The 131,273-nt window shown below is 31.8% G+C and overlaps 4 protein-coding genes and 3 pseudogenes across 30 annotated transcripts in view; 6 read left to right on the top strand and 1 right to left on the bottom strand.

The window, feature by feature from the left end:
• Positions 1–2,229: 2,229 nt before the first annotated feature.
• Positions 2,230–17,527, top strand: LOC128168097 (cell death abnormality protein 1-like). 11 transcript variants are annotated; one of them, XM_052834204.1, is made up of 12 exons: positions 2,230–2,324; positions 3,058–3,186; positions 9,656–9,838; positions 9,999–10,202; positions 11,420–12,914; positions 13,077–13,131; positions 13,399–13,511; positions 13,624–13,715; positions 14,010–14,053; positions 14,855–15,372; positions 15,546–15,664; positions 15,817–17,527. In XM_052834204.1, the coding sequence occupies exons 1-5, from the start codon at positions 2,267–2,269 to the stop codon at positions 12,493–12,495; spliced, it is 1,650 nt and encodes a 549-aa protein (XP_052690164.1). In that variant the 5' UTR covers positions 2,230–2,266; the 3' UTR covers positions 12,496–12,914; positions 13,077–13,131; positions 13,399–13,511; positions 13,624–13,715; positions 14,010–14,053; positions 14,855–15,372; positions 15,546–15,664; positions 15,817–17,527. The 11 variants fall into 11 exon arrangements, with proteins under 11 accessions (XP_052690164.1, XP_052690163.1, XP_052690159.1 ...); XM_052834203.1 differs by having other exon boundaries at positions 11,420–13,131; positions 13,399–13,491; XM_052834199.1 differs by having other exon boundaries at positions 11,420–13,131.
• A 12,190-nt stretch (positions 17,528–29,717) lies between these two features.
• LOC128168101 (uncharacterized) lies at positions 29,718–48,246 on the top strand (annotated as a pseudogene).
• A 7,486-nt stretch (positions 48,247–55,732) lies between these two features.
• Positions 55,733–64,361, top strand: LOC128166138 (multiple epidermal growth factor-like domains protein 10). The gene is made up of 5 exons (XM_052831095.1): positions 55,733–55,934; positions 57,769–57,879; positions 60,388–60,570; positions 60,723–60,926; positions 62,381–64,361. Exons 1-5 carry the CDS (start codon positions 55,877–55,879, stop codon positions 63,670–63,672), a joined length of 1,848 nt encoding a protein of 615 aa, XP_052687055.1. The 5' UTR covers positions 55,733–55,876; the 3' UTR covers positions 63,673–64,361.
• A 629-nt stretch (positions 64,362–64,990) lies between these two features.
• Positions 64,991–68,795, top strand: LOC128166144 (uncharacterized; annotated as a pseudogene).
• Positions 68,796–82,903: 14,108 nt separating this feature from the next.
• Positions 82,904–108,669, top strand: LOC128166137 (multiple epidermal growth factor-like domains protein 10). Of its 11 annotated transcripts, none has more exons than XR_008241128.1 (10): positions 85,912–86,072; positions 88,661–88,795; positions 99,950–100,132; positions 101,414–101,620; positions 103,169–104,806; positions 106,960–107,112; positions 107,270–107,335; positions 107,647–107,807; positions 107,982–108,104; positions 108,261–108,669. XR_008241128.1 is itself a non-coding variant. In XM_052831094.1 (6 exons), the coding sequence occupies exons 2-6, from the start codon at positions 86,015–86,017 to the stop codon at positions 103,223–103,225; spliced, it is 618 nt and encodes a 205-aa protein (XP_052687054.1). In that variant the 5' UTR covers positions 82,904–82,920; positions 85,912–86,014; the 3' UTR covers positions 103,226–103,282. The 11 variants fall into 11 exon arrangements, 2 of the variants coding, with proteins under 2 accessions (XP_052687054.1, XP_052687053.1); XR_008241124.1 differs by having other exon boundaries at positions 103,169–106,672; XR_008241125.1 differs by lacking the exon at positions 107,270–107,335 and having other exon boundaries at positions 103,169–106,672.
• On the bottom strand, positions 90,877–92,726 carry LOC128166141 (uncharacterized; annotated as a pseudogene).
• A 20,954-nt stretch (positions 108,670–129,623) lies between the features above and the next one.
• Positions 129,624–131,273, top strand: part of LOC128166139 (multiple epidermal growth factor-like domains protein 10) — a 20,767-nt gene continuing 19,117 nt past the window's right edge. For all 7 annotated transcript variants that reach the window (XM_052831102.1, XM_052831101.1, XM_052831099.1 and 4 more), the window contains exons 1-2: positions 129,624–129,760; positions 130,270–130,355. The gene's annotated coding sequence lies outside the window, so the exon portion shown is untranslated. The remainder of the gene's footprint in view (positions 129,761–130,269; positions 130,356–131,273) is intronic.

Raw genomic sequence — 131,273 nt, 5'->3', positions numbered from 1 at the left:
ATCAAATTGAAAGTAGGGGGGGGGGGGGGGGCTAGACTTGTACAAAATATTGACAAGCCAAAAAAGGTCTTTGGTATGTATAAATTTGCAAAAAAAAGTTACCGTATTGTATTGTTATCAGTATTACGCAAACAACTGGACTTAGCCATTTAAAGACCAATCTTAAAAATTAAAAGAAGAAAACTTACTTTTTACCATAGAGTGGGTTTTCGTACCATTTCCTGGAAAATCGAAAAAGATAGATGTACTAAGTGTTATCATTATTCGTTCTTTAAATAATGGTACGATGACCCACTCTATGAAAAAATATAATTTGAACATCCGATTTCTATATCATTTTGTTGCCAAATTAGCATATAACTATTTTGTTGTCTTGATAACAATTAAATGTGAAGTTACTTTTTTTTGTATTGTATAGTTTATTGGTCAACAGCTGTACAGCTCATAGACATATACAATTAATATACACATGTTATAATACATATAATGGTCACTTGAAAAAAGGCAAGTTTATACATGAAGTTTTATGTGTGGGTTATGGCAGCACTGAATGTATATGATTGCATATGTTTAATTTAATAAATGTAACAAAAGTGAAATTTGTTAGACAAAAAAATGTTATTTTTTTTAATGGACCTATGTGGTTTTTTGCCTCGGCTTATTCCCCCATATTCTTTTTACTATATATTCTTACCAAAATTGCACAAATTTAGAAACAAATTAAGATTCAAAACGAATTTTTGGGGGAAATCTCCTTTTTAAACAACATTTCATTTACAATCTAGAAGCGAAAACACAGGTGGATCTACATGTAGCAAGGCATGACACTTTGTTTACGTCGAAGTTACACATGTGTATGAAAATCAAGCCCACCAAAAACACTTTGCACGTGTATTAATCAGTTTGATTACTAGTGAGAATATTATTAAACCAATTACATCCTTCGTAACAAACAAATACCTGCATAAACAAACTCTGAGATACAATACAAACAAAATGTATAAAATAAAAATAAAATTATACAAATGGTAAAGTTTACAGTACAAATGAAAATTATCCAATATATATGTAAATTATACAATGCAAATGAAATGTATATAATAAAAATACAAATCATACAATTATTATCATGATTGTTGATCATGGCATTAGTTAAAGCTGCTTGGTCCGATTTTTTATTAAATTTTGTGAAGGCTTTTAAACGAACGATAAGTATTCTAAGTATGTGCTTAATAAAAGGCATTGCAGTAGTTTTCCCGGCCAATTAAGCCATATTTGAAAAAAAAAAAGTACAAAATTTGTTTACAAAAACAAACGACACCAAAGGGATATACTGCGTTATATTGAAGTTCGCTCTAAAGACGAAGCATCTTCACAATTGCAACGTCAAGGCTTTGTGATTACGGAACTCCACACAAGTTACGGAGTTCCGTATTCACAAAGCCTTGACTTTGCGGAGATAATGTCAAAGCGGCTATGATTGTATTCCAACTTTGCTATAAAAAAAAGGTTATAATATTTTGGCAAATAATAAATAAACCTGTGTACATTTAGTTCACTAATATTATTTGAGTTTGTTTTGTTTACAATCGATGTACAATATGCGGGTTGAATAAACCAAATCATTCGGGGGACGACACTGAACGGTTTCATTTTCTAAACTTTCCTATTTTGCAGTTTGGTTTCATTAATTTTTTGGGGGGTATGCACATAAAAAACTATTTTATTTACTCTGAATATATTTAACTTTGAAAGGAGACCGATTCTGCTGGAATAAAAAGTCGAATATCTAACTTTCTAAGATAATTGGTTTGTATGGAGAATGTTTTGATACCGTAATAGCGAAAAAAAATCGAACCATGCCGCTTAAATTCAAAGTAATTAAATTCATATACTATTGTTAGAGAAAAGGACCTCGATCTGATCAAACGGGCAAACAGAATTTTTTCCCTCGAACCAGACAGTCTAAAATATATATTGTTAATATTAATAACTAAGATTTTGATTCAACTGTGCGTTGATCGTGCATTAATCGGAGTGACCACTTCATAAAACAAGTAAACATACATGTAAGTACTTCATTTTGCTAAGATCATGAAAGCGAAATTATATACTCCGGATTTGAATATTTTAAAAACATAGAAAGCTATTTGTTTTATATTTTAACCTCTAACGAAGTGATTATTATTTGTCACATGATCTCAGGATCCAGGAAGTTTATAAACAAGACATAAAGTGTATTTAACTCACAAAAAGAACATTCAAAATGAAGTCCCTGTGGAGATACACGTTAGTGATTCTTGTATCTGTCAAGTTTGTTTCTAGTAAGTATAATTTATCATATACCTGTACACTGACTTTTCAGACAATAGCAAGTTTATTATCCACCTCAGTAGCAACTTTTTTCTTCGGCTGCTTTTGAATTTGCTGCTTGTCTAAATAGTTAGTAAGAGGGTGTTTTTATCTTACTGACGGATACTTTCTTTATCTCTTAATCGGAAAGACAGAAAGGAAAATGAATGGCGTCGGTGAATAGATTTGATGACTATTCATCATGGATTTATAGAGCGGTATCTATTTCAAAAGCAACCTTGTCTAAACCATTTTCAAACATGTTTATTCGTCGTAATTTAACCTAAAAATTACACAGACATAAAAGGAAACGAAATGTAAGAGTTATATCGTCAAAATTGTTACGTATTATACGTATGAATTTTGGTAAGTCTAACATGATGTTTGAATTAGAATCAAAGTTGAGTAATCCAGAAAAAGAGTAAACAAGCTGGTTTATAGTTACATACACATGTATACACTTTAATACCTTATTTTAACACTTTGTTTATGTATAACCATCTGCATTATAAGACATATCAATTGATAATTATGCTAATATTATAAAATATCTATTTTCTTTTAAATAATACATATATGCGGATGGAAATTACATATTTTTACTTCATTATTGATGATAAATTGTTGTATTTTATCTAACAAGTTTAATGTTATAATCTAAATTTGATGATGTTAGAAATATTATTCAAATTTCTACTTCCAAAGCCCAGTGTATAGACGGAACATGTGATTGCCATTGTACATGCTGTGCCATTTGTGGTTATACTCGTGATAATTATTGCGAGCTCTGTGAAGCGGGATGGGGTGGATCAATAAACAATCGTTGCCAAAGAAGTAAGAAGAATTCATCATTTTATTCAAAAGATTTCATCATGTTATATGTTCGATAGATAGAGAGAGAGAGATGGAGAGATAGATAGATAGATAGAGAGAGAGAGAGAGAGAGAGAGATAGATAGATAGATAGATAGATAGATAGATAGATAGATAGATAGATAGATAGATAGATAGATAGATAGATAGATAGATAGATAGATATGACATTTTGTTAAGTTAACAAGCAACAGCTTTAAGTCAATCATCCTATAAAGGGGGATAAATTCCATTTCAATATGTAAACTGTTGTTTTATTAATTTTCGTCGACAACCATTTTCGTGGATTAAAAAAAAAGAGTTTGGTAGAGGGATAAATTTTTTGGACAACTAAGTCATGCGACTTAAATAATTGATAATGACTCTTGAATTTGATAAACATTTTATTTTGAGTATCACATTAATCATGAAATCCACGAACATTGTGGTCAACAAATACAAATGAAACCAGAATTCAATGCAACATTTTTACATTTTGCTGAAATATTTCTAGAGATAGTTAAGCTAAAAAACATGCATGTTTAACTTCAGATTAACCCACTGTATCGTTAGGAAATAAGAAAAAACGTTGATTGTAATAGTTCGAGTATATAAAATTTCTCAAATTTTTACATGTATAATAATTATAATCGTCTTTAAAGGGGCATGGTCACGATTTTGTTAAAATTCTATTTTTATGTTTTTATTATTTACAATGCTTAAGAAATGCATTTTTAACGATCAAATAAAATTTGAGAGTCATTAATTCGTTGAGATATAAGCAGGATACATGGCTCACAATTCTTTGTCATGTAAACAAGGCTCGTGCCCTGTTTTTGTTTACATAGGTTCAATTTACCAGTAAAAATTCTTTTTCCAGCTTATTTGTCTATCTTTTTATTTATTTTAAGCATAGATAAACAGTTCCTAACGTTTAAAACATTCGATTAAGATTTAAAACTGAAATTATTACTTCAACGTTCAAAATGTAAACAAACGCTTTGTTTACATAGCGAAGAATTTCAAGCTCTGTAACTTGCTTAAAACTCAAGAAATGACAATCAAATTTCGGTTGTCTATTTAAAATGCCTCTCTGAAGCATTGTAAATATTAAAATGGGAAAAATAGTTTTTGACCAAAATCGTGACCATGCCCCTTTAAACAACAGAAGCTGCAATATCCTTGTAGCAATTTTTTATTTCGAAATTGGAAATTTTCTACTTAAATGATCAAATAATATATTGATTTATACACTTCTGTTTGTCATATTTTTGTAGAAAAAATAATTTAGATGTCCCGATTGAGGCATCTACATTAATCATTTGTCAAGATTATTATGAATTAGATTTATTATCCCCTCGCGCAACTTGTCGCAAGGGGGATATAGTATCACTGCTGTGCGTGAGTGTGTGTATGTATGTGTGTGTGTCCATTTCAGCCTTTTTAGCAAAATTAAAAAAAAAAAAACCAAGCATGCGTGTGTATCAAACTTCGTACACTTCATTAGCATGATTAAAGGACAAACCCTATTTATTTTCAAGGAATTCCGTTATATATTTTTTAAGATATCGTTAAAATTACAACACTAAGAAATTTTATGTACGACTTCCGGTTCGTGAAAGTTTTGTTGGATGTAAGCCCTGTAAAGGTAAGAAGCAAACATTTTTGACAAATGAGGAGTTGAAAGGATGTCCAAAGTGAAAAACCGAAGTAAGCAGGAGATTAAGTTCACCCTAATTTGATCGAAACAAGCAGCCGTCTGAGCCGAATTTCGGACTATATTTAACGGATTACTTAAAGAAGCACAGGTTCATAATTCAGAAGAGACTTTGACAAATATCGTCCACATGATTAACTGGGAATTCATTTCATGTTAATCGCTGAAGATACATACATGTATATGTATGTTACTCTTTTTAAAATATTTGGGTTAAAATCACGACATGTTAACTCGAATTTTGCTCATAAGGCAGACTATAAATCGCCAGATCTTAGCTACGTTTCCTTTTCAACATGAAACTTAAATTTGCCTACACTAATTGTCTACATGCGTAATGTATGTCACTGGATAAAAAAAATTAATTAGACTATATTACTAAAATTTAACACGTTTGTGGTGTGTTTCCCTAGTAATGGGAGCAATTGTACAACCACGTAAATGCACCCATCCCCATGGATACACACAGAGCGTGCATGGGAATAGGAATAAAAGACATATTTGAATTCAAATGGTTTTAAACAACTTCAATATTTTGTCTCTTCAATTGATAATGAAAGATATAATGATAAATAAACTGTACAAATGTCAAATAATAAGCGAAATATTTGCAGTTTGGGGATAAACAAAGAATATCTAAAATAAGTATTCCAGTAAGTAAAAACAAAAGTCCATACGGGATTCGAACTCGGGATGTGCGGATCACAAGTCCGACACTTTATTCACTCCGCTATGGAGTAATTTACATTTTTCAGTCCATAAAATTGTTTAAATAAAACGAAATGTCGTTTCGACCAGCGGTCAGCCATTTTGTGATGATGTGTTATTCAACCTTTATGACTGCCTATTTTCTCCGCTGATGATTAGAAATCACAATTGATATATTTAAAATGCTTGAAAAGTATCACTATAAATTATGACTGGTATTGTGTTCTTTCTAAATATGAAAAATAATATAAAGTAAATGCCCACACTCAATAGATTTCGCTAGATTTTGGTAAGATTTCGGTGATTTCCGCGGATTTTGGATATTTGATACATCGGTCAGCCCGCGGGCTGACTAATTAAGTTGGGATAATACTTCAATTGCGCTCGCGTAAATTGGAATTCTGGGTATTAAGGAATTAGACAGTCCGTGTTAGAGAAATTCGAATATGTTATAAAACTGGTCAGTTTCTAGGTCAAATTGCTAATCGTTTTAAAGACATGTGTATTGTCTGCACCCACAGGCCGAAGTCTGCATATATATATTTTCCCAATTCTCTTAGTTAGATTGGAATGGGAATATATTGGCAGTGGTTTGCGACGTCGATGAGACCATAAAATCTAGAGAGCAATTTTTGCAAAGTTACAATTTTAAGTAATAAGTAGGTTTGGAGTCATACATTGTATTTACACTGCTACAAGCTTGTCTCCGCAAATGTACATACAGTCACAAGTAATAGCTTTCCAAAAACTTGCCTGACTAAACAAAATTATTCTATGTAAGCATGCATAGATTGATGAGGCTATCTTTCAAAAAATGAATTTTAATTTTCGCTGCCGATCATGAATTCATAAACGGAACGTTTATTATTAAATAAGAATTTTCAGTCTTTTCCTTTGATCTAGTGCATGTTCATCACTTGAAATTAAATAATTTTATTTTATTTTAAGAATGCACATGCGTGTATCATATAAGTAATTGCATGTAAGCTTGAAAGCGGAAGATAAAATAACCAAATCTTAAATTGTTTTTGTTATATAATAAAAAATATTAAGGAAATAGAAAAGGATATTCAATCACTTATCTTCATTAAAAAAATCTTGACAAGCAATTTAAAAACAGGGGGAATTCTCAAAATCATGAAGGAAAATCCTGATCCGTGGTAAGGGGGTGGGGGTTGGGTGCGGGTAGTTTTCATTGTAACTTCAATTAAGTTCAATTAAAATTCCTTATTTTCAGTGTCATTTAATTACATGCTCCAACAAAAGTGGAGGGCACCCATGACATTTTCATTTTTTTTTTATAAGTCAAGTTAAGAAGTATGCCGCGAAAAAAAGTGGGAGAGGTAGCCCGCCCACTACAGATGCTGCATGCCTGTGATGTGTATACATGATGTGCTCTGTAGTATTCTTATAATCCCCATTTGAACTAGTCAACTTATCGGCGAGCAAAAATTATGAATGAGACCATTATGGCGCAAAGCCCTGCTCTACCATTCACGCAGCACTAAGATCTCTGATGGTTGATACATTTGAAGGGGATCAACTGATTTTTTGACATTTATTTTGTAACAATTACATATATCATACTTTGGATTGAATGTGTCAGAAGAAATCTATCGAGTTAACATATATACACACTTGAGTTGTTATTGTTTAAAGTACATTTAGTACGACACGTGAGTTACACCCTTTCAAGATAAATGAACTCGCCCAATTGATCGAAAATCGGGTTACACCCCGCTTCAGCGAATTTGTTCATCCGGTAAATAATCCAGCTACATGAATACATATTTGTTTGAATTCAAAATGATGATTCGTTGTTAGTGATGAATCCCAACATCAATTATTACTTGCATTGTACACGTACCGTAATTGGCAATGTGTAACAACTCGTTCAGTTGACACCCCTGCCTCGCACTGTTCAGATATGGCGATCTATTTTAAAATCAGGATTACACCATGTACACACGTGCATGGTGAACAGCCCTTTTATTTGAAAACTCTTGCTCACTGTTGCTTATTACATCCTATATAACATTTTCATCAATTGTAAATGTAAATGTTGACACATTAATCATGCATTGGTTTACCTTTTTATGAAAAATCTTGAACTTGCTTGCTCCTATTGCCTTGACTGTTTCGGAGAATGCAACTTTCAAACCTTAGATATTCTTGACGTCATGCAATAAAAAAGAAGCATGCAAACTAAATACACACTTGGATATTATTATTGTTCTGGAAACTTTATTAAAGTTCGTGTTTAAATAGATTGTGTATTCACGTTTTACCCAACATTAATATTATTCCGCTGGCTGACTTTCTGAGCTTTTTTAAAAAGCTAACCTTGTAGTATATCCGCATGCGTAAAAGTAAAGAAGGCGGAACCTTGTAACACGTTGCGATGCATATACTTATGGATTACAATTAATTATTATTTTGTAATGAAATAATTAGATAGATTTAATGGAAAAACTTTATAATCTTTTAAAAGTTTACACATTCAACAAAGTTTACACATTTAATTATGAGTAGTACAAAATATCGAACCCGATCGGAAGATATTTTTTAATAAGATGCACCGTACTGTCTCTTTAACAATCATTCCTCTTTTTTAGCAATAGATCATTAAACCAAGACTGTTTCAACACATACAAGTACTTTCCGTTTTACATAAAGAATATTACAGTGTAATTGTTCATTTTTGGTAGTTGATTTTAATCAACTCTCCTATGCAGTTACTCTGGCAAACCGAAGTGAAACAGTGTTTGGACCTAAGCACAAATCATCACCGCTGACAAGACTTAGTTCTCGGAAATAATCGATAAATTCGCTGTAATGATTTCTGAAGCATTGTTTTTCAAGGAAACTTATTTATTAATACCTTGAAAATAGTCAGATTTTAAATGGTAGGAAACAATTTAGACATTTTTTGTAGTGGTATGACTGTATTCATACGCTAGAGTTTACTATAGTATCGTTCAACCAGACGATCGATGGTTTCCGTAAATCTTCGACAAGCAGAGAATTTCTCTTGCTTGTTGGAGATTAACGGAGACAGTCGAGCGTCTGGTTGAACGAAGCTAGATTTCAATATTGCTTGGATCCATACAATTTTTCAGATATATTTCGATTACTGATACGTACGTTGATGGAATTTTAATAATATCTTAAAATATTACACGACATGATTTATATGGGGTTTTCTCGAAATTCTTTTCGGAAGAGTCCGAGTATTCATATTATAAAAATGTGCGTAAATCAAATACATATAAGAAACCACTTGCCATGCAAAATAACATTATCGTTGATTCTAAAATAAATAATAATCGATAAAATCAACTCCCGTCAGTACTTCAGTACTTTGATTTATAAGGCTTTCTAACCAAAGATCTTCAATCATAACAAAAAGTGAAGGTTTCCTGTTTTGACCATTCACCCATCCGTTTTGTCAATTTGTCTATCCATCTGTTCGTTTGTTAATGTTTACATTTTTGACATCTTCTCTTCGAATACAGGACGAACAAAGCATGTAGTAGTCTGGTTTATAATTATCAAATTTGTTGACATACCCTAATGAAGGCCGAAATTTGTAAATTAAAAAAAAAAGTTAGAATAAGGCGAGTGTTTATAATATTCATACTTGTACTTTAAATATATAGTTTTTTTAAAATAATTTTTTTTATTGAGTGTCTCTTGAATTTCACAATTCCCGTTCCCCTTTCCTACATTAATACACACTTAATTAATTTATATTGTCAATATTGACTCAATAGTTTATAAAGAAAAACTGAAAGTGTTAAAAAATTGGTGGCAGTCAAAACGGGTAGCAATATGTCATTTGAATTATTGATAAGTAATACATGTAACATATTTTGAACTTTTGTCATTTCAATGATTTTAAACCCTTTTGCAAATGCTTTCGAAGTATTTAATATTCTTTTCTTTTTCAAAGTTCGTGAGTAGTATGCTTAGAATGGTTGTCATGTGAAATTCAAATTAGACTTTAAGTTAAATTTATATCATTCAGAGAACTTAGCATACAAAGCAACAGCGACCTCATCCTCAACTACTGGGAACAACTTTGCAATGAATGCTGTAGACGAGGACCCTGGGACATACGCTCTAACAAAAACAGAAAAGTATCCTTGGCTGACAATAACCCTGTCCACTATATTTACAATTAAAGGGATATACTTAATTTCAAATGAAGGTAAAATATATGAAAAAGATCTATCTATCTATGTATCTATCTATGTATCTATGTATCTATCTATCTATCTATCTATCTATCTATCTATCTATCTATCTATCTTATATTATCATTTTTTTACAGATCGGTATATCTATCTTATATTATCATTTTTTTACAGATCGGTATACCACGTTTTCTGTTTACATCACAAATTCAACTCTAACGGAATTAACTGACGTCACACTGTGTAACATTTTCTATGCAACAAATTATAAGAACCCTCGAAATGTAATATGCACTAAGACATTAACTGGAGATCAATTTGTCATCACAACAAATTCTACATTGGGGCGTCTTATGGTGTACGAAATACAGGTTTATGGTAAGTTTGTTTTCCGGGTTTTTTTTTACTTTTAAAATGAACGACATTGCACATGTATTGTTTATTACTGTTAATTATAATGTTCATAATATTAAACGAAAATGCATGACTTGGTGTTTACACTGAATGATTGCGGGAAAGTGATATCTAATTACAGTGACATTTTTCTTCTACCAAAATTGCATTTAATACTGACAGAGGTGAAATGAATACAATCTAACAAACAAGAACTGAAATTATAAAGTAAAGAACACGATAATAAAAAGGACAGTCTTTAAACACATACTAAACATATTTGCTCTTTATTTTAAACGCTTTTAAATAAAGATATTTGCCCAATAGCGATTTATTTACATTAACTTTTATATTCATTTATATAATTGTATTTGCCTTTCATGCATTGTGAACCTTGACCTGTCTCCTAAAATAAAACTGTGTCGTCTGCATTTAAAATAAAAATAAGCAATATTTTTACGTCCTACCATTTAACACATACTTATTAATTAATTAAATGCATAAATCGTACACATATAGGGAAAATAAACGGTAAAGAGTTCCAGTAACTCAGCATTGAAGGTTTGAATAATTTTCAAATTAAACTGAAAAATCAACAACTTCATTTTTTGTGGGATTTAATCCATTTTTAATCATAGGAAACTAACGTTATATAGTATATGGGAGTTACTTTGTGTGGCACGGGTCTGAAATTCGGAAGTGAATTTTTTTTCAATCTAGACAAATCTTGCAAAGGTGATACCCCTCCATACTAATTAACAATTACATGTGTTTTAGATCACCTGAACCGAAGGTTGTCAGTCTCTGTGTCTGTCTGTCCGTCCGTCCATCAGTAATCTTTTACTTTTTTCCTAGAACGACTGAGTCAAATTAAATTTAACTTGGTTCAAAGAATCTTATGGGCAGGTATTCTAAACGAGGGAGATCATCCCAAAACAGTGAAAATAGGGTGTGTCTTTAAAAATCTTCTTCTCAAGAACCACTGCACCAGAAATCCAATTGTTACTTACACCAAAGTTTGTATATAATGTAAAGATTTTAAATTTAATTGGACAATTGCACACAATTCAAACGTAACGGCAGGCGGGTTAATATATTTTGACTTTATCCTATCTTGGACGTAAGCAACATTCTTTCTACAATATAAGCTAATTTTTCAGCAAATCAGAAAGCGCGTTACATACAAAATTGAATTTTTACAGAATGTGCCCAAGGTACCTACGGAGATCTATGTGACCGTGAGTGTAGAAACTGTGTAGACAATAGATGTGATGGGTATACAGGTGTCTGTGAACGTGGTTGCAAGGTTGGTTGGCAGGGGGAAAGATGTGACATACCTTGTGATTTAAATTGTAAGGACGGTAAATGCAACCAAGATACGGGAATTTGCACAGAAGGATGCAAACCTGATTGGTACGGAAACACATGTGATAAACAGTGCCCATCGCAGTGCAAAACGTCTTGTGATCCATCTGTTGGATGTACCAATTGCCCAATAGGCTATAATGGACCTTACTGTAATCCATGTGACGGGAATACGTACGGCAAAAACTGTAGCTTGACTTGTCAAAATTGTGATGACTGCAATATTGTTAATGGATGTGGAGTATGCTGGGACGGCTTCTACGGTGATCTTTGCAATCTTAAATGCCCAAAGCAATGTAGAAATTATATATGCTCTCGGCAATCAGGAGATTGTGTAGATGGATGTAAAGACGGATATGGAGGAACTAAATGTGAGACAGCTTGCAAAGATAACTGTGCAACTTGCAGTACCAACGATCTTTGCATCTCTTGTTTAAATGGACGGTTCGGTACAAACTGCGAATACCTTTGTTCAGGAACATGCGGCGGAAGTAAAACATGTGACAAGAACAGTGGAGTGTGTTCGGAGTGCAATCCTGGAACGTTTGGTCCAAATTGCACACAGCAATGCAGTGGGAACTGTTTGCCTGGTACACTGAGTGTTTGTGACAGAAATGGAATCTGTATCAGTGGATGCGTGGACGGATGGTTTGGTCCACAATGCGATACACAATGTCCAATTGAAAACTGCGAAAAATGCAACTCCAGCGATTTTTCCTGTGAAATTTGTAATATTGGTTACTATTTAGACAATGTACAGGAAATTCGAAAGTGTGTAAAGTGTCCGTCTAGGTATTTTAGTTGTAATAGCGATTTAAGATGCACCGAGTGCATACCAAAATTTACTGGATACCAGTGTGAAAATGAATGCACCATAAACTGCGTCGATGATCTTTTCAAATGTAAGTATTAAGTAGATACACCCTTTATAATCTTTTTTTTTAAATTTGTTTTATCTTTACATTTTAGTCCCATCAAACTCATTTATACTTAATGCAAAACGATCGGTTACACGTTGTTACATGTAACTTAGATATAAAAAGTGGAATGAACAGTTCTTAACATACACATAAATATGTTAAACGTAAGCATTGACATAATTGATATGTTAAATTAACCGATAACATCTATCTCTCTCTTGAGAAACAATGTAAACATGAAACAAAAACATTTTAACTCACTATGCTAGCTTTATCTATAAATTATCATGCTGAAATGTCACAAGAATTTACTGAATCGGATTCCGTCACGCGTACGGCTATTTGTACGGACCAAAAATGCATTTGACGGTGACAGAACCATTTTAAGACTAACACTTGCGGAGTATCAGATGTAAGTATTATTGTACCACTGAAGTGCCCGGTTGGTTTTGTCCAATATGAGATGTTGAATGATTTTTTTTATTGAATTAACATTGATTGAATTAAGAAATGTTTTCGAGTAAATCATACTTACGGTGGAGAACCATTTTTTATTGATATTTTTTCTTGAAAGTTTGTGTAAGTTGCAAGATTGATTTATGGCTGTTTTTGCATTGAATGGATCACAAGTAAGTTGAACCGGCTAAAATGTAAAGTATTATTTAAACAACCTTTAGAATATAAGGATTCAGGCTCTCATTTCTTGAAATCAAATATGAAATTGATATGAAAAGATACCACCAAAAACTGTGTCAATGAACTATTAAATTTATGTATCTAATTTTGCATGTTCCACCATTTTTTAAACAATGGAGTTAAGACATTTAAACTGTACTGATTTTATTGTTATTTCAAAAAGTATTAATAATATTGATATTATTATTAAACCGACGTAGACAGTCACACAGTGAAGCTCAGAATAATACTATCAGAGCGTACATGTTGACGAGGAAAAAAATAAATTCTTGGTTTACTACATACATGTACATGTATGTGAATTATTATGATAGTAAGTTCTCTCTCTCTCTCTCTCTCTCTCTCTCTCTCTCTCTCTCTCTCTGCAGTATTGTTTAACAGAGATTTGCTATTCTTAAAGTGATTTTATCAGGATCTGTTTCTAGTAAATTCCCAGATGAACAGAGAGCAAACGCTTCAGTAAAGCGTTCGGAGAGGGAGAACTTGTAACTGGTCAGCAGATGCTGGGCGTACATGTGTAAGTTGGCGGTTGGTTAGTTAATGTAGAACACGAACAAAACGCATGCGTAACGTTAACCCATAACTAACAGTAAACTTAATAGAAACTATGTATTAGATAAACCGGATGCTCTCTTCATATTGAATAAATATTATTATACGAGAATAAAGCTAAGTTATAAGAGAAGTATTTTAAATGTGTAGTGTCACATTAACAAACACATTAAAACGACGGAAAGGTAACAACTTCACACACTATTAAAACTTGAAATATGGTTAACATTGTCATGCAATCTACTTTATATTGCTTTAGAGAGTATGTACGAGTAGTATTCAATGAAAGCACCAAAGGCGAATGTAAGTACACTTAGAACACTATGTCAGCTAGTTTTGTTCCCTTAGCGAAAACGAAATATTCTTGAGTTTTCTGAACAGTCAATTTAAAGGACCATGGTCACGATTTTGGTCAAATTCTATTTTTCTGTTTTTATTTTTTAAAATGCTTTAGGAATGCATTTCTAATGATCAAATGAAATTTAAGAATCAGTCGTTTTGTCATAAGGAAGATAAAAAGCTCAAAATTCTTTGTCCTGTAAACAAAGTTCTTGCCCTATATTTGTTTACATAGTTTCAATATACCAGTAAAAAAAATTTTTAAGTTTTTTCACGATTTGTCTATCTTCTTATTCATTTTAAGCATTAATAAATAGTTCCTAACGTTTAACACTTTTATTCTTGGTTTTAAGTTGGCTCTATACACCCACAATTTATTCCAATATTCAATAAAAGACCTTAAAACATATACTTATCAAATATGAAAATGATGATAGTGATACTATAGGTATACTTAAAAATTTAAAAAAATGTTTTTTCGTGTTTTAGTAAAATAATTTCTTAAAAGTTAACAATTAACAAATTGAAAGAATTGTTTTTGTCTTATGATACATAACACAGAATTTTAAGATCCGTTACTCGCTTATAACAAAAAAGAATGGCTCTCAAATTTTGGTTGCCTATTAAAAATGCCTTACTGAAGCACTGTATACATTAAAATTGGAAAAATAATTTTTGACCAAAATTGTGACCATGCCCCTTTTAAGGTCGACTTCTGTACAATGTACATGCAATGTATGATTGATAATGCAAAGTTTGTTTTAGCCTATGAGAGCTATGTGGCAAAAGAATGATGGTTATTATTACAGGGATGTAAAAAAGGTAGAAAACAGGTTTGTAGTTGAAGAAGGATCATTCACTATTGCCACTTTTCTTTGTTGAAGCATGTTTGTTTTGTAATAGTACATTTTTATTGCACATTTATGTTAACCTGAATTTTTAAAAAAAAATCTTTATATTCATGTTGATTTTTATTTTTTGAGCCCTACATGTACCAACATTCATAATTTTAATTGTAATGGTGCATGTATCTTTTATTTCCCTACCCCTATCTGAATAATGTAAATATGGTGATGTGTAAAAATGAATAATTTCTTCAAACATCTTTTTAAAAAAAATAGATGGCTGTCTCGCCAGAATACTTCACAACAAAGCACACAGACAGATAGGCATCACACTGAAAAGATAACGCTTACAACAAAACACGCAATCAATGAAAAAAGACGTTTGGAGCTATGACAGAGATCCTTTCCAAAGATGCTTTACACTTAGTTTTTGTAAAGGTAAATTCATATTTATCAGCCTATACATGTAAAACTAATAAGACGCTTGTCAAAAGATAAAAGGAAAGTAATGCATATTTATAAATTCATGTCAGCTTTAAGCAGTGAAATCGTGTACATAAAAGTCTTCACGTTGTCTTTCCTAAGTGTTTATCTTATGTTTTCTTTTATAGGTAAAATATATAGATGCAAAAAAGGCATGGATGTTGCTGCTGATATGAATGACATCACCACTGTACATTTAAGGACATCACCAGAGAGACGTTTTTATTGAAAAAAAACCACGGATTTTGTAAGTGTTGCTGAAACCAGTAAAGATGAAGTAAAGGATAACTTTAATCTTGGTTTTTATTTACATACTTTCTAATTTCATACAAATTTTTATATCATAAAATATGTGTTTTGTAAAATTTTAATTTCATTCCTTTTTTTTTTATTTTTTAGAACGAACTTCAGACACTTTGCATGAAGTTAGCTGCCATTTCTTTTGGACAGTTTCTCTTTATTCATATGAGCATAATCAGTAAATTAAGTGAAGGTGGAAACAATCAAACAGGATTCACATTAAAAGATAGCATTCTGAGGCGGCATGGGCAGCCAGTGCTGATGAGAGACTAAATCAGATTGTCAATTTTTCTTGTATCATCCTCCAAACCATACTTAATTGGAGACAACTTTTAAAAACTAATACACAAATCTAAGATCTAATCTTATTGAATGTTTCAAGGTTAAATCCCAGGATTTAAGAACATATGTAATTATCAAGGAAGAGGATGAAAAAAATCAACTGTATCTAATTTTTAACGAGAAGTATTAGTGTTTTCTGTTAACGAGTAGACTACGATGCAAAAGATGATATGTTTTTTGTTATCAGTTTAAAGATGCAATATAAGGAAGAGTTAGCAATCCAGTATGAAGATACTAATGTGTTTAGCTTGGCTTGTTGCAGTGATTTGTCATCAATTGAACCTTTTATGTACAAGAAAGTAATTTCATCTCTTTTGTGCAGAGACTTGTAACATTTTTACCCAGTAAACATATATTAGTAATCTGAAAGTTATTTACGTACGAGACACTATTATTGACATATTGCACTGTTTTAAGTGAGTCACCATCATGCCCATAAGTGTACGTATTTCTAGATCAACAAATGTGATAAAAAATTTAGAATTTTTGAATTCATATTAAATGTTATCAAATGAACATAGGGTTTATGTATGGACTCTATATATAGAGAGAATATTTACAGTACGTCCCGTTTTGTAATTTTAACAGTTCATAGTTTTGTGTTATACATGTACATTTATCTTTATTATGTACATGTGATTTAAATTTTGTGAATATCGTTTGTGAATTCATGATACTGAATTGATGAAGAATCAGTTTAGTGTGAATAATGTCTGTATTACGTTTAGATCTGCAATGAGACTTCAGACGCTTTTTTTAGTATATGTATGTATGTGTACTGTTCAGTGAAAAATCAATTTGTTCTTAATACATGTGTTTATCTCCTAAAATGAGACTAACGGTGTTCATATATAGAGCAAACGAATAAGGTATATCATGAAAATTATTCTATGATTTCTTTTCGAGCACTAATTCATCGAGTGGTGATTATCTAAATATGTTTTGTAGAGCGTAAAAAACAAAACTATTAAAAGTGTTGTTTTTATTCTTAGTTGCAACAGGAATATAGTCGATATTCTGACATAAGCAACAGTGTTGCAGATTAGGAAGATCATTATAAGTTCGATATGTATAATTTTGTAACAATTTTAAAATATCAGTTTTTTAAAATACATTTTCATATATCTTACTGTTCGTCAATTAATTAATAAATATGACAGTGTTTACTATTTTCAATAATATGTAGTAATGAAAAAATAGATTTGAAACTTGTTTTGCTTCAATAAATCTGTATGTGAGACAAGTAATGACTGTTGAAATCATGTGAAAAAGGGGGTATACATACATTATCTAGAAACCGATTAATTAATTGGCAAATAAAGACAAGCATTTTTGTAACTTTTAATTGAAGAAGATGTATTTTTTATTCAGGTTAAAGCATAATTGAACGAAATAATCCCGAACCATCCTTATTGCTTTATTACGAACTATTGTGATTTTTTTTTTCAAATAAAAAAAAATACACTTGTTTAAGTTTTGGATATCCGTAGCATTTCAAACACATGTATAAGAGAATGTTTTCCCCTAATACATTTGATGAAAATGTTGTTTTGCAGTATTATACCTTGTTACAAATAATGGAGCAATTTACGAACATGATTGCTTTTAAAATCGTTTGCACACAGACGAATATGGCCTTTAACTGTTAGTAAGATCCAATTAACATATTATGTAAAAATAAATAAAAGTGTACAAGATTTCCGCTACATATAAACGATACTATACATAAACTTTACAAGGGTTTGTCTGCTAAGGACACTCTATGTACACCTATATACACTGTATACACACTTATTTAATATAATGAGTTTAAATATGCATGCCCAGTTATTAACTAAATAAAAGGTGTTTCAAGTGCTTTCAGAACATGTCATATTGCACTGTACAAATGATACATATTAACGCAATTGAAACCTCCATAATAACATCATTCTGATACTTTGGGACGAAAAAAATAATGCTATATGTATTTACATGTACTTTGCCATTAAGAGTATTTTATATATAAAGGCATCATTCATGTTTTATGGACCGCTTCATGTCGAAATAGCATTGCTATACACTTTATGTGTGTCATATGTCAACTGTGTAAACATCGTTTGAAAGCCTGCATGTATACTGCGTCAAATCAAATCTGACTTTGGAATTGTATACATATACGACATTGATAAAGCTTTCTTTTTTTTTTTACCGATGGTGGTGAGATGAGATGGTAACAGGTACAGTATTGAGATAAACAGGACGTGGTCTGATGAAATACACTAAGACTCATCTTCCGTTTCTCTTTGTAGTAACACAATTCAGCTAGTATACTTCATCTCCTTTTCCATACAAGCCCGTTGCAGTTTACCGATAAACCTAAGTGGAGGAAAACGGATTTTCTGAACAAACCCGTTTTCTTTTCCTTCTTAAACGGAAGTGGGGAAAACCGATCAAAATCATACATTTTCGTATCCTTCAGTTTCCGAAAACACTTTTTTGTTATCTCCTTTAGAGACTTCGCTAACATTTTCTGTGAATAATCTCAATTCTCATTGTAATAGGTAATAAACATATTTTGATAGGCTCATACAGCTTCATTCATGTAGTAGAACATCAATTGCTCCAATATATGACAAAGCATTATTATATGATTGCCTTATATTGCAAAGCGGTGTATCCTAGTTATGATCATATAAGTTAATTGTTTTATGAAGTTCGTACCAATCAATGAAGAACAATTTTATTTCAAAACTAATAATTGTGAAACACTGGTTGTTAAATTTGTTAGTAACTCTATAAACATGTACCCACCCGAATACTCGCAGATTTGAGGGCGTCCTGGCCGCATCTTTTCAACGGTTTGCAGGAAACTTACCCGATCCATGCGAATTCTTTCAATTATGGTGGCAAATGTTCAATACAGACTGCTTTTCTTTGACTATTCTTTAAATGTTCTTTACAAAAATCAACATTCAATACTACATAATATACCTACAAGCTTGAATATAGGATAAAATAATTGCACAAGTATAAGACATTCTTAAGACTACTTTTTATCTGCGTTAGTGGAAAATTTGCGAGTTTTGAGTCAATCCTCTGAATTACTACCATATCAAACCATTGATTTTATATCTTTAAATACACATGTACGCCTAAGAGTATTTACAATTTTTTGTTAAATTTTGGTCACTTTGAACTAGTTTAAAACTGGGGAATTGCCCCAAAATGTCGCGAAAATAAAAAAAAAATTATTGCAATTCACGTAATGTGAAGATGTTGACTGAAATACAAACCACGTATGCATGGTTATGAATTGTTGATAAGTATTTTTAACTGTTGTCAGTTTAAGTTAATCGGTCATACTCAATTATCTCCAACAAAGGGTCTGGTGATTCTGGAACAGTGGCATATTCGGACCCGAACTTACACTGAAATTGTTTCACAATCCTCTCACTTTATGACTACAGTTATAGAAAATATGATTTAAATTTGCAAAGTTTTGTTTTGTATAGCTGTACATGAACAATTGATTAAAAAGGGAAACACGCCCAAAATAATTGCTTAAAAATTCCTCTTTAAGAATCAGTTCATTAACTAACATGGCGACAGAAATTTTCCTTAAACTGTATATCCTAGTAATGCTTTTGTTTAAAAAAAAAGATGAATAAACAAGAGGTCCATGGGCCACATCGCAACACTGAGCAACACTAGACATAATAAAATCAGCTACATAGAGTTTTGTACAATTCTGTTCAGCCATCTCTGAGAACCAAGTTCAGAGCGGGAAAGAAGGAAAAGAAGAAGACGAAGAACAATAATTGTAAATGTAAACCTACATCAAACTTTGAACCTTTTATGAGGCCCATGAATTATCCAGCTCCACAGTCAAATCAACTGAGAATCAACAAATGTTAATATGATTGCATATTAGTAATACCATATACTATATACGGTTTTTTTTTGTTTCAACATACAGGGGTTCAACAAAATGATCTTTTAATAGTTCGTTAGAATTGTTTTTTATCGCTATAACTACGTTTAGATTGTTTTTCAAGGCCTTTGGTTTTTTTAGTCGTTTAGTTCTTCCTTTAGCCTTGAGCGACCAGATTTCCCTTTATTTTGTGGTGTTTCAAATGGTACAGTAATAAGCTTGTAATCAATCCATTATCATCTGTAAATGAAATATACCGTGAACTCTGTGACATTATCTTCTCTGATACAACTGTCAGCTCTTATTTTTCTTTTTCTTAAACCAGCAAATGGCGTAAAAAAGAGATCAATTAATATTAAGGAAGTTAGCTGTTAACAGTATCATCATTATCCTGATAAATCTTTGTGAAGTAATTAACACAAAACACCTTTTGTATGAAAATACTTTACATTTATTGGTCAATTAATACCGATTTGGAGTAGTTCTCTCAATCCTTTTAGCAGCAGAAACTAAAAGCACGTATTTGTAGTGTTTATGTTCAAGGTAGTAAAAAATTAATGTTTGACAGTTTCTTTTTTTCCTTATATCATCATTGACTGAACTAGATGATATCCTGCATATAAATATGAAAACTGTTTTGTTCATTGTTGTTTATACTGTATCCGATTTCTTTCATAACTGCTTTCTTAACTTATTTTTTAAAATTTAAATAAAAAAACCTTAAAATATGCCTGGATATTTAGAGAACCAGAGATCGGTGAACAATCTATATAATATCTATATACAATTGGATGAGTGGACAGATCGACAGACATACTGATCACTATAGGTCGCCCGATGACGGGTACGTAATAAAAGTAAGCGAATTCAAATGGTCCTATATAATAAATAAAATAAAAATACTCGCCAACTTTGGAAAGTATGCATCGTTACAACCATTGTGTTTTAGAAAACATATATACACAGTTAATACACGTACTAGTATCTTCAATTCTGAAGAATGCCTTTTTATTACAATATACATGTAACAAATGTTTACCATATAAAGGACAAGAGCGTACAAGGCCTGACAAATCCCCCGTATCCAGGATTTTGAAATGGCATATGAACATATAAAAAATCTTTACATTTGAAACTGTGCATCAGTACATGTACATGTATAATATAGAATTCTGTGACAAATAAATAATATACAATAATACATGTACTTGGTACCTATCTCCTTAAAGTTTGTTTTATTTGATGCTTTCTAAGCATTGCAGCATGATTTCATATATGTGCTAGCGCTATTTTTATCCGACATTGTATGTAAAGAACATGAACATTACGTAATTGTTGTCATTATATAAATATTAGATATTTTTCTCATAATCAATAAAAAAGCAAAACACGTTTTACTAGAAGGCAAATGAGTTAAAAATAAAATGCCGTCTATACGATTCGAACACCCTCTCCATGGAGAAGGATAGACTACGATCCTCCGCCTATCACAGTGAGCTACGTTCACACATTAAAGTACGGGTGAAAAAATTTAACTCTTTGACAATAATTAATTAAGTAAAACGTTTTTGGCGAAAATCGCAAATTTGACCCATTATGGGTATAGGCTCCATTTTAATAAATCAATAATAAAAATCAAAATAAACTTATTCTTTAAATAAAAGTACTTTTAGGATGGAGTCAGGACCCATTCATACCTGATTTTGCAATTAAGAACAGTAAATGATCCAAGATTTAGGCAAAAAACGATGTGCAGCTTAATTTGGAAACCAATTCATGTCGTGTTTATAGAATGAAAGCACAATATTAACTTCCATCGTGAAATTTATAATGAAAACAATGCATACAAGTCAAAAATTAATATTCTAACTTGTATTGAAATTCTTTCGTCTTCATTGCTCCGAAAGGGGGATATGCAACACCTTTTACGCCCCTCTTCTTTATTTTTTACTTAAAATTGCTCCTACATTCCTCTTTCTTGTGTAAAGGGTTAAGATGTTTAATAAGTTTATAATAGTAAAGGAACTGTGCTGCTGTAACATGATACATTTATTGCATGATGGTAGGGGAAATATGAAGATTTACTCTCCTAAGAAAAAAATATATTCCCGAGTGCTTGGCCCTCTGGGGGAATATAAATCTTAAGTTTATATTTCCGAAACATTCATGCAATGTAAGGTTTATTATACCGAACAACATAATTATGATTACATAAAATACGTCGATTCCTGATAATTTTTCGACTTCTCGAAAGCAATTACGTCGTGATTGTTTGGGTATTTTCGTAATTTTCTCTCTTTTCTTTTATAGATTCGAATCAAATATAGTAAATTTGGGTTTTTTTTTATGTAAAGAGAATTCAAATCATTAAATATTTATATTTGGTAATATTTGTCAACATCGTAAGCTTATATTGGCGTTTTCATACATTTGGAATAAAAATCCCGAGACTTCCGAAGAAGAGAGACTCGATATCTATTCCCCGGGAGACACGTCGTTTTGTTTGCCCTGTCGCGTGACTATCTAGACCAATTAGATGACCTGTTATATAGAATAATCATATTGAGATATAATAATACTGTTTCCATCCTTTAAACCTTCCACCAAAATTTGAAGGTACACAGACTGCTCCTTGAACAAATGAACAATTACATGATACATGATTAAACAGATTTTAGGAATATCGGCCAAAGAAGTTCGTGTTTATATTACTGGGGCACTTATATATTTAATGGCTTTCAACATATAATTCTTTTTTTTTTTCGATTTACAAAACAAAACACCATTGGCGCTACACAATTGTTAAGGTTAACAAATCTCGCTCATTCACCTTGCTTTATGAGGAAATTTAAGACCGCAAAGGTCTTAGTTCGACCAACATCAACACTGAAAATTACGACAAACTGGATGTTTTTTAAACACTGGCTTTGAGATATTCAATTTATGAAATGTGGTTATAACGATCAGTGTTCAAAATAAATCAAAAGCCAAAAGGAAAAATAAAAAACAGAAGCAGCTAGAGCAAACACAGACCTCTAAAAATAATTAGAGGTAGGATCAGATTCCAAGGAGGATTGAGCATCTTCTACTGACCGGTCACACCCGCCTTGTGGTTTTTGTCGCAATCGGGAAATCAGAAAAAAAAAACCCGCAAAAAGTATGAAAACGTTAGTCACACTCGACCTTGCGGAAGATTGTATTTGCTGACAAGGTCGTTGTAATGACCGTAGGACCGTAGAATTTACCAAATGATGACTTAAATCGAGACCGTTGTTAGTCTTGTAAAATTTTATCAATTTGTTTGTCAGTAGCTTGCATCGTTTTAAAAATTGATCATAAGTAGAGCATGTCCATGCGTATCGAATCAACTGAGAGACAAAATATACATATGCAGGTGATTAAGGTAGTAAGCGGCAGTTTTAATTGAATAAACTAACCTTCATTATTTTTGTAAAAATGAACGTTGATGTACTTGATGGCTTATGGGTGTTGCTAAACTTAATGAAAAGATTTTAAATGATTATCATTAGTTACAGATATGTCTCTTGTTGAAATTGATTTGAAATATGTAGCTCTCTAATGTTAAGTACATGAAAATCAGAAGTAAAATGCGAAACTTGCGGCTATGAGTGTTGTTTTGACGACACAGTGAAATTACATGTTACAGACAGGGGGTAAAATAACACGAAAAGTAGGTGGACGGGACATAGTAAAATATACACTAGTAAGATTTCTGACATATGATGGTGCAACATGAGAAAGGTAGGAAGGTCAACCCTTTGCAGGGAATAAGCTCGGGGGGGGGGGGGGGGGGGCTAAAGAGCCGAAAAATCATGAAAAATGGGCGAAATATAAAATGGTAAAAATCTAAGAAAAACCCTACGTAGAAAATTTTACACGTTCTGACTTGTAATTTTCCTCGGAAATTGGTAATTGGCGTTATAGCTAGTAGATTAAAGGTATTTGTGCTGAGATGGAGCTGAGGAAATTCTGGTTACAGTGAATTGTATTTAAAAAAAAAAACTCTCCCTCTGTCACCTGAAGGTATATTGCTACATAAGTAAGGAAACATTAAAGTCATCATGTTTATAATAAAGTTTTGTTGTTAGGTTACCACGAATGTCTTTTTCTAGTAAAATATCTAAATATGAAACCGATGACCCCGACTCTCTGGTATTTTAGACCTAATTATGGAAGTATCAATTGTTAATTGATAATACGTACGTCGTCAATATACCAAAATGTCGAGTTGAAGGCCACAGTGAGTTTTTTTCATGCAGAAGTCTTTGAATAAATTCTTCTTCATATGAATATAGAAAATAGGTCTGCTTACAATGACGCGCAATCGGTAGCCACGTGCTTTCCAGCAGATTGTTGGAGGACCTGATTTCCAAAAAAACTACATAGATGTTATCAATCAGAAAAGCAAGCATCTTTTTATATCATCTTGAGAGTATTTGTGTACGCAATCCGAATGGTGATTAACAAAGTAGATTTGTAAATGACCGATGACAAGGTAAATCAACTTTTATTGAAAAAGCAGCTATCAATGATGTCAAAAAGCTTGGACTTTAATTTATCATTGGGAATGGATATATAAAGTGTACAAAAGTCGTAAGGTTAGATGCTATTGGTTTTGGTAACATTTTGTGATTTCAAATTTTTCAAAAGTTCAATTTTAAACTATCTACATCTGATTTACACCGCTTCTACGGTTGTACAGTACTCTTGAAGATTTTCCTTTATTGTTGTTAATATTTGAGTAAGGAGTAAAGAAAGAGGCTTGGTAGAATATTTACTGGAACCCACTACGTATCTTTGTATATAAAGATTTTTATGAAGTATAGGACTTGGTATCCAATATAAGTAAGGTAATTCAAATTCACTTTTGTTGTTAGGATATTGAAAATATTTAAAACTGACATGATATGAGTTTGAAGAATTTCCTCCATAAGAAACGAGCTATGAGTATAAGAAGGATTGCCACTTGTCGAATTAAATCTAATTTCTTCTAAAATACAGTTTTTATATTGAGCTTTACAAACAAAGACAATGTTGTTTCCTGCTTCGTCAGCATTATTACATTATTTATTACAATTATGAATGATGCTGTATTTTTCAGAAGCTCTAATTCCAATAAAAAGGATTGATAACGAATTTGGATCAAACAACATTAATTAGTTATCAATGGTTAGAGTAACTCGGAGAAGAGCATCTATTTATCACTACCTAGATAAATTAAGGCTAAATACCATATAAAAAAATTAGTATTTATTGATTTTCAAAAATAAATTTTTACTTCCAATTAAAGCAATTCCAATGCTTTTTCATGTTACATTGAAATTTAAATCAATATTTTGAATAGTGTTCTCATATACTAGAATCACAGCTCATATTTCTTTTCATAATGTAGCTCATTATTGTTCAAAAGGCTAAATAAAAGATCGTGACTCAGCACAAAGAGCAGCTGTTGTCACTATGTTACCAATCTTCAATTTCATATATACATGTAACCATGTACCAAGCTTGACTGCTAAAAGTGACTGCTATATGTTCATCATAAGACCAACAATCACTTCACTTCAACACTCGGGGAACCTTTGACCCTGGGAAATAGAATTTCGAGTTCACAAACATGGCACAGGCACGTAGTATCAGGGGGGCCAGGGGGCCTTCCCCCCCTTCTTTTGCGCACCAAAGATTTTTCTTAAATTTACATACAAAAAATTGAATTAACATGGAGCACCCCCCCCCCCCACTTTTCTATGACCATGTATACATTGATTTGAAAAGAAGGAAATAAGCAGTGAATTGAAGTGTAAAATATACCACCCCCCCCCCCCCGGGATTAGGATTTTCAGGATTTTGAAAAGTAACGTTTTTCCTTTTTCTGTTCTTTTTTTTTTTGTTAATTTTTTGTTTTTGCTTGTCAAGTTTTTTTTGGACGAGTCTGCACCCCCTCCAACTTTCAAAAACGATGCTACGTGCCTATGGAAGAAGTTTTCATTTCTCATCTTTACATTACACTTAGTTTGCCTGCTAGATTCCCATAAGTAGAGTATTTTTTTTAAAGAAAAAACACACATTTACTATATTACCACTGTGACGCATCCTATCTCTAAAACCCATTCGCTATTTCTATACCTCAAAACAGCATCCCAAGAGAGACAACTCATATTTTGATGCCGGAGTATAGAGAAGGGTTGATTTTCCAAATTTTTTTTCATACCCATAAATTCATGTTATGGAAAGAAATGTGCTATGCGCATTGCAGTATAAAGACCTAAATTTTCCAACGAAAACAAAACAGTCATGCTGTACAGTATGTTGAAGACATGTAGCAGAGAATGTTGGTTCGGAATTCTCAGACATTTTGTTTTGTTTTTGAAATTTCTCCAGCAGCATTGTTTCCGGTTTTGACAATTGGACGAGTAAGTAGTTGAAAACAGTATGCTTATGGTTTGTTGAAATAACAGTTAAATATTCAAACTTAAATATGTTTTATTTTGTCATAATGTTCCAACATTTCTAAGGTTATGTTTTTTTTTCAAAATGTTTAAAGAATTCTTTCGAAAAAGTAACCACATTTGATTTACAACATAATCTTATATACAACAAGAGGCCAAAAATTATTCAATGTTTGATTTTCCTTACATCATTGAAAACCAGTATTTCCTCGATTTGCTGTTTACATCTCGATCGGTCTTTATAAGATGCAATTTTAAGAGCATTGTTAATTTTTTTCTTTCACAAATTATGTTTCCGGAACGCAAATAGGTTAAGGGCGAGGGTTGGGGGGGGGGGTTCTATGATTTATGATTAAGTAGTCTTTGTAGTTCAAGGGCTTGTAACATTCATTAACTTAAAAATCAAAATCCGTTTTAGTTTATATCTTTTGCTCAAGGATGACTTTATCTTAGTTTGTAAAAAAAAATTAAAACAAATTAGATCCCATCAAAAGAATCCCAAATGTAAAGCAGAGTATTAAATTTACTTCTTGTAAATTGAACATTGGACTGTTACAAAAAATATCCAACCATTTTATTTAGAAATTTAAAATAATTACTTTTCAATGTCATTGTTTTAGCTGACATCGCGCAGAACAACTGTAAAATAATATTGGAGTCTAATTCCCGGCTATAGCATTGTTTTCCTTCTCACTGTCAATTTCTTCGAGTTAGAAAATGGATTGTGAAAGAGGAAATCCTAGATTCCCTAAAATAGGTATGTACGTTCAGGAAATCGACAAAAAGTGACAGAATCGGAAAATAGAAACGACTATAGTAACAATTCATCTAATATTATGATTGAAAAATGGGTTGTATAAATGGAGGCTTTTAAAATCACACAGATATGACATAGGAATCTCCTAAAGATTATGACTATCAAACGCGTTACTGGAAAGGTTTTAATGTTTTTAATATTTGTGTGTATAATTGGCAATTTGATAATCACTTGAATCAACAAATACAGCAAGAAGTCAACTATTTATTTCATAATTTGTATTGTAATTTATCGTTAAAAACGATAATAATTAAAAAAATAATGATAAATAATTAAAATCTAGAAACAATATTCAACATCTGCCCTCTTCCGTAATTAACAATTTGACCTATTATTGTAATATATTGTACCTCACATATACCAGTTGATATGATACAAATGACAATAATAAACAGAATAAAATGTGTTTTATTGTACAAAAGCTCGTCCATTCTTTTCATCTCTTTTCAGACAAAACGAGAAATTAAAAACAGAGAAGAAACTAATCAATAACGATTAATCCAAACAAAAAATTCGATTCACCTATACAAGAAAGTGTTAATTTTATTCATGCTGTTCTAAATAGAAATATATTATAATACAAAGTGTAGACTTTATATGATTTAGTTTCTTAAAATATACTGGCGTGTGTGATGTGATTTTAATCGTTTAGCTATCTTGACAAGCTATTGTGCGCTATTTACAAATGTATTGCTAATACATGTAAAAGTGTTGAATTCGTAACATATGAAATGTAATCAACGACCAATTCAGTTACCTCTATCGTGTATATATACAATACCGGTATCTACATGTATATATCTTTCCAACTCATACCACGAGTTATAGAACTTTGGGCACATAACATTTTCAATTTTGTCCTTTTTTTTCGTTTGCTTCGAATCATGAGTTGTTTACTACGTGTAATAAATACATTTTTGTCATATATTGTTGTTATTTATAGTATTATTATCAATGTAAAATGAATTCCTTGACAAAATATTATTAAAGGTTAATATGACACAAAATACGATTCCGGAGACAAAAAAAATTAATTAGCAATTAAGTCTATTTTAATTTCCATTGTAAAAAGTCACATTAACCCGATATATCTCATGTAGTCATGTACAAACGAATTTCGAAGCTTTAAGTGTCCAATGTACAATACGGAAAAACCCCCACAAATCAACATGCAAAAACGATATTTCAATGAGTCCCGTGAACTTGCATTTTTCTAACACCACACGTGTTACTGATACAATACTTACAGGTTTGCTATTGAAGAACTGTGATTCAAAAAGGGCTCTTACAAAAAACTATATTCAATGTCATTAAAATTATATACTTATACATGTAGGATAACCTGACCTAAATTGGTTTTTAATAAAAATCTTGGTCTATACAGAAGAAAGAACGTGTGTTATAGGACATGTTTTATTCCTGATATCAACCTATCCTCAATCTTGTAAAATCTGCTCAAAATAGTAGGTTTTTTTTAATATCGACTGATTCATGGTCACATGTTTTAGTCTACAACATTTTATTCATTTATTGACAGTCTGACACAACAAATTGTTTGTAAAAATACCGATGTTTATAGAATTTCACTTTTCTCTCATTTCTTTTCTTTTTGCAAATTGTATGGCCTAAGACTCCCTGACAGAAATAACAGTACATTGATGTTCTCTCATCATCGAAAAACGTTTTTTTCACCAGATTTTTACTGTCTTTTGTAGCCTCCTTTCAATCTGGTTATAACCCTTAATCACCAATAATTGGGGGGGGGGGGGGTGGTTATCGGCGAAGTGTTTACATATGTAGCCATAGAATGTGCGGAAATAAGCATGATGTAGAGGAATGGGGAGAGGATGCAACGCCTACTTTTGACGAAATAGGCACATAAGATTCGGGCACATTCATTTCAAATATTTTATGTTTTCTAAGTAACATGCAATTTCTTATTATATATCTTAACGTAAGATTCGTTCAAATTACATTGAAATTTCAAATAATTGATTGTCATGCACACCAGCTTCTACATATTAAGCCATTTGTCTCGTCGCAATAATACAGAGGAAGTACATTATTGCTATCAATCAAGCTTCATGTAACGTGAACATTGCCAAAATAAGTTTATCTTAACAAGCAAACGTCAAGAAAAGGGTTTATTTAAGGACAATACGTCGAAACAACTTGCAAAGATATCTATACTTTGTTGTTGTTTTTTTGTCCTAAGATACATTATTTAAAAAAAAAAACATCTTTGACATACATTTTATTTTATTTATTTTTACTATGAAATACATTGTATAGATATCATTTGTTGTATTTTTTTTTTTCAAAACAAATTAATTCTCTTCAAAATGTAACTTTTCCAAGTTCTAAAGAATTGTTAATTAACCAGTAATAAATTATAAAGACTGTTTCAAGGCTAGTTTAGTACCTCTGACGGATGGTTTTTTTTTTCATTTTCTAGCCTCATACCATGTGATTATCATCCATCACAGGATATAAGGATCCAGGAAGTGATATAAACAAGACATTTTAAGTGTGTTTATATTACAAATGGAACATTCAAAATGAAGTCCCTTTGGATATACATGTTAGTGTTCCTTGTATCTGTCAAATGTGTTGCGAGTAAGTATTGTATATAAAGTTTGTAAAGTGTAATCATGTATTAAATGTCGTATAGAAACAATATAACTGTAATCTAACTTATAAATTCGGAAAAATTGGCGAAATAAAGTAATTAGATCTTCAAGTGTGTATCTGTAAATGATAATTGTCTCCTGTCGAGAAAGTGTATATACGTATTTCAATGGACTGTTCTTTGTTTTCTAGTAATTTCCATGTGCAAAACTAACGAAATATATGAATTACAATTACAAAGTACGATTACAATGAGTAATAAATGCTATCAAACTCCTCCGTACAAATACATGCTTTCAGTAAGAAGGTTAACTTATTTAAGATTCATAAGTTTATTGCTCTAAAATTTTATGTTTGTTTATAGAGAAAGTGTATGGAATATACGTACGAAATATACATATTTCTTTGTTACTTGATAGTGTAATAAAAATAACATTTTATCTTCAGTATTATAATGTTGTTATTGTTGGTAAAACGTACTATTAGTGTTTATTTTTAAATATTGTAGGCCAGTGTAAAGGCAGAGAGACCTGTGATTGCCATTGCAATTGCTGTTCTTTCTGCCTTGGAAAATACTGCACTTCTTGCGCTGAAGGATGGAGCGGAACAACAAGTAATCTTGTCAAAGACGTAAGTAGAATGTTCCATGTTCTTAAAAATTAGCTATGTAACATGTTTATAACATAAGGATTTACGGACAGACGGACGGACGGACGGACGGACAAACAGACAGATAGATATTTTAAAAATACAGTTTAAATTTGCATTAATCACCAAATTATCTTCATGTAAACAAAAGGTTTTATTAATGGTAATTGTATAAAATGTTTTGGGAAAAATTGTCGATACAACAGCTAGTAGCACTGAAATCACACAGTAAAAGCAATTTGGCCCTCACACCATATAATATCAGTATTAGTAATTTTAACGTGGTCACCTAGGTAACATGAGCAAAAATAGTTCCCTACTGCAATATATTTGAAAGTGATATATAGCACTTGTAATGACACTTACAGAAAATTAGAATATGGAACATTGTGAAGAATTGATGCAGATTGCCTTTAATGTAGATATGCACACTTTTAAAAAATCACCATTATGTTTAATTTAAAAACTACAACCGTAAGGAGAAAATTGTTTATGCATGTTCAAATACATGTAGTTTTAAGGTTGTATACATAAAAACTTAAGAATATAAGAACTTAATAAAAATTATTGTTTAATAGCAATTTGCAAAAACATCTTACTAAAATCACCAAAGTATGAATATCTTTTTATGCTACTTTTAAAAGCTCTTTAAAAACAAAACGACTTTTTTAAAATGTTAAGTTATCTTTTGAATAAAGTCGACATAGCGGATATTTGTTTAACCTGAATCAGCTGTTGGTTAATCAACAAGAAGAGGATAAAAAATGATCAAATTAATGTATACAAAAAAAAAATTCAATGTAGATCAATATGATTTTACAAGTATATTGCATTGTAATGTTTCAATTAGTCGTAGTGCATAGAAGGAACTATGATCAAATAATCTAAATGTAGATAAATATGATAGGCAAAATGTCTACATCTATCTATATGTATATCCATTGATGCGTAACGGTTATCTATGCATGTTATGTTTTTCAAGAAAGCAGAAAAATGTGTTCAACGTTTGTGACGTCATAATAAAACTAGTTATTCTAACCTTTGAGTACCCCATGTGTGTGTAACGGTCTTATAACTGCAGTATCTTTTCAGACACTTTACATGCAAAAAATATTTGGAATGTATATTTAAGGAGGCCGATTTGGGTTTTTTTGCGGAAAAACTACAATAGCATAACTCTTTATTTTTTAACCATATGTAATTTAAACCAACTCTAGTTTATTTGCGAAGGTTCATGAAAATCGACCGTCTGTTTCTTTTTAGGGACCATCTCAAAATAGAGGTACATTTACTATAGGAATATATAGGAAACTGTCATTTTCCACACATCAAAGCAGTTTTAAAAAAATACTACAATAGCTTTTTTCTCAAATTGTTATATATGATTAGTAATATCATTTCCTACCTTATATGTAAAAAACACAAAATTCTACCGTCTGGTTTTTAGTGGGGACCATCTCAAAATATTAAAATGCACCAAATTTTGCTATATATTTGGATCATCATGAATGATGATTGGTATAATGGATTTATTCAAAAAATGAGGAAAATGTCCTCGAGGATAGCAGCATTCTGTATATAAAATTTCAACAGCGTACAATTTTTACTTTTTCTTTTATGTTATTTATTTTAACGTACTCCTACGAAGCTTCATTTTATCATAACGTCATAGGAACGCAATGGCAATGCTCCCCTACCGCACAACGTAAAAATCGTGTTAAAAATAAAAATTTCCTTTAAAAATCTAAATATTTTTATCTGTATTTTGTTTATTGTGTTCAATTTTATAAATGATATCGAAAAAAATTCATAAAAAGTATAAATCAACTGTATTATATTAGAATGCGCAAAAACATGCGCAATGCAAACTAAAGTCGGCCTCCTTAAGCATTGAATCGTTATCTTTTGAAAGATATAGTCTCATAACTGCAGCGGTGTGTGCATACAAATTGAGTAACGCGCCTTAGCGCGTTATGAAAATTTGTATGCACACACCGCTGCAGTTATGAGACTATATCTTTCAAAAAATAATGATTTAATGCTTATATTTACATTTTTTTAACTTCTTGCCTTGTCTGCAAATGTGATTTATACGTCAACATTTTGTTTTATCGTAAGGGTAAGTTCAAATTAATGGAAGAGCCTCTGTAACAGTCACAAGCGTGAACTTTGAGTCTCGCTTGTGACGTTCCATTTTACAGCGTTCAACGTTTGTGACGTCATAATAAAAGTAGTCATTCTAACCCTAGAGTACCCTGTGTGTTTTACGGTCTTATAACTGCAGTTTCTTTTCATACACTTTACATGCAAAAAATATTTGGAGTGTAAATATATTACTTTATTAATTAACTTTTTAAATAATAATTTTATTACCTTATCAACTTTATTAATTTTTTTCACTTTCTTTTTTCTGTGGAAATTAAAGTTCTTGGAAATTCTTACTTTTTGAAAAGTCCAAAGCAATGGCAATTATTTTCGGCAATTGCCAGATTTTCTTTCAAGTTGCATTCAAGTGTAGTACATACTTGATATTTTCTCCCCAATTGATATAATTTATCTTTACTTTATATATGAATAATATCCATTCGAAAATGTGTCAAAATATTGGAACATTCCTTATTATTCAGCTTATTACCTAAGCAACAGTTCTCATTTTTTATTTTTGAATTCTTTATTGCAACACCTTAATAGTGTGTACCAAAAAACTCAAGATTTGCAATATTCATTGAAATTAATGAAAAAAATCATATTTTGAAATTTCTCTTTCGTTACCATAGAAATACTTTGGAAACATGTGTTTCTATATAAAAAATTTTTTCTTATTCTTGAAAATGACAATTTTGTTTAATAAAATATTCTAACTTTGAAGCCCCAAGTTGTGCACATTACTCAAAATGAGTTCTCAAATAAGCATTAAAATGTCATTTTTACATCTCTACCTTCTGTTACCATGGCAACGGGACCACGTATCAACAAATAAACTGCGTTAAGCCTTTTTACTTATCAAAGTTTATCAAATCAAAGAATGAAGAAATTTTGAATCTTACATAGAATTAATCTTAAAACAGCTGAGATTCGCATCTTGACATCTCATTATTTTGTTGCTAAATTATGTTTGGCAATCTTCATTACATTGTATTTTAAAAATTACATGTAACAAATATCTTGAAAACGCTTCAGTTACCAAAGTCAAGAGTTCCGGATCCGCTCCGCTCTACATAAAATTAATATACATTTATATAGTGCGGGCGGATCAGAAACTCTTGACTTGAAAGATGTGCACATCCTGGTTTACATCATGCTTTTGACGAGAACTTTAAAGATCAACACATGTTAAAATACGTTCAAATTCTGAGGATTTCCTTCATAACACTTAATGCATTTTTTTCTTTAAGTATTATTTCTTTACAATGATATCAATGATAATCGATTTCATGATAAATGATCACACATTTCCCATGTATTTCTTAATACAGATAATAAACATATAAATATCAATAGAGATCAGGAATTTCATTTCCGTAATAAATCCGTGCAAGGACTTGTGAGATTATGTAACTTGTGAGGTATACATATTTTAGGGGATAATATATTTATAACACTGTACCGGATAATTATGCAAGTGCCAAGGTGGCATTTTTGCACCTGTCTGAGCTGCATGTGACGTAAAATTCAAATATGCCATATGGAAGACCATTGCCTGTAAAATTTAAGCAATCCACGAAAATTGGCCCCCACGAAATTTAATGATTCCACAAAATTTAGAATTTTCTACTGGAATAAAAGAACGAATTTTATTTCTGATAGGATTTGAACAAAACTCCCATAGGATTTTAATATCCGATTCCTACAGGAAATACTTTTCTCCCTAAAGAAATATAATTTCTTTAAGATTTTAAGAAAATCCTATAGGATTTTCAATATTTCCTGTATGAAAATTATTTCTCCTATTGGAATTATTATTTTCCTATGGGGTATTAATTTTTAAAGGTATATATCTCACCAGCCAGGTGAGTAAAAATAAAAACAAAATTAGTTATACACTCTCTAGACAATGGACTATCATTGGTATAAATGGATTTTTTCGAAACTGCATCTTAAGCGGGTGCAAAAATGCCATCTTGGCACTGGCATACTTATCCAGCACAGTGTTTTATGCTCGTTGTTAAGCGTTAAGTTGTTAATATATTAAAAATGATCTAGAGTTTAATAAAAAGTAGGTCAATTTATTTCCTTTGTGTAATTAATTTATCTCATTTCATACAGAGAATGTAGCTTACAATGCAGAAGCAACTTCTACCTCAACATATGGAAAATTCTTTGCGAGGAATGCTGTAGACGAGGATCTTTCGACGTTCGCTAGGACAAACAGAGAAGAGAATCCTCAGCTGATACTTAACTTGTCCGACATCTTCAACATCAAAAATATGTTTTTAAAAGCATATGCATGTAAGATATAAATCTCAAACGACGTCATCGATCTATAGATGGATACAATTTTACCGATTTGGCAAAGTTACTTGCTTTTGCTATAAATTGTCTTAAGCCTTTTTAACTTTTAAATTACTTCAAAATAGAAACAAGTGTCTCTGTGGTATAGGTGAAAATGGTGAATGTTTTATATTTCGAATGTGTCCGTAATTTATAAATTTCTCTCGATCTTATCTTATCAGTTTTATTTACGTCATCTGAAAATATATTGATTTCACTTACAGACAAGGATTCATACTATGATGTTTTTGTCACAAACTCTGTGTCAAATGTACTATCTGATTTCAACAAATGCAAAACGATCTTTGTGTATCAAGGACAAGAATTCAAAGGAAATGTGGATTGTAGCAGAATTTTAACTGGTGATCAGATTGTCGTTCAGATCGCGTTCACCTCAGCCCCTCTTTTAGTCTACGAAGTGGAGGTTTATCGTAAGTTATTTCCTTCTGAAGTTTACTCCAAACATCGTAAACTGTATGGAAAGTGCTAGTTTATCCGCTAAGTCTTAAATTTTAAGTTTAAAATATACAACTAAAGACTTATTACAATTTGTTATTTTCATGCTGAAATAAATTTTATGTTTGTTTCAAAGTGGTAACTTAAAGATAGCAATCTTGAATTTGATTGTTAGCTTAAACATTTAGGCTACGAATATCTACGCAGGGGCCAGGCTAGGTAACATTTCAACAGCATAGCTGCTACTTAATCCTACGTAGCAGCTACGATCTTGATCGCACCCCTGGTAACTTTGTGAATAGAAAAATTCCGTCACGTGAGTTGTACATGTAAGGTAGCACGCATAATGATTGAACATACGTTTACCTTTTTCAATCCATTTTTATCGAGTGGTGATGTTTTTTATTATAATTTTTAGATATCTGTAAGAGAAATCTTATACTTACCCCAAAAGCGTCTTTTTTTCATTATAATTATATATTTGTGAGTGTATTTGGGTGGATATGCTCGGGTAGTTTTAAATAGGCGATACTCTCTGTTTAATAACTGAAAATCTGATTATGACATGCATATAACCCCTTAGTAAAATTTAATGTAGATTAAGAATGAGTGAGAGGGTTAAAGTTTGTGTTCTGTGTTTTCGGTGTGTTTGTATTTATATATAAAACTATTGTATTGGTAATAATAGAAATAAAGCATTGAAAACTAAAAAAAAAAAACCATCATTTACACATTATTTATCCTAATCTTTTTTTCTTGGACTTTTTAGGTCACCTGATCACTCAGGTGACCTATTGCAATTGGTCTTCGTCTTTCGTCGTTCGTTTAACAATTTTACATTTTTAACCTCTTCTAGAAAACTTTTTGAAGCTAGGATAAGAGAATTCTAAATTGTGGGATAACCATATTATCCCCGGGGCCAACCAGACACTTGAAAGGAACCAATACGACCATATAGTAAAAAATGTCTTGAATCTTAGAAAATCGTCTTTACTTCCATACATATCTGAGAAAAAAATAAATGCACGGTTATTATGTCAATGAATTCCTTTACCTAATTAACGATATTCATGGTCCCTTGGGCAGTGGTTCAAGCCATAGGTCGGGGCCAATATGGACACATAGTGAAAATGTATTGATTTAATAAATTCTTTTGTACTATTATTACGGGGGGCTCTTTCCCGTACAGAACTAATACTGGGCCAACCGTGAGCTTATTCTCTTGTTGTTGGACCCAGCCTCATAAAACCCCCAACAAGCCAACACGCGTTTTAGTTTTCAGACTTTTATATAGACTTTACATGAAATATACTTTTACATGAGTTTGGTATGCATCAGCACCGTAGGTCTGATTCCAACTGACTATAATTTACAATTCAGAATAATATATAATGAACAATGGAACAACACAATAAAGGATTAACATAACAAGTACAGATGTAAGTAAATCAATTATCGTACAGCTATTGAGTAACTCGGGACATTTTGGCAGCATGTACAAAAAGGATTAATAAGATGAAAGAAGCTTAAGTGTCAATAAACATAAACAGAAGTCAATTAAAAGATTAGCTGTCCATCACTGATTGTGCCTCAGGTGGGATTAATGCTGCGCGGAATTTATAACGTTTATAAAACTGTTGTCGAAATAGATAAAAAGTTTTTGTAGCAATTAACACAAAGTCCGAAAAAGTTAATTTACACAATAATTAAAGATAGTCCGAAAGATTGAATGTCACACCGTGACACTATCACTGTTATGGAAGATAAAGTCATGCATTGTTATTATGTTTATGCTGTAATAATTTTGAATTGTGAAATTCACTGCCTATGACATGGGGCAAAAGTTGATATATTGTACTTAGGGGGGGGGGGTATAAAATATGGTCATATATTGAAAATGTATTTATACTGAGGGTAATTGTTGTGTGTCTTCTATTAACAATTTTAACTTCATCTTAAAACTATATGGTAAATTCTCACAAGATAACATTGAATCAAATATTTGTTCAAGTTTAGGAAATTTACTTTGATATCCTGTGCATTGTATACTTGTAGAAATAAGCTGTACGCATTTTGCGGGCATTATTTAAGGAATAGATTAAAAAATTACGCATTAGTTTTTTAAAACGATATAAAAGGAAGCGGTTTATAAAAAGCGTAAACTGTTCTAAACCATTTCATGTCGTATAAAACTAAAAAATATTTAATTCATTGCAAATAATTTAATTTTTGCCAATTTTTGTAGGAAAAAAAGTCTTTTGACCTTTAATATGACATCAAATTGTAAAAATTCAAACGTAATGCAGGCGGATGTATACTTTTTTTTTTACGTTAGTCTTATTAAGTTACTATGACGTAGGCAATATTCTTTATACGATATAAAATAATTTTAGCCAATCAGAAAGCACGTTACAACCAGAAATAAATAATAAAAACATATATTTACAGTCTACTGTGTTTTCCTATTACATTTTGTGATCTTAAAATGCCTCTAAATGCAACAACTAATCACTGGATACTCAAAGGTTAAAATGACGGAGTTTTATTATGACGTCACAAACGTTGAACGTTGTAAAGTGCAACGTCACAAGTGAAAATCAAAGTTCACGCTTGTGGCTGTTACTGTGGCTCATCCATTAATATTAACTTACAATAAGGAGAAGATAGGAATTTTAAGGTATAAATCACATTTGCAGACAAGGTAAGAAGCTAGATAAAATGTAAATATAAGTGTTAAATCATGATTTTTTTGAAGTATACAGTCTCATAACTGCAGCTATGTGTGCATACAAATTTTCATAACGCTTTAACGCGCTTTATTCAATTTGTATGCACACATCGCTGCAGTTATGAGACTTCAAATTATCATGATTCAATGCTTTAGTGAAACATCATAAAAGATTTATTACTAAAGGCCCGCAGGTCTCTTATTACCAAACGTTTACAATTTTTATGCCCCTGTAGCTAAGGTAGGAATCCGAATTCCCCCCCCCCCACCCACTACCACCATTTTCACGAATAAATATTTATCAAACATCAAATAATAAAAGTGTATTAACAGTCACACGAGTCTTAGGTTAGGGTTTAGACTTCAAAATAAAGTTTAACGACGGCGAGTACAGTTCATGCTTTCGTGCAGCGCTTCGTTTGCATTGTAACGTCATCTTGTTTCTCGGTTGACGCCATACCGTTAGTATTATGGATTTAACTGCAAATATGTAGCAAAATTTGTCGAAAACAGCTAGCTTTAGGCGTAAAATTGATATCATTTTGTAAAGTAAACATAAGTGTCTTTAAGCATAAGCTATATTTGGGCTCGGGTCGAAATAGTAAAGAGGGTTCAGCAAGCCTATTCTTCTGGTACGTTTTCTTATTTCGCCTAAATATAGCTTAGTACATATATTTCAAGACAGTGACCACGTATTTTAATTTTATGACCCTTGATAAGTGATGTCATATAATCTTAATTACTTAAATATGTCTGTTTTATTAATACTTTAAAGATCACAATTTTCACTTTTGTCAAATAAAATTAGCCTTAAGTTTATCCGACAAATTTTGGAAATTTTGCATGCAAAAAAAAAATAATTAATAGGACCACTAAAACAAACCAGGAGGTAAAAGATTTTTGTTATTTGAACATTTAATGTCTTTTAACGTAGCAATAACTTTCATATTTGGAAGAGAAAAAAATCCCTAGTGCAGAAGTTAAAAAATGCAAAAATGAGCCAAATTGATACATTTCAAGCAAAATCCCATTGGTTCCTATGTTAAAAATTGAAAAAAATTGAGATGACCCCCTAAGCAAACGATGCGGTTAATGTCTGATTTTTTTTTTATTCTTAGAGTTACAATTACATCAGTAGAAGTTCATGTAAAAATTCTGGAAACCAGGTGACCGTCAAGGCCTGTGGGCCTCTTGTTTAAATATTAAAAAAATATTGCAGAGCAAAAATTCTAGGAATTGAAACAAGCAGTCAGTATGTTTAATCACCTGAAAAACTAAATAATTTATAAATGGTATGATAAAAAAGATCTTTTTGTAAGATATTCATAATATATATTCCAAATAAACGTGTAGAAATATTTTGTCATTTTTTTTTTAGCGATATCGATTCTACTTCAACAACAATATGAAGGATGTCCATTAAAAAATGCTCAATTTTCACCATACATATACATACGGCGAATATCTGAAAATTTCATTTGCATTTTTGTGAAGTCGCCAATGTACACGTGTTGATAATATATTTCAAACGCTTATAAGTAATTACGTATGCGGATCTCATATAAAGCAACAGCAAAAGTAAACAAATATATTTATCGGTATATAGTCCAATTCTCTAATTGTTGTAAAATTTACATTCACAAGAAACGTTTTTAACCGGGTTTTCCAACGGAAAAATCCGGTTATTAAAATGGTGAAAATGGCGGGCGGGCGGGCGGGCGGGCGGCTGCCAAAAGGGTACCCTCATTGTACGGATAACTCCTCCTACAGTTCTCAAGATAGGAAGTTGTTCTTTTGCAGATCAATTGTACATATATCAGAGGTGTGCATATTGCTAGGATTTTGATTTCCGATAATTTATCGAAAAAATACCAGCTGTTGAACTTAGTCATTTTTCGGCAAAATATTGTATATAGGGTACCCTCATTGTATGGATAACTCCTCCTACAGTTCTCAAGATAGGAAGTTGTTCTTTTGCAGATCAATTGTACATATATCAGAGGTGTGCATATTGCTAGGATTTTGATTTCCGATAATATATCGAAAAAATACCAGCTTTTGAACTTAGTCATTTTTTGGCAAAATATTGCATATAGGGTACCCTCATTGTACGGATAACTCCTCCTACAGTTCTCAAGATAGGAAGTTGTTCTTTTGCAGATCAATTGTACATATATCAGAGGTGTGCATATTGCTAGGATTTTGATTTCCGATAATTTATCGAAAAAATACCAGCTGTTGAACTTAGTCATTTTTCGGCAAAATATTGTATATAGGGTACCCTCATTGTATGGATAACTCCTCCTACAGTTCTCAAGATAGGTAGTTGTTCTTTTGCAGATCAATTGTACATATATCAGAGGTGTGCATATTGCTAGGATTTTGATTTCCAATAATTTATCGAAAAAATACCAGCTTTTGAACTTAGTCATTTTTTGGCAAAATATTGCATATAGGGTACCCTCATTGTACGGATAACTCCTCCTACAGTTCTCAAGATAGGAAGTTGTTCTTTTGCAGATCAATTGTACATATATTAGAGGTGTGCATATTGCTAGGATTTTGATTTCCGATAATTTATCGAAAAAATACCAGCTTTTGAACTTAGTCATTTTTCGGCAAAATATTGCATATAGGGTACCCTCATTGTACGGATAACTCCTCCTACAGTTCTCAAGATAGGAAGTTGTTCTTTTGCAGATCAATTGTACATATATCAGAGGTGTGCATGTTGCTAGGATTTTGATTTCTGAAAATTTATCGAAAAAATACCAGCTGTTGAACTTAGTCATTTTTTGGCAAAATATTGTATATAGGGTACCCTCATTGTACGGATAACTCCTCCTACAGTTCTCAAGATAGGAAGTTGTTCTTTTGCAGATCAATTGTACATATATCAGAGGTGTGCATATTGCTAGGATTTTGATTTCTGAAAATTTATGAAAAAAATACTAGCTTTTGAACTTAGTCATTTTTTGGCAAAATGTTGCATATACATGTAGGGTACTCCATTTCACTGGATAAGGGTTGACATGAATTATGGATACAGTTTACATAAAAGAAAACCCGGTTTGCTGTCACATTGACAGCTTTTCACTTGTTAAGGCATATACGACCATCATCGAAACGAACAATGATCGATCATTCTATAAAGATCTTTATTGGTGCATGGAACGATGAATAAAAGTTCAGATATCTAAGAATTTATATACAATGAAGCATTTTTAACAATTGCAAATCTGTCTTACCAGCTTACTCCCGCGGTATCCAGAAATGTTGTTTATGATTTAAGACAAAAAAATATAGAGGGATCCAATAATTGCAACTTAAACCCTAAGTACACACTTTATGTTGATTATGTGATCAGAGATCAGTCCCAGAAGCTACGTTAAATACGTATCAATTGCCAGATACCGAGATCATTGCGCTTGTGTTTCTTTACAGAATGTAGCCAAGGTACCTACGGAGATCTATGTGGCAGTGAGTGCAGAAACTGTATAGATAATAGATGTGATGGGTATACAGGTGTCTGTGATCGTGGTTGCAAGATTGGTTGGCAGGGGGGGGGGGAGGGGAAATGTGACATACCTTGTTATTTAAATTGTAAGGACGGTAAATGCGACAAAGATACGGGAATTTGCACAGAAGGATGCAAACCTGATTGGTACGGAGACACATGTAATAGACAATGCCCATCGAAGTGCGTAACGTCTTGTGATCAATCTGTAGGATGTACAAATTGCCAGATAGGCTATAATGGACCGAACTGTAATCCATGTGACGGTAATACGTACGGCAAAAACTGTAGCTTGACTTGTCAAAATTGTGATGACTGCAATATTGTTAATGGATGTGGTGAATGCTGGAACGGTTTTTACGGTGATCTTTGCAACCTTGAATGTCCAAACCAATGTAGAAATGATAAATGCTATAAGCAATCAGGAGTTTGTAAAGACGGATGTAAAGACGGACTTGCAGGTAGTAAATGTGAAACCCCTTGCAAAGAAAACTGTGCAACTTGCGAAACTGACAATCTTTGCATCTCTTGTGTAATTGGAAGGTTCGGTCCAAACTGCGAATTCCTTTGTCCAGAAACCTGCGGCGGAAGTAAAACATGTGACAAGAACAATGGGGTGTGCTCGGAGTGTGATCATGGATCTTTTGGTCCAAATTGCACACAACAATGCAGTAAAAACTGTCTAACTGATACATCAAGTGTTTGTAACAAAAATGGAACCTGTATTAGTGGATGCGTGGACGGATGGTTTGGTCTACAATGCGATAAACAATGTCCAATTGAAAACTGTGAAAAATGCAACTTATTATCGACCGGCTTTTCGTGTGAAATTTGTAATGTTGGCAACTATCTAGACAATGGACAGGAAAATCGGAAGTGTGTAAAGTGTCCTACTAGATGTGTAAGATGTGATAGCAAATTAAGATGCACAAAGTGTGTTCCAAATTTTTATGGACAACAGTGCCAAAATGAATGCAACATAAACTGTGTAGGTGGTTCACAAAGCGTTCACAAAACGTTCACCGTTCGTTCAGCGTTCACTTATCGTTCAGTCCATTTTCATTCATTTTCATTCGGAAATGAAAATATCAAAATTGAAAGGATCGTTCTTTGCAAGTTATAGCAAAATGATAAAGAACCCGTGCGGAAAGGTGGAAGGAAACTTATATTAGACATAAAACATCATTTTGATAAGAATTTAATCCGTAGAATTTATAGTACATATTCTTGAGCAGGTCCGTTTTTTGTTGTTCCTTTTTATGACTTCATACAGCGATGAATTACATGTACTACACAAATATTATTTATTGATTCATTTAAAGACTTCAGTCGTTAGAAAACAAAAAGAATCAACGAATCATTCGACACATATAAAGATAGACAAAATTGTAAATAAGAAACGGGCTTTGTATTTGTATAATTTTCACAATTCATATACTGTACATGTATATGTAATTCCTTCGATATCCGATCACAAAGATATCCATGTTCGACAAAAAACATAACAGATCAATTTAAGAAATGAAAGATAACCAGTAATGAATGCTTGTATATTTATACATTAACAATAAATGCAAACAATTAATCAATAAATTTGATGATTTTTAAATGATTTATAAAGTTAATGAATTTCTTAACGTATTTGATTTTACGACATTACGGAAATCTTTTTTCTATTCTACAATGTAAGTAGTTTCGTCACGCACGAGTGACTTGGCGCGTAGTATAAATAGTTTTTCATGTGTGATTTTGGTCATTGCGACGTTCGTTACAAGATTGTTAGTAGTTGATAGTAAATGTCTTCTATAAGTGGCAGAAATTTAGGTATCAGGAGAACACGTTCCCAAGAGAAAACGTACCCAGGAGAAAACGTACCCCATTTCTACGGTACGTTTTCTCCAAGAGAGTACGTACCCAGGTACGTTTTCTTTTGGAGATAACGTACCCTATAACAATCATAAACATAATTTTAAACAGTTTTAAAAAATATTTTACTGCAAAAATTTTGAGGAATATATGAATTTAATAAATACATGAATTAATTAAAAGTGATTATTTATATGTATCGATTGAATATTTAAAGGATTTGGACATGTCGATTAGTTTTTAATTAAATACTTCTTTAATGCATACTTTATTGCATATATAAGTATAGAGGAATATATAAATTTCCTAAATAATATCTTTTGAATAATATAGATCCCGTAAGGTTTTTCTTATATTTGTATCGTTTGAATATTTAAGACTTGGACATGATTTAACTTCAACTTTATTTTCATAAATGATTTTCAAATAGTTGATTAATAAATTTACCATGTTTGTTATGTGTATTCTGCTTTTATTAAGTATTTAGTAATTTCAATGTAATTATTGACCTTTGAGACTTTCAAAGATTGATCAATTCTAGGAACATTTTAGCAATGAAAAAAAACCCACCTTTTTATATAGATGACGTATAATTTATCGAAAAAAACGCGCTATATCGATTTCTTAAAATACTCATGGTAATTAAGTTCTCTAAATTAAATTGTTATCAAAACTATTATGCATTTGTTTATAACACAATTATGGTCTAATTAATTATTGTACGTGGTTATGTATATAAAATCAAAAGCAACAAATGGTAAAAATTTTGGGGTTTTTTTGTATAATTTATTTTATTGTAGCACGGAATATTTATTAAAACTGTTATTTATGATTTTTATAGGGTACGTTCTCTCTTGGAGAAAACGTACCCTAGAATTTGGTACGTTTTTTCCTGTGTACGTTTTCTCTTGGGTACGTTTTCTCCAGCATTCGAAATTTAAACCCAAAACAGACAAGAACTATTGATGAGGAGCAATTTGACGCCACGGACGCAGTTCGTCTTTTTAACCGACGCATTGAGTCAGCACTTAAGAAACAGAGAGTGGCAATTGTTTCGGAAATTCACGAGAAATTCCAGTCCAAGAACTCCGAGTCATGTGTTTTGCGTGCCGAAGGTAACAGAATTCAATTCTCTTTTAACGAAGAAAGGATGAGAAGTTTCGAGCTGATTAAAAGAAAGCTGATGATAGATGATATTAGCGAAATACTATACTAGTATCCCATATTTTGGTTGAGAAAATATATTTCTTAAATTTTCTTTATTGCAATTGTATGTTTCTGCAAGTGATTATTTGTTTACAGCTACATTGTATAACTTACAATAAATCTTCGGGAGTTTTTAAAGTCGGCAATCCATCTACACCATTGTCCTACACCAGAGCAAGAGAGATTCTGTTATCGGCTCTCAGTAACATTGGCCTTGACGGTTCACAATGTTCTTTACATAGTTTAAGAAGTGGGAGTGCTACTGCTGCTTCGAACATGGGCGTTTGGCTTCTGATAAGGCTGAAATGGGTATAACGACGACAGAATTCAGAAAAAAAACTTTAAGTTTCGATGAATTTGGGCTTATAAATTTGTTTAGACAACTTTACAACTTTGTTTATTTGCGATCCTTTAACGAACGCACCTAACCTATTTCATTTTTTTGTTGTCTTTTAAATTAGACAAGAAAAGATTTATTTTTGGAGGAGTAAAACGAGGGAGAAAATAAATGAATTTCTTAACGTTTTTGATTTTACGACATTACGGAAATCTTTATTCTATTCTTAGTAGTTTCGTCACGCACAAGTGACTTGGCGCGTAGTATAAATAGTTTTTCATGTGTGATTTTTGTCATTGCGACATTCTTTAGAAGATTGTTAGGAGTTGATAGTATCTATCCCTGCCCTCGTTGTACACGGTATTGCACATTTGACATGTTTGTCTATATGGTATGCGATTATTTTATATATACGTTTTGTGTCTTAATGTTATTAAATGCGATATTTTAACGAACGCACCTAACCTATTTCATTTTGTTGTTGTTTATTAAATTAGACAAGAAAAGATTTATTTTCGGAGGAGTGAAACGAGGGAGAAGATAACTTTAATTATAATTTCGCCGAACGAATCAGCCGATTACCGTTAAACTCATTTAATTACTACATGATTAGGATAAAAGAAAATGTAAATGTTTGTTTAAACAATAAATGACAGTTCGTAATCTGCTTTACTATAGTATTTGTTTTAATACATGTACATATATCTAATGAAAACAAAATGTCATAGCTTAATTGAATATTTACGTAAATTATTGTGTACATCCCGCGTACGATTAAATATTTCCGATGCACATGTATTTAAGCTAACTCGTTCTAAAGATTTTCGGCAATAATAAGACATTCTTATTATTACATTACTCGATTATTCGTTGTTAAAATCATTATTGTCTTAAATTTGGTTTTATTTAACTGTTATTCCTAAACATAAATGGAATGGTAAAAAATAGAATAGGATAAATATTATTTGTAGGTTATTGGAAAGGATAGGATTGTTTTGTCAACTTTCACAATAGCAACACAGTGCATTCAATTCATTAGCTATTTTTCCTGATTGCCGACGAATTATTGTAAGGATAACCCCCAAGGCACTACGAATAAATCGTTGATCTTGCGTTCACAAAGCGTTCATATATCGTTCACCGAGCGTTCGCCGTTCACTTTGCGCTCTGTTTGCATTCTGCGTTCGCTCATCATTCATTGTTCATTAGCGTTCACCAAATTCCGTTCAGCGTGCGCTTCCCGTTCTCTCAGAGTGCGCTCACCGTACGCTCAAACTGCGCTTACCGTTCACTCACTGTTTAAGTAGGAAAGTAGGACGTTTCAGGGACTGTAGGTCACAGACAAACAAAATAGTCAGATATTTGGAATAAATGGTAGATATATGATTTTCTTTAAGAATGATAAATGTTGAATATGCTGTCATAAACTGCCTATAATTTAAGTAGAATTTATTGTAGATTCAAGTACGTTAACAGACAGGGAAAAGGAGGTGAACATTCGGAAACTGCAAATAGAAAATCTAAGGCTTGATAATAAAAAACTTCAAAAAGAAATCCAGAAACTTGAAGTGGAGACAGAAGTTTTGCAAGTCAAAAAGAACTATTATAAATCTAAATTGCTAACAGTTAAAGAAGAACACCCTGAAGTTGCTGCTAAAATGGAGAAAGACAATGAATCTTAGAATATTTTTTTCCCTTTGAAACACAGCTATGTACATAGAATTATTAAGGATGATAAGCACTTATATACAGTGTACATGCATCTCGAGGAAGGCCTCCTCTTTAATAGGTAAACATTGTTTAAAATTATGAAAGAAGGAACAAGCTATAATACATTATAGTTTGAAAAGTCCAACGTTAAAATATACCTTGCGGTTAAAATAATGATAAAACATTTAGTGGAATAGCAGTATAAGGGTGGTATGATTTCGGCCTTTTCTCCAGAACCACTGGATCATATTTAATCAAACTTGTTTAAATAAAGGACCAAGCCCTCCTCCAATGAAAATAAATAGTTACCAAAAAAATAAATAAATAAATGAAATGAAAAAGGTTGGTCTGTTTCTTTTTCCTAATAAATCAAATATCAGGTGAAACCAAACTTTTTATAAACTTCTTTATATTTAGATGTTCGATAATGCTAATGCTTAATTTACGACCCGAGGGGTTTCTTTGAACCTCCTTGTCATCAAGGCTTTTTTAATGTTATTTGTTTATGTCATTACGATCAAATACCACAGGTGTGTTTTGTTTTTGTTTTTGTAATGGTTACAATTAAAATAGATTTTAGTGGTATACTTGCCTCATGATCGGTATTGGTAAATAGTTTAAAAAATAAAAACTATATATTTATTTTTCAATCACAATATTAAAAGTTCATAATTGTATTATAATGTAAAATTGATTTTTAAAACTTCTAAACTTTCAAATTTAGAATATTTTTCAGTGACAACTTTAAGAAAATTTAAAAATAATCCACCGTTCATTTAAAAAACAAACATTGCCTTGTTATATGGATATAAGCATCATTGATGCATTACAACCTGTAGTATTCTTCCATGAACGAAAATCGTTCTTACATAATAAGTTTCCACAAAATACGTGCACCTTAATCTTGACACGCTTTATACGATCATATATTGTTTTAACGAAAGTACATCGTTTAATGTATCTAATATAGTATGTCATTTATCTGCCTAAGAATTTAGTTGCCGTGTGTAATAATGATAACCACCATCTAATTGCTTATATATACTTAAAAGAACAATTATAGTTTCACAAGCTTTTGATTAGAGGTTGCCGATATATCATTTAACAGTAACATGCTTTCTGTCTTGGTTCCTACAATGTACATCATAACGCTGGTTACTAAGTATGTATAAGAAAACCTATGAACATTGTATCCCTATGAAACTATAAAGAAACAAACTTTATTGTTTATATCTATGTATCTTTCTTACGATATTTTATACAATTACATGTATATAATTGAATGCCATGTTATTGATAATATCCAGTTTTTACCTCGATGAATATCTAGTATACACACCTATTGATTTGATCGCATATATTCCTTAAATAAGCAATAATTATATGTTTTGGAATTGAATAAACACGTGATCATTTAATTATGTTTTTTTTTAATTTTTACACTTAATCTTCATTACATAAAAAGCACATGCTTTACAAGATGGACTTTGTTTGTTTGACATTTAATGACAGTCATACAAGGACACATTAAAGGGGCATGGTCACGATTTTAGTCAGATTGTATTTCTCTCTTTTTATTATTTACAATGCTTTAGACATGCATTTCTAATGATCAAATGAAATTTCATCTAGTCATACGTGGGTTTATAAGCAAGATACAGGGCTCACAATTCTTTGTCATGTAAACAAGGCTCGTGCTCTGTTTTTGTTCACATAGGTTCAATGTACCACTTAAAAATCTTTTTCAAGCTAATTTGTCCCCCCCCCCCCCCCATCTTAAACATTAACAGGTTCAAACGTTTAACATATTCATTTTAGGTCCAAAACTGCAATTTTCACTTCAACATTCAAAATGTAAACAGACGCTTTGTTTACCTAGCAAAGAATTTCAAACTCTGGAACTTGTTCATTACTCAAAAATGACACTCAAATTTCGGTTCCCTATTAAAGATGCCTTACTGAAGCATTGTAAATATTTAAATCGGGAAAAACAATTCTGAACCAAAATCGTGAACATGCCCCTTTAAAGGATATTGTCACTATTTGAGCTAAAATTATGCCAATTTTTGCTTTTGCTATTTGTGTAAAGTTTAATCATTTGGTTAATGTGAATGTGAATCATGGATTCTAGTGCGAGCGAGGAAAAAGGGGAATAAATAATATTTAGTTACAATCGCTGAACTTTATACATTTTGCAATTGCTATTTGCATGTGCCTACCATTTTAAACTGCAATGCCTTTGCCATAATATTTTTTTTTTATTTGGAATTTTTTAAAGAAACATACAGTTAACATAATCATCACATATGTTAAATATTAGATAAATATTAGAAAATTCTTAACAGACATTTGGATAAAAGAAAATTTTATGCTTATTTTCCATCTCAGTAGTTAATTGTATTTTTGATTTGAAACGTTGGACAATGAGATCCATTTTAAATCAGAAAAAGGTAGAATACTTGTTTTTTAAACACCTCATTGTGCTGTCGTATTTATCAAGCTGTACTTCTACTAGAAATAAATTGAGATTAGATGAAATATGATGCATGGATGAAGTGCAGAAAAAATCAGGTGACTGTCCTTGTGAAAAACTCTAAAAGCCCTTGGATTTCTAGTAAACAACAGTAAAATAGATATCTACTACCAAACAGGTTATGGTGTAGATAAGGAGAACAGAGCTAAAACCACAATATTCCTGATTTAAGACAACTCCTTCATACAAAACGTTCCAGATTCGATTTTGAGACATACTTGAAATGGGTGGTCCCACTGACGACGGCTGTAGAACTCTTAGTCTCAACTGTGAAAAAAATAATGGAAAATAAGATTTAATACGTTTAAATGCATTGGAGCTAATTCGTATAATTTGCAGAAAAGGACAAGAGCGTACAAGCCCTGACAAATCCCCCCGTATCCAGAATTTTGAAATGGCATATGGACATATAAAACTTTTACGTATGAAAGTGTGCATCAATACATCTACATGTATAATACAGAACTGCATTTTCTGACAAATAAATAATATACATGTACACTAATGCATGTACTTGGTACTTATCTCCTTTGTTTTATTTGTTCACTTTCTAAACATTACATCATAATCTCATATCTGTGCTAGCGCTATTTTTATCCGACATTGCGTGTACAGAAAATAAACATTACGTAATTGTTGTCATTATAAAAATTGGTTTTATTTTTTTCATAAAATCCAATAAAAAAGCAAAAAATGTTTTACTTTAAAGCAAATGAATTAAAAATAAGATGCTATATATATATGATTCGAACACCCTCTCAATAGAGATGTAAGTACTACGAGCCTCCGCCCATCACTGTGAGCTACGTTGACACATTGAGTTATATGTTAATAAATTTAACTGCTTAACAAAATTTAATAAAGTAAAACGTTTTGGTGTAAACCACGAATTTGACCCATTATGGGTCTATACTTCATTTTAATAAATCAGTAATAAAAATAAATAAAAACTTATTTTTTAAATAAAGTACTTTTCGATGGAGTCAGGATTCATTCATATATAAATTTTGCAATTTAGAACATGTAGTGAATGACCCAAGATTTAGGCAAAAATACGATGTACAGCTTAATTTGGAAACCTATAACTGCCGTGTTTATAGAAGAAAACCACAGTATTGACTTCCGTCGTGAAATTTGTATTAAAACAATGCATACAAACAAAATGTTAGTCTTCTAACTTAAATTGAAATTGTTTCGTCTTCACTGGTCCAAGTGGGGGATTTACAACGCCTTATACGCTCCTGTTCTTTTTAACTTATGTAGATTGATGCTTAAACACCGAGCAAATATTCCTTTTTTTTTTGAAATTTTCAAAAATTTCGGTCGGCACATGGGTTATTATCAAAATATGCAGACTTTTGAAAAATGTAAAACATGAGAAAATTATTGCTGAAAAAATTACTTTGATTGCAAAAAACACATTTAACAAACAATGAAGTATAACATCTGAAAATTTGCAAACATTGGAATTTACCATTTGGTTGATAATTAGACTGAAATTTAATGAACTGTGAACATTTTGTCAGTTGTGTAACAGGTTTATAGTATAGGAAAAAATTCTTAAATGAAATAAAATAATTCTTTTAAAATGATGGACATAAAGTTTATTTCAACAAAATTCATTTAAAGTTATTAGAATTAGATAACAGAAAATATTTGACAAGTTTACATAGTGACCAACATACATGTAACATTTGAGACAAAGTCTTGATGTTACTAAACAAATTTTTAATTTGAGCATTAAAAAGAACACAACTGGATTTTTCTTTCAATGGAACATAAAAAAGACATTACTATAAATGCACTGGTGTTTTCAAATATTATTGTCAGTTAATTTTATTTGGAGAAAAATGTACATGTTACACCATTGATTATTATGTTTTACCACTGACATAAAAGTTACACCACTGACCTAGTGATAATAAATAAGAGATAAGCGTGTTAAATTTTGTAAAATAAACTAATTTCTATTTTTGATTGCATTTAAAACATGATAAATTTGATCTTAAATAAAAGTTTTCGTGCTTCATTCTTTCATAATCTGAAGATAGACACACTGTTACACCACTTATAATCAGTGTAACACCACTGACAGAAAAATTGTAGATGTTTACATGAATTCACTCATTCTTTGATATTATATTTTTTACTATTGGCATCCACACACTTTCATCCACCTTGTACCGAGTTCGAACTTTCTTTGCCTCATCAATCTCACAAACAACATCGTCAATACTATACCAGCTCATATCAATCATACATTTTGGACAATAAAATTGAATTTTCTCCAATTTTCTCCAAAATCAATGCATACATTGCATATACACTTCCTCTTTGTCTATATATGTTTGTTGAAGCTCAGCTAGCATTTGTTACCTTTAAGCATTTGACAGATTTTAGTATAACATAATAGGGAATGTGAAATGTCAGTGGAATAACATATCTTATAATACACTATAAGTCATTAAAAAATTTGATTTTTTAATAAAAATAAAATGTGGATAATTTCATTTCTTTATTAGAAAAAATTTGTTTTTACTTTTATCTTTTAATCAAGTATTTAAATGAGTAAAACATAATTAGAGCATACAAAATGTCAATGGTGTTTCAAATAATGTCAATGGTGTAACAGGTCTCATTTTCCAGATTAAGAAAACACAATTGCAATTATATAGTCAAGCTTTCTTTAATGTGACAGTGTCTAACTTGTAAAATTGATAAATAACAATTGTTCAAAATGCTCAAAATATAAATGAAATGGAAGGAAAAGTAAAATAATTAAATAATGTCATGTGGTGTAACAGTTTTTTCAGTGGTGTAACAACAATTTTTGGTTACACCACTGACCGTTATACCACTGATGTATCCATAGTAAATGTAGCAGTATGACCCAAGAGAACAGATACTACACAAAGCTACATAGCCTATGTTATAATGTGATAAACATTCATCATTTATGTGAAAAACTTTTTTGTTCTTTCATAATAGAAAACCTTAAATAGCACGTTATCCCACTGACACAGTTTACATTGTATTTTTCGGAGCATAGTAACATTTTCTGCCATATTTTCTAGCACAATGATGTCATCACTGATACATTTATCTTTTTAGCAGCAGGGAATGATGTCACTATAATCTGGGGGATTCCAACTGTAGTACAATATTATTTACTTGATGTATTTTAAGATATTTTATATAATTTGCCTTGTAACACCAATGACAAAATTTTTTGTACAAGCATATATCTCATCAAATTAATTGTTTTTAAAAGAGAACTTGTTAAGGAGCATAGCAGAAATTAAAATATAAATGTTGTTTTGAAAATTAACGGTGATTTTTGGAATAAGACATCAATACTATTGAAGATATTGTAGGTTAAAGACGTTGGAAAAATTTAATGACAACATAAATTCACTGAAATCTCATCACAAATAATATTGTTTTAATACTTTAAGCAGTAAAATTGACGATTTATTTGTTCAACAATATAGGTTTAAGTTTCTAAAATCCAACGGTACTGTATATATTCCCCAGAACATTATTTCCCCCCCTTTAAATTGACCCATATATAGCTTTAATTGTTAGAGTTAACGTTCTGTATAATTTTTGTTCTTGTCACTTTCTTCCTCGAACCTACTATTCACACTTACATGTAGTACATGTATATCCGTCCTTGTTTATATATTTTCCTCAGACTTGACATATGTATTCAATGTGTGTCGTTTCATTTCCTGTAATTTAAGATTATGTACTCGTCAATCTTACTGTACAGATTGGATACATATAACACATCGACTTTCTTTGTGAACTAAATTAAATAGATAATAATCCTTCTATAGTATAATAAGATTAATTTTATCTGATGCAATTTAGCTTTTACAATTAATACTTGAAATCAACTGCAAAGGCTGACTTAAATCAACAATTTTGAAGGATTGAATTTAATTATATACGATAATTGGTATCGATATTTTTCACATTCTATAATAAGATATCAGTAAAAAATAATCTAGGGTTTTTCAACCCGAATTTGCCGTAGAGTTATAGCGAAGACAGCTTATACTTGATTGTAATGAGGGTAAGTAGTTTGATTTCTATTATTTATTGTAAATGCTTCTAGTCATTCTTATAAACATTTTCATGTTGAAGTACGTGTATTAACAATATTAAGATTTATTTAGAATATAAAATAAATCAAATTATTACAGCAATAATATATTTTGGCTTGACTCATGTTTAGCGCCCTAATTTTTTTGCGCGTAATGGCATCCCATAGATGACGTCGTTCTGTTTATATTTGACGTCATCACACTTCTAGCTGTTGAATTCAAGAGGTGGGTGCAATTTTTTCCCACCCTCCCTAACCCCATTTTTAATAGTAGTTATATGTGTATCTTTATATGAAATGTTTCATAATTTTGAAAATGTTATTTAATGTTACATATAACTTTATCAATTATGTCATGTGCTCATTTTCTGCTGTAGTTATTTTCAGATAGCCAACAGTTTAAGCGTGTGATCGGTGATCGACTTTGTGCGGAGACTTGCAGTGATTAGTGAGTGGCATTTTGCAGACATTTGCTCCCATCTTTGAATAACAAGAGTTCAAAGACCTATTTTTTTTAATTTCGTCACGACCTACATGTCATAATGAAGTAGCGCTTACTAGTATTCGAGACGCATTTTATCTAATTAAGATAGCTTAACAACTTCTGCTGCGTATCTGCTCACCCCGTACCAGTATGAATGTTGTCATAGTTTATAAGTATTTTAAAACTTCTATAAGGATAATGTTATAAGGATAAGGTTTAAAACGTTATAAGGATAATGTTTATAAGGTTATTAGGATAAGGTAATAAGGATAAGGATTATAAGGGTCAATATGTTATAAGGATAAGGATTATTAGGGTAAATATGTTGTAACATTTTATACAAAAATACATATGTGAATTTTATATAGATTATATTATGTAGGTCGTGGCCATATTCGCCAAAATATATAGAATAAAACAATGAATGAACTTTACACTTGTCTTTATTGTCTACAATAATTAAACTGGTCTATGTGTATTGTTGTAAAATGACTTAATTTTTTACAATGTTAAGGTCAAAATCTGGAAATCAAAGGTGCCTACATTTTTATAAAATTTAAGATCTATTTTTTTAATGATGCTTCATAACAATAACAGTAACTAATAATAGGGTGTACCGGGGCTTAATTGTTTGGTAAACACATGAACAATTATGTTTCAAACAATTATATATATAATTAAAATCGTTAGTAAAAAAAAGTGTTGAAATCTTCCAGTTTTTGATTCTTTAATAATATGAATTAAATTTTGGGGTGAAAGGTATTTTCAGCCTCAAAATGGTTTGTAATAAATGATTTAACTGTTATTTTCAATGCATTTTCATTAATTTTTTTTTCCAAAATCGTTTCGGAGGGATTCTGCAATTATTTGCAACACTACGGATATATGGGAGGCTTTTTAACTGTGGTGAAGGCCTGTTATATAGACACAGTTATATTATTTTAACTACGCAGATTATAGTGAAATTAACAGCATTAGCGTAGGCTTAATCAGAGCTTGGTTATGTAAATGCCAACAATACGGTGTGTCGATGTACCTATTTCATAAATGTCCTATTTCATATGCAATGTCAACGCACGGGTCAAAATCTATTATTATTTAAATATGCGTATGTTTATCTTCATTTAAATCTTGTATGCATTGATGTTATGGTATACATGTATATTTAAATATTATATTATATATATTAGGGCACCGTTGAGCTTCCGTTATTCAACTGTAGTTTATGTATTGAGAAAACAACATATAAAAGTATAATCATATATTATATTTTTCTCTATGTACATCATTTTATATGATTTTGCAACATATCTGCATGATGTTATTACCAAGAATGAAGGTATTTCATTCAGTCGACTGAATAATAACTGAAATGTTTGGAAAGTTTAGTGGATAACAGATGTTGTCTATTTAGTCACTTTTACTTTCACCGTGTGTTACAAAATGACGAGAAATAAACATATACGTTAGACCATATATATGTTTTAAAGTTTTGTTCTCAACCAAAAAAAAGCACAAGAAATTACTAACTGCGCAAACGTTTTCTCCTGTTAGTGTCCGTGTGTGCAATAACAAAAACACCAAACGATTACTTCCAGAAAACTTAAGTGTCTGTTCATGAATTTAGGGGTCATTGGGGAGTTGAAAAACGTACACTATGTTTTTTTGGGTTTTTTTTTTTTTATAATTTTTAACATACCGTTGGTGTGGTAATGTAATCAATCGATTAACAGACATTACTTAAATGAGCTTATATGAGATTATCAAAGTCTATTATAAACAGAGCAGTTTAACCCCCTATGTTTCCATTTATGGGGTTTTTTTTCAGTTCAAGATGCGTTGATCCAGGAAGTTTTTCTTTTTTTAAACAGAACAAGTTCAGTTTTATCCAAGAGGAGATACACAAGCATGGAGTCCATAATCATACAAATGTTAGTGATTTTAGCGACGGTCGTATCCATTAACAGTAAGTAAACGAATTCTTCGTTGAAATATTCATTTAATATAAATTTTGTAATGAAATATATAGAGGACGTGATAGTTTAATCTAAACGCACCCTATTTTCTTCAAAAATGCCTAACTATAGTGTAGCTAATGATTCAAACATGCTACCTTTTTTGTAATCGTTTTGGATCGACTGGAATTTTGTATGACGTGCAATCCTGATGTGGACATCAAGTGACATTGGGTTGAAATAGACTTGATGATCTTTAAACACATTCCTAGGTTTATGTTCAAGGTCACAGTTCATCCTTTAATACAATCCATCCGTAAAAAAAAATTCACTTACAGATTGCCATTGAAGAAAGGTATTCAGTGAACTTTGAGTCATGGTAAAAAGTCAAGTCCATATTTTTTCTGTTAAATCCCTGTTTAGATCAAATCCACCCCATGGCAAAGTTGTCTTCATACTATTCAGAAATAGTGCTTGTAGGTAAAGGTTGTGCAGTGTTCTTAAACCTCGTTTTTATACAAACTTGAAAACATGCTTTTGATCATATCTCCCCGGTTCAATCTTACTGAAAATAAGGTGAGTGCAAAAACACTGAATCAATTTTATAGGTCAAAGTCAAGACTATAAGCAATATATATAACTCCTTGTCTTTATCATTATCTCTCCCCACGTTTTTATATTTGCCTCAAAAAACACTAATATCACTAATAGCACTTGTTGAATAAAAAATAAGCCATGTTTGAGCTTTGAATTGAAGTTTCTAGTCAGAGTTTTAAGTATATGGTCCTTTGAAATTGTCTAATGGTGTCTAGTTGAATACTGTGAAATCATATATTTTTTGTGGGGTATCATTTAAATTTTTTTTTATTATATAACAAAAACAATTTCCCCCAAACAATGTTTGAACGGACATGTATTTACCAAAATTTTAAACATCTAAAGAGACTTCCTATTAAATTATTTTGAAATGCAAATCAACAAATTTGCATTGCCCACGATACTTTGCGCCTCTACAATGACATTGAAAATATTGTTCATAGGAAAACTAGGTGCATGTTTTCCTACGATTATCTGCAATTATACAGGTGCTCTGACCAGGCACCCAACGTCGGATCAAAACATTTTTTGGGAAGTGATAAATTAAAACAGTTGAAAGAAAAACAACTTGTACATTGAGCCCTATATTGAAAACTACACCAATTTTAAAATAATATTAATTACTCATGATAACCATTCTTCTTAAGCTTGAACCTTCTTGAAAATGCAAATTATCCCTCAAACGCCCACCCAGTAAAAATTTTCTGGATCCGCGCATGATTATCATAATTTGATTGGTTGATTTAAATGTTTAATTTTGCTTTCTCGAAATTTCTTATAAGAACATAAATAACTGCAAAGAAATCTAAAATTGTAAATACTGTCCCTAAGGTTAGGTAAAGTTTAAGTAGAGTCAGAAGTAAAGGATTTTCACAATCATGATTACTGGTCAAAAGACAATGAATATATTTGGGTGGCACATGACGCATATACATGTAAATATTGATAATAACGTAATCTATTTGCAGCACAATTTATGTTTAGAAGGGGGTTATTGTACTTGCCACTGTTTGATAGGATAATAACGTAATCTTTTTGTAGCACAATGTTTAGAAGGGGGTTATTGCACTTGTCACTGTTTGATAAGATAATAACGTAATCTTTTTGCAGCACAATGTTTAGAAAGGGGTTATTGCACTTGCCACTATTTGATAGGATAATAACGTAATCTTTTTGTAGCACAATGTTTAGAAGGGGGTTATTGCACTTGCCACTGTTTAATAGGATAATAACGTAATCTTTTTGCAGCACAATGTTTAGAAGGGGGTTATTGCACTTGCCACTGTTTGATAGGATGTAGAGTATGTGCTACCTGTGATACAGGATGGAGCGGTTCAAAGAAGAATTATTGCCAAAGACGTAAGTAAATCATTAAAAAATTAAACGATGAACAGAATTGTTTCTTCAGAAATGCTTTGCGAATAAGGTCAGGGTTTGTTTCATCAATAAAGCATCAATATTAGCCAATTATAATATTCACTCTTACTGACAAGTTTTTGAAACCGAAATCGCGTACGACCTGCATGCGTCACGCCCTGCTCCGTCAATGTATCTAGGTTCCAGTCACATGTACTACGCTCAGCCTTCAACTGACGTCCAACATTTGTACACCGGGCTTATATATATATAACCCCTTCTGCACTTAAACAATAATTATCTATAGTGTAAAACCTATACGTAATACAAAACCTATACAGAACTAGTTGTCCATGGAACAATTGTAGGGTCTTTTCACTAGTAGTTAACGTTGGTGCTTCTATTTTTCTGCACTTTTTTGCAAGGCGGTAGCGATCCAAGGACCCTTGTATCCGAAGGTGAGAGCGTTACCGCCACGTCATGTCACTTCTTACATGTACATGTACTTAGTGTTAAGTAAAAATTTGTTATGTAGTCAGTTTGGATGATGGAAAGAATAGTCCTTCCCTGGGGACTTCAGTGTCTGTTACCCAAAGTTGTGCATGAAATAAATACAAATCAATGCGTTTGACCGTGATAAAATGTCTAAATTAATTCTTAAAACGTAGCTGTATCAGAAAGTCATCTGTCCTTTGATTGATTATAAATAGAATTTTACTTGTTGATGATTGCTGAATTTTGATTTTACCAGCTTTAACTTTTGTTGAAAGAAGCTCTTCAATTGAGTTTGGTAACCGACTCTTCATATTACGAAATTCATTACTCCAGATTTTAAGATTGAGTTTTGAAGAGACATATGTAACAAGAGGTACACAATCTGTTAACTGAATTTATAACACATCAAAATTTCTACCTGTAAAAAAATTGTCGGGAAGTGTCCCAAGTATCTTAATTTAGTAAATGATAAAATTATATCATCAACGGTCAATGATCAATGATCAATGATACTGTATATCATTAGTGGATACTTTGTCATTAGAGGTTGCTACAATGCTTTCTTACATTGAAAAGAACACCCCATTTTGAAATAAAACCAGCACGTGTTGTTGCAAGCTTCTAAGTATTATAAATGAAATAAAATGTCAGCTTGAAAGCATGGTTGCCATGTTTGTGGCGGTATTATCTATTGAAAGATTAAATCTTTGTTTACATTCACGTTTGGTTTTTCTATAAAATTACTGAATGGGGACGTGTTTTTTTATTCAATACTCTCAGCAAGCTTGGTTTTGCTAAGTCGTCATTTTATGATTTACAGTAGGATCTAACGTCCTTAATATTAGTAACTTATTACAATTTTAACGACAATACACTCGGTATTATGTGAATGCAACTTAGAGATCTAGAACCGCCATACCATTTGGATTCTTAATGTGAGGATGGCAATCATTCCTCCTTGATGACCAAGACTGATTCTGATTATTGTTTTGAAATGTTTGCCAAAAAACCCACACAAAAAATGCAACGAATTATTTTCATCGGGAAAAAGTTACTGTCTCAAGGGCGATAAACTTGTTATTGTCCTCATAGCAAATAAAAGTGAATCTTATAATCAGAAAACTTTTCATAGAGCAATAGTTCTTTAGTACGCCACCAGTAGAAGGGGTGGTGTGTTTATATTCCGGTATGTGTTTAAGCAGTTTCATTGTTGCAAATCGTTATCCTGTATCTCAATTATATTCTTTACACAGAGACAAGAAGAAGAAATTAAAATATTTATTTTGAAACTGGAGATTTGAGGTACTTGTCCTTTGCAAATCACCGCCCTTTCTCCAGGAATTCACAACTACATGTAGTAGTCATGACAATTTTTACATAGAACTTTATAATCCAAACCATAAACCCAGTTTCCGTTCAAATAAGATACCCCTTATAGGCGATATTTAAAAATTTATACATATTAACAATTTGATAGATTCGATTCATCAATACCCAAACACAAGGCATAACAAATCTTAGAATGTTGATGAGTATTGCTTATCCCGCTCATGTACCTTTTGCAATCTTGATGCCCAGTAACATAAAAGATGTTTAATTATATGTAAATACATCATCTTTTTTACATTTTAATTTGAAATTATATTGAGTGGCTTGCTCCTGAATTTTATCAGGTTCCCCTTTCTAACATCAATTTACATCAAAGTTTGTTAACATTTGATCAGTAGTTTATGAGGAGAAGTTAAAAATGTTTATAAATTGTTGACCGAGTGCAATCTTTAAAAAAAGATAACAGTAGACCACCCGAGTCATTCAGTGACAACACGTTTTGAAAGAAATATATATAGTTTCAAGAATTCCAAATTAAGGATTTAAATGCTTTCAAAGTTTTACTAAGCCAAACAGATTTTTTCAAATAATATATGCTTTTCTCGTTCAAAGCCTGTTGACGAAACACTCGGAGTAGTTGTAAGAGAGAAATGAAATTATCTAAGTGTTTAAATTTATATTATTCAGAGAACGTAGCATACAATGCAACAGCGATTTTGTCCTCAAATTTTGAGAACAACGTTGCAATGAATGCTGTAGACGAGGACACTGATACATACGCTCTGACAAGAACAGAAAAGAATCCTCAGCTGATAATAACCCTGTCCAATTTATTTACTATCAAAAGAATGTATTCTGTTATTCAAGAAGGTAAGATATATGAATCAAAATCGATTGATCAATCATATCTATCTATCTATCTATCTATCTATCTATCTATCTATCTATCTATCTTTCTATCTCTTTCCATCAATCTATTTATCAATCTTTTATCATTTTATACCTTTTAGTATTTTTTACAGATAGGTTTACCATGTTTTCTGCATACGTCACAAACTCAACTCAAAGGACATTAACTGACGTCAACATGTGTGACAGGTTCTCTGCAACAAGTTATAAAAACTATCGAAATATTACATGCACTGACACATTAACTGGTGATCAAATTGTCATCACGGCAAATTCTACATTGGGGCGTCTTGTGGTGTACGAAATACAGGTTTATGGTAAGTTTATTTTCCTTTTTTTACTTTAAAAATTGAATAAACGACATTGCATTTGAATTGTTAACTTTAATGTTAATAAAGTTTGACCTATATGCATGACCTGATCTTTACAATGTATGATTGCGGGAAAATGATATTTGATTTCTTCTACTGATAATCATTGAATGTTGACAGTCGTGTAATGAATATAATGTAACAAACAATAAATCAAATTATAAAGAAAACAAAACAATAATAAAAAAGCAGTCTCCAAATACATACTAAATTGTTTGTTTTCTTTATTTATTAAACACTTTATATAAAAAAATTTGCCAAGAGCGATTTACTTTTGATTCCATTTATACTTGTATCATCCTGGCTTTTATTGAAAACTTTGACCTGTCTCTATAAAGAACTGTATATTTTTAATACAAATAAAACACAATATTTCTTAGTCTTACCAATCAACACATACCTTTTTAATAATTTAAATGCTTAAACGTACACTAAAATGAAAATAATATAAGGACAAAAGTTCCAGTAACTTTTCAGCATTAAAAGTTTCAATAATTATGAAAATGAATTGCAAAATACACAACACTGTTTTGTGGGATTTAATTCTTTTTAAAAGTAAGAAACTAACGTTTTATGGCAATGTAGAACTACTTTGTATTGATTGCACTATACGCACTGGTCTGAGATTGGGAAAAGAATTTTTTTCAGTCGTCTCGACGCATCAGGCTGAGGTTTCGCCCTTTCATACTGATTAACAGCTACATGTACATGTATTATAGCGCTCAGCAGAACCGAGAGTTGTCAGTCTCCCCGATAGTTTGTAAACTTTTCACATTAATTTGTTCACTTCTTTACTAGAAATACTGGGGCAAATTCAATCTTGATACAAAGATTCCTTATGAAACGGAGATTATAAATTGTTAAAATTAAAAAAAAAAGAAATCTTTATAAAAGAAATATAATCACAAAAAAATGAAAATAGAGTGTGTCGTAAAAAATCTTTTTTCTATGGAATTTTCAAAAAATATGAATACCTTTGTAATTTTTATGCTGCACTAATTTCCATAACAACAACTCTGTGTGACATAACAAGGCATAGCAAGGCATCTTGTGGTATATTATGAAAATTTAGGCATATATAAATAATAAAAATATAATAGTAATAAAGTATTAATTTCTTTTATCGATCGAATTGATTGACCACGCATACACACACAATTTTCAACCAGATAAAACCCTAAAAGGTGTCTGAATTCTAATGAATCACAATAAATCAGCTATTATTGCATATTTTCTACAAATAGTAACATGTTGATTATAAAGTTTACATCTAAATCTATAAAACCAAATAATGACAACTCAAATTCCACGTACATGCTATAAGTCTACTATGTGATGTCACAAAAGCTGTGTTTGACATAACTACCAGTATCACATGTTTTTTGTTCATTTGATTTCAGTATGTAGCCAAGGAACCTACGGAGATCAATGTGACAGTGAATGCCGAAATTGTGTAGACAATAGATGTGATGGATATACAGGGGCCTGTGAAAGTGGCTGCATCATTGGCTGGCAAGGAGCGACATGTGAAACAAAATGCAATACAAATTGTCTGCAAAATAAATGCGACCAAAATACGGGATTTTGCACAGTTGGCTGCAGCGCAGGTTGGTTTGGAAACACTTGTAATAGACAGTGCCCTATGCAATGTGTATTGTCTTGTGATAGATCCTTAGGATGTACAAATTGCCAGACAGGCTATAACGGATCTAACTGTGATCCATGTGACGGGAATACTTACGGCAAAAACTGTAGCTTGACTTGTAAAAATTGTAATGATTGTAATTCTATTGACGGATGCAGAGAATGTATGAACGGTTATTATGGGGATCTTTGTGATCTGTCATGTCCAATTGAAAATTGTGAAAAATGCAACTTATTACTGTCAGGCTTTTCTTGTGAAATTTGTAAAATTGGTTACTATCAAGACAATGCACAGGAATTTCAAAAGTGTGTAAAGTGTCCATCTAGATGTGTTAGTTGTGTTAGCGATTTGAGATGCACCCAGTGCTTACCAAAATTATCTGGAAACCAGTGTGAAAATGAATGCAACATGAACTGTGTCGATGGTTTATGTGAATTTGATGGAACTTGTACATATGGATGCAATAATTCAAGGTATGGTGTTGGGTGTACGGTAAACTGTAGGGAGAACTGTGTGCATTGTTTTACCGGCAATGACTGTACCAAATGTTTACCGGGGTATTGGGGGAAATATTGTACAGGAATATGTTATAAAAACTGTTTGAACTGTACGTCCATGTTTGAGTGTGAAATCTGTAAACCTGGGTTTTATGGAAGCTGGTGTAATGATGATTGTCTTCCACGATGTCTGACCTGTGACTCAGGAGATTCCTGTTCTTCCTGTAGGGACGGCTGGTCCGGACGTTTATGCCAATGTAGCAAAAACTGCAAAAATGAAGATTGCGATAGCGATGGAATCTGCCAAAGCGGATGTAACGGTTTATATTATGGGGAACGTTGTGATATTTCCTGTCCTTTGAAGAATTGTCAAAGATGTGATCAAATGTCTGGCAACTGTACACAATGCGCTAAAGGACTGTATGGGATGAACTGTAGTGTGCAATGCAGCGGGCTGTGTTTGGAAAGGACTTGTGATATGACTGGTGCATGTTTGCAAGGCTGCGAGGATGGATTTGCTGGAAAATTTTGTACCGAATGTAAGTATTAGGTAGATCAAACCCTTTATAATCTTTATTTTTTTTAAAATTTTATTTACCATATTTTAAGCTCATTCAAGTCAGATATCCTTACCACTATAATTGGGTCGCAAATTGTTTACTTATATATTACAAGTGAAATAAACAATTCTTAACACACACATACATGTATTTGTTAAACATTAGCATTGACATAACTGATTTAACAAATACACCGATAATATCCATCTCTTTAGAATCACTGTAAACAAAAGTATTTTAATTAAACCAATTATGCTAGTTTTTTCTTTAAATTATCATGCTAATATGTCGCGAAAATTTCATGAATCGGATTTCATCACGGCTATTTGTACGGATCAAATATTCATTTGACGGTGACAGAACCAGTTAAAGAACTACACCTACTAAGTACCAGATGTGAGTATTATTATACGACTGAAGTGCCCGGTTGGTTTGATATGATTTCATATTTTGTTCTATGTAAAATGTTAAATGAATTTTAACTGCCATTTAAAAAGAATTGAATTAACATCGATCAAATTAAGAACTGTTTTCGATTAGAATATACTTACTGTAGATATCCTTTTATTTAAATGATATTTTTCTTTTAAGTTTTGTGTAAAATGCAGGATTGATATGTGGCCGTTTTCGCCCAAATGGATCACAACAAGTAAGTTGAACAACACTATTAGAGCGTACATGAAGATGAGGGAAAAAGTCCAGATTAACTACATACAAGTACATGTATTTATGAATTTTTATGATTCTCTCTCTCTCTCTCTCTCTCTCTCTCTCTCTCTCTGTGTGTGTGCAGTATTGTTTAACAGACATTTGCTATTTTTAAAATGATTTTAACAGGTTCTGATTCTAGTATATTCCCAACTGAACAGAGAGCAAACGCTTTGAAATAAATAGTAGGCGGTCAGAGAGCGAGAATTTGCAAGTGGTCAGCAGATTCTGAGCGTACATGTAAGCGATTGGTTAGTTGACGTAGAACACGAACAGAACACAAGCGTAACGTTAATCCTGAAGGAACAGTGACCGTAATAGGAAATGTGCATTTGTTAAAACCAGGTTTTCTCTTCGCATCGAAAAAATATTATTATAAGAAAATAAAGCCAAGTTATAAGATATGTATTTTAAATATGTATTATCACATTTACAAAAACATTCAAACGACGCAAATGTTTTGTAAATGTTTGGTTAAAGAATTTTGGCCTGTTTGTTAAAATGATGAAGCCTGGGCTTTAAAAAAACTGAACTTTATTTGTTTTACAACGATTGATAAGCAAGTTCTAAAACTTAAATTAATATCTCTCGTTGGCACGGATGTTAGCGCAAAGGTGTCGTTGGTGTGGGAAGAACTTGGAGTACGCGGAGGGAATCCACCTGTCCAAGCGGGCTACCGCCATACCCTATCACATACGACCACTGTCTATTGCGGGGATCGAACTCGGGTCGCAGCGGTAAGAAGCCATTGCATTGTCTACTACACTACTTGGACATCAAGCCTTGGCATTAACAGATTATACCTCGCATACAGCTGGTTTATTCAGAGCCTTTTTCACATTGCTGATAAGAAACTACCAATTATTACCTTTATGATGAACTACACTGAAACATAATGATAGCATTACTAAATTAAGGTATGAAGATCAATTAGGTAATTTGAATCGGATATCTTTACATTCATACATTTTAAAAGTTTGACGACAAGCGAAAACAAATATTACTGTTTCTTGCAGGTGATAAAAAGAAGCTTTAACATGAAATAAACATAGTAAAACACAAAACTAATTTACACTTTAATTTCGATTACTTTTACTTATTATCTTTTTAAGGTAAATAATTTGATATTGATAATTATTCTACAGTTAAAAGGCCAATCTCGTTAAGATAATCACACCAAAAAAGACTTAAGGAATGTGGGTGATTGTAGAACAACACTTTATGTGCCGTTGCAACAGAACAATGTCAAGAAGAATCCTTCTTAGCTTGAGACAGATCTTGTTAATATTGTTCCGCCTTTGTATGGTTAGAACATTTTGCTACAAATAAACCATTTATATATAAATGAATTCCTTTTGAATGATCGTCCTTACATTCTGCAATACAGATATTTAAATTTCAGGAGAGAATCCATTTTGTGGTACTTGATCAGAAAATCAAAACAGATTATAAACCCCTAAAACTTGAAATATGGTAAACCACTGTCATGCAGTCTTATTTATTTTGCTTAAGAGAGGATGTACGAGAAGTTTTGAGTGAAAGCACCATGCAAAAGCGAATGTAAGTACACTATGTCAATTTTATTCCCCTAGCGAATACGAAATATTCTTGAGTCTTCTGAACAGTCGAGTTTAAAGGTCGATTTGAAAAGTCGCTTCTGTACAATGTGAATGCAGTGTATAATTGATAATGCAGGGGGTTTTTTTTAGTCTAAAGGAACTTATATTTACGTGGTTATGCAAGCATATAGCAAAAGAATGATGGGTTTTTTTTTTACAGGTATGTAACAAAGATAGAAAACAGGTTTGTAGTTGAAGATGAATCATTCATTATTGCTACTTTTCTTTATTGAAGCACGCCTGTTTTGTAACAGTACACTTTTCATTGCACATTTATGTGAACATAATTTTTGTTTTATAATTCCTTTATTTTGATGATGATTTTTTTCAGTACTAGTCTTACTAGCATTGTTAAGACAAATAAGTGTGATTAAAATGGTGCACGTATATTTTCCTACACCTATTTGAATAAAGTAAATATGATGATAAGTAAAAATGAAGTTTTTTCTTTCACTCAAAGGAAGATGGCTGTCTCGCCAGGATACTTCACAACAAAGCACACAAACAGATAGGCATCACATTGAAAAGATAACACCTAAAACAAAACAAGCAATAAAAAAAGACTTTTAGAGCAGGATATCTTCCAAGGATGCTTTACATTTACTTTTAAAAAGGTGTATTTAACTCTCGGTTATACAGCCTATAAAGCTAAAAAGACGCTAGTAAAAAGCAAAAAGGAAAGTAAGGCATATTTATGAATTCATGTCAGCTTTAATCAGCAAACTCATGCACATGAAAATGTTCACGGTGTCATTTCTGAGTGTTGATCTTCTGTATTCTTTGATAGGTAATACATATACATGTAGATGCACAATAGGCATGAATGATGATGCTGATATGAAGGACACCACAACTGTACATTTAAGGACATCGTCAGAGAGAAGTTCTTATTGGAAAACTGATTTTGTAAGTGTTGCTGAAACCAGTAAACATGAAGTGAAGGATAACTTAAATCTTGGTTTTTATTCACATACATTCTAATTTCATACACATTTTTTAAATCATAAAATATGTGTTTTGTAAAATTTTGATTTCACTCTTTTCTTTTTATTTTAGAACGAACTTCAGATACTTTACATGAAGTTAGCAGCCATTTCTTTTGAACAAGTCCCTCTTGTTTCATATGAGCATAATCAGTAATATGAGTGAAGGTGGAAACAATGAAACAGGATTCACATTTAAAGGTAGCATTCTGAGGCGGCAAGGGCAACCAGTGCTGATGATGGACTAAATCAATTTTTATTGTATCATCCTCCAAACCATATTTAATTGGAGACAACTTTTAAAAAACCAATACACAAATCTAAGATCTAATCTTATTGAATGTTTCAAGGATAAAATCCCAGGAATTAATGAACATATATAACTATCAAGGAAAAGGATAAACAAGTCAACTGTATCAAATTTTTAGCGAGAAGTATTAGCGTTTTCTGTTAACGAGTAGACTACGATGCAAAAGATGATATGTTTTTTGTTATCAGTTTAAAGATGCTATATAAGGAAGAGTTAGCAATCCAGTATGAAGATACTGATGTGTTTAGCTTGGCTTGTTGCAGTGATTTGTCATTAATTGAACCTTTTATGTAAAAGAAAGTAATTTCATCTCTTTTGTGCAGAGACTTGTAACATTTTTACCCAGTAAACATATATTAGTAATCTGAAAGTTATTTACGTACGAGACACTTTTATTGGCATATTGCACTGTTTTAAGTGAGTCACCATCATGCCCTAAAGTGTATGTATTTCTAGATCAAGAAATGTGATAAAAATTTTAGAATTTTTGAATTCATATTAAATGTTTTCAAATGAACACATGGTTAATGAATGGACTCTATATATAGAGAGAGAGAGAGTATCTACAGTACGTCCCGTTTTGTAATTTTAACAGTACATAGTTTTGTGTTATACATGTACATTTATCTTTATTATGTACATGTAATTCAAATTTTGTGAATATCGTTTGTGAATTCATGATACTGAATTGATGAAGAATCAGTTTAGTGCGAATAATGTCTGTATTACTTTTAGATCTGCAATGAGACTTCAGACGTTTTTTTTTGTATATGTATGTGTACTGATCACTGCAAAATCAATTTGTTCTTAATACTATTAAAATAGTGCCTGTTTTGGAGGGTAACAGTTGAAATTGACACCCCGAGAAAACCATTGTCAACCGACGCGAAGCTATCCTCCCAAACAGGCATTATTTATTTTGTTATACTGAATGTCTTAATTTTTAAGAAAATTTTACTGCTTTTATATAGGAATAACGTGAATTCTACAGCGAACCGTACGCGCATAATTTTCGCGCATGTAACAATTTTTAATGTTACCCGTTGCTAAGTGTGTTGCTAACACTGAGGGTAATAGAACGGATTATGAACTGCGTCTTAACCAAATTTCAGTATTTAACATGAAAGTATAACAAATGTGTTTATCTCCTAAAATGAGACCAAAGGTGTTCATAGGGCAAACAAATAAGGTATATGATGAAAATTATGAAAAATTTTCTGTGATTTCTGTTCGAGCACTAATTCATCGAGTGGTGATTATCTAAATATGTTCTGTAGAGCGTATAAAAAACAAAACTATTAAAAGTGTTGTTTTTATTCTTAGTTGCAACAGGAATATAGTTAATATTCTGACGTAAACAACAGTGTTGCAGATAAGGAAGATCATTATAAGTTCGATATGTATAATTTTGTAACAATTTTAAAATATCAGTTTTTTAAAATATATTTTTATATATCTTACTGTTTGTCAATTAATTAATAAATATGACAGTGTTTACTATTTTAATTAATATGTAGTAATGAAATAATAGATTTGAAACTTGTTTTGCTTCAATAAATCTGTATGTGAGACAAACAATGACTGTTGAAATCATGTGAAGAAGGGGGTATACTCACATTATATAGAAACCGATTGGAAAATTGGCAAATAAAGACAAGCATTTTTGTAACTTTAAATTGAAGATGTATTTTTTATTCAGGTTAAAGCATAATTTAACGAAATTATCTCAAAGGAACCATCCTTATTGCTTTATTACGAACTATCGTGATTTCTTTTTTCAATAAAAATAAAAAATACACTTGTTTAAGTTTTAGATATCCGTAGCAATTTAAACACATGTATAAGAGAATGTTTTCCCCTAACACATTTGATGAAAATGTTGTTTTGCAGTATTATACATTGTTACAAATAATGGAGCAATTTACGAATATGATTGCTTTTAAAATCGTTTGCACACAGACGAATATGGCCTATAACTGTTAGTAAGATCAAATTTACATATTATGTAAAAATATATACAAATGTACAAGATTTCCGCTACATATAAACGATACTTTACATAAACCTTACAAGTGTTTGTTTGCTAAGGACACTCTTTGTACACCTATATACACTGTATACACACTTATTTAATATAACGAGTTTAAATATGCATGCACAGTTATTAACTAAATAAAAGGTGTTTCAAGTGCTTTCAGAACAAGTCATATTGCACTGTACAAATGATACAGATTAACGCAATTGAAACCTCCATAATAACATCATTCTGATACTTTGGGACGAAAAAATAATGGTATATGTATTTACATGTACTTTGCCATTAAGAGTATTTTATATATAAAGGCATCATTCATGTTTTATGGACCGGTTCATGTCGAAATAGCCTTGCTATACACTTTATGTACGCCATATGTCAACTGTGTAAACATCGTTTGAAAGCCTGCATGTACACTGCGTCAAATCAAATCTGACTTTGGAATTGTATACATATACGACATTGATAAAGCTTTCTTTTTTTTACTGATGGTGGTGAGATGAGATGGTAACAGGTACAGTATTAAGATAAGCAGGACGTGGTCTGATGAGATACATTAAGACTCATCTTCCGTTTCTCTTAGTACTAACACAATTCAGCTAGTATACTTCATCTCCTTTTCCATACAAGCCCGTTGCAGTTTACGGATAAACTTAAGTGGAGGAAAACGGATTTTTCTGAACAAACCCGTTTTCTTTTCCTTCCTAAACGGAAGTGGGGAAAACCGATCAAAATCATACACTTTCGTATCCTTCAAATCCGAAAACACTTTTTAGCTCACCTGAGCTGAAAGCTCAAGTGAGCTATTCTGATCACATTGTGTCCGTCGTCCGTCTGTCCGTCTGTCTGTCCGTCTGTCCGTCTGTCTGTCCGTCTGTAAACTTTTTACATTTTGAACTTCTTCTCTAAAACCGCTTATCCAATTTCAACCAAATTTGGTACAAAGCATCCTTATGTGATGGCGAATATAAATTGCAAAAATAAAAGTCCGATCTGTATTCCAAGCGGAGAAAACCTTGAAACTGTAGAAAAAGGGGGTGCATTTTTAAAAATCTTCTTCTCAAGAACTACTGATTCCAATTCAACGTAGTTTAGCATAAATTATCCTTGTGGGAAGGAAAATATAAATTGCAAAAATTAAGTGCTAATTCTGTTTCAAATCTGAGTTATTACGAAAATAATAATAAAGGAAATGCGTGTTTCAATCAGTTTAATAGCTTCGGGTTCGGCATCCGGTAAAATGGGTAGGCAAGACTTGGTCTGGGCAAAACAAAGATTGGCAGTTATTAATCTGCCAATCTCATTAAAATTTCAGGATATTTGATGGAGTAGTATATTTGTATTCGCTGTAAATATTGCTGCAAAATAATGCGTATTTGGAATTGACGATTGTCGATCTGCCTTGGCTTTTATTTTGCCACGGCCCGGGTTTGCATACCCATTTTACCTAGATTCGTATTCCATACTTCTAAAACGAGGTTCTTTGTTTAAAGCAGCCATGACATTATACGAAAAAGGGTCGATCTGACTATGATGAATTTGCTTGTTGTGCAACAGTTTGCGTATAAAGGGAAATTTTTGAAACATGCAAAATATATTGTTGCCGATTTTGTGAAATAAATTGAGGCTAAATATTTCAATGCGTTGACAGTTTTCACACATGGTGGTAGCTTGTTCCGATTTTCGTTTCGTTTTCATTATTTCTGCTTGTAACCTGGGAACTATCGTCTGTATTATTTCGTGATTTTTACGTATCTAATCAAACAGAGACTTTGGTAAATCAAACAGTGAACTGTTTACCGGCGCAAATTAAGCAAAATCTGATGTATCAAAAAATAATGAAATACAATTCATTCTATCGGTAATTCGATCGGCAGTATCTTTTGCGTAATGGTAGATTAATGCAATAGGTTTTGTTGCGATGCTCGGCATTTTTTCGAGTTTATTCAGTTTAAATAAAGTTTGACATTGCTGACGGAAATATGTAGGTATATACATGTATATATATGATTCATTTCGAAAAAATAAATTGTGTTCTTTATTTGTTATAGTGAATGTTTCTTGTGTTCAATTGTTTTCAATTTCTATTTACTAACCATATTTGAGTGTTAAGCTTAAAATTATAAGCAAGATACAGAGATTTACTCACAATTCTATGTTTGTACACAGATCTTAAAAACTAAAGATTAAAAAAGTAAAAAATTTGTCAATTAAGAAAATTTTCAAAGTCTGTTCGTTCAGAAACCAACTTTAACATCTTATTGTATTATAAACTTAATATTTTTCGTCATTATTACTCCTACTGTACATGTGATCCTTCACTGTGTTCGTGTACATTTGTATACACTGATTTTGAACCTCAAATACCAGTGAACTGGTCTTGAGTTAATAAAAGAATATAAAATCTTAGGCCATTCTTTTTTTTCCATTTTAAATGCTGAATAGGAAATACCAAGTTAAAAATCATAAGCTGAATGTAATAAACTCATGTGAACAAAATATGAATCAAACCTAGGCGAACTACTGTGAGCTCTGTATCTTGCTTATAATTCTACAATTGACGCTGAAATTTTGGTTGAACATTAGAAAATCTCTATGAATTAGAGCATGTTAAATACTTGTACAAACAAAATAAAAGAATGATACTGTGAAATCATTAGATTTCGTGGTGGCTCATTTTTCGTGGAATTCGTGGGTACCTCTCATCCACGAAATAACATCCATCACGAATTGATGAATTAGGGTAATAAAGTCATATTCCCTTTTGTAGATATATATGAATACACGAAATTACGTCCCCACGAACCTGTAAAATTTAAGTCATCCACGAAAATTGGCCCCCCACAAAATTTAATGATTCCACAGTATTCTATATATATCTACTCTCTGGGGCCCTCTCTTTATACAATAAATAATGTAAAATCTACATCAATTTTGATAGTTTTTCAGACACGAGTAAATAAAAACGACATCTTTAAATCAGTTTCCATATTTCTGACACATTTCTGTTGCGGGGATAAAGTAATTATCGCTATTCCTAAGAATACTACAGCGGAAAATTATCCTGGTTTGTATGCGAAGTAAATAACAGTCATTTAATTATAATGGAGAAGACAAATAAAATTTTTGAATGTTTTTAATGAAGTTGATGAAAAAAATGTACCTATATGCTCTCATATATTTTGATCGCTTTACAAAGGGGGGGGGGGGGGGGTCAGAACGAAAATATAGGGATTTGGAAGTTAACAACTTAACAGTATACCTCTACAAAATGTTTAGTTTTATATCTTGCGTAGAATTTTCTTATTCTGGTAAAAAATATTATTTCATGAAGGTACAATGCCAAAGATTACATGTATACAAAAATAAGTGTAAAATTCGAATACTTTACAATATTTATTTTTTGTTTTTCTACCGAGGGGCCATATGGCACAATATCTTTTGAACGCCCATTGTTGCTCAGGTGAGCGATGTGGCCCCATGGGCCTCTTGTTTGTTATCTCCTTTAGAGACTTCGCTAACATTTTCTGTGGATAATCTCAATTCTCATTGTGATAGGTAATAAACATATTTTGATTGGCTCATACAGCTTCATACACGTAGTAGAACATCAATTGCTCCAATATATGACAACGCATAATTATATGATTGCTTTTAACCTGCCTTATATTGCAAAGCGGCGTATCCTAGTTATGATCATATATAAGTTAATTGTTTTATGAAGTTCGTACCAATAAATGAGGAACAATTTTATTTCAAAACTAATAATTGTGAAACACTGGTTGTTAAATTTGTTAGTAACTCTTTAAACATGTACCCACCCGAATACTCGCAGATTTGAGGGCGTCCTGGTCGCATCTTTTCAACGGTTTGCAGGAAACTTACCCGATCCATGCGAATTCTTTCAATTATGGTAGCAAATGTTCAATACAGACTGCTTTTCTTTGACTATTCTTTAAATGTTCTTTACAAAAATCAACATCGACTACTACATATATACCTACAAGCTTAAATATAGGATAAAATAATTGCACAAGTATAAGACATTCTTAAGACTACTTTTTATCTGCGAGGTTTGAGTCAATCCCCTGAATTACTACCATATCAAACCAATGTTTTTATATCTTTGAATACACAGGTACGCCTAAGAGTATTTACAATTTTTTGTTAATTTTTGGTCACTTTGAACTAGTTTAACACTGGGGAATTGCCCCAAAATGTCGCGAAAATCAAATAAAATTATTGCAATTCACGTAATGTGAAGATGTTGACTGAAATACAAACCACGTATGCATGGTTATGAATTGTTGATAAGTATTTTTAACTGTTGTCAGTTTAAGTTAATCGGTCATACTCAATTATCTCCAACAAAGGGTCTGGTGATTCTGGAACAGTGGCATCTTCGGACCTGAACTTACACTGAAATTGTTTCACAATCCTCTCACTTTATGACTACAGTTATAGAAAATATGATTTAAATTTGCAAAGTTATGTTTTGTATAGCTGTACATGAACAATTGATTAAAAAGGGAAACACGCCCAAATTAATTGCTTAAAAATTCCATTCCACAGCAAGAGCAAAACTCTTTAAGAATCAATTCATTAACTAACTTGGCGAAAGAAATTTTCCTTAAACTGTATATCCTAGTAATGCTTTTGTTTAAAAAAAAAAGATGAATAAACAAGAGGTCCATGGGCCACATCGCAACACTGAGCAACACTAGACATAATAAAATCAGCTACATAGAGTTTTGTACAATTCTGTTCAGCCATCTCTGAGAACCAAGTTCAGAGCGGGAAAGAAGAAAAAGAAGAAGACGAAGAATAATAATTGTAAATGTAAACCTACATCAAACTTTGAACCTTTTATGAGGCCCATGAATTATCCAGCTCCACAGTCAAATCAACTGAGAATCAACAAATGTTAATATGATTGCATATTAGTAATACCATATACTATATACGTTTTTTTTGTTTCAACATACAGGGGCTCAACGAAATAATCTTTTAATAGTTAGTTAGAATTGTTTTTATCGCTATAACTACGTTCAGATTGTTTTTCAAGGCCTTTGTTTTTTTTAGTCGAGTTCTTCCTTTAACCTTGAGCGACCAGATTTCCCTTTATTATGTGGTGTTTCAAATGGTACAGTAATAAGCTTGTAATTAATCCATTATCATCTGTAAATGAAATATACCGTGAACTCTGTGACATTATCTTCTCTGATACAACTGTAAGCTCTTATTTTTCTTTTTTTAAACCAGCAAATGATGTAAAAAAGAGAGAGATCAATTAATATTAAGGAAGTAAGCTGTTAACAGTATCATCATTATCCTGATAAATCTTTGTGAGGTATTTAACACAAAACACCTTTTGTATGAAAATACTTTACATTTATTGGTCAATTAATACCGATTTTGAGAAGTTCTCTCCATCCTTTTAGCAGGAGAAACTAAAAGCACGTAATTGTAGTTTTTATGTTCACGGTAGTAAATAATTAATGTTTGACGGTTTCTTTTTTCCTTATATCATCATTGACTGAACTAGATGATATCCCGCACATAAATATGAAAAATGTTTTGTTCATTGTTGTATCCGATTTTTTTCATAACTGCTTTCTTAACTTATTCTTTAAAATTTTCATAAAAAAACTTAATATATGCCTGGATATTTAGAGAACCAGAGAGCGGTGAACAATCTATAATATCCATATAAAATTGGATGAGTGGACAGATCGACAGTCATACTGATCACTATAGGTCGCCCGATGACGGGTACGTAATAAAAGTAAGCGAATTCAAATGGTCCTATAAATAAAATAAAAATACTCGCCAACTTTGGAAAGTATACATTGTTACGACCATTGTGTTTAAAAAAAACCCATATATACACAGTTTATACACGTACTAATATTTTCAATTCTGAAGAATTCCTTTTAATGTTTTGAATTTCTTTTATTACAATATAAAAAATGTTTACCATATTAAGGACAAGATCGTACAAGGCCCGACAAATCCCCCCGTATCCAGGATTTTGAAATGGCATATGAACATATAAAAAATCTTTACATTTGAAACTGTGCATCAGTACATGTACATGTATAATATAGAATTCTGTGACAAATAAATAATATACAATAATACATGTACTTGGTACCTATCTCCTTTGTTTTATTTGATGCTTTCTAAGCATTGCAGCATGATTTCATATATGTGCTAGCGCTATTTTTATCCGACATTGTATGTACAGAACATGAACATTACGTAATTGTTGTCATTATATAAATATTAGATATTTTTCTCATAATCAATAAAAAAGCAAAACACGTTTTACTAGAAGTCAAATGAGTTATAAATAAAACGCCGTCTATACGATTCGAACACTCTCTCCATGGAGAAGGATAGACTACGAGCCTCCACCTATCACAGTGAGCTACGTTGACACATTAAAGTACGGGTGAATAAATTTAACTCTTTGACAATATTAATTAAGTAAAACGTTTTTGGTGAAAATCGCTAATTTGACCTATTATGGCTATAGACTCCATTTTAATAAATCAATAATGAAAATCAAATAAACTTATTCTTTAAATAAAAGTACTTTTAGGATGGAGTCAGGACCCATTCATACCTGATTTTGCAATTAAGAACAGTGAATGATCCAAGATTTAGGCAAAAAACGATGTGCAGCTTAATTTAAAAACCAATTCATGTCGTGTTTATAGAGTGAAAGCACAATATTGATTTCCATCGTGAAATTTATAATGAAAACAATGCATACAAGTCAAAAATTAATATTCTAACTTGAATTGAAATTCTCTCGTCTTCATTGCTCCGAGAGGGGGATATGCAACGCCCATCTTCTTAATTTTTTACTTACAATTGCTCCTACATTCCTCTTTCTTGTGTAGAAGGGTTAAGATATTTAATATGTTTATAATAGTAAGAAAACAGTGCTGCTGTAACATAATACATTTATTGCATGATGGTGAGGGAAATATGAAGATTTATTCTCCTAAGAAAAAATTATATTCCCGAGGCTTTGCCTGAAGGAAATATGATATTCTGGGGGAATATAAATCTTAAGTTTATATTTCCCAAACCTTCATGCAATGTAAGGTTTATTATACCGAACAACATATGATTACACAAAATACGTCGATTCCTAATAATTTTTCGACTTCTCGAAAGCAATTACGTCGTGATTGTTTGGGTATTTTCGTAATTGTCTCTCTTTTCTTTTATAGATTCGAATCAAATATAGTAAATTTGGTTTTTTATGTAAAGAGAATTCAAATCATTAAATATTTATATTTGGTAATATTTGTCAACATCGTAAGCTTATATTGGCTTTTTCATACATTTGGAATAAAAATCCAGAGACTTCCGAAGAAGAGAGACACGGTATTTATTCCCTGGGGGACACGACGTTTTGTTCGCCCTGTCACGTGACTATCTAGACCAATAAGATGACCTGTTATAAAGAATAATCATATTAAGGTATAATAATATTGTTTCCATCCTTTAAACCTTCCACCAAAACTTGAAGGTACACATACTGCTCCTTACAAATGAACAATTACATGATACATGATTAAACAGATTTTAGGAATATCGGCCAAAGAAGTTCATGTTTATATTATTGGGGCACTTATATATTTAATGGCTTTCAACATATGATTCTAGTAAGTTGTTTTTTTTCGATTTACAAAACAAAAACACCATTGACGCTACACAATTGTTAATGTTAACAAATCTCGCTCGTTCACCTTGCTTTATGAGGAAATTTAAGACCGCAAAGGTCTTAGTTCGACCAACATCAACACTGAAAATTACGACAAACTGGATGTTTTTTAAACACTGGCTTTGAGATATTCAATTTATGAAAAGTGGTGATAACGAACGGTGTTAAAAATAAATCAAAAGCCAAAAGTAAAATTACAAAACAGAAGCAGCTAGAGCAAACACAGACCTCTAAAAAAAATAAGAGGTAGGATCAGATTCCAAGGAGGATTGAGCATCTTCTACTGACCCGTCACACCCGCCTTGTGGTTTTTGTTGCAATCGGGAAATCGGAGGAAAAAACCCCGCAAAAAGTATGAATACGTAAGTCACACTCGACCTAGCGGAAGATTGTATTTGCTGACAAGGTCGTAGTAATGACCATAGGGCCATAGAATTTACCAAATGATGACTTAAATCGAGACCGTTGATATTCTTGTAAAATTTTATCAATTTGTTTGTCAGTAGCTTGCATCGTTTTAAAAATTGATCATACATAGAGCGTGTCCATGCGTATCGAATGAGAGACAAAATATACATATGCAGGTGATGATGGTAGGAAGGGACAGTTTCGAATAAACTAACCTTCATTATTTTTGTAAAAAAATGAGCGTTGATGTACATGTACTTGATGGCTTATGGGTGTTGCTAAAATAAATGAAAAGATTTTAATTGATAATCATTAGTTACAGGTATGTCTCTTGTTGAAATGGATTTGAAATATGTTGCTCTCTATTGTTAATTACAGGAAAATCAGAAGTAAAATGCAAAACTTGCGGCTATGAGTGTTGTTTTGACTGGACACAGTGAAATTACATGTTACAGACAGGAGGTAAAATAACACGAAAAGTAGGTGGACGGGACATAGTAAAACATACACTAGTAAGCTTTCTGACATGTGATGGTGCAACATGAGAACGGTAGGAAGGTCAACCATTTTCAGGGTCTAAGAAATCTAAGAAAAACCCTACGTAGAGATTTTTACACGTTCTGACTTGTAATTTTCCTCCGAAATTGGTGATTGGCGTTATAGCTAGTAGATTAAAGGTATTTGGGCTGAGTTGGAGCTGAGGAAATTCTGGTTACAGTGAATTGTATTTAAAAAAAAAAAACTCTCCCCCTGTCACCTGAAGGTATATTGCTACATAAGTAAGGAAAAATTAAAGTCATCACGTTTATTATAAAGTTTTGTTGTTAGGTTACCACGAATGTCTTTTTCTAGTAAAATATCTAAATATGAAACCGATGACCCCGACTCTCTGGGATCTTTTATTACAAGTCCACTTGAATATATCGAATCAACGTCGACGTAATTATGGAAGTAACAATTGTTAATTGATTATACGTACGTCGTCAATATACCAAAATGTCGAGTTGAAGGCCACAGTGAGTTTTTTTTCATGCAGAAGTCTTTGAATAAATTCTTCTTCATATGAATATAGAAATAGGTCTGCTTACAATGACGCGCAATCGGTAACCACATGCTTTCCAGCAGATTGTTGGAGGACCTGATTTCCAAAAACTACATAGATGTTGTCAATCAGAAACGCAAGCATCTTTCTGATATCATCTTTAGAGTATATGTGTACGCAATTCGAATGGTTTTTAACAAAATAGTTTTGTAAATGACCGATGACAAGGTAAATCAACTTTTATTGAAAAAGCAGTTATCAATGATGTCAAAAAACCTCGACTTTAATTTATCATTGGGAATGGATGTATAAAGTGTACAAAAGTCGTAAGGTTAGATGCTATTGGTTTTGGTAACATTTTGTGATTTCAAATTTTTCAAAAGTTCCATGGAATTTTTACCTATCTACATCTGATTTACACCGCTTCTACGGTTCCACAGTACTCTTGAAGTTTCTCCTTTACTGTTGTTAATATTTTAGTAAGGAGTAAAGAAATAGGTTTGGTAGAATATTTACTGGAACCCACTACGTATCTTTGTATATCAAGATTTTTATGAAGTTATGGTATCCCATATAAGTAAGGTAATTCAAATTCACTTTTGTTGTTAGGAATATTGAAAATATTTAAAACTGACATGATATGGTTTAAAGAATTTCCTTCATAAAAACAAGCTATAAGTAAAAGTAGGATTGCCACTTGTGGAATTAAATCTAAGTTCTTCTAAAAAACAGTTTATATATTGAGCCATACGAACAAAGACAATGTTGTTTCCTGCGTTGTCAGCATTATTACATTATTTATTACAATTATGAATTATACTGTGTTTTTCAGAAGCTCTAATTCCAATAAAAAGGAATGTTAAAGAAATTGGATCAAAACAACATTAGTTATCAATGGGTAGAGTAACTCGGAGAAGAGCATCTATTTATCACTACCTAGATATATTAAGGCTAAATACCATATACAAAATTTAGTATTTATTTATTTTTAAAAATAAATTTTTACTCCCAATTATAGCAATTCCAATGCTCTTTCATGTTACATTGAAATTTAAATCAATATTTTGAATAGTGTTCTCATATACTAGAATCACAGCTCATATTTCTTTTGATAATGAAGCTTATGGGAGTTCAAAGGGCCTGCCCCCCCCCTTCTTTTGCGCAGCAAAGATTTTTCTTAAAGGTCATATGAAACGATATCCTGACCATATTGAGTTATATACGTCAATGAGTTCATAAGTGCCTATTTAATAAGACTGACATTGTTTTTTGGATATTTTATGCAAAATGTGAGCGCCAGAGTCGATCAAAATCACTTAATCGGGAAAACGAACATTGACTTACGCGGCTTACCTCCCTTGCTTATGACGTCAGTAAGACCCAATAGCCTTATAAAGCTATGTTGTGAATACAAATATCCAAGTCATTTTGCAGCATTTTAAAAGAAAAAAAAAATACTATTTTATATAAAAACTTGTATTAAATTATACAATAATCAACTATATCAGTATTTTTTCTCTCACGAAATGAAATCGTGTGCGTTTATATTTAATAGCGTGTACATATTCAGTTTCGAGACTGCACGGAGAATGAATGATTTTCTTTATAGATCCACATGCAAGTATAATATAATTTTAATATATGCGTGTATATATATGTTTTATTTCGATGAAATTGACAAATTCAAAAATAACTGATCGTTTTTTCCCCATTTGCACGTTCATGCAATTCATTAAGATTTTTTTCCAAACAACTTATAGGCATCGTGGTGCCTCATTCGCTTCACGATTATATTGTTTGTTTCGCTTTCAAATTCACAAATATGTTACCATTTAATTATTTTTAGTCTAAGAAAAATTTTTCCAATGTTTAATTTGTTTTTGAAACGTGTACTTCTATGTGCGGTGTTTACTCATAGATCCCTTCTATCTCACTTTCTTCCGCAATGTTTTCTTTCGTTTTTTTATCATTATTGATGCTTGTACTTAATAAAATCTGTTGATTATCTTCACATTCGTTCACAACTTTTTTTTATCAAACAACCGATTTATTTTACCGATACATTTCTAAATCCTTAAATGCAATATTTCCGCGATCTAATTTACTAAAACGTTAATACACGTGTACACAAAATATTTTCTAATATAAAGATATTGCTACATGTATATATCAATAAGTCAGAAATAAAATTTAAAAATAATTTTGCGGCATTTTATAGCAGCTCTTAAATACAAACTATGTACACAATGCTTCAAACATTTTCATTGGCCTGCCTAATACTTTTTTATGTGATAAAATAAATCATATCAATTAAAATGCTTTAATTCCCTTTAAATGTAGCTCAATCATTATACGTACCGAAGAAGAAAATGATGTTTCTATTTCAAAAGGATAAGGATAATTCATTAATCAGCTGTTAATTTTGGAGCATTTCTTTCGTTAAATTTCCACTGCAGTACGGGATCTTCATCATGATTTTACTCTGCTGAGAAGCTGATATTAGATTTAAATATTAACGACCAATTAAAACTAAGTCATCTGTAGGCTACTACGAAATCAAATGATCTCATTTGAAAAGAAAAACACGTTCATGTATGCAAAAATTACTAAAATTTAATAGATAAACTACTGTAAAATTACACTAGTTTTGATGCATTGTTTACATCGATGGGTCTTTGTGACGTCATAAATCCACAAAATCAAGAACGATAAGCGGGGAAGAATTTTTTCAAGTGCTCAGTTTTCACGCTTATTTCTCAGTAATGCAAAGGCAAAAAAATCTTGCATCACGTATTTTAACATTTGTTTATACCAAGCTTTATATTTATGAAAGAAAATCATAGTGTTAAAAATCGTTTCATATGACCTTTAAATTAACATACAAAAAATTGAATTAACATGGAGTCCCCCCCCCCCTTTTCTGTGACCATGTATAAATTGATTTGAAAACAAGGAAATAAACAGTGAATTGAAATGAAAAGTATACCCCCCCCCCCTCCCGGATTAGGAATTTCAGGATTTTGGAAAGTAACCTTTTTCCTTTTTTTTTTTGTTTTTTTGTTTTTTGTTTTCCTTGTCAAGATTTTTTGGACGAGTCTGCACCCCCCCCCCTCCTACTTTCAAAAACGATGCTACGTGCCTGTGGGAGAAGTTTTCATTTTTCATCTTTACATTACACTTAGCTTGCCTGCTAAATGCCCATAAGTAGAGGATTTTTTAAAAGAAAAAATACACATTCACTATATTAACACTGTTATATATCCTATCTCTAAAACCCATTTCGCCATTTCTATACCTCAAAACAGCATCCCAAGAGAGATAACTCATATTTTGATACCGGAGTATATAGAAGGGTTGATTTTCCCATTTTTTCATACCCATAAATTCATGTTATGGAATGAAATGAGCTATGCGCTTTGCAGTCTAAATTATACTGCAATTTAAATTTTCCAACGAGAACAAAACAGTCATGCTGTACAGTATGTTGAAGACATGTAGCAGAGAATGTTGGTTCGGAATTCTCAGACATTTTGTTTTGTTTTTGAAATTTCTCCAGCAGCATTGTTTCCGGTTTTGACAATTGGACGAGTAAGTAGTTGAAAAACGGTATGCTTATGGTTTGTTGAAATAACAGTTAAATATTCAAACTTAGATATGCTTTATTTTGTATTAATGTTCTAACATTTCTAAGGTTCTGTATTTTTTCAACATTTTTAAAGAATTCTTTCGAAAAAGTAACCACATTTGATTTACAACATAATCTTATGTAAACCAAGAGGCCAAAAATTATTTAATGTTTGAATTTCCATACATCATTGATAACCAGTATTTCCACGATTTGCTGTTCACATCTCGATCGGTCTTTATAAGATGCATTTTTATGAGCATTGTTAATTATTTTCTTTCACAAATTATGTTGCCGGAACGTACAATGTAACTAGGTTGAGGGCGGGGGGGGGGGGGTTACTATGATTTATGATTAAGTAGTCTTTGTAGTTCAAGGGCTTGTAAGATTCATTAACTTAAAAATCAAAATCCGTTTTAGTTTATATCTTTTGCCCAAGGATGACTTTATCTTAGTTTGTAAAAAAAAAATTAAAACAAATTAGATCCCATCAAAAGAATCCCCAATGTTTAGCAGCATATTAAATTTCCTTCTTGTAAATTGAACATTGGACTGTTACGACAAAATATCCAACCATTTTATTTTTAAATTCAATAAAATTACTATTCAATGTAATTTTTTTTTTGAGCTGACATAGTGCATAACAACTGTACAATAACATTAGAGTCTAATTCCAGGCTATAGCATTGTTTTCCTTCTCACTATCAATTTCTTCGAGATAAAAAACGAGAAATGTGAAAGAGGAAATCCTTGATTCCCTAAAATAGGTATGTATGTTCAGGAATTCAACAAAAAGTGACAGAAACGGAAAATAGAAACGACTATAATAACAATTAATCTAACATTATGATTGAAAGATTGGTTGTATAAATGGAGGCTTTTAAAATCACACAGATATGACATAGGACTCTCCTAAAGATTATGACTATCAAACGCGTTACTGGAAAGGTTTTAATGTTTTTAACATTTGCGTGTGTAATTGGCAATTTGATAAGCACTTGAATCAACAAATATAGTATGAAGTCATCTATTTATATCATAATTTGTATTGTAATTTATCGTTAAAAACGATGATAATAAAAAAATAATGATGTATAATTAAAATCTAGAAACAATATTCAATATCTGTCCTCTTCCGTAATTAACAATATGACCTATTATTGTAATAGTTTGTCTCTTACATATACCAGTTGATATGATATAAAGGACAATAATACACAGAATAAAATGTGTTTTATTGTACAAAGGCTCGTCCATTCTTTTCATCTCTTTTCAGACAAAACGAGAAATTAAAAACAGAGAGGAAACTAATCAATAATGATTTATCAAAACAGAAAATTCGATTCACCTATAGGCTACAAGAAAGTGTTAGTTTTATTCATGCTGTTCTAAATAGAAATATATTATAATACAAAATGTAGACTTTATGATTTTGTTTCTTAAAATATATATACTGGCGTGTGTGATGTGATTTTAATCGTTTAGCTATCTTGACAAGTTATTGTGCGCTATTTACAAAATGTATTGCTAATACATGTAAAAGTGTTGAATTCTTAACTTATGAAATATAATCAACGACCATTTCAGTTACCTCTATCGTGTATAATACAATACCGATATCTACTTGTATATATCTTTCCAACTCAGATCACGAGTTATAGAACTTCTGGCACATAACATTTTTAATTTTGTCCTTTTTTTCGTTTACTTCGAATCATGAGTTGTTTACTACGTGTAATAAATACTTTTTGTCATATATTGTTATTTATAGTATTAGTATTAACGTAAAAAGATTTAATTGACAAAATAGTATTAAAGGTTAATATGACACAAATTACGATCCCGGAGACAAAAAAATTTAATTAGCAATTAAGTTTATTTCAATTTCCATTGTAAAAAGTCACATTAACCCGATATATCTCATGTATTTATGTACTGTACAAACGAATTTCGAAGCTTTAAGTGGCCAATATACAATACGGAAGAAAAACCACAAATCAGCATGCAAAAACGATATTTCAATGAGTCCCGTGAACTTGCATTTTTTCTAACACCACACGTGTTACTGATATAATACTTACAGGTTTGCTATTGAAGAACTGTGATTCAAAAAGGGCTCTTACAAAAACTATATTCAATGTTATTAAAATTATATACTTATACATGTAGGATAACCTGACCTTAATTGTATTTTTAATAAAAATCTAGGTCAATACAGAAGAAAGAACGTGTGTTATAGAACATGTTTTATTCCTGATATCAACCTATCCTCAATCTTGTAGAATCTGTTCAAAATAGTAGGTTTTTTTTAAGTCGACTGATTCATGGTCACATTTTTTTTAGTCTACAACATTTTAAACATATACTGACAGTCTGACACAACAAATTGTTTGTAAAAATACTGATGTTCATAAAATTTTATTTTTCTCGCATTTCTTTTCTTTTTGCTAATTGTATGGCCTAAGACTCTTAAACAAAAATGACAATACATTGGATATTCTCTTATCATCGAAAAAATGTTTTATCACCTGATTTTTCACTGCCTGGTTTAGCCTCCTTTCAATCTAGTTATAACCCTTAATCACAAAAAATGGGGGGGGGGATGGTTATCGGCGAAGTTTTTTGTTTTTGTTTTTTTTTCTGCGTTAACAAGCATGATTTAGGGGAATCGAGAGAGGATGCAACGTATACTTTTGACGAAATGGGCACATAAGATTCAGGCACAATCATTTCAAATATTTTATGTTTTTTAAGTTAAATGCAATTTCTTATCATTTATCTTAACATATAAGATTCGTTCAAATTACATTGAAATTCCAAATAATTGATTGCCATGCACACCAGCTTCTACATATAAAGCCATTTGTCTCGTCTCATTAATACAGATGAAGTAAATTATTACTATCAATTAAGATTCATTGCCAAAATAAGGTTATCTTAACAAGCAAAGGTCAAGAAAATGGTTTATCTAAGGACAATAGAGAGGTTGAGATTTAAAACGTGTACGATTACGCGTACGTGTGTTAAAACTACACGTACACGTACACGTTTTTGTAATTTATCAGTGGAGATTTTTTAACTTGTATGGTATAAACGTGTACGTACATCGACGCAGTTTTGTGACATGAATTTCTTTAGTTAATTCCAAATAAATGGTAAATTTTTATCAATTTTCATGCAAATGAAGTTTAAAAATCTATATAATGCATCACAAGAATACATTCACTAATCAATACGATTTTATTTGTAGAAAGCTACATGTATGTACTTACGTGTAAACGACACTTTACAAGTTTAGAGAACGTGTAGAAACCATGTCGTGACAAAAACTGATGACGTAATACGCGAAGAATTTATGTGATTCCCCAAGTTAACGTACACGCACTCGTACACGTTTGAAATCTCAACCCCTCTAATACGTCAAAACAACTTGCAAAGACACGTTGTTGTTGTTTTTTTGTCCTAAGATACATTATTTTAAAAAAATCTTCACCTTACCAACAACGATAGAAAAAATCCATTCATGACATACATGTATTTTATTTATTTTTACTATGAAATACATTGTATATATATCATTTGTTGTATCTTTTTTTTTATTTTTGCAAATGATTCATTTTTTTTTAAATTATTCCCTTTAAAATGTAACTGTTTCAGTTTCTAAAGGATTGTCAATTAACCAGTAATAAATTATAAAGACTGTTTTAATGCTATTTTAATACCTCTGACGGATGTTAATTTTTTGTCTCATATTCTAGCCTCATACCATGTGATTATCATTCATCACAGGATATAAGGATCCAGGAAGTAATATAAACAAGACATTTTAAGTGTGTTTATTTTACAAATGGAACATTCAAAATGAAGTCCCTGTGGATACACATGTCAGTGATCCTTCTATCTGTCAAATGTGTTGCGAGTAAGTATAATATATGAAGATTGCAAAGTCTAAACATGTATTAGTATAGGAACAATATAACATTGATGATCTATCTGATATATTCAGAAAATTTGGCGAAATAATGTAATTATATCTTCAAGTGTGTATCTGTCAATGATAATTGTCTCCTGTCGAGGAAGTGTATATACGTATTTCAATGTACTGTTCTTTGTTTGTTTTATAGTCATACCCATGTGCAAAATTAACGATTTATATGAATTAGCAATTACAAAGTTCGATTGCAATGAATGATAACTGCTATCAAACTCCTCAGCATATATACCTGCTTTGATTCAGAGAAAAGGTTACCTGATTTAAGATCCATACGTTTATTGCTCTTGAATTTATGTTTGTTTTTAGAAAAATTATATAGAATATACGAACGAAATATACATGTACATATCTCTTCGTTACTTGATAGTGTAATAAAAAAAAACATTTTATCTTCAGTGGTAAAAATAATGTTATTGTTGGTAAAATGAACTTAAAGTGTGTATTTTTAAATATTGAAGGCCAGTGTATAGGCAGTGAGCCCTGTGATTGCCATTGTGAGTGCTGTTCCATCTTTTGCATTTATAATTCTTATCCAGGCGAGCTTTAGTGTTTCCTTTGGAACTTGTCAATGCTCGTACAAATTACTGAGCATTAATCACTGTGATATTAATTAAAATATGTCGATAATTAAGTAAAGTATAATTTTCTGTTCGAGTACTCTCAGTACTTTGATGAATTTCCTTATTGGCTGCTAGCTTCAACGGGCTTAGTGGCTGCTGTTAGTGGCTGCTAATTTCAGCCTGGTCGCTTTATGCGTCTGAAAAAAAAAATCAAATCGGTGAAAGCTTTGAAGTTGCATATGACCATAGTGACCAAACAAACATTCCTGACCACACAAAGTTGATGGAAAGCGATTTAAAACCTGCCAGTGTTTTACAGTAAGCACATTTGAAAAGACTTCCTGGAGAAAATCCACGTGACTGTTTGAAATAATTTATTCCATACGTGGGCTCAAAAATGGGCCACACAAATAATAGCTGCCACTTGTTAAGGAAAAACCTTGAAATGTTCTTCCTTTTTAGAGAGTACTGTACCTGTACATATAACTTCTATTTCCAATTTTACTGTTTGTTACCTTTCTTTTACTTCAATTCTTTGCATGCTCACCAACATGTGGTGGGTGAGCCAACTCCATGTTAATCCACTTTTTTAAATCAATTTAAAGTCAATTTAAGAAAAGTGTTTCCTGCCCCTCCCCCCGCCCCCCCCCCCCCCCCCCGATGCTACGGGCTTGTTTTTTCTTTTACTCTGGATCAAGACATATTTAAAAGGGGTCGTTTACAACGTGTCAAAAATATTTTCTGTGAATTATGATTAATTATAGCATTACGTTTTAACGTAAAATGAATAAACTGACGAATCAAAATATTTTTAAAATGATATGTGACACAAAAAAGCATTTGTCCCGTCGCATAGATAATTAAGCTTCATGTTAACGTAAACATTGCCAAAGAAGGTTTATCATAACAAGCAAATTTCACTAAAAAGGTTTGTTTAAGGACGACATTACAATTTGCAAAGTACATTGTATACTTGCAAAGATATACTTTGTTATTTTTCTATCTTGAGTAACATTACTTTTTGAGAAAAAAATCTCACTAACCACGACCCCCAACCCCCTCATTTATGGCATTTTAATTATTTTTGTTGTTGTTGTTACAAATAATTAATTTTTTTCTTTCAAAACATAAATAAATAAATTCCCTACAAAATGTAACTGTTTTTAAGTTTCTAAAGGATTGTTAATTAACCAATAATAAGTTATAAAGAGTGTTTCAATGCTAGTTTAATACCTCTGACGGATGTTATTTTTTTCATTTTCTAACCTCATACCATGTGATTATTATTCATCACATGATATAAGGATCCAGGAAATAATATAGACAAGACATTTTAAGTGTGCTTAAATAACAAATAGAACATTCAAAATGAAATCCCAGTGGATATACATGTTAGTGATCCTTGTATCTGTCAAATGCGTTGCGAGTAAGTATGATATATAAAGTTTGTAATTAGTATAGAAACAATATAACATCTGTGATCTTACTTATAAATTCGGAAAATTTGGCGAAATAATGTAATTATATCTTCAAGTGTGTATCTGTAAATGATAATTGTCTCCTGTCGAGGAAGTGTATATACGTATTTCAATGTACTGTACAGTTCTTTGTTTGTTTTATAGTAATGTCCATGCAAAACCAACGAAATATATGATGTATAATTATAAAGTTCGATTACAATGAATAATAACAGCTATCAAATTCCTATGCATATATACATGTACCTGCTTTGATTCAGTAAAAAGGTTACCTGATTTAAGATCCATAAGTTTATTGCTCTTAAATTTTATGTTTGTTTGTGGAGAAAATAAATAGAATATACGAACGAAATATACATGTACATATCTCTTCGTTACTTGATAGTGTAATAAAAATAACATTTTATCTTCAGTGGTAGAAATAATGTTATTGTTGGTAAAATGAACTTTAAGTGTGTATTTTTAAATATTGAAGGCCAGTGTATAGGCAGTGAGCCCTGTGATTGCCATTGTGAGTGCTGTTCCATCTTTTGCATTGGATTTCAAGCTCGCTACTGCACTTCTTGCGCTAAAGGATGGAGCGGAACAAGAAGCAATAGTTGTCAAAGACGTAAGTAGAATGTTTCATGTTCTTAAAATTAACACGAGATAATTTTTTTTTATATACAGACGGACAAACAGTCGGATAGATAGATAGATAGATAGATAGATAGATAGATAGATAGATATACTGTAGATGTTTAAAGGATTATTTCAATAGACATTTCCATATTTCGCGAACTAGAGGTCGGACTCAAACACTGACGCTTACTTTTATCGTAAGATAATCAGGGAACATGCCAAAGCACGATTTAAAAACAACAATACAGAATAATAACTCTAACTCAGTGCATTTAATATGAAAAATCCCGCGAGTTCCGAATGTCAACTTGGTGTGTAAATTCAAAGCGAGGAAAAAAGTTGGTAAAAAGTGTTGAATTCTTTATTAATATAAATTAAATTTTTAAATGAATGATATTTACCTCTTCGAACATTTTTGTGTGAATAATTTGACTGTTATTTACAATGCAGCTTCATTCATTTTCTCCGAAATCGTTTCGGAGCGATTCTGCAATTTTTTGCTACATTAATACGGGTGTACATATCGAAGGCGTTTTAACAGTGGTGAAAGCCCGTCCCGAGATTTTTCAGTTAGATTTTTCTAACTAAGCAGAGTGTAGTGAAATTAATAGCATTATTGTAGGCTTAAAGCTTGGTTATGTAAATGTCAACAATACGGCGTGTGATGTATCTATTTCGTAAATGTCCGATATCATATGTTATATGCCAACACGTGCACGCACAGGTCAAAGTCTAGAACCTAAATAAAAAATTAAAACAGTAAAAATTATATATTAACATAATAATGTAATTTAAGGTCAACCGATACGTTCCTCGAGAATCTTTTTTGTATGTCCTCGTAATAAAGAGTTCCAATAAAAAATATTAATTTTTTAATTATTTTAAAAATGATCAAAATTTAATACGATGAGGTTATGTATCTAGATGGACGAGTGGTTAGAACCGTGGCCGCTCACTGCCAGAGGCGTATACATTGTAGGTTCTAGAGGTCGTGAGTTCAAAGCCCCGCACCGGCCGAGTTAGAGTTCCATTATAATGAATTTTGCTGTGCTGTATATGTATTTATTTTTCTATCAGCAATTCAAGTGTATTTTCAAGAAGATTATATAGAAAATTGCATACTCTAGTATTTTGCAGAAATGCCTGGTAATTAAGGTACCCTAATTTTTTGCAAGAAAGCTTGTCAAAATAGTAGTCTAAACGATCAACAAATTCCTGGGAAAAGTTATATAAAATTGAAGAACGTGTAATAAATCTCCTTGCTATCTTTTATGAAACAATGGTTTTTTTTATCGAAACATTAGGCCCACATCGATTACCTGAGCAACAATGTCTTTATATTATTGGGCGTTCAATATCGCCCTTCGGTAGAATAACAAAGTTTAATACCGTAAAGTATCTGAATTTAAAAATCATTATTGCATACACTTAATGTTTGAAAATGTACCTTTTGGAATACCATTTTTACCCAAAATAAGAAGATCCTAAAACTAAACTTTTGGTAGGTGTGTACTGTTAACTTCCTATTCCCTTTAGAACCATTATTACAGGAGCTTGGACTTTGGGTAGTTGTGTCAAACAGCAATGTCACGTATGCCTGTCTATTTCATTGCTGCCCACTCAGTGAAAGCTCATTGAAATCAACACGATTTGTCTGGCTTCTGAGCTAAGACTACGCAATCGGTGCATATTTCACTTGAATCCAGCATCATTTTTAACATGTTTTGACGCAAGAAGTGATAGCTACGTCCTACGGAAAGTCCAAGGCCTTGTAATAATGGTTCTATTTTCGTTCTGCCCCCCCCCCCTTTTTATAAAGCGATCAAAATGTATGAAAACATAACGGTATATTTTCTTCGTCAACTACTTACTAGAAATCTATTTTTATTATATCATATTATAATAGTTATTGAATTTTATTTAAAAAAATATTCCTATTTGTGAAGGAAGAAAACTGTATCACAATGCCCTCAATTAGTCAAATTAAAAACATTCAATAATTCAAGTGATCATCCCTATTATAAACGACTGTTGTTTACCTGGTGTGAACTCGTGTGACGTTTTATAACCTTACTCACTAATAATTTTACAAATAATACCCAGAGCTCTCAGTAGAGTTAAAAATGTTTTGTTTTGCAAGCATAAAACAATAAAATTCTGAATAAAATTGTAAGAACTTTTCAAAGAATAAAAATACTGCAATATATGTTTATGCATAAAAAAAGTACCAGCAGCATTATAAAATAAAACATTAAAACGGTTACCTCTAATATTTACAATGGGAATATTTTCCACACCATGGTTTTTCATTTAAACCTGTAAAATATTTGGGTCACCTGTCCCATCTTTGTAAAATAATTTTGACACAGATTTTAAAAGAAACAAAATAAAAGGCTCTCTTAAAGAATGGGTATAGCCAGGAAATTTAAAACACAACTCTTGCTCAATATTAAAAATCTCTTCAATGCATACATCAGAAAACTGTAAAAGGGGGTGAACAGAACATTTAAAAGAATGTACAGCATGATCAATGTCTCTAGCTAAAATATCATTAACTTTCTGCTCAGTCGCACACCTGTCAGTCATAAAACATGAAACGTTATTTAAAATATTCTCACTCTCACCCTCTTTCTGCGATATATCACATAAAATTTCTCTCGTTACATCGACATAAGTCTCACCCTTTCCATCACACACCTCTCTCACACCTGCAGACAAAACTTTCTCACCAGTATTAAATTGAACTCCATAAAAATGTTTACCCTTTTTTGTAGTAGCGTCTCTATGCATTGTTATGTTACAATTATTTTTCATTTCTTCATTAATTTGATTTCTGGACACAACACCCATTTCACTTGTAAAAATTGCTGCTGTACTTTTGGAGGGAAGATTTTTAACATTGATATCAAATAAATCTAAAACACATTGAATTATTGGTCCAATATGAACCAAACCTATGTTTCTGCTTCTAAAATTGTAGTATAAGTTTCTTAATTTAAAATTATATGGCTTCCCTTTCCCACTCTCCCTAAAATCAACATTTTTTTTTACATGTACAAAATCATCATCAACATTTTCATTTTCTTTCTGAGACAGCAAATAATCAATTTCAGTTTTTAACTGAGCAATCACATTTTTTATGCTATTACACTGTACACTTTTGTCATTTTTTTGAACATTTTCTTTTTTCTTCATTTTTTTTATGACATTTTTTAATTTTTTTTATTTTTTCTGTTTGTTTTTTTATTTTTCTGTTTGTATTTTTTACATTAAAAGACCTTATTCTGTCTTTGAGACCTGCATTTTCCCTCCTCAAATGAGTAATCACAATGCTCTGCTCAGATATTATCTCCTGCAGCCTTGTATTACATGTATCTTCCTTGAAATTCTCTTCTCTCTCCATGGATGAATTCGACTGTTTTTGTTCACATCCGCTTCCATCACTTGAGGTTTTTTTCATATTGGGTAACTCAAATATGTTGTTCACATACTTGTTCAACTTCTCTTTGTTTGTGTATTTCTTAAGTTTTTCTATTTCTTTCTGAATTTGCTTCACTTTATATAATAAACTTACTCGGTTCACCTTCGAATATTCAATTTTTAATCTGTCGCACACTTCATGATGTAGACATTTCATGAAGTTAGCACGGTCTTTGTGCTTCAAATATATTTCACTAACATTTAAGTACGTAAGTACCATGATTATGTGCAAAACGGTGAGTGTTATCTGAATTTTTACCATAAATGCTGTGCAAAATGAAATACCAAACAAAAAATGAAGACAGACACACAAACATAAAGTAAACAAAATGTACAAGACAAAGAAATATACTAAAAAGAAAAAAATAAAGAAAACAAACCAAATAAAATAATATGAAAATGAAGAAAATGATGAAATGAAAATATCAGGCATAAATTGGTTATGCATATGTAATATATATATATATATATATATATATATATATATATATATATATATATATATATATATATATATATATATATATATATATATATATATATATATATGTATTTACCTTCTATGAAAAAATTCAAGCACTGTGTCACTCTTTACTCTCTGAAGTCCTAAAATGATACAAATAAATTAATAATTTTTTTTAATGAGAATATCGTTGTCAATCTGCCTTCTTAATGACATTATGTTTGAAAGAATATCTGAAGTATAAAAAGAAATGGACTATATCAAGGGCAGGTAATTAGATTGAGACCAAATTACTGTGTTGACCAATCTACTTAGTTTTAAAAAAATCGTGTAAAAACGTGCAACGTTACAGAAAAGAATTTCAATTTCAATAACCATCAATAGCATTTGAAAAATCATTTAGCATGTTTAAATGGATGCTACTTCTTATCTAAGTCAAGAAATCACAAAATATACAAATGTATTGACCTTTCCTGCGGATATACTTATATTGGTTTTATTTTATTTAAAGAAAATTAACAGGTTTTAAAGGGTTCTTGGCAAAGCACATAGTAAACCCAAACACCAACACAGCGTACACACCACTGTCATCAACATAAGAGTCCATCAAGTGAAACTTACCTCGATCTATCTATATGATCCAATCTCCGTATACTATAGCATGCAAATATGGCTACCAGGTGCCTTCCGGTTGTTACTATTTTAAGATTAAGATGGCGTTAACTGGAATAGCTAGTAGATATGAATACTTCCTTTAAAAAAATGACGTAGACCTGTGTTTTCCCCCTATGTGCTATTTATAGATCCTATAAGTGTTAATGCAGAAGTAAGGGTATCGTGAATGACAAACGTATTTTACTCATTATACATGTATGTATTTCAAATTAACAACTGTTAGGCATATTAAAAATCAAGTTGGATGTTTAATTAGGCAAACAATAACGACCACCTAGTTCTCCGCGGACATGCGCAATGAGGTCGGTTTTCTCTTCCTTCATCAATATTCATAAAAAGGTATATTTTCCTGGCAGGAAAATAAACAATTAAAAATCTATATCTTTGTAACGAGATGGAATTCATCATTGTAATTTACAGATTAAGGATAACTTTTATAAGTAGACAAACACATGTGTTTTCACTGTCATTCAAAATTGACGTAAATTATAGCGTGTATAGCTTTACGTGTAAGGTTTGTAAAGTGTCCATCAGGGACACGTTCCCTTCCTTTATAATTAGTCAATTAATATTAAACTGTTGAGATCCAAATCCCTTATAGTCATATAAATGTCTACTGTTGATGTCAAGTTGCACTCACTATTATATTGAACAACAGTCCCCAGGACTATCCCTAATACCCATTTTATAATTATCAAATATCTTGAAATTAATTAACATCCACTTTGATTGTTGATTGTTCTTTTTTTTTAAACTCCCGGAATAATGAATAAATCAGAAATATCGATTGCTTAATTGATTTAAATTTCCCGCCGTTATATAAGCTGCCATTGATTTCTAATCTGTGACGCCACACCATCCATTTCGGTTTGTTTTATCAACATAGCAACAGTATTAGTTGATTAGATAAAAATATTGTTGGGTTACAAAGTATTATTTTTTCCACTGAAGATGACTTGATGTTTATTAAAACTTTTCCTGTTATTTTATGCGGACAATACTATTATCATATTTGAGACAGCTGATGATTGTCAGAAAGAATTAGATGAATTATATGTGTATTTTCCGAAACTATATGTCAATAAAGAAATAAAAGATATTAGGGTTTTTTTCAAAAGGCCCAAAGCCTTAAAAATATTTTTATTATAATAATAATGTTGATGAAATAGTGAGTGAATTCAAATATTTGAGTACTTGTGAGTACTGTATTTTCCAGAAGTGGATCTTCTAATAACGCCAAAAAGGATTTAGTCGAGCAAGCACAGAAATCTATGTACAGTATATATACTTGTCACTTAATGTGATTATTGCATTCCATTTGGAATATAAATTTACCGTATGATAAATGTATATTAAAATCATAAAAAGGATATATGTTCCTCAACGAGCATTAATAATATAGAAAACGACCTTACTGTATATGTCAATACGGGCTATTTATAATGGATTAACTAGACAAAAAATTCCACTCTATCATCTATAAAAATGACAGAATTCTATCAGTGACCAATGTTATCAATTGATTTATGCGGTCAGAATTCAAATAATATCTAAAACTAGAGCAGATCTCGTTGCAGAGCAACGAGTGGGTCTTCCGTTAATGTCGAGAGTAAAGCTAGATGTTCCTGTAAGAAACAGAGGTCTTAAACCAATAACAAGTGTAACTTAAAGAAAAAAAAATTTAAAAAATCGAATAATTCTTGTTACGACTTAACAAAATCCGAATGTTTCTTAGTGCGAATTTACAAAAACCTTCACGATTTCAAGAACGACTTAACAAAAAATTAAAGAAATCCGAACATGTCAAAGTAAGACTTAACAAAAATCGAATTAATTTTAGTACGAGTTAATTTTACGATTTTTAATCCCCAATATCTTTGCAATGCATCGTTCGATTTAAAAACAGATTTCAGATTTGAATTCACAATGGCAAGTTCTATAAGACTGTAGTATTGTCTTATTTTGTTAAGTAAAAAAATGAAAATTTCCAAAAATTAAAACAACTTCCGGTTTATAGCAAAATTGATGAATAAAATTTTAAATTAACATCAATCATTATTAAAAATTTCGAAGGGATATCTTTAAAGTTTATGGAGAAATCCTCCGGACAAAATCACTTTTTCAAAAATTAAATATGGCCGTCAAATTTGAACGGAAGTGACGTAAATTATGAAACTTTAACAACGTTGAGGCATGATAACTTTACAAAAACTCTGAAAACTTCATGGACATCAGATGAAAACTTTTTGAGCTATAAAGCCGTTGGAAACGGAAGACCCTAATAAAGCAAAAACAAGATATTACGCTTAATTCATTATTTCAAATCCTTTAAAAACCGTTTTCAAAGCTATAATATAAGTTTTATTACATTTATGTAATTATTATGTACCCGTGTATGCATGTGGATGTAAATTATCATACAAAATTTCAGTACATGTACATAGACACTACACTTATTGCAATTTATTTACATATTTTACTTTTTTCTAAGATGCTTCTAGGTGAATAAGGGAATGAATTTTTTACATTCACTTATTGAGCTTATATTCGTGTCATATTGAAAAGAATTTACATGAACGGTATTCTTAAGAACAAACAATATGCTATGAAATGGTCTTAGAATGTTTCTTAAGTAAAGTGCGTTACGCTAAGAAAGTTTTGTGAAACAGCCATGACACATCTTAGGAACTTCCTTAGTTATAACTTAAGCATATCTTAAGTTCTATCTTAGGAAACATCTTAGAAAATCTTTGTAAAACGGGCCCCTCGTTTATTTTCTTGAGGGTCATATTCAGTAATTAAGGACAATATTTGTAAAAAATGAAAAAGAAGTATTACATGTAAGGAACTACCAGTGTTGCACATAGTACAGACTGCGATTTGGCCACAGTAATGGATTTTACTTTAATGATATACTACATGTAGTAACTATGTGGTTTATTAACGTAATATTCCACAATGTCAAAACATTTTGTCAAAACAAAGAAAAAGGTATAAAATGAGACGTATTTTTTCAAAATTAAAAAAACGTATAAAAGAAACCTTTTTGTGATTGAGTATTTGTTTGTATATATGGAGTATTGGTGTTAAGAAAGACAGAGATTTGCAAATCTATACTACCATAAATTAAATTTAAAAAAATAATAAACTCGACTTTTTGTGCTTTAATATTTATTAATCGGTTAAGATCTGTCATTTTTTTTTACATAAGCGCTGGATTCGTGGGCGGGAGGGGGAAGCTAGAACTATAACATAAACGAATATTTTTTTTTCATTCAAAACAGTGAAGTAACATTAAAAATATGAAATTAATATCTGCAAAACTATATCTGAAATACTATTTGCAGTGGCTAATTCACACCAGAAAATATTAATATGTACATATCAAATATTGGTGTTAAGAAAAATGGAGATTTTAATTCTATGTACAAATGAATATAAAAATTAGGAACTCGATCTTTTTATGCTTTAATACCGGTAAATCAGTGTGTCATTTGTTTTTTGTTTTTTTTCACATACGGGTCGGATTCGTGGGTAGGAGAGGGTAGCTAAGTTTAATATAACTTAAACGAAAATGTTTCGTTTTTTCCGTTAAAACAGTAAGGTTTGCATTAAAAACATTCAGTTAATCTCTGTACAATGCATTTTTTCTGTAATACTATTTGCAGTGGCGTATTCACACCAATGAAAATAGTTTGGATCACATAGTTTGAAAATTTGCAAAAGCGGTCGCAAAAGGAGAAAATATCCTTCAATCGCACAAACTACATGTTATCATACATGTACATGTATAAAAAGAATGTCCAGGGGAATGTGGAAGGGGGGGGGGGAGTGAAGACCATCAAACTCTTGGGAGGGGCACTTACTTCCATGATCTTCGTCTATTAAGTCTACTGGAAAAATCTCTCGGAGAGTTTTCAAATTTATTGTGTTAATCGAACTCGTGTTTACACATGTTTAACTCTAGTGGTAGAAGTAAAGTGAAAAACGAAATAGAAACGAAATGAAACAAGTATTCCTCTTAATGGAATGATCTGCATGTGATATCAGCTGATAGCATGATTATTTTTATGTTATTCCAAAAGTACAACATGCATTAAACATAATAAATCGCGATGCTTTGTTGCTTTCCGAAATGGCAAGGAACGAATCAACTTTTTTCATTTTGATGTCCGAACGAAATTCTTTTATATGTAAAGAAAAACAAAGCATAATTTAAATCATTACGACACTGTATACATACTAGTACAATGTATTTAAATCTCGAGTCAAACACATCAAAATATATTTCCTTAGTTATAAAGCTATATATCAGTTAAACATTTACGTGAAATTCTTACTACATAGTTGACAAAGTAAACCAAAGGGTAATATGTCTGCAAATAGTGAAGTTTGCCGGATACCTCATGAATATGAACACAACTGTGAACACAATAAAACGAAATGAAAATAAACGAAATCTACCAAACCGAAATGAAACTTACCGAAACGATATAAAACGAAATGAAAACAAAACGAAGTGAAACGAAACATACACAAACAAAATGGCCAGCCATATAATCAAACCGAAAACCCAAATGTACAAAGTGTTGGCGAAAACACTGGCTAAACTAATGTAGTGTCAAAAAGCCGTGCCGCATTTGCCATGAACAAATCAGGAACCAGGATCGGAGGAGTGTGGCGCTTTTGTTGTCAACCTAAAACATGTATTCTACTACAGTTATTGCCGAGATCAAAGAGATGCCGCGGACATTATTCTCCAAAATACCACGAACGTCATCAGTAAATTATCAGATCAGAAATACCTATTTGTCTCGGACAGACCATGAAAGTACAACTTCAAACCGAATCATTTTTAAAAACCATGTCAATTTCACGTTTTAGTTCCAGTCAAAACTATATGTACTGCCTCAGATGTTTATTTTTAAGAGATCAGTGCAGCTGTTCCTAGGACCTCCCTATCACATTTTCACTGCGTGTTTTTACATAAAATATATCACGTGTAGTAGTAACAATCGTATTAAATTAGGAACATGATTCAAAGATATTTTATAAATAAGTGAAGAGTATTAAAAATCCAAAGAAAAATTATGTCGTCTGCATGTGATTCCTTTGATCGATACACATGTAAACATTACTAACAAAACCGTTGGGGTTACACGGAACAGCCGTCAAAATGATTTAGATCGTCTCTCTATAGGAGAAACGATCTGTAGAAATACTGGGCTGTTAGTAGAATAAAAATAAAGTTCTTGTTATCGTGAATGTTGCAGGATAACCTCCTCGGTCTCGAAATGTTTTTTGAAATATAAAAGCCTCGGCTAACGCCTCGGCTTTTATCTTTCAAGACAACATTTCTCGACCTTAGAGGTTATTCTGCAACATTCACGAAAACTCGTACTTTATTTCTTAAATATCCTTTGCTGGAACTGATAACCCATTATCGAATTTCTTTACGTGTATTTGGATTTTACCATTGCTCTGCTGAACACGCTTTTTAGATCACCTGAGCTGAAAGCTCAAGTGACCTCTTCTGATCACATTTTGTCTGTCGTCCGTCTATCTGTCCGTCTGTCCGTAACAAAAAGTTCTGTCGCATTTTTCTCAGCAACTATTCATTGCAGATGCTTGAAATTTTAACACACTATTTAAGTACATTTTTTGTACCAATCAGACGTCAACTTCCTGTTAAATGACGACTTTGTTTATTTTCAGCCTACATTTTTCAAACAAATTTTCGTCAAAGATTTCTCAGCAACTATTTATCGCAGATGCTTGAAATTTTAAAACACTATTTGTTTTTGCATACCATATCATGAGATACATTTTTGCACCAATCGGACGTTTACTTCCTGTTAAATTACGACTTTGTGTATTTTCAGTCTAAATTTTCAAACAAAGTTTTGTCGACTATGCTTATTTAGCATATTCAAGTTTGAGCGGGGGATTATCAGCGAGCATTGGCTCACAGATATCTTGTTTTGTATGTTTTTATACGCCAGAGTTATTAGGACTGGTTCGCTGTCATTGATTACAAAAGCGCCATTTCTACATCGGTAGCGTTTGGAACCAATGGTAGAATATCTAGATGTCGTTAATTCATTCTATACCTAATTGATACACAACTTCAATCCGGGAGCAGTTATCAGGTCGGTAGTTTGGACCATTCAATAGGGACATTAGCCTCAGATTATAAGGGGGCATTGATAAGGTTAGGGCTTAAGATAGTGGGTAAATCTTTGTACATTAGTGTACCAATCGTCGTCAATATCATGGTTAAGTTAAAAAAAATTAAAGTAATCAGCGTAAATACATTGATCAGGTTGGAAGACACCTGGCAATTTTGAGTTTCGGTCCTGTAGATTCCCGGGTGTAACCGGGTACGTGTCCTCATGATCATACAGATACAGTAACCGCTCGGCTGGACACACGTTATATCCATTATGCTAGTTGCCAAATACTCAGATTGGTTATGAAACAACTTTCACGTGTAATTTTAAATTTAAATATTATTATATCATACAGGGAATGTCGCATACAATGCAGCAGTGAGATCTTCCTCAACTAATACAAACTACTATGCGCGGAACGCTGTGGACGAAGAGACTGGAACGTATGCTTTGACAAAGCAAGAAAAAAATCCTCAGCTGACAATATCATTGGCCAATATGTTCAACATCAAACATCTTTTTGTTAAAGTATACGCATGTAAGATGTATTTAGGAATCTTTAACGACATCTCTCTCTCTCTCTCTCTCTCTCTCTCTCTCTCTCTCTCTCTCTCTCTCTCTCTCTCTCTCCCATAGATGTATTATAAATAGCTAGCAATCTAGATGTAGCGTTATATAATAGTAAGTGACTGTGGCCCTTCAATACACTGAATTAAAATTCTAGATTCTAAGGGGATTTTCAATACATAAATATTTATGAAATTAAGATGCTATTTGCAAAGTAATTTTCAGTCTCTTTTTAATTTCATTTTGTATATTTTTAACCGGGTTTTCCAACGAAAAAATCCGATTATTAAAATGGAATGGCGGACGGCGGACGGCTTGCCAAAAGGGTACCTCTATTGTACCGATAACTCCTCCTACAGTTTTCAATATAGGAAGTTGTTCTTTTGCAGATCAGTTGTACATATATAAGAGGTGTGCAAATTTCTAGGATTTTGATTTCCGATCATTTATGAAAAAAATACCAGATGTTGCACTTAGTCATTTTCTCGCAGAATATTGCAAATCGGGTACCCCTATTGTACGGGTAAATCCTCCTACAGTTTTCAAGATAGAAATTTGTTGTTTTGCAGATCAATTGTACATATATCAGAGATATGCATATTGCTAGGATTTAGATTCTAGTAATTTATGAAAAAAATCAGCTGTTGAACCTAGTCATTCTTTGGCAAAATATTGCATATAGGGTACCCCTATTGTACGGATAAATCCTCCTACAGTTTTCAAGATAGGAAGTTGTTGTTTTGCAGATCAATTGTACATATATCAGAGATGTGCACATTACTTTTAACATTTTGATTTCTGATTATTAATTAAAAAAATATCAGATGTTGAACGTAATCATATTTTTGCAGAATATTGCACATAGGGTACTCCAATTTCCTGGATACTGTAGGTAGAGTTGATCAATTTAGGGTTGACATAGATTATGGATACAGTTCACATTAAAGAAAACCGGGTTTGCTTTTCACTTGTTTTTATATTTTATATTTGAATAACCGTCTTTATATATATATATATATATATATATATATATATATATATATATATATATATATATATATATATATATATATATATATATATATATATATATATATATATCATTGCTTCTGCCTTTTGTAGCTTTGATAATCATTGGTGGAAATTACAAAAGCACTATTTTGAATCTTGCTAGACCTTAAGTAATCTCCTGTGGTCTTACCTTGGTATTTTTGATAAAGTTATCTGAAAATACCATTTAATTCACTTGCAGACCAGACGTCCTCCTTCCAGGTTTTCGTCACAAACTCTACTTCAAATGTACTCTCTGACAACGACAAGTGCGTCGAATTCCCTGTGGATGCAAAGGACTATTTTGACGACAGTGTTAGCTGCAACAGAAATATAATTGGTGATACGATTGTCGTTCGAAAAGTCTCAACCTCAGATATTTTATTGGTAAACGAAGTAAAGGTGTATCGTAAGTCATTTTCTAATTTTCATCTGACGTTTAACACTGCAATGTAAACTATGAGAGTTAAGTTAGTATGACGCCATACTGATCTACAACCATTCAAGTCTTGTTGCAAATATTTCATGAGAGAGAGAGAGAGAGAGAGAGAGAGAGAGAGAGAGAGAGAGAGAGAGAGAGAGAGAGAGAGAGAGAGCTTTCAAAGTAGCAAAATCAATCTAAATTAAGTGCGAGTTATGTATAATGTCAAATTGAAAACAGTAAAAAAAGTAAATCAATGCAAATGAAAATAGTTTTACTTTACTGATAAATCAATTTCGTGAAATGTTATCAAAAGTAAAAACTTTTACTAAATGGTCACGATTTTGGTCAAATTTTATTTTTCTATTTTTATTGTTTACAATGCTTTAGTATTAAATTTCTAGTTATCAACCAGAATTTGAGTGTCTGCTGTAGATTTATACGCAAGAAACAGAGGTTACAATTCTGTTTCATGTAAACAAGGCTCGTGCCATGTCTTTGTTTACATTGGTTCAACATACCGGTAAAAGTTCTTTTTTAAGCTTATTTTTCTATATGCTAATTCGTTTTGAATAAACAATTCCTAACGTTTGCCACATTCATTCAAGGTCTAATCGTAGAATTTTCTTGTCAACATTCAAAATGTAAACAAAAAAGATCTGAGCTTTGTTTTCATACCAAAGAATAAAGAGCTCTGTATCTTATAACTCGAAGATTGACGCTCAGAAATACCTTAATAAAGCAATGTAAACATCAAAAACGGAAAAACTTAATTTTGACCAAAATCGTGACCACACCTCTTTAAGGGTCCTCCACATCCTCTGGAAAGGTTTGTAATACAAGTCTGATTTTCTATATTCCTTAAAGATATGAAATTCTAGCATACATTTCACTTGAAAATGACGGAGAAATGTTCAGTTTCGGATGAAAATCAACTTTTAAAAATGTATTACTTTTCATCAAAACAAACGTACCTGCTATATTCGAACTCGGGACCTGCGGTGTAGTAGACTGAAGTTATACCCAGTACGCTACAGAGATAGACACCCAATTTTTGTGACATTAACAGGTTCACAATGGTTGAAATCGCCATGTTGTTACGTACTGTCATAAGACTTTAAAGTCATGGGGTGTGGAGGACCCTTAAAAGGAGCCTAGAATTTGTTAAATTATTGTGTAAGAAAGCTTAAAAAGAAAGTAACAGAAGTTTTACATTTGTAAGATTGTTTGAATCACGACTTTGGGGTTGGGTTGTAATTTACATAATAAATTTCTGATCATGATGAGCAGGCCATCATTTGTGGCATAACATATGCATAGTATCAAAATATATGTACGAATAATTTTCAAGATTTGAAAAATATACTAAATCTTTGAGCAGATTTTAGAACAATGCGTTTTTGTTTCCGTAATAGTGATTTTGTACAACAAAGCTTCTGCCGTTTGAATGCATCATTTGAGCTGGCTGAATTTTTTAAAATGAGCTACGAAAAATAAGTATAATTGAATGTTTTCAGAATTGTTGTATAATTACAGAATGTAGCCAAGGTACCTATGGAGATCAATGTGAATATGAGTGCAAGAACTGTTTAGACAGTAGGTGTGATCAGTACACGGGGGTCTGTGAAAATGGATGCAACATTGGCTGGCACGAAACATGTCTTGACAATAGATGTGAGCTAATTTCAGAGCCATGTTCCATTGGATGCAGCTCTAGTTGGTATGGAACCATGTGTGATTGGAAGTGTCCCAAATATTGCGAATCATCTTGTGATAGATATGGGGGATGTACAGATTGCGCAGCGGGATACTTCGGATCAAATTGTAATCAATGTCCCGAGAATAGATTTGGAAAAAACTGTAGTTTGACATGTCAAAATTGTATGGACTGTGATCATGTAAATGGATGTATAGAATGTTCAACTGGTTTTTATGGTGACGATTGTAAGGAAACATGCTCAGAAGGTTGCAGAGATCGTAATTGTGATAAAAAGTTTGGAACCTGTTTAAATGGATGTATAAACGGGTATATGGGCGATAATTGTAAAACGCGTTGTAGAGCCAACTGTACAACTTGTAGTACTGATGATCCTTGCATTTCCTGCTTAGTTGGTACCTTCGGTACATATTGCGAATATGCATGTTCAAACACATGCGGTGGTAATAAATCTTGTTCTAAGATAGGCGGTCAGTGTATTGAGTGCTCTTCTGGAATGTTCGGTCCAAATTGCACCGAACACTGCAGTCAAAATTGTATAAATCCTACTGTGTGTCAACGAGATGGTAAATGTTTCTCTGGATGCGTTGATGGATGGTATGGTCCACTGTGTAATAGGAATTGTTCGATAGAAAACTGTGCACAATGTATTTCAAGATCGTCTGATGTTTCCTGTGCATCATGCAATATGGGTTACTATGTGGATTACACGTATGGGAATTGTATGAAATGTCCTTCTAACTGTATAACTTGTAAAAACGAATCAAAATGCACTCGGTGCAAACCAAATTTTTATGGGGAAAGGTGCAATGATGAATGCAACAAAAACTGTGTCAATGGTTTATGCGAAATTAATGGAACTTGTACTATTGGTTGCAATAATTCCAAGTATGGTGCTGGATGTTCCGAAAATTGTAGTCTTAACTGTATGCACTGTCACAGCAAATATAGTTGTGAAAAATGTTTACCTAGATTCTACGGTTTAACTTGTAGAGGAACATGTCCTGGTCAATGTTTTAATTGTACTTCAAATTCCAATTGTGAGGTCTGCAAGCCCGGATTCTTTGGACCCCGGTGTGGTTATGATTGTCGTCCAGAATGTCTGACCTGTAACTCAGGAGATTCCTGTACTTCCTGTAGGGACGGCTGGTCCGGACGTTTATGCAAATGTAGCAAAAACTGCAAAAATGAAGATTGCGATAGCGATGGAATCTGCCAAAGCGGGTGTAACGGTTCATATTATGGGGAACGTTGTGATGTTTCCTGTCCTTCGAAGAATTGTCAAAGTTGTGATCGAATGTCTGGCAACTGTACAGAGTGCTCTAAAGGACTGTATGGGATAAACTGTACTGATAAATGCATGTTTGGGGAGTGTTTGGGGAGTGCTTGTGATATGACCGGCGCATGTTTACGTGGCTGCCAGGATGGCTTAGATGGAAAAGAATGCACTAAAATCAGTAAGTTATATACAAAAAATATGTTTTATTATTGATTTGTCTATGATTAAAATATTCAACAAAACTGAACTGAATGCCGTACACGTAAGTCATTTGCAAAAATATGTATCATATTTCGATTTTTTTCGGATTTATAAGGTTTTCCTATGCTTGGCGCTACTAAGACTCTCTCAGTGAAAGTTTGGGTTTAATTGATAAATGTACATTCTAACAATGCATTGACATTAGAAAAGTATATATTTACATGAAAATTTGCTGCATATGTGAGTTTAGATCATTTTTAACAACTTGTTTTGAGTCAAAGCTGTGCAAATAGTTTGATATTTATTCCACAAACTACATGAAACATCTTAAAAGAAAGATTTGATTAATTAAATAATTATGTTGACAAAATACTTTTCACGCAATTAGTTTTTAGCCCAGTAAACCATAAAAAATTATTTTCGTAAAAAATCACAGTTTGTAACACCTTTTCTTATGTCTATAAACGATGTTGGACATGTTTTAAACAGTTATTTTGATGAATAACAATTTACAAATAATTAATTATAGCTTCTGTCTAAAAAAAATCTTACTGGTTTTATAATGAAAGCAAACATTATGTTCTTATTCACCAGATCAAACGAATATAAATAGATTATTCTTAAATTACACTGTAAAAACACACACTAGTATGTCGGAACTGTTTCGCCAGCGGCTGTGCAACAAACCTCAAATTTACATGTAATTCAAATTTGACTACAAGTACATCTATTATCTTCTGGTTGCATTATCGAAATTCTACAAGATAAAAAATAAAAATTTGATTAAATTAGATATACAGTGAATGTAAAGGGAGGGGAGAGGGGGCTGTTGCACGTAAAGCAGCGAACCCTGAATGATTTTAATTTCCTAACACCTAGACACAGGTTAACTATAGTCTGTCCCTAGATATTTTTGCTGCACATTTGAACGATTCTTAATAAAAATAAACATATCTGTGAAAGAAATGCAATTGAAATCGATAAAAGGTAAAATTCCCAAGATAACCTCATTCACACATTATCATTATCATGGCGCATGTTTGCAAGGCTGCGAGGATGGATTTGCTGGAAAACTTTGTACCGAATGTAAGTATTAGGTAGATCAAACCATTTATAATCTTCTTTAGTTTTTTTTTTAATTTTTATTAATTAGATTTTATAGTCATCAAACTCATACTTAGCACTATTTAATGGGTTTGCACATTGTTAACCTATAAATAAAAAGTGGAATTAACAGTTCTTAAAATACACATACAGTTGTTAAATATTAACTTTGAAATAACTGATAAAGTCAGTAACTCTCTCTCTCTCTCTCTCTCTCTCTCTCTCTCTCGACCGATCGATCGAAACACTGTAAACAAATGAAACAAAAACATTTTCATTAAATTCATTATGCTAGCTTTTTGTATAAATTATCATGCTGATATGTCGCGAGAATTAACGGAATCGGATTCCGTCTTTGTTTTTTGTACGGACTGAAAATTTATTTGACGGTGACAGAACCAGTTTCAGACAAACACTAACTGATCGTCAGATGTGAGTATTTTTGTACGACTTAGTTGCCCGGTTTGTTTGATATGAAATCATATTTTGTTCAATATGAAATGTAAAATGCATTCATGAAGGTCATTTAAAAAAATTGAATTAAAATTGATTGAATTAATTGATTATTAAATAATTAATTTAATTATTGTTCTCGAGTAAATTATACTTACGGTAGATATCCTTTGATTTTAATGATATTTTCCTTGTAAATTTGTGTAAGTTGCAGGATTGATACCGTTATATGGTCGTTTCCGCCCCAATGAATCACAAGCAAGTTGAACCAGCTGACATGTAAAATGTAATTAAACAGTCCTAAGAATATTAGGATTATGGCAACTCTCATTTCTTTATATCAAATATGAAAATGATTAAAAAGTACAAATTTAAACTGTGTCAATGAACTATTCAAAATATTTATCTAATTTTGCATGTTCCATCATTGTAAATAATGGAGTTTAGACATTACTGCAATCCTTCTTAGCTTGAAACAGATCTTGGAAATGTTGTTACGCCTTTATATGATTAGACACTTAATTTATAGGATTGTCCTTACATTCTGCAAAGAAAAAGATATTTAAATTTCAGGAGAAAATCAATTTTGTGGCACCTGATACAAGAGTCAAGACAGATTATAAACCCTAAAACTTGAAATATGGTAAACCACTGTCATGCAGTCTACTTCATATTACGGTAGAGAATATGTACGAGAAGTATTCAATGAAAGCACCAAAAGCAAAGGTAGGCACACCATATACACTATGTCAGTTTTGTTCCTTAAGCGAACACGAAATATTCTTGAGTCTTCTGAACAGTCAATTTTTAAAGGTCGACTTGAAAAGTCCCTTTTGTACAATTTGCATGCAGTGTATTATTCATAATGCCGGGTCTGTTTTAGCCTTAAGAATTTACATCAACGTGTTTTTGCAACTATGTGGCAAAAGAACGATGGTTATTATTACAGGTATGTAACAAAGGTAGAAAACAGGTTTGTAGTTGAAGATGTATCATTCATTATTGCCACTTTCCTTAATTAAAGCATGCTGGATTTGTAATAGTACACTTTTTATTACACATTTATGTTAACATGATTTTTTTCCTTCTAATTTCTTTATATTGATGTTGATTCTTATTTTTTGCAGTACTAGTATTACTAAAATTGATAATTTGGATTTTAATGGTGCATGTATTTTATGTTTTCCTACACCTATCTGAATAATGTAAATATTGTGATGTGTAAAAATGAGTAATTTCTTATAACATCTTTAAAAAAAGATGTCTGTCTCGCCAGGATACTTCACAACAAAGCACACAGACAGATAAGCATCACACTGAAAAGATAACGCTTACAACAAAACAAGCAATCAATGAGAAAAGACGTTTGGAGCTATGACAGAGATCCTTTCCAAAGATGCTTTACACTTAGTTTTAAAAAGGTTAATTTATATTTATCAGCCTATACATGTAAAACTAATAAGTCGCTTGTCAAAAGATAAAAGGTAAGTAATGCATATTTCATGAATTCATGTCAGCTTTAAGCAGTGAATTCATGTACATGAAAGTCTTCACGTTGTCATTCCTGAGTGTTTATCCTCTGTTTTCTTTTATAGGTAAAATATATAGATGCAAAAAGGCATGGATGATGCTGCTGATATGAAAGACATCATATTTGTACATTTAAGGACATCACCAGAGAGAAGTTTTTATTGAAAAAAAAAAAACCCACGGATTTTGTAAGTGTTGCTGAAACCAGTAAACATGAAGTAAAAGATAACTTTATTCGTGGTTTTTATTTACATACTTTCTAATTTCAGACAAATTTTTACATCATAAAATATGTGTTTTGTAAAATTTTAATTTCCATTCCTTTGTTTTTTTTTTTATTTTAGAACGAACTTCAGATACTTTACATGAAGTTAGCTGCCATTTCTTTTGGACAGTCCTTCTTTATTCATATGAGCATCATCAGTAAGTTAAGTGAAGGTGGAAACAATCAAACAGGATTCACATTAAAAGGTAGCATTCTGAGGCGGCATGGGCAACCAGTGCAGATGATAGACTAAATCAGATTGTCAATTTTTATTGTATCATCTTCCAAACCATACTTAATTGGAGACAACTTTTAAAACACTAATACACAAGTCTAAGATCTAATCTTATTGAATGTTTCAAGGATAAAATCCCAGGATTTAAGAACATATGTAATTATCAAGGAAGAGGATGAAAAAAATCAACTGTATCAAATTTTTAGCGAGAAATATAAGTGTTTTCTGTTTACGAGTAGACTACGATGCAAAAGATAAGTTTGTTATTATCAGTTTAAAGCTACTATATAAGGAAGGGTTAGAAATGCAGTATGAAGATACTGATGTGTTTAGCTTAGATTGTTGCAGTGATAAGTCATCAATTGAACCTTTTGTTTGCAAGAAAATAATGCCATCTCTTTTGTGCAGAGACTTGTATCATTTTTACCCAGTAAACATATATTACTAAACTGTTAAAAAAAGTTATTTACATACGAGAAACCCTTATTGGCATATTGCACTGTTTTAATCGATATACTATTATGCCCTAAATGGTACGTATTTCTAGATCAACAAATGTGATAAGAAATTTAGAGTTTTTGAATTCATATTAAATGTTTTCAAATGAACAAAGGGTTTATGAATGGACTCTATATATAGAAAGAGTATCTACAGTACGTCCCGTTTTGTAATTTTAACAGTACATAGCTCTGAGTTATACATGTACATTTATCATTATTATGTACATGTAGTTTACATTTTGTGAATGTCGTTTGTTAATACATGATACTGAATTGAATAGAATCAGTTTAGTGCGAATAATGTCGGTATTACGTTTTTGATCTGCAATGAGACTTAAGACGTTTTTAGTATATATGTATAAAACTATGTGTTCTGCTAATTGCAAAAGTTTTGGGAAATCAATTCGTACTTAATACATGTGTTTATCTCCTAAAAAGATACGTTCTTTGTAAGGTGTTCATAAAGCAAACAAATAAGGTACATGCATATGTGTTATTTTTTTAAAAAAAATTTATTGTGTGTTTTTTTTCTAGCACTTATTCATTGAGTTGTGATGATCTTAGTATGTTATGTAGAGCGTAAAAAAGCTTATTTAAAGTGTTATTTTAGTATTAGTTGCCACAGGAATAAAGTTGATATTATAACTTCGATATGTACAATTTTAAAATATCAGTTTTATAACATATTCTCATATATCTCCTTTTATTAAGTTAATTAAATAATAAATATGACATTTTTTTATTGTTTTCTGAAATGTAGTGAACAAATAGATTTGAAACTTGTTCTGCTTCAATAAATTTGTATGAGAGTTAAACAATGACTTTGTTGAAATTATGTGAAGAAGGGAGTATACATACATTATCTAGAGACCGATTAAAAAGTTGCTAATTGAGTTTTTTTTGTAGTTTTTGTTTTATTGAAAAAGATGTTTTTTATTCAGGTAAAAGCGTAATTTAACAAAATAATTTCGAGAAGAAACTCTCCTTATTATTATCTTTAATAAACATGTATGCCTTAGAGTATATACAATTTTTGGTTAAAATTCGGTGTCTATGAACTAGATTACATGTAACACTGGGAAATTGCAGAAAAATATCGCAAAAAAACTTCTTACTATAACGATTCATGTAATATGAAGATGTAGACTAAAATACGAAGCACGTAGTTGTTGACTAAGTATTTTAACTGATGTCAGTTTAAGTTCATCAGTCAAACATGCTTTGTACAACGATGGTTGGGTTGTGAACTTGACGTTGCCAGGCATTAACCTCCTGAATTATCTCTAGCATAGGATCTGGTGATTCTGGAACAACGTCGTCCTCGAACCAGAACTTACACTGAAATTGTTTCGCAGGCCTTAGTTAATGACTAAAGTTACCAAAAAGATTTATCAAAGACAAAACATTGCTTACGTAGATGTCAAATGATCAAACAATTAAACAACAAAATACTATATTTGAGTTTTATGGATTTATTGGTGATAATGGCCACGGCTGCTTGATATTAAAATGAATACAGAATACAATGTGAACCCTTGGATCAGCTGTTCACCTGTAAACATTTTTACCTTATTCATTAATACTTTATACTTTAACATATTATATAAACCATTAAAAGTCCATGTGAGCACTACTGGTAAGCTGAAATATTCGCTGGCAAGCTCAGCAGTTGTCCCAACTGATTAGGAAGCCGTGACGAATGGGGTCTACTCTTATGGTGGCAGCTTCATCCGGAAAATTTAATCTGCAGAGCCAGAAAACATCGAACTATGATATTGTATTCAATTTAAATAACATAAAATCCAATAGGACCACCGGATATATGAAGGGGAGAGGTGGGTGGGTCAAATTCAAAGCAGCGACTGATTGGATGTTCTGCAGGGAGTCTGTGACGTCACAAGTTCAAGCCAATATTCCAAAGATCACACGATGACCAGCTCATATGCGTAAAGGTACCAAGGGTTGGAGGGTTATCATTATGGTGAAAATATTTAGCTTTGATCAACCGATTTAACTTCGATGAGTTAAATCCAAATAACTTTAATTTGTAAAGTATTGTTTTGTACAGCTGTACTTGCACAGTTGATTAAAAACGGAAACACTCCAGAAATAAATTGCTTGAAAATTACATTCCACAACAAGAGCAATTAAAACTCTTTAAAAATAAAATCAAAAACAAATTGGGCTACAGTGATTTCCCTCAAACTGTATATCTTGATATTGTTGAAATAAACAGTTAAATACAAAGATGATGAAAGGAGACGTTACTTAAGTTGGACATGTTTAATATATTTAGTCTACTATTGTTCAGTAAAATGTGAACATAGCAGATATTATGAGAAAAAACGTTTGTTTACTATTACTCAGTATCTTGAACATACAAACTACAAACAGGTGTTTTAGTTTCTGCTGGTAAAAGGTTAAAGACAGCTACACCAAAAGTACAATTACTGACCAATAATCTCTGGCAGTCTTCAGAATTGTTACTAGATGATATTCCGCACAAGCACGGGAATTAACAAATTACGCTTAAAATAATACGACGCTAAATATGTAGAACCAATTTTTTTTCATTTTTGGAAATACTGTGTCCACAAATTTTCTTAATTGCTTTCTTGACTTATTCTTTGAAATCGAAATAAAAAAACTGCATGGCTGAATATTAAGATATGCGAGCAGGGATGAAAAATTTAAACTAAAATGGATAACTATTCATGCCTTATATCTCTGTTGCCACTGACCGTAAAAAAACAAACTTTTCTTATTTTATTTCAAACCACTGAATGGGTATTTCTTTTTCTAAATTCTGTATTTTAGGTCAAATTCACAATAATTTTTATCACTTTTTTATCACTTTATCATTAATCTGTCGTGTTAAAAAAGTATGAAAATATAGAAACGCTAGTGTATGCATATTTATTTGCACATTTTAAACCTATGAAGTATCTGCCCAATGGTTAACACGTTAACTCGCCCTTCACTTTCCGCCGCTTGATGTTTCATAGGACCGACGATATCCAAAAATAAGCATTCAATGCTTATATTTATATTCATACTGATGTATGTTTGTATGAAATATATCAGTATCGTTGCTTCAGAGCCATTATATGCGCCCTCAGTCAAGGATATGAAACATACATGGAACAGCAATATTAACATTTTTTTTTTAGTTTGCTTCCGTGACTAAAAATATAGTGCCAGATACTTTGTAGAGAAAAATCTTTTTTATCAAGAAGTAAAAATAATTTAATGATTAATTTTAAAAGTATATAACATATTGGTTAAGCAAGGTAAAACGATTCATTTAATCTTACAAAAATTTGTAAACTCAAAACACGTGATGACGTTTATATCTGTCTCATCGCGCATTAATTAGCAAAGTGTATTAATAAAAAACTGAACGTCGCAGAATTCAAATGCAAACATAAGGGGAAATTTACACTGAAAGTAAATATCTTTCAATAATTATTAACAGGTATAAAGCAGTTTTAGTTTACCGACATCATATCCTACGTGTTGAAATACTAAAGGTCTAAGCAGTTACTCTGGTGTAGGCGTTTCGTTGTTTAATTGGTGAAATGTCTTAATTTATAAGTATAGGTGTTACAAGGAAAAAAATGTAAGATTTTCATATCGTATCCTACTTTGGTTTTTGTTAAAACATGAAACTCTCTTAATATGATTGTCTTATTTCACCATTTAGCGGTTTTTATATTAAACGATAATATTCAGAACAGAGTAATCGTTCGTATTTACGTGTTGAGTGGTTGAAAATATAAACATTGCGTGGCTTAATAAAATCATATCCATGTTTGATGCTTGTGGTGTGCAATACCATGTTTAAAGAAATAATGGAAGTCTGTTTTGCATAAAAACTTGGTATATCGAGTCATTTTCAAGGAACATTTTGCATAAAATAGTATAGTCTGTTTCACTATTGATGCTATTACTAGGTCAGGAGCGGATCGAAAACTAATCCTCAGGGGGAATCTCTACTTAGCATGTTAATTGTTGCAACAGCAGACAAAAACTATTTTTTTGTATTTTTACATTTATTTCTAGAACACATTTTATCCACCTATTAATGAAGATAAAGTTTAAAATCAATAAACCTCTAGATTTAATAATTGACTACTATAGTACCTAGATTCTATGAACTAGACTATAAACACGAGGCACAAATTTTACTCTGAAACTGAAAGGGTCAAATAAAACCCTGTGGTCTAAAATTTAAATGACAATAACATTCGCAGATGTGTCTATTTTGGTAATATTTTGGCTGTAACGTCAGTTTTTTTAATGGGTAGACTTAAGAGAGAAAATACACTCTAGGAAGGATAATTAAACTATGGCCAACATGTCCTTCAAATTCGTTTTGAATACATTAATTAATTGGTATTACTTTTCTTTAACAACATCCCAAGTTTGACAGATATGATGAGATAATGTAAATGCAGATGGTATTTTGCTTTACAGTTTCTCAGTAACTGATCAGAACGTTTAAGACACAACCAGCGATAGGAATTTATAGTGCTTGGTTTTTATTTAATGGCTTCAATTCTATACATTGAAATTATCATTGCAGTGCAGTACTTTAGGTTGATATTTTGAAATATACTATTATAGATTGAATTTATTTGACAGCTTATAATTACCTTATTATTTACTGGTTGATTGAAAATTCATTATATTAATAAGTTGGGATACCCAAAATGTGTACAACTGTACATATTTTTTTTTCACTCTTAGTAAAATGTTAGCATAAAATAGAGTAAGGCCGCAAGTGGCGGATCACACCAGGCTCACCGTAAATAATAATCAATTTAAATTATATGAATTCTATGTATTGAACATTCTAACGTGAAAAAATCGAACTGTCTTTTTGTCTTGTTGTAGAATTGTACCCTTTAAAACACCACATAATAAAGAGAAATCTGATCGCTCAATTAAGGTTTAAGGTGGTACATTGTATGGGACATTCGTCGATAAAAGTAAAAATTAATTGAAATACTTTCATCTGTTTAGAATTTTTAAATTTTACAATATTTAGCAAAGAAATAGCCTTTAAATAAGGAATCATTCTTTGAGTATTATGAGGTGATAATTTCGGTCGAGGCGTGATCGAATCAAATAAAGCCCGGATGGTTTTATGATAGATTTGATCAAGCCCCGACAGAAATTATCACCTCACAATATTCAAAGAATGATTCTATATTATATTACTTATTTATTTTTAAGCCATTGTACGATTAAATATTTGAATATAAATAAGCAAACCCCAATTTGATGTTATGGGTTTTATAGTACAAAACCGATACGTAGTGTTATCACAGGCAAAGACACTGGAAGATGTAAATATAAATATTTGGAGAGGTGAAAGTTGTATTATCCCTATCGGGATTCGAACTCATGACTTACAGATTCATAGTAAACCCTCTAACCTACTGCGCTACGCTGTTAGGTGACAATATTGGAAAAAAACCAACTTATTTAATTAATTACGGTACGTCTCGTTTTATTTTGATAAACAATACGTCACAACATGGAAGTGTCCCATACCACCTTAAGAAAGAACGTGACTTACAAAAAAAGCAAAGGGTTGGAAACAGAATCTGAACGAAGTTGTAACGTTAAACAATAATTCTAATGAACCCCTATAGATTGTCTGGCGGAGGATGGTTCTGAACAATTTGGCCAATTAGGCAACACACAGTTTAATTTGGAGGACATCGTTGCAAATCAATTGTAGTATTCAATGCAGTAGGTCTTGTTCATCTATTCTTGCAACATTTTTATTTTTTCTGAAATATATTAGACCTTGATCGTGATTACGGTGCCGATTTTAATTTTAATTTTTGATTTGGAAAACAATTAACGTACAATAGAAGTACTTTTAAAGATAAAATTTTCGAAATTATTAATCAATTTTCAAACACCTGATTAACCTGAGAAATCAGACACGAAACAAGTGCCTGAATATTTGGGTCGAAGAATTATACACAACCCCCTTTTGATATTCCAAATTGCGAATCTATACTTTTGATATAACTTTGGCCGAAACAATGCGAATTTATCCATGACAAGGCTTAACGGTATAAATGAAATGAGTTGCTATTTTGAATTTTTATTCACAGTTGTTTAAATCAATAGTAAGGACAGTAAAATTGATCGATAATTGAGCATTAAGCCCGATCGATAAGTGGCCAGATTACGGAAGATAAAAGCAGTCGGTTCTTTTATCATCGGCCAGTTTACAGAATTGACAAGATCCGGATTGCACAACATTTTTTAAACATAACATGATTGCATAATATCTGACTTTTGCCCTTTTAACGATTGTGATATTTTACATGCCAGGAAAAGCGTCAGAACCGGCGCTATTATGAAAACTTGAATTTCACCTCCTCCAACTTGATATCTTTGGTGATTTAAGTGAGCAGTTCCTCTTTTTGAAAAAAAGGAAGAGTTTAATGCAAAGATAGAAACATATACTTAGGAATCACAAAAATACCGGAAAGGTCCGTTTATTTTTGGTAGGGTTCACACTCATAATTGTATACACTAAGGAAATCATGTGGGTACATATCACAAGTTATTTACGACAAGTCAACAGGTGGCTGATAACTTAATGCCGAGAACTGTTTCGGTGCATGGAACAATTGATAAATATTAAAATACACCGGAATTTAAAAAACTTTTGACAGAATAAAATGTAACTCTGAAAGTGTAATAATACAACGCGCATTACAAACGATATAGGCAGTGTTACATCCGCGGTATCCAGAATCACGGCCAGAAAAAAAAATAGGGTGAGATATGATAAACGGCCCCAACTTTTAATATTATTTTGGCCGAAGAAAAGGCGTATTTATTTATAACAAGGCTTACCAGTATAAACTGAAATGAGTTCCTAGTTTGGGCTTATATTCACAGTTGTTTAAATCAATAGCAAGGACAATAAAATTGATCGATAATTGAGCAGTAATTACCCCGCATAAGGTCGATCAATAAGTGGCCGGATGACGGTAGCTGGAGGTCTGTAGCCCCCGGTCTGAAAAAATTCTGATGGACCGGGAGCTACAGATCTGCAGCTAGGGTCATGGAAGTTAACTCTTACTAATTATAAGTCAGTTCTTTTCATCGCGGCCAGTTTACAGAATAGACAAGATCCGGATCGCATAACATTTTTTAAAGATAAAAAAATAAAAATATGTCAAGGGATATGCCGTAATGCGCAACATCTGGATTCAACAAGTTTTACTGTACATGTAATCTTAAGAAATAACAGGATAAAATGAAATGAAATAAATATTTACGGTTTTAATTCGAAATTCTTTACTCAGATGAAATCAAATATGTACAAATAGGACATTACTTATTACCGTTGAAGAAATAGTCTCGCTTTTAACAGTTTATAATTCGAATGTCTAATATGTTAGAACTAGTTTCACGGTATGGCAGACATGTTTACCTCAGTCTTACACCATTCAATCTTAACAAGACATCATGAAGATGAATACACTCGCAAAGAGTCTCGCTTTTCTGTTTAAAAATTGGATGAAACGCTTTTTAGAGGATTTTGCTTTGATTTTTGTTTACTACTTAGAAACTTTAAAGTTGCCATAGAAATTCAATTCCAGGATATTACCTCTGACCAACAGGCATTTCTGGTTTGATATGAGCAACATTGAGCGAATGAGAAATAATTGATGGTCGACAAATGGATTGTAAAATGGTCTGCTATGACCTATACGAAAGACCTTGAAACCTGGTTCAAAGTCATTGCCAACCCCTTGCCCTAAAGCGTTATGAATGTGGAGCGTGAGCCAGATAAGTCTATAAAGAGAGGATACATGTTCTGAATTTTTTTAGTGTTTGATATGATATGACCTTTTACCAAGAACGTTATTCGATAGTATTGCACACCATTTGACAAAAGAGGCTCTGTAGGTGAAGTGTGATTGAATAACAGAGAGAACATTTATGACCCAGACAAAGATTTTTAGATAATATCGTTATGACTTTAACTTGATTAAGACTTAAAAACCTTTGTTTAAGAGGGCTACATCGTAATGGCCATTTTTTGACTTTATTAAACTCATAAAGAAAATCTCTAGGAAAAGACATATAAAAATGTTTAACTTTTAACGAATATTATAGGGCTAAGAGAAAGTAAGTTTTCCCTGAAAAGAAGGTCTTTGCGTGGTCGGATATAACATTGACGTTTGACCAAGAAAAGTCCTTCAAGATCACTAAACACCATTTGACCAATTGGACTCTGTGGGTAAAGTATATGCCAGATTGGACCAAAGAGATACACTGTAGAATGTTGATATGGTCAAAACAAAGATGATTCTGTTTAGAAATTTGGTTCAGGATCATTTTAATTTTTGAACACAGTTTATAAATGACTGTATGTACATGTTTTAGTATTTTAACATAATCTCTAAAAATTGCCTTCAATATGTTATGGATTTCTTTCATTATTTATTATATTAATTTAATCATACCTAAAATTGCTCCCATATTCAACTTTTTGTGTAGATGATGTTTCAGGGAATTATGCTGCTGTAACTATACTGTTTACCTCCGTCAAATCTTCTACCAAAGCTTGAAGGAATTTTTACTCAGACCCCTCTTTATAAATGAACTACTACATGTCATTATCAATGAACAAGTACATGACACATGATAAAACAGATTTCAAAAATGAGGGCCAAAGAGGGCTATGTTTTGATTACTTGGGTACTTAATATACATTTAATGTCTTACATTATATTCTATTAAGATCGCTCACTTCACCTGGAAATAGTTTCTCAAATCAGTAGACAATTACTTGATTATGATAGATATCATGTTAGATAAGAAGTTTGTGTCATATATGCGAAAAAACATGCAAAATATTTTGGGTAAAAAATTACATTTTCAAAATTTTAATTCAGTAAATGGGAACCAAAAAACCCAAGTAGATTCAAACTTCTCATAAACTGCGGTTGACAAGCCTGCTACATTAACCATTAAAATATGGCGTTGTCGACACAATCGATTAGTAAAACAATCTAACAAAACATTTACATTGCCATCTTGTGAGGTAGTGACTTAAATAAAAATAAAGTCTCGGTGTAGTGAGATACCATAAAGGTCTTTTTGATTGACAAAACACAAACTATGTATTTTGTACCGTAAATATTTAAATCAAAGTGAGAAATATTTATCTTTAACACATTTTTCCGTTAAATGTACGTCTTTTATCTCAACTTTCATAATTTATCAAAGCTGATATATATACATTAACTCTCTGATGACACAATGACGCTACACAATTGTTAAGGTCAACAAATCTCGTCCATTCACCTTGCTTAATGGGGAAATCTTGGGCTGCAAAGGTCGTAATATCTTAATGATTGTATTTCGTACAAAATAATCATTTCAATTTTGGAATGTGACCTTGGATTTTGATTGTCAAAAAGTTCATTGAAAATCATGTTGCACAAGGAATACAACTGTTTATACTTGTGCCAGTTTATTACCATAATGTATTGAATTGTTAAGGAAGTTTTTTTTTTTTTTTTTTTTTTTTACATCCATTTATCAATTCGTTTGATTAAAATCTTCGACTGTTCGCAGAGCTACTTCTTCTATTTGTTTATTTGCTTCGACAAACAGCACTGATCATAACTGTACACTTCCGTTCCTACACTGTGCATGTGGTATATTCGTTTTTATAGAAGGAATCGTAGAATCAGTGGATCGGTATATAAAGTTCCTTCCGTGATTTTGTCTTAAAGTTTTTGACTTAATCTTTATAAGACACTTTAAACGTTTAGATAAAGTTCCTTCCATTATCTTGTCTTAAGGTTTTTGACACCATCTTTATCAGACAATTTAAACACTTAGATAGAGAGTTCCTTCCATGATCTTGTCTTAAAATTTTCTACTTCATCTTTATCAGACAATTTAAACATTTAAAAATAGTTTCTTATGTGATCTTGTCTTAAAATTTTGACACTTTATCTCTATCGGACACTTTAAATATTTTGTTCAGGCTTCATTTATTTGAAGAAACTGAGAGAGAGAGAGAGAGAGAGAGAGAGAGAGAGAGAGAGAGAGAGAGAGAGAGAGATTTCATTTGTTTTAAAGTAATGCACATTGTAATAGAATCCAACAAAGCAGTTTCAGTCCACGTACTACACCTGTCAATCAAATCAGCCCGCGAGCTACACCACGTGCTCTTTCCGTGATACATTTTTTCAAGACCGAAGAAAATAGAAATTTATATGTTTGACAATAAAGTATTTTATAGTGTTTTAATGTATAATATGATTCTTACACACTCTATGTGTGAAAGTTGATTTGTTGACATACTACGTTGTTTAAGCAGAAAACTCCACGTGTAAACCCCGTCTCTCTCTCTCTCTCTCTCTCTCTCTCTCTCTCTCTCTTTTAATTGAGATTGCTTATCCAATTTTCAGAGAGCCGAAGACCCCCCTCCCCCTTTTCCCCTATCTTCTTCAAGTTCATTGTTTATGCATTTAAAATTAAGACTTGTTATCAGAAAGATTATTAAAGCTTTTGCTTCCTGTACTTTAGTGTATAACCCATGGAAGCCGTAAGGTACTTGTATTTACATTGTGACTGACTCACTACACCTTGGAATAGTGTCTAAATCAACAAAAAAAATTCTTGATTAGAAAAGATGCAATGTGGCATAATGCATCAGAAGTTTATACATGTAAGTCATATAGGCGAAAATATATACAATTTTGTATTTAAACACTTATAATTCAAAAGTTCAATGAAATTGAAATGAAACGCATGCAAATTTAAACTTGTTTTCTGCGGTTCACAAGCCCGAAACTCATGCACAGATACCGGTATGTTTTACAACACAGGTAGACTTAAAATTTCGACGTCTTGCTAAAAATGGAACAGTTGTCAGCATACATTTCATGATATATAAGTAATATACCATTGGCTTTGATAAATTCAAGGCTTTTTAAAATGTTTGATGCTGTGCATATTTGAAACACGGCAAATTTCGGCCAATAACGTCCCTTGTTCTTTTCTTAATTGCTTTCTTGACATATTCTATGAAATCAAAATTTAAAAAAACTGCATGGCTGGATATTTAGATGAGCGAGCAAGGATGAAAAATCTAAACAAAAATGGATGATTATAAATTCATGTCCTATTCCTCTGTTGCCGATGACAGGAAAAACGCAAACTTTTCTTATTTTATTTCAAACCACTGATTGGGTATTTATTCTAAAATTCTTTATTCTAAATATTGTTTTTTTGGTCAAATTTCACAATAATTTTTATCACTTTTTATCACTTTCTCATTAATCTGTCGTGTTAAAAAAGTATGAAATTAAAAACGCTAGTGTATGCATACTTATTTGCACATTTTAAACCTATGAAGTATCTGCCTAATGGATAACCTGTTTAACTCGCCCTGCACTTTCCGCCGCTTGGTGTTTTATAGGACCGACGATATCCAAAAATAAGCATTCAATGCTTATTTCTATATTCACACTGATGTCTGTTTGTATGAAATATATCAGTATCGTTGCTTCAGAGCCATTATATACGCTCTAAGTCAGGGATATGAAACATACATGGAATAGCCATATTAACATTTTATTTAGTTTGCTTCCGCGACTAAAAATATAGTGCCAGAAGCTTTATACAGAAATTTTTTTTTATCAAGAAATAGATATAATTTAATGATTAATTTCAAAAGTATATATCAGATTGGTTAAGTAAGGTAGAACGTTTCATTTAATCTTGCAAAAATATGTATACTCAAAACATGTGATGACGTTTATATTTGTGCTCATGGCGCATGAATCAGCAAAGTGTATTTATAAAAAATTGAACGTCGCAGATTTCAAATGCAAACATTAGGGGACGTTTTCACTGAATGTAAATATTTTTCAATAATTATGTACATGTAACAGGTAAAAAACAGTTATAGATTACCGACATCATATCCTACGTGTTGAAATACTAAAGGTCTAAGCAGTTACTCTTGTGTTGGCGTTTCGTAGTTTAATTGGCGAAATGTCTTAATTTATAAGTATAAATATTACAATGAAAGAAATGTAAGATGCTGTAAAGTATTTTCATACAAAAGGCAATTTGTGTTTAGCACTACACAGAGATTGATCAAGATGATGATAATACTGTTTACTGTTTTTAATGTGATGATAGGCTTGTTCATTTGTTTAAATCAATTATAAGGACAGTAAAATTGGTCGACAATTAAGCAGTAAGGCCGATCGATAAGTGGTCGGATTACGGAAGATAACAGCAGTCGGTTCTTTTAATTGCGGCCAGTTTACAGAATAGACAAGATCCGGATTGCACAACATTTTTTAAACATAACATGATTGCATAATATTTGACTTTTTTTTGCTTTGCCCTTTTGACGATTGTGATATTATACAAATCAGGGAAAGCGTCAGAAACGGCACTGTTACGAAAACTGAAATTTCACCTCCTCCAACTTGACATCTTTGGTGATTTTAGTGAGCAGTTCCTGTTTTTGAAAAAGGGAAGAGTTTAATGCAAAGATAGAAACATATACTTAGAAATCACAAATATACCGGAAAGATCCGTTTATTTTGGGTAAGGTTCACACTCGTAAGTGTGTACACTAAGGAAATTTATTATCACAGTTGTTGAAATCAATAGCAAGGACAGTAAATTTGATCGATAATTGAGCAGTAATTACCCGCATAAGGCCGATCGATAAGTGGCCGGATGACGGTAGCTGGAGGTCTGTAGCTCCCGGACTGATAAAATTCGGATGGACCGGAAACTACAGATCTGTAGCTAGGGTTATGGGAGATAACTCTTACTAATTATAAGCAGTCGGTTTTTTCATCGCAGCCAGTTAACAGAATAGACAATATTCGGATTGAAAACAAATTTTCAAACCTAAAAAAAAAAAAGACAATGTCAAGGGACATGCCGGAATGCACAACATCTAGATGAAACAAGTTTTACTGTACATGTTATCTTAAGAAATAACATGATGGAATGAAATGAAATAAATATCTACTGATTTAATTCGAAAATGTTTACTCAGATTAAGATTAAATTAAATATGTACTAGTTGGACATTACTCATTACCGTTGAAGAATTAGTCTCGCTTTAAACAGTTTATAATTCAAATGTCTACTCTGTTAGAACTATTGTCACGATATGGTAGACATGTTTACCTCAGTCTTAACAAGACACGATTCAATCTTAACTAGACATCATGAAGATGAATACACTCTAAAAGATCGAGTCTCCCTTTTCTGTTTATTAAATTGGATGAAACGCATTTTAGAGGATTTTGTTTTGATCTTTGTTTATTACTTAGAAACTTTAAGATTGCCATAGGAATTCAATTCCAGGTTATTACCTCTTACCAACAGGCATATGATATGACCTTTATCTTTTATAAAGAACGTTATTAGATAGTATTGCAGATCATTTGACAAAAGAGGCTCTGTAGGTGAAGTGTGACTGAACAAAGGAGAGAACATGTATGACAAAGACAAAGATATTAAGATAATTTCGTTATGACTTTAACTTAAGACCTAGAAAACTTTGTTTAAGAGGGCTCCATTGTTGTGGCCATTTTTAGACTATATTGAACTCATTTAGAAAATCTCTAGAAATATAAAAAATCTAACTTTTAACCCAGATGATAGGGCTAAGGGAAAGTAAGTGCTCTGAAAAGAAGATGATGGGATATAACATTAACGTTTGACCAAAAAAAGTCATTAAAGATCACTAAACACCATTTGACCAATTGAACTCTGTGGGTAAAGTATATGCCAGATTGGACCAAAGAGAGATAATGTTGATACGGGCAAAACAAAGATAATTCTGTTTAGAAATTTGGTTCAAGATCATTTTAACTTCTGAACATAGTTTATACATGTATGTACATGTTTTAGTATTTTAACATAATTTCTAAAAATTGCCTTCAATATATTATGAATTATGTTATTCATATGTTATGGATATGTTATTATATAAATTTAAAGTATACCCTAAAATTGCTACCATATTCAACTTTTTTGTGTAGATGATGTTTCAGGGAATTATGATGCTGTAACTATACTGTTTACCTCCGTCAAACCTTCCACCAAAGCTTGAAGGAATTTTTACACAGACTACTCCTTATAAATGAACTACTACATGTCATTACCAATGAACAAGTACATGACACATGATTAAACAGATTTGAAAAATGAAGGCCATGTTTAGATTACTAGGGTACTTAATATACAGTTAATGTGTTACATTAGATTCTATTAAGATGGCTCACTACACCTGGAAATAGTTTCTCAAATCAGTAGAAAATTACTTGATTATGATAAAGCATGTAAGATAAAAAGTTTATGTCATATATGCGAAAGAATGAAAAAAAAATTGAATAAAAAAATACATTTTCAAAATTCTAATTTAGTAGATGGGAACAAAAAATCCAGGTGGATTCGAACTTCTCATGATCTGCGGTTGACAAGCCCGCTACTTTAATCACTAAGCTTTGGCGTTGTCGACACAATCGATTAGTAAAACAATCTAACAAAACATTTACATCACCATCTTGTGACGTAGTGACTTAAAAAATATAAATCTCGATGTAGTGAGCTACCTTTTGTACCTTAAAGGCCTTTTTCGATTGACAAAACACAAATTGTATATGTTGTACAGTAAATATTTAATTGAAAGTGAGAAATATTCAGCTTTAACACATTTTTCCGTTAAATGTACGTCTTTTATCTCAACATTCATAATTTATCAAAGCTGATATATATACATGTAAGCTTACATGTAAAAGTTTTCAACTGTCGGATCAGATACATACGATTGCCAGCACTACGTGTATGTGAACTCTCTGATGACGCATTGACGCTACAAAATTGTTAAGGTGAACAAATCTCGTTCGTTCACCTTGCTTAATGGGGAAATCTTGGGCCGCAAAGGTCTTAGTTCGACAAACATCAACATTGAAATTTTTTTACCACAAATTGGATGTTCTTAAAACCTTCGCTTTGAGATATTCAATTTATGAAATCTGGTGATAACAAACATAACTTTGTCTAGTGTTCAAATCAAAAGTCAAAATTAAAGGAAAAACACAAAACTGGATCAAAGCAAACATGGACCTCTAATCAAAATTAGAGGTAGAATCAGGTGCCATGTAGGAGTGTACGGTGTTCCGATGTGGCCACTTCGACCATAGCAACTTTGCCTTTAGGCTGTCGCATCTTCGCACTTTCGGCCCTTCGCCGTTGCACCTTCGTACTTTCGCCTTCGCAATTTCGCACTCTCGCACATCGACCTAAAGGCGAAAGTTCGAAGGTCGAATGGTAAAATTGAGACTTGTAGTTATTGGAGGCTCATGAATGTTGCTAAAACTCATGAAATGATTTTATATGATTATCATTAGTTAGAACGTCTCTTGTTGAAATTTATTTGCAATATGTAGGCCCCTAGTGTTAAATACAGAAAAATCTTAGGGAAAATGCAAAACTTGCGGCTATGACTGTTGTGTTGACTTTACTAAGTGATATTGCAAGTTACAGGCGGGAGGTAGAATAACACGAAAAGTAAGCGAATGGGACATAGTAAACTATACACCGGTAAGTTTCTGACATGTAATAGTGCAACATGCACACAGTACGGAAGGTCACCTTAAATATACCTACATATCGAGTTGGAGTCCATAGCGAGAAAATTCTTTTTTCTTTTCATGGTTTAAGTCTTTGAATAAATTCTGCTTTATGTGAATATAGAAATAGGTCTGCTAACAATGATGCGCAATCCGTACCCTCAGGATTGTTGGAAGACCTGATTTCCAAAAACCTACATAGATGTTGTCTATCAGAAAAGCAAGCATCTTTTTATATCATCTTTAGAGTATTTGTGTAGGCAATCCGAATGGTTATTAACCAAAATTATTTTGTAAATGACCGATGACAAGGTAAATAAAATTACGAGATCCATTTCCATTGAAAAAGCAACTATTTATGATGTCAAAAAGCATGAACTTTAACTTATCGTGGGGAATGGTTGTATCAAGTGTAGAAAAGTCGTAACTTTTGTTGCTATTGATTTTAGTAAAAAAAATTCAAATTTTCTAAAATTTCTAGAATTTTTAAGTACCCACATCTGATTTGCACCGCTTCTTGAATATTATGTTGCACAAAACTCATAAAGTCTCTTCTTTACTGTTGTTAATATTGTAGTAAGGAGTATAGGAAGATGCTGGGACGAACATTTACTGGAACCCACTATGTATCTTTGTATGTTAAGATTTTTATGAAGTTTAGGTATCCAATATAAGTAAGGTAATTCAAATTCACTTTTATTGTCAGGAATATTGAAAATATTTAAAACTGACATGATATGAGTTTGAAACATTTCCACCATAAAAATGAGCTATGAGTTAAGCCCCTTTCACAATTGGCGCACGACCACTTTACACCACTTTGCGATCGAAATTTTTGAGCTTCGCACGAGCTCTCGCATACGTTGCACGAGCCCTCGCATTCGTTGCATACGTTTTACAGGTCGCATCAAGTCTCCTCTGAATAGCGGACATGCACACTATTCAGACGCGACCCAACGCAATCCAAATTATCGCAGTGCAACGCACGAACATTAGTACGAACGTTTTATAACGTTTTGTGTACTCGCAAGAGTGATGCACGATTTTAAAAGGTCGTAAGATGAATTGCTGCTGTAAATGCGTGTGTTTTGCGACCTTGAGACTGTTGCTCAACATGTCTCATGTGATCTTGCATTAACGTTTTACAATCATTGCACGACTTATCAGCCTCAATATGCCACTAGTATATATACCCTATATAAGCATCCTTGTTTCAAACCACAATTGACAATATACATGCACTGCATGGTGGTGGGGGAAATATGAAGATTTATTACTCCAAGAAAAATCATATTTCCCGAGGGCTTCGCCATAGGAACATTAATGCAATAAACGTTTTATTATATCGAACAACATATGATTACTAGTAAACAAAATACGTTGATTTCTAAAAATTGTCTGACTTTTCAATAGCAATAACGTCGTGATTGTTTGATTTCCTATGTTACTGTCCTACTTTTCTTTCATAATTTCGAATCATTGTTATGTTGCTTTTGTGATATAAAGAGAATCATAATGACTAAATATTTTTGATTTAATCATTTTTGTCTGCATCGTAGGCTCATGTCGGCTTTTTCATTCCTATGAAATAGCCCTGTCACGTGACTTTCTAGACCAATCAGATATAATAGAATAATAATTTTGAGGTATAATAATAAATGATGCTGCATCTCTGTTTCTTCTTGGGCGGCATGATCTCTCGCTTTTAACTATGTCTACTGAAGAGAGTCGGAAATGGGCGGTATATATCCCCTCTGACTCGCACGAGCATTCGTACCATGGAACGCATGATCGCACGTCCAATCGCATTGGCGCACGTTCAATCGTCCGATCACCTGGTCTTTCGCGCGATCCTATCGCATTATCTTTCAACAGTCGCTTTCATTGCACAACAGTCGCATATAGACGCAAGATATGTCGCAAGGTTTATTGCGTTTACATCGCACAACGCTCGCTTAGATCGTGCGAATTTCGTACGAATACTTTTTCAAATGCGATTATTTCGGCAACAGTTTACGATTCATATCTAATTTTGTCGGTCGCACGAATATTTTGTCGCCTCTGATCGTGCGCCAATTGTGAAAGGGGCTTAAAAGTAGGATTGCCACTTGTCGAATTAAATCTAAGTTCTTCTAAAATACAGTTCATATATTGAGCCTTACAAAGACAATGTTGTTTTTTGCTTTGTCAGCATTATTACATTATTTATTACAATTATGAATGATGCTGTATTTTTCAGAAGCTCTAATTCAAATAAAAGGGAATGATAAAGAATTTGGGTCAAAACAACATTAGTTATCATTGGTTTGAGTAACTAGGAGAAGAGCATCTATCTATCACTACCTAGATATATTAAGGCTAAATACCATATAAAAAATTTGTATTTATTGATTTTCAAAAATAAATGTTTACTTCCAATGCTCTTTAATGTTACATTGAAATTTAAATCAATATTTTGAATAGTGTTCTCATATACTAGAATCACAGTTCATATTTCTTTTTATAATGTAGCTTATGGGTGTTCAAAAGGCTAAATAAAATGTCGTTACTCAGCAAAAAGAGCAGTTGTTGTCACTATGTTACCAATCTTCAATTTCACATATAACCATGTACCGAGCTTGACTGCTAAAAGTGACTGCTATATGTTCACCATATGACCAACAATCCCACTTCAACACTCGGGGAACCTTTGACCCTGGGAAATATAATTTTGAGTTCACAATCATGGTACAGGCACGTAGTATCAGGGGGGGGGGCAGGGGGCCTGCCCCCCTTCTTTTGCGCAGCAAAGATTTTTCTTAAATTTACATTCAAAAAAATTATATTTAGTTTATCGTCATTTTGTTATTAAATGACCAATTTCGATTCAACTATGTGTTTTAGTTCATCAATTTAAAATCAAACAAAGCAGAAACATTCAGAGTTAAGAGTTGACAAAAAATTACATTTATGCAAATAAATGCATTTTTGGCAATCATGAATTATCTTCCTTTTACCTTTTTAACCGGTAGGTAGCAATGTTGTAGTAATTTGTACGGGTAGAGTGGTCTGCCCATTTTACCGCTAGGTGGCAGCTTGAATCAAAACAACGCACCCAAAATGAAAGTTTAAAAAGATGTTCAATCTGTAAATCCCACCTCCCTCCCTAATCAACCGTAATTCGTTTATTATATATCGGTATAGGTACACATGTATTGGTCATTTACGTTATCAGTTTAATCAAATTTGTTTATTATGAGTTTTTACTTGCCTGAATTTTAGGAATATGTTTTTATTCCTTTAGTCACTTCTATATGCCTGTAAATGTCTCTTTTTTCTTATTGTATGAATTTACCATTTTATTGTCTGGCCAAAATTTTTTCTAGTCAAACATTGCGTGTTGATTGGTCTACTGTGTCGTCATTGTCTGGATTTTCCATATTTGTCGTGCCAAAAACTGTTTACCAATATTATCGTCAAAAATGGCAAAAGTTGATCCCTCAACTTTGATTTTAAAGGAAAAATGTTAACTATGTTCAAGTAGTAAGCATTGTTTTTTATATTATTTACATGTTGTATATAATTTGTATATATGTGATAACGTTTATCGTCATTTTGTTATTAAATGACCAATTTCGATTCAACTATGTGTTTTAGTTCATCAATTTAAAATCAAACAAAGCAGAAACATTCAGAGTTAAGAGTTGACAAAAATTGAATTATGGCTGTTGTTTACTCACGATATTTTAACACAAACGGGTCGGCGTAGTTTATGATATCGTAAGTTTATTTAAATCCGAAAAAAGGAAAATTATATTTTAGATTTATGTATATAAGTTATTCAATTTAAACGCTTCTTTAATTTAATCTTTGTTGTTTCGTTATCTATCAAACAAAGGATTTTAAACTCTTTACGACATACATGTATGCCGTATATCAGCGGGCGGTAACATGTAAACAATCGTCTGTCAAAATGTTTTCGATCTGATTCTCGGTAATTTACAACCATGCCATGCTGGAAGAAACAAGGTTTCTCAAATAAGTCAAACCAATAAAAAATTGTGAATTGAATTGAAAAGTATAACACCCCCCCCCCCCGGATTAGGATTTTCAGGATTTTGGAAAGTAATCTTTTTCCTTTTTTTTTGGTTTTTGTTTTTGTTTTTGTTTTTTTTTTGCTTGTCAAGATTTTTTGGACGAGTCTGGCCCCCCACATTCAAAAATGATGCTGCGTGCCTGTTGTATATCCAACGAGAAAAAAACAGTCATGCTGTACAGTATGTTGAAGACATGAGGCAGAAAATGTTGGTTCGGAATTCTCAGACATTTTGTTTTGTTTTTGAAATTTCTCCAGCAGCCCTGTTTCCGGTTTTGACAATTGGACGAGTAAGTAGTTGAAAAACAGTATGCTTATTGTTTGTTGAAATAACAGTTAAATATTCAAACTTAAATATGTTTTATTTTGTATTAATGTTCTAACATCTGTAAGGTTCTGTATTTTTTCAAAATTTTTAAAGAATTCTTTCCAAAAAAGTAACCACATTTGATTTACAACATAATCTTATGTACACCAAGAGGCCAAAATTTATTCAATGTTTGATTTTCTATACATCATTGAAAACCAGCATTTCCACGATTTTCTGTTCACATCTCGATCGGTCTTTATAAGATGCAATTTCATTAGCATCGTTAATTATTTTCTTTCACAAACTATGTTGCCGGAACGCAACTAGGTTGAGGGCGTGGGAGGGGGGGGGGTTACTATGATTTATAATTAAGTAGTCTTTGTAGTTCAAGGGCTTGTAATGTAACATTCATTAGCTTTAAAATCAAAATCTGTTTGAGTTTAAATCTTTTGCCCAAGGATGACTATATCTTAGTTTGTAAAAGAAAATTAAAACAAATTAAATCCCATCAAAAAAATCCCAAATGTAAAGCAGCATATTAAATTTACTTCTTGTAAATTGAACATTGGACTGTAACAACAAAATATCCAACCATTTTATTTTGAAATTTACAAAAATTACTTTTCAATGTCATTGTTTTAGCTGACATCGCGCAGAACAACTGTAAAATAATATTGGAGTCTAATTCCCAGCTATAGCATTGTTTTCCTTCTCACTGTCAATTTCTTCGAGTTAGAAAATGGATTGTGAAAGAGGAAATCCTAGATTCCCTAAAATAGGTATGTATGTTCAGGAAATTGACAAAAAGTGACCGAAATGGAAAATAGAAACGACTATCGTAACAATGAATCTAATATTATGATTGAAAAATTGGCTGTATAAATGGAGGCTTTTAAAATCACACAGATATGACTTAAAAATCTCCTAAAGATTATGACTATCAAACACGTTACTGGAAAGGTTTTAATGTTTTTAATATTTGCGTGTATAATAGGAAATTTGACAATCACTTGAATCAACAAATATAGCAAGAAGTCAACTATTTATATCATAATTTGTATTGTAATTTATCGTTAAAAACGATGATAATAAAAAAAATAATGATGTATAATTAAAATATATCAACAATATTCAATAACTGCCCTCTTCTGTAATTAACAATTTGACCTATTATTGTAATATATTGTATCTCACATATACCAGTTGATATGATATAAATGACAATAATACACAGAATAAAATGTGTTTATTGTACAAAGGCTCGTCCATTCTTTTCATCTCTTTTCAGACAAAACGAGAAATTAAAAACAGAGAAGAAACTAATCAATAGCGATTTATCCAAACAGAAAATTCGATTCACCTATACAAGAAAGTGTTAGTTTTATTCATGCTGTTCTAAATAGAAATATATTATAATACAAAGTGTAGACTTTATGATTTTGTTTCATAAAATATACTGGCGTGTGTGATGTGATTTTAATCGTTTATCTATCTTGACAAGTTATTGTGCGCTATTTAAAAATGTATTGCTAATACATTTAAAGTGTTGAATTCATAACATATGAATTGTAATCAACGACCAATTCAGTTACCTCTATCGTGTATATATACAATACTGGTATCTACATGTATATATCTTTCCAACTCAGATCACGAGTTATAGAACTTTGGGCACATAACATTTTTTGTCCTTTTTTTCGTTTGCTTCGAATCATGAGTTGTTTACTACGTGTAATAATTATTTTTTGTCATAAATTGTTATTTATAGTATTAGTATTCACGTAAAATGAATTAATTGACAAAAAATTATTGAAGGTTATTATGACACAAAATACAATTCCGGAGACAGAAATATTTAATTAGCAATTAATTTTATTTTAATTTTCCAGAAAGTGTATATATAGCATGTACTCATGTACAGACGAATTTCGAAGCTTTAAGTGGCCAATGTACAATACGGAAGAAAAACCACAAATCAACATGCAAAAACGACATTTCAATGAGTCCAGTGAACTTGCATTTTTTTAACACCACACGTGTAACTGAGATAATACTTACAGGTTTGCTATTGAAGAACTGTGATTTAAAAAGGAACCTTTCTAAAACTGTATTCAATGTTATTGAAATTATATACTTTTACATATAGGATAACCTGACCTAAATTGGTTTTTAATAAAAAATCTTGGCCTATACAGAAAAAAGAACGTGTGTTATAGAACATGTTTTATTCGTGATATCAACCTATCCTCCATCTTGTAAAATCTGTTCAAAATAGTAGGTTTTTTTTTAATG

This window comes from Crassostrea angulata, chromosome 10, assembly GCF_025612915.1.
Source record: "Crassostrea angulata isolate pt1a10 chromosome 10, ASM2561291v2, whole genome shotgun sequence".
Classification (NCBI taxonomy): Eukaryota; Metazoa; Mollusca; class Bivalvia; order Ostreida; family Ostreidae; genus Magallana; species Magallana angulata.
Note: the sequence above shows the minus strand (reverse complement) of the source record. Positions and strands in the feature narration are given on the sequence as shown.

Coding starts and splice junctions, on each gene's coding strand:
- LOC128168097 (XM_052834204.1), top strand. CDS start 2,267: ATGAAGTCCCTGTGGAGATACACGTTAGTGATTCTTGTATCTGTCAAG. Junction 2,325..3,057: donor ATCTGTCAAGTTTGTTTCTA/GTAAGTATAATT, acceptor CTACTTCCAAAG/CCCAGTGTATAGACGGAACA. Junction 3,187..9,655: donor AAACAATCGTTGCCAAAGAA/GTAAGAAGAATT, acceptor TATATCATTCAG/AGAACTTAGCATACAAAGCA.
- LOC128166138 (XM_052831095.1), top strand. CDS start 55,877: ATGGAGTCCATAATCATACAAATGTTAGTGATTTTAGCGACGGTCGTA. Junction 55,935..57,768: donor GACGGTCGTATCCATTAACA/GTAAGTAAACGA, acceptor ATCTTTTTGCAG/CACAATGTTTAGAAGGGGGT. Junction 60,571..60,722: donor GTATTCTGTTATTCAAGAAG/GTAAGATATATG, acceptor TATTTTTTACAG/ATAGGTTTACCATGTTTTCT.
- LOC128166137 (XM_052831093.1), top strand. CDS start 86,015: ATGAAGTCCCTGTGGATACACATGTCAGTGATCCTTCTATCTGTCAAA. Junction 86,073..88,660: donor ATCTGTCAAATGTGTTGCGA/GTAAGTATAATA, acceptor TAAATATTGAAG/GCCAGTGTATAGGCAGTGAG. Junction 88,796..99,949: donor AAGCAATAGTTGTCAAAGAC/GTAAGTAGAATG, acceptor TATATCATACAG/GGAATGTCGCATACAATGCA.